The following is a 144,179-nucleotide window of genomic DNA, read 5'->3' as shown; positions in this document are numbered from 1 at the left end:
CCTATAGGAAACACAGTGGAATGCAAGAGTGCCTGTTTCTCAAAAGCAGAGTGTTTTTCTTGTGAGGCCGACTGGTGTTTAATACAACTTCCTAAACGGAGTTGAATCACATCCAGTTTCAAGTTCTAGCATTAAGTGTTAATTCAGGGTAAGAACACCACTATTGTGCTATTCTGGCTATAAACAGTGCAAATAGCACTCGCGTCTGTTCCCAGCAAATACAGTGTATTGGACTGAAGAGAAGCTCCTGTTTTACTTAGTTTCCAATACTGAGTTGAACTAGATATGCCCCGTTTGTGTAGGAAGCACAGTTCTTTTGTTCTGAGCTAGCTCACTGTACTGGACCTATAGGAAACACAGTGGAGTGCAAGAGTGCCTGTTTCTCAAAAGCAGAGTGTTTTGCTTGTAAGGCCGACTGGGGTTTAATACAACTTCCTAAACGGAGTTGAATCACATTCAGTTTCAAGTTCTAGCATTAAGTGTCAATTCAGGGTAAGAACACCACAATTGTGCTATTCTGGCCATAAACAGTGCAAATAGCACTCTCGTCTGTTCCCAGCAAATACAGTGTATTGGACTGAAGAGAAGCTCCTGTTTTACTTAGTTTCCAATACTGAGTTGAACTAGATATGCCCCGTTTGTGTAGGAAGCACAGTTCTTTTGTTCTGAGCTAGCTCACTGTACTGGCCCTATAGGAAACACAGTGGAGTGCAAGAGTGCCTGTTTCTCAAAAGCAGAGTGTTTTTCTTGTAAGGCCGACTGGGGTTTAATACAACTTCCTAAACGGAGTTGAATCACATCCAGTTTCAAGTTCTAGCATTAAGTGTTAATTCAGGGTAAGAACACCACTATTGTGCTATTCTGGCCATAAACAGTGCAAATAGCACTCGCGTCTGTTCCCAGCAAATACAGTGTATTGGACTGAAGAGAAGCTCCTGTTTTACTTAGTTTCCAATACTGAGTTGAACTAGATATGCCCCGTTTGTGTAGGAAGCACAGTTCTTTTGTTCTGAGCTAGCTCACTGTACTGGCCCTATAGGAAACACAGTGGAGTGCAAGAGTGCCTGTTTCTCAAAAGCAGAGTGTTTTTCTTGTAAGGCCGATTGGGGTTTAATACAACTTCCTAAATGGAGTTGAATCAGATTCAGTTTCAAGTTCTAGCATTAAGTGTTAATTCAGGGTAAGAACACCACTATTGTGCTATTCTGGCCATAAACAGTGCAAATAGCACTCGCGTCTGTTCCCAGCAAATACAGTGTATTGGACTGAAGAGAAGCTCCTGTTTTACTTAGTTTCCAAAACTGAGTTGAACTAGATATGCCCCGTTTGTGTAGGAAGCACAGTTCTTTTGTTCTGAGCTAGCTCACTGTACTGGCCCTATAGGAAACACAGTGGAATGCAAGAGTGCCTGTTTCTCAAAAGCAGAGTGTTTTTCTTGTAAGGCCGACTGGGGTTTAATACAACTTCCTAAACGGAGTTGAATCACATCCAGTTTCAAGTTCTAGCATTAAGTGTTATTTCAGGGTAAGAACACCACTATTGTGCTATTCTGGCTATAAACAGTTCAAATAGCACTCGCGTCTGTTCCCAGCAAATACAGTGTATTGGACTGAAGAGAAGCTCCTGTTTTACTTAGTTTCCAATACTGAGTTGAACTAGATATGCCCCGTTTGTGTAGGAAGCACAGTTCTTTTGTTCTGAGCTAGCTCACTGTACTGGCCCTATAGGAAACACAGTGGAGTGCAAGAGTGCCTGTTTCTCAAAAGCAGAGTGTTTTTCTTGTAAGGCCGACTGGGGTTTAATACAACTTCCTAATCGGAGTTGAATCACATCCAGTTTCAAGTTCTAGCATTAAGTGTTAATTCAGGGTAAGAACACCACTATTGTGCTATTCTGGCCATAAACAGTGCAAATAGCACTCGCGTCTGTTCCCAGAAAATACAGTGTATTGGACTGAAGAGAAGCTCCTGTTTTACTTAGTTTCCAATACTGAGTTGAACTAGATATGCCCCGTTTGTGTAGGAAGCACAGTTCTTTTGTTCTGAGCTAGCTCACTGTACTGGCCCTATAGGAAACACAGTGGAGTGCAAGAGTGCCTGTTTCTCAAAAGCAGGGTGTTTTTCTTGTAAGGCCGACTGGGGTTTAATACAACTTCCTAAACGGAGTTGAATCACATTCAGTTTCAAGTTCTAGCATTAAGTGTTAATTCAGGGTAAGAACACCTCTATTGTGCTATTCTGGCCATAAACAGTGCAAATAGCACTCGCGTCTGTTCCCAGCAAATACAGTGTATTGGACTGAAGAGAAGCTCCTGTTTTACTTAGTTTCCAATACTGAGTTGAACTAGATATGCCCCGTTTGTGTAGGAAGCACAGTTCTTATGTTCTGAGCTAGCTAACTCTACTGGCCCTATAGGAAACACAGTGGAGTGCAAGAGTGCCTGTTTCTCAAAAGCAGAGTGTTTTTCTTGAAGGGACGACTGGGGTTTAATACAACTTCCTAAACGGAGTTGAATCACATTCAGTTTCAAGTTCTAGCATTAAGTGTCAATTCAGGGTAAGAACACCACTATTGTGCTATTCTGGCCATAAACAGTGCAAATAGCACTCGCGTCTGTTCCCAGCAAATACAGTGTATTGGACTGAAGAGAAGCTCCTGTTTTACTTAGTTTCCAATACTGAGTTGAACTAGATATGCCCCGTTTGTGTAGGAAGCACAGTTCTTTTGTTCTGAGCTAGCTCAGTGTACTGGCCCTATAGGAAACACAGTGGAGTGCAAGAGTGCCTGTTTCTCAAAAGCAGAGTGTTTTTCTTGTAAGGCCGACTGGGGTTTAATAAAGCTTCCTAAAAGGAGTTGAATTACATTCAGTTTCAAGTTCTAGCATTAAGTGTTAATTCAGGGTAAGAACACCACTATTGTGCTATTCTGGCCATAAACAGTGCAAATAGCACTCGCGTCTGTTCCCAGCAAATACAGTGTATTGGACTGAAGAGAAGCTCATGTTTTACTTAGTTTCCAATACTGAGTTGAACTAGATATGCCCCGTTTGTGTAAGAAGCACAGTTCTTTTGTTCAGAGCTAGCTCACTCTACTGGCCCTATAGGAAACACAGTGGAGTGCAAGAGTGCCTGTTTCTGAAAAGGAGAGTGTTTTTCTTGTAAGGCCGACTGGGGTTTAATACAACTTCATAAACCGAGTTGAATCACATTCAGTTTCAGGTTCTAGCATTAAGTGTTAATTCAGGGTAAGAACACCACTATTGTGCTATTCTGGCCATAAACAGTGCAAATAGCACTCGCGTCTGTTCCCAGCAAATACAGTGTATTGGACTGAAGAGAAGCTCCTGTTTTACTTAGTTTCCAATACTGAGTTGAACTAGATATGCCCCGTTTGTGTAGGAAGCACAGTTCTTTTGTTCTGAGCTAGCTCACTGTACTGGCCCTATAGGAAACACAGTGGAATGCAAGAGTGCCTGTTTCTCAAAAGCAGAGTGTTTTTCTTGTAAGGCCGTCTGGGGTTTAATACAACTTCCTAAACGGAGTTGAATCACATTCCCTTTCAAGTTCTAGCATTAAGTGTTAATTCAGGGTAAGAACACCACTATTGTGCTATTCTGGCCATAAACAGTGCAAATAGCACTCGCGTCTGTTCCCAGCAAATACAGTGTATTGGACTGAAGAGAAGCTCCTGTTTTACTTAGTTTCCAATACTGAGTTGAACTAGATATGCCCCGTTTGTGTAGGAAGCACAGTTCTTTTGTTCTGAGCTAGCTCACTGTACTGGCCCTATAGGAAACACAGTGGAGTGCAAGAGTGCCTGTTTCTCAAAAGCAGAGTGTTTTTCTTGTAAGGCCGACTGGGGTTTAATACAACTTCCTAAACGGAGTTGAATCACATCCAGTTTCAAGTTCTAGCATTAAGTGTCAATTCAGGGTAAGAACACCACAATTGTGCTATTCTGGCCATAAACAGTGCAAATAGCACTCTCGTCTGTTCCCAGCAAATACAGTGTATTGGACTGAAGAGAAGCTCCTGTTTTACTTAGTTTCCAATACTGAGTTGAACTACATATGCCCCGTTTGTGTTGGAAGCACAGTTAATTTGTTCTAAGCTAGCTCACTGTACTGGCCCTATAGGAAACACAGTAGAGTGCAAGAGTGCCTGTTTCTCAAAAGCAGAGTGTTTGTCTTGTAAGGCCAAATAGGGTTAAATACAACGTCCTAAACTGAGTTGAATCACATTCAGTTTCATGTTCTAGCATTAATTGTTAATTCAGGGTAAGAACACCACTATGTGCTATTCCGTCCATAAACAGTGCAAATAGCACTCGCGTCTGTTCCCAGCAAATACAGTGTATTGGACTGAAGAGAAGCTCCTGTTTTACTTAGTTTCCAATACTGAGTTGAACTAGATATGCCCCGTTTGTGTAGGAAGCACAGTTCTTTTGTTCTGAGCTAGCTAACTCTACTGGCCCTATAGGAAACACAGTGGAGTGCAAGAGTGCCTGTTTCTCAAAAGCAGAGTGTTTTTCTTGTAGGGCCGACTGGGGTTTAATACAACTTCCTAAACGGAGTTGAATCACATCCAGTTTCAAGTTCTAGCATTAAGTGTTACTTCAGGGTAAGAACACCACTATTGTGCTATTCTGGATATAAACAGTGCAAATAGCACTCGCGTCTGTTCCCAGCAAATACAGTGTATTGGACTGAAGAGAAGCTCCTATTTTACTTAGTTTCCAATACTGAGTTGAACTAGATATGCCCCGTTTGTGTAGGAAGCACAGTTCTTTTGTTCTGAGCTAGCTCACTGTACTGGCCCTATAGGAAACACAGTGGAGTGCAAGAGTGCCTGTTTCTCAAAAGCAGAGTGTTTTTCTTGTAAGGCCGACTGGGGTTTAATACAACTTCCTAAACGGAGTTGAATCACATTCAGTTTCAAGTTCTAGCATTAAGTGTTAATTCAGGGTAAGAACACCACTATTGTGCTATTCTGGCCATAAACAGTGCAAATAGCACTCGCGTCTGTTCCCAGCAAATACAGTGTATTGGACTGAAGAGAAGCTCCTGTTTTACTTAGTTTCCAATACTGAGTTGAACTAGATATGCCCTGTTTGTGTAGGAAGCACAGTTCTTTTGTTCTGAGCTAGCTCACTCTACTGGCCCTATAGGAAACACAGTGGAGTGCAAGAGTGCCTGTTTCTCAAAAGCAGAGTGTTTTTCTTGTAAGGCCGACTGGGGTTTAATACAACTTCCTAAACGCAGTTGAATCACATTCAGTTTCAAGTTCTAGCATTAAGTGTTAATTCAGGGTAAGAACACCACTTTTGTGCTATTCTGGCCATAAACAGTGGAAATAGCACTCGCGTCTGTTCCCAGCAAATACAGTGTATTGGACTGAAGAGAAGCTCCTGTTTTACTTAGTTTCCAATACTGAGTTGAACTAGATATGCCCCGTTTGTGTAGGAAGCACAGTTCTTTTGTTCTGAGCTAGCTCACTGTACTGGCCCTATAGGAAACACAGTGGAGTGCAAGAGTGCCTGTTTCTCAAAAGCAGAGTGTTTTTCTTGTAAGGCCGACTGGGGTTTAATACAACTTTCTAAACGGAGTTGAATCACATCCAGTTTCAAGTTCTAGCATTAAGTGTTAATTCAGGGTAAGAACACCACTATTGTGCAATTCTGGCCATAAACAGTGCAAATAGCACTCGCGTCTGTTCCCAGCAAATACAGTGTATTGGACTGAAGAGAAGCTCCTGTTTTACTTAGTTTCCAATACTGAGTTGAACTAGATATGCCCCGTTGTGTAGGAAGCACAGTTCTTTTGTTCTGAGCTAGCTCACTGTACTGGCCCTATAGGAAACACAGTGGAGTGCAAGAGTGCCTGTTTCTCAAAAGCAGAGTGTTTTTCTTGTAAGGCCGACTGGGGTTTAATACAACTTCCTAAACGGAGTTGAATCACATCCAGTTTCAAGTTCTAGCATTAAGTGTTAATTCAGGGTAAGAACACCACTATTGTGCTATTCTGGCCATAAACAGTGCAAATAGCACTCGCGTCTGTTCCCAGCAAATACAGTGTATTGGACTGAAGAGAAGCTCCTGTTTTACTTAGTTTCCAATACTGAGTTGAACTAGATATGCCCCGTTTGTGTAGGAAGCACAGTTCTTTTGTTCTGAGCTAGCTCACTGTACTGGCCCTATAGGAAACACAGTGGAGTGCAAGAGTGCCTGTTTCTCAAAAGCAGAGTGTTTTTCTTGTAAGGCCGACTGGGGTTTAATACAACTTCCTAAACGGAGTTGAATCACATCCAGTTTCAAGTTTTAGCATTAACTGTTACTTCAGGTTCAGAACACCACTATTGTGCTATTCTGGCCATAAACAGTGCAAATAGCACTCGCGTCTGTTCCCAGCAAATACAGTGTATTGGACTGAAGAGAAGCTCATGTTTTACTTAGTTTCCAATACTGAGTTGAACTAGATATGCCCCGTTTGTGTAAGAAGCACAGTTCTTTTGTTCAGAGCTAGCTCACTCTACTGGCCCTATAGGAAACACAGTGGAGTGCAAGATTGCCTGTTTCTGAAAAGGAGAGTGTTTTTCTTGTAAGGCTGACTGGGGTTTAATACAACTTCATAAACCGAGTTGAATCACATTCAGTTTCAGCTTCTAGCATTAAGTGTTAATTCAGGGTAAGAACACCACTATTGTGCTATTCTGGCCATAAACAGTGCAAATAGCACTCGCGTCTGTTCCCAGCAAATACAGTGTATTGGACTGAAGAGAAGCTCCTGTTTTACTTAGTTTCCAATACTGAGTTGAACTAGATATGCCCCGTTTGTGTAGGAAGCACAGTTCTTTTGTTCTGAGCTAGCTCACTGTACTGGCCCTATAGGAAACACAGTGGAATGCAAGAGTGCCTGTTTCTCAAAAGCAGAGTGTTTTTCTTGTAAGGCCGTCTGGGGTTTAATACAACTTCCTAAACGGAGTTGAATCACATTCCCTTTCAAGTTCTAGCATTAAGTGTTAATTCAGGGTAAGAACACCACTATTGTGCTATTCTGGCCATAAACAGTGCAAATAGCACTCGCGTCTGTTCCCAGCAAATACAGTGTATTGGACTGAAGAGAAGCTCCTGTTTTACTTAGTTTCCAATACTGAGTTGAACTAGATATGCCCCGTTTGTGTAGGAAGCACAGTTCTTTTGTTCTGAGCTAGCTCACTGTACTGGCCCTATAGGAAACACAGTGGAGTGCAAGAGTGCCTGTTTCTCAAAAGCAGAGTGTTTTTCTTGTAAGGCCGACTGGGGTTTAATACAACTTCCTAAACGGAGTTGAATCACATCCAGTTTCAAGTTCTAGCATTAAGTGTCAATTCAGGGTAAGAACACCACAATTGTGCTATTCTGGCCATAAACAGTGCAAATAGCACTCTCGTCTGTTCCCAGCAAATACAGTGTATTGGACTGAAGAGAAGCTCCTGTTTTACTTAGTTTCCAATACTGAGTTGAACTACATATGCCCCGTTTGTGTTGGAAGCACAGTTAATTTGTTCTAAGCTAGCTCACTGTACTGGCCCTATAGGAAACACAGTAGAGTGCAAGAGTGCCTGTTTCTCAAAAGCAGAGTGTTTGTCTTGTAAGGCCGACTGGGGTTTAATACAACTTCCTAAACGGAGTTGAATCACATCCAGTTTCAAGTTTTAGCATTAACTGTTACTTCAGGGTCAGAACACCACTATTGTGCTATTCTGGCCATAAACAGTGCAAATAGCACTCGCGTCTGTTCCCAGCAAATACAGTGTATTGGACTGAAGAGAAGCTCCTGTTTTACTTAGTTTCCAATACTGAGTTGAACTAGATATGCCCCGTTTGTGTAGGAAGCACAGTTCTTTTGTTCTGAGCTAGCTCACTGTACTGGCCCTATAGGAAACACAGTGGAGTGCAAGAGTGCCTGTTTCTCAAAAGCAGAGTGTTTTTCTTGTAAGGCCGACTGGGGTTTAATACAACTTCCTAAACGGAGTTGAATCACATTCAGTTTCAAGTTCTAGCATTAAGTGTTAATTCAGGGTAAGAACACCTCTATTGTGCTATTCTGGCCATAAACAGTGCAAATAGCACTCGCGTCTGTTCCCAGCAAATACAGTGTATTGGACTGAAGAGAAGCTCCTGTTTTACTTAGTTTCCAATACTGAGTTGAACTAGATATGCCCCGTTTGTGTAGGAAGCACAGTTCTTTTGTTCTGAGCTAGCTAACTCTACTGGCCCTATAGGAAACCCAGTGGAGTGCAAGAGTGCCTGTTTCTCAAAAGCAGAGTGTTTTTCTTGAAGGGACGACTGGGGTTTAATACAACTTCCTAAACGGAGTTGAATCACATCCAGTTTCAAGTTCTAGCATTAAGTGTTACTTCAGGGTAAGAACACCACTATTGTGCTATTCTGGATATAAACAGTGCAAATAGCACTCGCGTCTGTTCCCAGCAAATACAGTGTATTGGACTGAAGGGAAGCTCCTGTTTTACTTAGTTTCCAATACTGAGTTGAACTAGATATGCCCCGTTTTTGTAGGAAGCACAGTTCTTTTGTTCTGAGCTAGCTCACTGTACTGGCCCTATAGGAAACACAGTGGAGTGCAAGAGTGCCTGTTTCTCAAAAGCAGAGTGTTTTTCTTGTAAGGCCGACTGGGGTTTAATACAACTTCCTAAACGGAGTTGAATCACATTCAGTTTCAAGTTCTAGCATTAAGTGTTAATTCAGGGTAAGAACACCACTTTTGTGCTATTCTGGCCATAAACAGTGCAAATAGCACTCGCGTCTGTTCCCAGCAAATACAGTGTATTGGACTGAAGAGAAGCTCCTGTTTTACTTAGTTTACAATACTGAGTTGAACTAGATATGCCCTGTTTGTGTAGGAAGCACAGTTCTTTTGTTCTGAGCTAGCTCACTCTACTGGCCCTATAGGAAACACAGTGGAGTGCAAGAGTGCCTGTTTCTCAAAAGCAGAGTGTTTTTCTTGTAAGGCCGACTGGGGTTTAATACAACTTCCTAAACGGAGTTGAATCACATCCAGTTTCAAGTTTTAGCATTAACTGTTACTTCAGAGTCAGAACACCACTATTGTGCTATTCTGGCCATAAACAGTGCAAATAGCACTCGCGTCTGTTCCCAGCAAATACAGTGTATTGGACTGAAGAGAAGCTCCTGTTTTACTTAGTTTCCAATACTGAGTTGAACTACATATGCCCCTTTGTGTTGGAAGCACAGTTAATTTGTTCTAAGCTAGCTCACTGTACTGGCCCTATAGGAAACACAGTAGAGTGCAAGAGTGCCTGTTTCTCAAAAGCAGAGTGTTTGTCTTGTAAGGCCAAATAGGGTTAAATACAACGTCCTAAACTGAGTTGAATCACATTCAGTTTCATGTTCTAGCATTAATTGTTAATTCAGGGTAAGAACACCACTATGTGCTATTCCGTCCATAAACAGTGCAAATAGCACTCGCGTCTGTTCCCAGCAAATACAGTGTATTGGACTGAAGAGAAGCTCCTGTTTTACTTAGTTTCCAATACTGAGTTGAACTAGATATGCCCCGTTTGTGTAGGAAGCACAGTTCTTTTGTTCTGAGCTAGCTAACTCTACTGGCCCTATAGGAAACACAGTGGAGTGCAAGAGTGCCTGTTTCTCAAAAGCAGAGTGTTTTTCTTGTAGGGCCGACTGGGGTTTAATACAACTTCCTAAACGGAGTTGAATCACATCCAGTTTCAAGTTCTAGCATTAAGTGTTACTTCAGGGTAAGAACACCACTATTGTGCTATTCTGGATATAAACAGTGCAAATAGCACTCGCGTCTGTTCCCAGCAAATACAGTGTATTGGACTGAAGAGAAGCTCCTATTTTACTTAGTTTCCAATACTGAGTTGAACTAGATATGCCCCGTTTGTGTAGGAAGCACAGTTCTTTTGTTCTGAGCTAGCTCACTGTACTGGCCCTATAGGAAACACAGTGGAGTGCAAGAGTGCCTGTTTCTCAAAAGCAGAGTGTTTTTCTTGTAAGGCCGACTGGGGTTTAATACAACTTCCTAAACGGAGTTGAATCACATTCAGTTTCAAGTTCTAGCATTAAGTGTTAATTCAGGGTAAGAACACCACTATTGTGCTATTCTGGCCATAAACAGTGCAAATAGCACTCGCGTCTGTTCCCAGCAAATACAGTGTATTGGACTGAAGAGAAGCTCCTGTTTTACTTAGTTTCCAATACTGAGTTGAACTAGATATGCCCTGTTTGTGTAGGAAGCACAGTTCTTTTGTTCTGAGCTAGCTCACTCTACTGGCCCTATAGGAAACACAGTGGAGTGCAAGAGTGCCTGTTTCTCAAAAGCAGAGTGTTTTTCTTGTAAGGCCGACTGGGGTTTAATACAACTTCCTAAACGCAGTTGAATCACATTCAGTTTCAAGTTCTAGCATTAAGTGTTAATTCAGGGTAAGAACACAACTTTTGTGCTATTCTGGCCATAAACAGTGCAAATAGCACTCGCGTCTGTTCCCAGCAAATACAGTGTATTGGACTGAAGAGAAGCTCCTGTTTTACTTAGTTTCCAATACTGAGTTGAACTAGATATGCCCCGTTTGTGTAGGAAGCACAGTTCTTTTGTTCTGAGCTAGCTCACTGTACTGGCCCTATAGGAAACACAGTGGAGTGCAAGAGTGCCTGTTTCTCAAAAGCAGAGTGTTTTTCTTGTAAGGCCGACTGGGGTTTAATACAACTTTCTAAACGGAGTTGAATCACATCCAGTTTCAAGTTCTAGCATTAAGTGTTAATTCAGGGTAAGAACACCACTATTGTGCAATTCTGGCCATAAACAGTGCAAATAGCACTCGCGTCTGTTCCCAGCAAATACAGTGTATTGGACTGAAGAGAAGCTCCTGTTTTACTTAGTTTCCAATACTGAGTTGAACTAGATATGCCCCGTTGTGTAGGAAGCACAGTTCTTTTGTTCTGAGCTAGCTCACTGTACTGGCCCTATAGGAAACACAGTGGAGTGCAAGAGTGCCTGTTTCTCAAAAGCAGAGTGTTTTTCTTGTAAGGCCGACTGGGGTTTAATACAATTTCCTAAACGGAGTTGAATCACATCCAGTTTCAAGTTCTAGCATTAAGTGTTAATTCAGGGTAAGAACACCACTATTGTGCTATTCTGGCCATAAACAGTGCAAATAGCACTCGCGTCTGTTCCCAGCAAATACAGTGTATTGGACTGAAGAGAAGCTCCTGTTTTACTTAGTTTCCAATACTGAGTTGAACTAGATATGCCCCGTTTGTGTAGGAAGCACAGTTCTTTTGTTCTGAGCTAGCTCACTGTACTGGCCCTATAGGAAACACAGTGGAGTGCAAGAGTGCCTGTTTCTCAAAAGCAGAGTGTTTTTCTTGTAAGGCCGACTGGGGTTTAATACAACTTCCTAAACGGAGTTGAATCACATCCAGTTTCAAGTTTTAGCATTAACTGTTACTTCAGGGTCAGAACACCACTATTGTGCTATTCTGGCCATAAACAGTGCAAATAGCACTCGCGTCTGTTCCCAGCAAATACAGTGTATTGGACTGAAGAGAAGCTCCTGTTTTACTTAGTTTCCAATTCTGAGTTGAACTAGATATGCCCCGTGTGTGTAGGAAGCACAGTTCTTTTGTTCTGAGCTAGCTCACTGTACTGGCCCTATAGGAAACACAGTGGAGTGCAAGAGTGCCTGTTTCTCAAAAGCAGAGTGTTTTTCTTGTAAGGCCGACTGGGGTTTAATACAACTTCCTAAACGGAGTTGAATTACATTCAGTTTCAAGTTCTAGCATTAAGTGTTAATTCAGGGTAAGAACACCACTATTGTGCTATTCTGGCCATAAACATTGCAAATAGCACTCGCGTCTGTTCCCAGCAAATACAGTGTATTGGACTGAAGAGAAGCTCCTGTTTTACTTAGTTTCCAATACTGAGTTGAACTAGATATGCCCCGTTTGTGTAGGAAGCACAGTTCTTTTGTTCTGAGCTAGCTCACTGTACTGGCCCTATAGGAAACACAGTAGAGTGCAAGAGTGCCTGTTTCTCAAAAGCAGAGTGTTTTTCTTGTAAGGCCGACTGGGGCTTAATACAACTTCCTAAACGGAGTTGAATCACTTCCAGTTTCAAGTTCTAGCATTAAGTGTTAATTCAGGGTAAGAACACCACTATTGTGCTATTCTGGCCATAAACAGTGCAAATAGCACTCGCGTCTGTTCCCAGCAAATACAGTGTATTGGACTGAAGAGAAGCTCCTGTTTTACTTAGTTTCCAATACTGAGTTGAACTAGATATGCCCCGTTTGTGTAGGAAGCACAGTTCTTTTGTTCTGAGCTAGCTCACTCTACTGGCCCTATAGGAAACACAGTGGAGTGCAAGAGTGCCTTTTCTCAAAAGCAGAGTGTTTTTCTTGTAAGGCCGACTGGGGTTTAATACAACTTCCTAAACGGAGTTGAATCACATTCAGTTTCAAGTTCTAGCATTAAGTGTTAATTCAGGGTAAGAACACCACTATTGTGCTATTCTGGCCATAAACAGTGCAAATAGCACTCGCGTCTGTTCCCAGCAAATACAGTGTATTGGACTGAAGAGAAGCTCATGTTTTACTTAGTTTCCAATACTGAGTTGAACTAGATATGCCCCGTTTGTGTAGGAAGCACAGTTCTTTTGTTCTGAGCTAGCTCACTGTACTGGCCGTATAGGAAACACAGTGGAGTGCAAGAGTGCCTGTTTCTCAAAAGCAGAGTGCTTTTCTTGTAAGGCCGACTGGGGTTTAATACAACTTCCTAAACGGAGTAGAATCACATTCAGTTTCAAGTTCTAGCATTAAGTGTTAATTCAGGGTAAGAACACCACTATTGTGCTATTCTGGCCATAAACAGTGCAAATAGCACTCGCGTCTGTTCCCAGCAAATACAGTGTATTGGACTGAAGAGAAGCTCCTGTTTTACTTAGTTTCCAATACTGAGTTGAACTAGATATGCCCCGTTTGTGTAGGAAGCACAGTTCTTTTGTTCTGAGCTAGCTCACTCTACTGGCCCTATAGGAAACACAGTGGAGTGCAAGAGTGCCTTTTCTCAAAAGCAGAGTGTTTTTCTTGTAAGGCCGACTGGGGTTTAATACAACTTCCTAAATGGAGTTGAATCACATTCAGTTTCAAGTTCTAGCATTAAGTGTTAATTCAGGGTAAGAACACCACTATTGTGCTATTCTGGCCATAAACAGTGCAAATAGCACTCGCGTCTGTTCCCAGCAAATACAGTGTATTGGACTGAAGAGAAGCTCCTGTTTTACTTAGTTTCCAATACTGAGTTGAACTAGATATGCCCCGTTTGTGTAGGAAGCACAGTTCTTTTGTTCTGATCTAGCTCACTGTACTGGCCGTATAGGAAACACAGTGGAGTGCAAGAGTGCCTGTTTCTCAAAAGCAGAGTGCTTTTCTTGTAAGGCCGACTGGGGTTTAATACAACTTCCTAAACGGAGTAGAATCACATTCAGTTTCAAGTTCTAGCATTAAGTGTTAATTCAGGGTAAGAACACCACTATTGTGCTATTCTGGCCATAAACAGTGCAAATAGCACTCGCGTCTGTTCCCAGCAAATACAGTGTATTGGACTGAAGAGAAGCTCCTGTTTTACTTAGTTTCCAATACTGAGTTGAACTAGATATGCCCCGTTTGTGTAGGAAGCACAGTTCTTTTGTTCTGAGCTAGCTCACTCTACTGGCCCTATAGGAAACACAGTGGAGTGCAAGAGTGCCTTTTCTCAAAAGCAGAGTGTTTTTCTTGTAAGGCCGACTGGGGTTTAATACAACTTCGTAAACGGAGTTGAATCACATCCAGTTCCAAGTTTTAGCATTAACTGTTACTTCAGGGTCAGAACACCACTATTGTGCTATTCTGGCCATAAGCAGTGCAAATAGCACTCGCGTCTGTTCCCAGCAAATACAGTGTATTGGACTGAAGAGAAGCTCCTGTTTTACTTAGTTTCCAATACTGAGTTGAACTAGATATGCCCCGTTTGTGTAGGAAGCACAGTTCTTTTGTTCTGAGCTAGCTCACTGTACTGGCCCTATAGGAAACACAGTGGAGTGCAAGAGTGCCTGTTTCTCAAAAGCAGAGTGTTTTTCTTGTAAGGCCGACTGGGGCTTAATACAACTTCCTAAACGGAGTTGAATCACATTCAGTTTCAAGTTCTAGCATTAAGTGTTAATTCAGGGTAAGAACACCTCTATTGTGCTATTCTGGCCATAAACAGTGGAAATAGCACTCGCGTCTGTTCCCAGCAAATACAGTGTATTGGACTGAAGAGAAGCTCCTGTTTTACTTAGTTTCCAATACTGAGTTGAACTAGATATGCCCCGTTTGTGTAGGAAGCACAGTTCTTTTGTTCTGAGCTAGCTAACTCTACTGGCCCTATAGGAAACACAGTGGAGTGCAAGAGTGCCTGTTTATCAAAAGCAGAGTGTTTTTCTTGTAGGGCCGACTGGGGTTTAATACAACTTCCTAAACGGAGTTGAATCACATCCAGTTTCAAGTTCTAGCATTAAGTGTTACTTCAGGGTAAGAACACCACTATTGTGCTATTCTGGATATAAACAGTGCAAATAGCACTCGCGTCTGTTCCCAGCAAATACAGTGTATTGGACTGAAGAGAAGCTCCTATTTTACTTAGTTTCCAATACTGAGTTGAACTAGATATGCCCCGTTTTTGTAGGAAGCACAGTTCTTTTGTTCTGAGCTAGCTCACTGTACTGGCCCTATAGGAAACACAGTGGAGTGCAAGAGTGCCTGTTTCTCAAAAGCAGAGTGTTTTTCTTGTAAGGCCGACTGGGGTTTAATACAACTTCCTAAACGGAGTTGAATCACATTCAGTTTCAAGTTCTAGCATTAAGTGTTAATTCAGGGTAAGAACACCACTTTTGTGCTATTCTGGCCATAAACAGTGCAAATAGCACTCGCGTCTGTTCCCAGCAAATACAGTGTATTGGACTGAAGAGAAGCTCCTGTTTTACTTAGTTTCCAATACTGAGTTGAACTAGATATGCCCTGTTTGTGTAGGAAGCACAGTTCTTTTGTTCTGAGCTAGCTCACTCTACTGGCCCTATAGGAAACACAGTGGAGTGCAAGAGTGCCTGTTTCTCAAAAGCAGAGTGTTTTTCTTGTAAGGCCGACTGGGGTTTAATACAACTTCCTAAACGGAGTTGAATCACATCCAGTTTCAAGTTTTAGCATTAACTGTTACTGCAGGGTCAGAACACCATTATTGTGCTATTCTGGCCATAAACAGTGCAAATAGCACTCGCGTCTGTTCCCAGCAAATACAGAGTATTGGACTGAAGAGAAGCTCCTGTTTTACTTAGTTTCCAATACTGAGTTGAACTAGATATGCCCCGTTTGTGTAGGAAGCACAGTTCTTTTGTTCTGAGCTAGCTCACTGTACTGGCCCTATGGGAAACACAGTGGAGTGCAAGAGTACCTGTTTCTCAAGAGCAGAGTGTTTTTCTTGTAAGGTCGACTGGGGTTTAATACAACTTCCTAAACGGAGTTGAATCACATTCAGTTTCAAGTTCTAGCATTAAGTGTTAATTCAGGGTAAGAACACCACTATTGTGCTATTCTGGCCATAAACAGTGCAAATAGCACTCGCATCTGTTCCCAGCAAATACAGTGTATTGGACTGAAGAGAAGCTCCTGTTTTACTTAGTTTCCAATACTGAGTTGAACTAGATATGCCCCGTTTGTCTAGGAAGCACAATTCTTTTGTTCTGAGCAAGCTCACTGTACTGGCCCTATAGGAAACACAGTGGAGTGCAACAGTGCCTGTTTCTCAAAAGCAGAGTGTTTTTCTTGTAAGGCCGACTGGGGTTTAATACAACTTCCTAAACTGAGTTGAATTACATTCAGTTTCAAGTTCTAGCATTAAGTGTTAATTCAGGGTAAGAATACCACTATTGTGCTATTCTGGCCATAAACATTGCAAATAGCACTCGCGTCTGCTCCCAGCAAATACAGTGTATTGGACTGAAGAGAAGCTCCTGTTTTACTTAGTTTCCAATACTGAGTTGAACTAGATATGCCCCGTTTGTGTAGGAAGCACAGTTCTTTTGTTTGAGCTAGCTCACTGTACTGGCCCTATAGGAAACACAGTAGAGTGCAAGAGTGCCTGTTTCTCAAAAGCAGAGTGTTTTTCTTGTAAGGTCGACTGGGGCTTAATACAACTTCCTAAACGGAGTTGAATCACATCCAGTTTCAAGTTCTAGCATTAAGTGTTAATTCAGGGTAAGAACACCACTATTGTGCTATTCTGGCCAAAAACAGTGCAAATAGCACTCGCGTCTGTTCCCAGCAAATACAGTGTATTGGACTGAGAGACGCTCCTGTTTTACTTAGTTTCCAATACTGAGTTGAACTAGATATGCCCCGTTTGTGTAGGAAGCACAGTTCTTTTGTTCTGAGCTAGCTCACTGTACTGGCCCTATAGGAAACACAGTGGAGTGCAAGAGTGCCTGTTTCTCAAAAGCAGAGTGTTTTTCTTGTAAGGCCGACTGGGGTTTAATACAACTTCCTAATCGGAGTTGAATCACATCCAGTTTCAAGTTCTAGCATTAAGTGTTAATTCAGGGTAAGAACACCACTATTGTGCTATTCTGGCCATAAACAGTGCAAATAGCACTCGCGTCTGTTCCCAGAAAATACAGTGTATTGGACTGAAGAGAAGCTCCTGTTTTACTTAGTTTCCAATACTGAGTTGAACTAGATATGCCCCGTTTGTGTAGGAAGCACAGTTCTTTTGTTCTGAGCTAGCTCACTGTACTGGCCCTATAGGAAACACAGTGGAGTGCAAGAGTGCCTGTTTCTCAAAAGCAGAGTGTTTTTCTTGTAAGGCCGATTGGGGTTTAATACAACTTCCTAAACGGAGTTGAATCACATCCAGTTTCAAGTTCTAGCATTAAGTGTTAATTCAGGGTATGAACACCACTATTGTGCTATTCTGGCCATAAACAGTGCAAATAGCACTCGCGTCTGTTCCCAGCAAATACAGTGTATTGGACTGAAGAGAAGCTCCTGTTTTACTTAGTTTCCAATACTGAGTTGAACTAGATATGCCCTGTTTGTGTAGGAAGCACAGTTCTTTTGTTCTGAGCTAGCTCACTGTACTGGCCCTATAGGAAACACAGGGGAGTGCAAGAGTGCCTGTTTCTGAAAAGGAGAGTGTTTTTCTTGTAAGGCCGACTGGGGTTTAATACAACTTCCTAAACGGAGTTGAATCACATTCAGTTTCAAGTTCTAGCATTAAGTGTCAATTCAGGGTAAGAACACCACTATTGTGCTATTCTGGCCATAAACAGTGCAAATAGCACTCGCGTCTGTTCCCAGCAAATACAGTGTATTGGACTGAAGAGAAGCTCCTGTTTTACTTAGTTTCCAATACTGAGTTGAACTAGATATGCCCCGTTTGTGTAGGAAGCACAGTTCTTTTGTTCTGAGCTAGCTAACTCTACTGGCCCTATAGGAAACACAGTGGAGTGCAAGAGTGCCTGTTTCTCAAAAGCAGAGTGTTTTTCTTGTAGGGCCGACTGGGGTTTAATACAACTTCCTAAACGGAGTTGAATCACATCCAGTTTCAAGTTCTAGCATTAAGTGTTACTTCAGGGTAAGAACACCACTATTGTGCTATTCTGGATATAAACAGTGCAAATAGCACTCGCGTCTGTTCCCAGCAAATACAGTGTATTGGACTGAAGAGAAGCTCCTATTTTACTTAGTTTCCAATACTGAGTTGAACTAGATATGCCCCGTTTGTGTAGGAAGCACAGTTCTTTTGTTCTGAGCTAGCTCACTGTACTGGCCCTATAGGAAACACAGTGGAGTGCAAGAGTGCCTGTTTCTCAAAAGCAGAGTGTTTTTCTTGTAAGGCCGACTGGGGTTTAATACAACTTCCTAAACGGAGTTGAATCACATTCAGTTTCAAGTTCTAGCATTAAGTGTTAATTCAGGGTAAGAACACCACTATTGTGCTATTCTGGCCATAAACAGTGCAAATAGCACTCGCGTCTGTTCCCAGCAAATACAGTGTATTGGACTGAAGAGAAGCTCCTGTTTTACTTAGTTTCCAATACTGAGTTGAACTAGATATGCCCTGTTTGTGTAGGAAGCACAGTTCTTTTGTTCTGAGCTAGCTCACTCTACTGGCCCTATAGGAAACACAGTGGAGTGCAAGAGTGCCTGTTTCTCAAAAGCAGAGTGTTTTTCTTGTAAGGCCGACTGGGGTTTAATACAACTTCCTAAACGCAGTTGAATCACATTCAGTTTCAAGTTCTAGCATTAAGTGTTAATTCAGGGTAAGAACACCACTTTTGTGCTATTCTGGCCATAAACAGTGCAAATAGCACTCGCGTCTGTTCCCAGCAAATACAGTGTATTGGACTGAAGAGAAGCTCCTGTTTTACTTAGTTTCCAATACTGAGTTGAACTCGATATGCCCCGTTTGTGTAGGAAGCACAGTTCTTTTGTTCTGAGCTAGCTCACTGTACTGGCCCTATAGGAAACACAGTGGAGTGCAAGCGTGCCTGTTTCTCAAAAGCAGAGTGTTTTTCTTGTAAGGCCGACTGGGGTTTAATACAACTTTCTAAACGGAGTTGAATCACATCCAGTTTCAAGTTCTAGCATTAAGTGTTAATTCAGGGTAAGAACACCACTATTGTGCAATTCTGGCCATAAACAGTGCAAATAGCACTCGCGTCTGTTCCCAGCAAATACAGTGTATTGGACTGAAGAGAAGCTCCTGTTTTACTTAGTTTCCAATACTGAGTTGAACTAGATATGCCCCGTTGTGTAGGAAGCAGAGTTCTTTTGTTCTGAGCTAGCTCACTGTACTGGCCCTATAGGAAACACAGTGGAGTGCAAGAGTGCCTGTTTCTCAAAAGCAGAGTGTTTTTCTTGTAAGGCCGACTGGGGTTTAATACAACTTCCTAAACGGAGTTGAATCACATCCAGTTTCAAGGTCTAGCATTAAGTGTTAATTCAGGGTAAGAACACCACTATTGTGCTATTCTGGCCATAAACAGTGCAAATAGCACTCGCGTCTGTTCCCAGCAAATACAGTGTATTGGACTGAAGAGAAGCTCCTGTTTTACTTAGTTTCCAATACTGAGTTGAACTAGATATGCCCTGTTTGTGTAGGAAGCACAGTTCTTTTGTTCTGAGCTAGCTCACTCTACTGGCCCTATAGGAAACACAGTGGAGTGCAAGAGTGCCTGTTTCTCAAAAGCAGAGTGTTTTTCTTGTAAGGCCGACTGGGGTTTAATAAAACTTCCTAAACGGAGTTGAATCACATCCAGTTTCAAGTTTTAGCATTAACTGTTACTTCAGGGTCAGAACACCACTATTGTGCTATTCTGGCCATAAACAGTGCAAATAGCACTCGCGTCTGTTCCCAGCAAATACAGTGTATTGGACTGAAGAGAAGCTCCTGTTTTACTTAGTTTCCAATTCTGAGTTGAACTAGATATGCCCCGTGTGTGTAGGAAGCACAGTTCTTTTGTTCTGAGCTAGCTCACTGTACTGGCCCTATAGGAAACACAGTGGAGTGCAAGAGTGCCTGTTTCTCAAAAGCAGAGTGTTTTTCTTGTAAGGCCGACTGGGGTTTAATACAACTTCCTAAACGGAGTTGAATCACATTCAGTTTCAAGTTCTAGCATTAAGTGTTAATTCAGGGTAAGAACACCACTATTGTGCTATTCTGGCCATAAACAGTGCAAATAGCACTCGCGTCTGTTCCCAGCAAATACAGTGTATTGGACTGAAGAGAAGCTCCTGTTTTACTTAGTTTCCAATACTGAGTTGAACTAGATATGCCCCGTTTGTGTAGGAAGCACAATTCTTTTGTTCTGAGCTAGCTAACTCTACTGGCCCTATAGGAAACACAGTGGAGTGCAAGAGTGCCTGTTTCTCAAAAGCAGAGTGTTTTTCTTGTAGGGCCGACTGGGGTTTAATACAACTTCCTAAACGGAGTTGAATCACATCCAGTTTCAAGTTCTAGCATTAAGTGTTACTTCAGGGTAAGAACACCACTATTGTGCTATTCTGGATATAAACAGTGCAAATAGCACTCGCGTCTGTTCCCAGCAAATACAGTGTATTGGACTGAAGAGAAGCTCCTATTTTACTTAGTTTCCAATACTGAGTTGAACTAGATATGCCCCGTTTGTGTAGGAAGCACAGTTCTTTTGTTCTGAGCTAGCTCACTGTACTGGCCCTATAGGAAACACAGTGGAGTGCAAGAGTGCCTGTTTCTCAAAAGCAGAGTGTTTTTCTTGTAAGGCCGACTGGGGTTTAATACAACTTCCTAAACGGAGTTGAATCACATTCAGTTTCAAGTTCTAGCATTAAGTGTTAATTCAGGGTAAGAACACCACTATTGTGCTATTCTGGCCATAAACAGTGCAAATAGCACTCGCGTCTGTTCCCAGCAAATACAGTGTATTGGACTGAAGAGAAGCTCCTGTTTTACTTAGTTTCCAATACTGAGTTGAACTAGATATGCCCTGTTTGTGTAGGAAGCACAGTTCTTTTGTTCTGAGCTAGCTCACTCTACTGGCCCTATAGGAAACACAGTGGAGTGCAAGAGTGCCTGTTTCTCAAAAGCAGAGTGTTTTTCTTGTAAGGCCGACTGGGGTTTAATACAACTTCCTAAACGCAGTTGAATCACATTCAGTTTCAAGTTCTAGCATTAAGTGTTAATTCAGGGTAAGAACACCACTTTTGTGCTATTCTGGCCATAAACAGTGCAAATAGCACTCGCGTCTGTTCCCAGCAAATACAGTGTATTGGACTGAAGAGAAGCTCCTGTTTTACTTAGTTTCCAATACTGAGTTGAACTCGATATGCCCCGTTTGTGTAGGAAGCACAGTTCTTTTGTTCTGAGCTAGCTCACTGTACTGGCCCTATAGGAAACACAGTGGAGTGCAAGAGTGCCTGTTTCTCAAAAGCAGAGTGTTTTTCTTGTAAGGCCGACTGGGGTTTAATACAACTTTCTAAACGGAGTTGAATCACATCCAGTTTCAAGTTCTAGCATTAAGTGTTAATTCAGGGTAAGAACACCACTATTGTGCAATTCTGGCCATAAACAGTGCAAATAGCACTCGCGTCTGTTCCCAGCAAATACAGTGTATTGGACTGAAGAGAAGCTCCTGTTTTACTTAGTTTCCAATACTGAGTTGAACTAGATATGCCCCGTTGTGTAGGAAGCACAGTTCTTTTGTTCTGAGCTAGCTCACTGTACTGGCCCTATAGGAAACACAGTGGAGTGCAAGAGTGCCTGTTTCTCAAAAGCAGAGTGTTTTTCTTGTAAGGCCGACTGGGGTTTAATACAACTTCCTAAACGGAGTTGAATCACATCCAGTTTCAAGGTCTAGCATTAAGTGTTAATTCAGGGTAAGAACACCACTATTGTGCTATTCTGGCCATAAACAGTGCAAATAGCACTCGCGTCTGTTCCCAGCAAATACAGTGTATTGGACTGAAGAGAAGCTCCTGTTTTACTTAGTTTCCAATACTGAGTTGAACTAGATATGCCCTGTTTGTGTAGGAAGCACAGTTCTTTTGTTCTGAGCTAGCTCACTCTACTGGCCCTATAGGAAACACAGTGGAGTGCAAGAGTGCCTGTTTCTCAAAAGCAGAGTGTTTTTCTTGTAAGGCCGACTGGGGTTTAATAAAACTTCCTAAACGGAGTTGAATCACATCCAGTTTCAAGTTTTAGCATTAACTGTTACTTCAGGGTCAGAACACCACTATTGTGCTATTCTGGCCATAAACAGTGCAAATAGCACTCGCGTCTGTTCCCAGCAAATACAGTGTATTGGACTGAAGAGAAGCTCCTGTTTTACTTAGTTTCCAATTCTGAGTTGAACTAGATATGCCCCGTGTGTGTAGGAAGCACAGTTCTTTTGTTCTGAGCTAGCTCACTGTACTGGCCCTATAGGAAACACAGTGGAGTGCAAGAGTGCCTGTTTCTCAAAAGCAGAGTGTTTTTCTTGTAAGGCCGACTGGGGTTTAATACAACTTCCTAAACGGAGTTGAATCACATTCAGTTTCAAGTTCTAGCATTAAGTGTTAATTCAGGGTAAGAACACCACTATTGTGCTATTCTGGCCATAAACAGTGCAAATAGCACTCGCGTCTGTTCCCAGCAAATACAGTGTATTGGACTGAAGAGAAGCTCCTGTTTTACTTAGTTTCCAATACTGAGTTGAACTAGATATGCCCCGTTTGTGTAGGAAGCACAATTCTTTTGTTCTGAGCTAGCTAACTCTACTGGCCCTATAGGAAACACAGTGGAGTGCAAGAGTGCCTGTTTCTCAAAAGCAGAGTGTTTTTCTTGTAGGGCCGACTGGGGTTTAATACAACTTCCTAAACGGAGTTGAATCACATCCAGTTTCAAGTTCTAGCATTAAGTGTTACTTCAGGGTAAGAACACCACTATTGTGCTATTCTGGATATAAACAGTGCAAATAGCACTCGCGTCTGTTCCCAGCAAATACAGTGTATTGGACTAAAGAGAAGCTCCTGTTTTACTTAGTTTCCAATACTGAGTTGAACTAGATATGCCCCGTTTGTGTAGGAAGCACAGTTCTTTTGTTCTGAGCTAGCTCACTGTACTGGCCCTATAGGAAACACAGTGGAGTGCAAGAGTGCCTGTTTCTCAAAAGCAGAGTGTTTTTCTTGTAAGGCCGACTGGGGTTTAATACAACTTCCTAAACGGAGTTGAATTACATTCAGTATCAAGTTCTAGCATTAAGTGTTAATTCAGGGTAAGAACACCACTATTGTGCTATTCTGGCCATAAACAGTGCAAATAGCACTCGCGTCTGTTCCCAGCAAATACAGTGTATTGGACTGAAGAGAAGCTCATGTTTTACTTAGTTTCCAATACTGAGTTGAACTAGATATGCCCCGTTTGTGTAAGAAGCACAGTTCTTTTGTTCAGAGCTAGCTCACTCTACTGGCCCTATAGGAAACACAGTGGAGTGCAAGAGTGCCTGTTTCTGAAAAGGAGAGTGTTTTTCTTGTAAGGCCGACTGGGGTTTAATACAACTTCATAAACCGAGTTGAATCACATTCAGTTTCAGGTTCTAGCATTAAGTGTTAATTCAGGGTAAGAACACCACTATTGTGCTATTCTGGCCATAAACAGTGCAAATAGCACTCGCGTCTGTTCCCAGCAAATACAGTGTATTGGACTGAAGAGAAGCTCCTGTTTTACGTAGTTTCCAATACTGAGTTGAACTAGATATGCCCCGTTTGTGTAGGAAGCACAGTTCTTTTGTTCTGAGCTAGCTCACTGTACTGGCCCTATAGGAAACACAGTGGAATGCAAGAGTGCCTGTTTCTCAAAAGCAGAGTGTTTTTCTTGTAAGGCCGTCTGGGGTTTAATACAACTTCCTAAACGGAGTTGAATCACATTCCCTTTCAAGTTCTAGCATTAAGTGTTAATTCAGGGTAAGAACACCACTATTGTGCTATTCTGGCCATAAACAGTGCAAATAGCACTCGCGTCTGTTCCCAGCAAATACAGTGTATTGGACTGAAGAGAAGCTCCTGTTTTACTTAGTTTCCAATACTGAGTTGAACTAGATATGCCCCGTTTGTGTAGGAAGCACAGTTCTTTTGTTCTGAGCTAGCTAACTCTACTGGCCCTATAGGAAACACAGTGGAGTGCAAGAGTGCCTGTTTCTCAAAAGCAGAGTGTTTTTCTTGTAGGGCCGACTGGGGTTTAATACAACTTCCTAAACGGAGTTGAATCACATCCAGTTTCAAGTTCTAGCATTAAGTGTTACTTCAGGGTAAGAACACCACTATTGTGCTATTCTGGATATAAACAGTGCAAATAGCACTCGCGTCTGTTCCCAGCAAATACAGTGTATTGGACTGAAGAGAAGCTCCTATTTTACTTAGTTTCCAATACTGAGTTGAACTAGATATGCCCCGTTTGTGTAGGAAGCACAGTTCTTTTGTTCTGAGCTAGCTCACTGTACTGGCCCTATAGGAAACACAGTGGAGTGCAAGAGTGCCAGTTTCTCAAAAGCAGAGTGTTTTTCTTGTAAGGCCGACTGGGGTTTAATACAACTTCCTAAACGGAGTTGAATCACATTCAGTTTCAAGTTCTAGCATTAAGTGTTAATTCAGGGTAAGAACACCACTATTGTGCTATTCTGGCCATAAACAGTGCAAATAGCACTCGCGTCTGTTCCCAGCAAATACAGTGTATTGGACTGAAGAGAAGCTCCTGTTTTACTTAGTTTCCAATACTGAGTTGAACTAGATATGCCCTGTTTGTGTAGGAAGCACAGTTCTTTTGTTCTGAGCTAGCTCACTCTACTGGCCCTATAGGAAACACAGTGGAGTGCAAGAGTGCCTGTTTCTCAAAAGCAGAGTGTTTTTCTTGTAAGGCCGACTGGGGTTTAATACAACTTCCTAAACGCAGTTGAATCACATTCAGTTTCAAGTTCTAGCATTAAGTGTTAATTCAGGGTAAGAACACCACTTTTGTGCTATTCTGGCCATAAACAGTGCAAATAGCACTCGCGTCTGTTCCCAGCAAATACAGTGTATTGGACTGAAGAGAAGCTCCTGTTTTACTTAGTTTCCAATACTGAGTTGAACTAGATATGCCCCGTTTGTGTAGGAAGCACAGTTCTTTTGTTCTGAGCTAGCTCACTGTACTGGCCCTATAGGAAACACAGTGGAGTGCAAGAGTGCCTGTTTCTCAAAAGCAGAGTGTTTTTCTTGTAAGGCCGACTGGGGTTTAATACAACTTTCTAAACGGAGTTGAATCACATCCAGTTTCAAGTTCTAGCATTAAGTGTTAATTCAGGGTAAGAACACCACTATTGTGCAATTCTGGCCATAAACAGTGCAAATAGCACTCGCGTCTGTTCCCAGCAAATACAGTGTATTGGACTGAAGAGAAGCTCCTGTTTTACTTAGTTTCCAATACTGAGTTGAACTAGATATGCCCCGTTGTGTAGGAAGCACAGTTCTTTTGTTCTGAGCTAGCTCACTGTACTGGCCCTATAGGAAACACAGTGGAGTGCAAGAGTGCCTGTTTCTCAAAAGCAGAGTGTTTTTCTTGTAAGGCCGACTGGGGTTTAATACAACTTCCTAAACGGAGTTGAATCACATCCAGTTTCAAGTTCTAGCATTAAGTGTTAATTCAGGGTAAGAACACCACTATTGTGCTATTCTGGCCATAAACAGTGCAAATAGCACTCGCGTCTGTTCCCAGCAAATACAGTGTATTGGACTGAAGAGAAGCTCCTGTTTTACTTAGTTTCCAATACTGAGTTGAACTAGATATGCCCCGTTTGTGTAGGAAGCACAGTTCTTTTGTTCTGAGCTAGCTCACTGTACTGGCCCTATAGGAAACACAGTGGAGTGCAAGAGTGCCTGTTTCTCAAAAGCAGAGTGTTTTTCTTGTAAGGCCGACTGGGGTTTAATACAACTTCCTAAACGGAGTTGAATCACATCCAGTTTCAAGTTTTAGCATTAACTGTTACTTCAGGGTCAGAACACCACTATTGTGCTATTCTGGCCATAAACAGTGCAAATAGCACTCGCGTCTGTTCCCAGCAAATACAGTGTATTGGACTGAGAGACGCTCCTGTTTTACTTAGTTTCCAATACTGAGTTGAACTAGATATGCCCCGTTTGTGTAGGAAGCACAGTTCTTTTGTTCTGAGCTAGCTCACTGTACTGGCCCTATAGGAAACACAGTGGAGTGCAAGAGTGCCTGTTTCTCAAAAGCAGAGTGTTTTTCTTGTAAGGCCGACTGGGGTTTAATACAACTTCCTAAACGGAGTTGAATCACATTCAGTTTCAAGTTCTAGCATTAAGTGTTAATTCAGGGTAAGAACACCTCTATTGTGCTATTCTGGCCATAAACAGTGCAAATAGCACTCGCGTCTGTTCCCAGCAAATACAGTGTATTGGACTGAAGAGAAGCTCCTGTTTTACTTAGTTTCCAATACTGAGTTGAACTAGATATGCCCCGTTTGTGTAGGAAGCACAGTTCTTTTGTTCTGAGCTAGCTAACTCTACTGGCCCTATAGGAAACACAGTGGAGTGCAAGAGTGCCTGTTTCTCAAAAGCAGAGTGTTTTTCTTGTAGGGCCGACTGGGGTTTAATACAACTTCCTAAACGGAGTTGAATCACATCCAGTTTCAAGTTCTAGCATTAAGTGTTACTTCAGGGTAAGAACAACACTATTGTGCTATTCTGGATATAAACAGTGCAAATAGCACTCGCGTCTGTTCCCAGCAAATACAGTGTATTGGACTGAAGAGAAGCTCCTATTTTACTTAGTTTCCAATACTGAGTTGAACTAGATATGCCCCGTTTGTGTAGGAAGCACAGTTCTTTTGTTCTGAGCTAGCTCACTGTACTGGCCCTATAGGAAACACAGTGGAGTGCAAGAGTGCCTGTTTCTCAAAAGCAGAGTGTTTTTCTTGTAAGGCCGACTGGGGTTTAATACAACTTCCTAAACGGAGTTGAATCACATTCAGTTTCAAGTTCTAGCATTAAGTGTTAATTCAGGGTAAGAACACCACTATTGTGCTTTTCTGGCCATAAACAGTGCAAATAGCACTCGCGTCTGTTCCCAGCAAATACAGTGTATTGGACTGAAGAGAAGCTCCTGTTTTACTTAGTTTCCAATACTGAGTTGAACTAGATATGCCCTGTTTGTGTAGGAAGCACAGTTCTTTTGTTCTGAGCTAGCTCACTCTACTGGCCCTATAGGAAACACAGTGGAGTGCAAGAGTGCCTGTTTCTCAAAAGCAGAGTGTTTTTCTTGTAAGGCCGACTGGGGTTTAATACAACTTCCTAAACGGAGTTGAATCACATCCAGTTTCAAGTTTTAGCATTAACTGTTACTTCAGGGTCAGAACACCACTATTGTGCTATTCTGGCCATAAACAGTGCAAATAGCACTCGCGTCTGTTCCCAGCAAATACAGTGTATTGGACTGAAGAGAAGCTCCTGTTTTACTTAGTTTCCAATTCTGAGTTGAACTAGATATGCCCCGTGTGTGTAGGAAGCACAGTTCTTTTGTTCTGAGCTAGCTCACTGTACTGGCCCTATAGGAAACACAGTGGAGTGCAAGAGTGCCTGTTTCTCAAAAGCAGAGTGTTTTTCTTGTAAGGCCGACTGGGGTTTAATACAACTTCCTAAACGGAGTTGAATTACATTCAGTATCAAGTTCTAGCATTAAGTGTTAATTCAGGGTAAGAACACCACTATTGTGCTATTCTGGCCATAAACAGTGCAAATAGCACTTGCGTCTGTTCCCAGCAAATACAGTGTATTGGACTGAAGAGAAGCTCATGTTTTACTTAGTTTCCAATACTGAGTTGAACTAGATATGCCCCGTTTATGTAAGAAGCACAGTTCTTTTGTTCAGAGCTAGCTCACTCTACTGGCCCTATAGGAAACACAGTGGAGTGCAAGAGTGCCTGTTTCTGAAAAGGAGAGTGTTTTTCTTGTAAGGCCGACTGGGGTTTAATACAACTTCATAAACCGAGTTGAATCACATTCAGTTTCAGGTTATAGCATTAAGTGTTAATTCAGGGTAAGAACACCACTATTGTGCTATTCTGGCCATAAACAGTGCAAATAGCACTCGCGTCTGTTCCCAGCAAATACAGTGTATTGGACTGAAGAGAAGCTCCTGTTTTACGTAGTTTCCAATACTGAGTTGAACTAGATATGCCCCGTTTGTGTAGGAAGCACAGTTCTTTTGTTCTGAGCTAGCTCACTGTACTGGCCCTATAGGAAACACAGTGGAATGCAAGAGTGCCTGTTTCTCAAAAGCAGAGTGTTTTTCTTGTAAGGCCGTCTGGGGTTTAATACAACTTCCTAAACGGAGTTGAATCACATTCCCTTTCAAGTTCTAGCATTAAGTGTTAATTCAGGGTAAGAACACCACTATTGTGCTATTCTGGCCATAAACAGTGCAAATAGCACTCGCGTCTGTTCCCAGCAAATACAGTGTATTGGACTGAAGAGAAGCTCCTGTTTTACTTAGTTTCCAATACTGAGTTGAACTAGATATGCCCCGTTTGTGTAGGAAGCACAGTTCTTTTGTTCTGAGCTAGCTAACTCTACTGGCCCTATAGGAAACACAGTGGAGTGCAAGAGTGCCTGTTTCTCAAAAGCAGAGTGTTTTTCTTGTAGGGCCGACTGGGGTTTAATACAACTTCCTAAACGGAGTTGAATCACATCCAGTTTCAAGTTCTAGCATTAAGTGTTACTTCAGGGTAAGAACACCACTATTGTGCTATTCTGGATATAAACAGTGCAAATAGCACTCGCGTCTGTTCCCAGAAAATACAGTGTATTGGACTGAAGAGAAGCTCCTATTTTACTTAGTTTCCAATACTGAGTTGAACTAGATATGCCCCGTTTGTGTAGGAAGCACAGTTCTTTTGTTCTGAGCTAGCTCACTGTACTGGCCCTATAGGAAACACAGTGGAGTGCAAGAGTGCCAGTTTCTCAAAAGCAGAGTGTTTTTCTTGTAAGGCCGACTGGGGTTTAATACAACTTCCTAAACGGAGTTGAATCACATTCAGTTTCAAGTTCTAGCATTAAGTGTTAATTCAGGGTAAGAACACCACTATTGTGCTATTCTGGCCATAAACAGTGCAAATAGCACTCGCGTCTGTTCCCAGCAAATACAGTGTATTGGACTGAAGAGAAGCTCCTGTTTTACTTAGTTTCCAATACTGAGTTGAACTAGATATGCCCTGTTTGTGTAGGAAGCACAGTTCTTTTGTTCTGAGCTAGCTCACTCTACTGGCCCTATAGGAAACACAGTGGAGTGCAAGAGTGCCTGTTTCTCAAAAGCAGAGTGTTTTTCTTGTAAGGCCGACTGGGGTTTAATACAACTTCCTAAACGCAGTTGAATCACATTCAGTTTCAAGTTCTAGCATTAAGTGTTAATTCAGGGTAAGAACACCACTTTTGTGCTATTCTGGCCATAAACAGTGCAAATAGCACTCGCGTCTGTTCCCAGCAAATACAGTGTATTGGACTGAAGAGAAGCTCCTGTTTTACTTAGTTTCCAATACTGAGTTGAACTAGATATGCCCCGTTTGTGTAGGAAGCACAGTTCTTTTGTTCTGAGCTAGCTCACTGTACTGGCCCTATAGGAAACACAGTGGAGTGCAAGAGTGCCTGTTTCTCAAAAGCAGAGTGTTTTTCTTGTAAGGCCGACTGGGGTTTAATACAACTTTCTAAACGGAGTTGAATCACATCCAGTTTCAAGTTCTAGCATTAAGTGTTAATTCAGGGTAAGAACACCACTATTGTGCAATTCTGGCCATAAACAGTGCAAATAGCACTCGCGTCTGTTCCCAGCAAATACAGTGTATTGGACTGAAGAGAAGCTCCTGTTTTACTTAGTTTCCAATACTGAGTTGAACTAGATATGCCCCGTTGTGTAGGAAGCACAGTTCTTTTGTTCTGAGCTAGCTCACTGTACTGGCCCTATAGGAAACACAGTGGAGTGCAAGAGTGCCTGTTTCTCAAAAGCAGAGTGTTTTTCTTGTAAGGCCGACTGGGGTTTAATACAACTTCCTAAACGGAGTTGAATCACATCCAGTTTCAAGTTCTAGCATTAAGTGTTAATTCAGGGTAAGAACACCACTATTGTGCTATTCTGGCCATAAACAGTGCAAATAGCACTCGCGTCTGTTCCCAGCAAATACAGTGTATTGGACTGAAGAGAAGCTCCTGTTTTACTTAGTTTCCAATACTGAGTTGAACTAGATATGCCCCGTTTGTGTAGGAAGCACAGTTCTTTTGTTCTGAGCTAGCTCACTGTACTGGCCCTATAGGAAACACAGTGGAGTGCAAGAGTGCCTGTTTCTCAAAAGCAGAGTGTTTTTCTTGTAAGGCCGACTGGGGTTTAATACAACTTCCTAAACGGAGTTGAATCACATCCAGTTTCAAGTTTTAGCATTAACTGTTACTTCAGGGTCAGAACACCACTATTGTGCTATTCTGGCCATAAACAGTGCAAATAGCACTCGCGTCTGTTCCCAGCAAATACAGTGTATTGGACTGAAGAGAAGCTCCTGTTTTACTTAGTTTCCAATACTGAGTTGAACTAGATATGCCCCGTTTGTGTAGGAAGCACAGTTCTTTTGTTCTGAGCTAGCTCACTGTACTGGCCCTATAGGAAACACAGTGGAGTGCAAGAGTGCCTGTTTCTCAAAAGCAGAGTGTTTTTCTTGTAAGGCCGACTGGGGTTTAATACAACTTCCTAAACGGAGTTGAATCACATTCAGTTTCAAGTTCTAGCATTAAGTGTTAATTCAGGGTAAGAACACCTCTATTGTGCTATTCTGGCCATAAACAGTGCAAATAGCACTCGCGTCTGTTCCCAGCAAATACAGTGTATTGGACTGAAGAGAAGCTCCTGTTTTACTTAGTTTCCAATACTGAGTTGAACTAGATATGCCCCGTTTGTGTAGGAAGCACAGTTCTTTTGTTCTGAGCTAGCTAACTCTACTGGCCCTATAGGAAACACAGTGGAGTGCAAGAGTGCCTGTTTCTCAAAAGCAGAGTGTTTTTCTTGTAGGGCCGACTGGGGTTTAATACAACTTCCTAAACGGAGTTGAATCACATCCAGTTTCAAGTTCTAGCATTAAGTGTTACTTCAGGGTAAGAACAACACTATTGTGCTATTCTGGATATAAACAGTGCAAATAGCACTCGCGTCTGTTCCCAGCAAATACAGTGTATTGGACTGAAGAGAAGCTCCTATTTTACTTAGTTTCCAATACTGAGTTGAACTAGATATGCCCCGTTTGTGTAGGAAGCACAGTTCTTTTGTTCTGAGCTAGCTCACTGTACTGGCCCTATAGGAAACACAGTGGAGTGCAAGAGTGCCTGTTTCTCAAAAGCAGAGTGTTTTTCTTGTAAGGCCGACTGGGGTTTAATACAACTTCCTAAACGGAGTTGAATCACATTCAGTTTCAAGTTCTAGCATTAAGTGTTAATTCAGGGTAAGAACACCACTATTGTGCTTTTCTGGCCATAAACAGTGCAAATAGCACTCGCGTCTGTTCCCAGCAAATACAGTGTATTGGACTGAAGAGAAGCTCCTGTTTTACTTAGTTTCCAATACTGAGTTGAACTAGATATGCCCTGTTTGTGTAGGAAGCACAGTTCTTTTGTTCTGAGCTAGCTCACTCTACTGGCCGTATAGGAAACACAGTGGAGTGCAAGAGTGCCTGTTTCTCAAAAGCAGAGTGTTTTTCTTGTAAGGCCGACTGGGGTTTAATACAACTTCCTAAACGGAGTTGAATCACATCCAGTTTCAAGTTTTAGCATTAACTGTTACTTCAGGGTCAGAACACCACTATTGTGCTATTCTGGCCATAAACAGTGCAAATAGCACTCGCGTCTGTTCCCAGCAAATACAGTGTATTGGACTGAAGAGAAGCTCCTGTTTTACTTAGTTTCCAATTCTGAGTTGAACTAGATATGCCCCGTGTGTGTAGGAAGCACAGTTCTTTTGTTCTGAGCTAGCTCACTGTACTGGCCCTATAGGAAACACAGTGGAGTGCAAGAGTGCCTGTTTCTCAAAAGCAGAGTGTTTTTCTTGTAAGGCCGACTGGGGTTTAATACAACTTCCTAAACGGAGTTGAATCACATTCAGTTTCAAGTTCTAGCATTAAGTGTTAATTCAGGGTAAGAACACCACTATTGTGCTATTCTGGCCATAAACAGTGCAAATAGCACTCGCGTCTGTTCCCAGCAAATACAGTGTATTGGACTGAAGAGAAGCTCCTGTTTTACTTAGTTTCCAATACTGAGTTGAACTAGATATGCCCCGTTTGTGTAGGAAGCACAATTCTTTTGTTCTGAGCTAGCTAACTCTACTGGCCCTATAGGAAACACAGTGGAGTGCAAGAGTGCCTGTTTCTCAAAAGCAGAGTGTTTTTCTTGTAGGGCCGACTGGGGTTTAATACAACTTCCTAAACGGAGTTGAATCACATCCAGTTTCAAGTTCTAGCATTAAGTGTTACTTCAGGGTAAGAACACCACTATTGTGCTATTCTGGCCATAAACAGTGCAAATAGCACTCGCGTCTCTTCCCAGCAAATACAGTGTATTGGACTGAAGAGAAGCTCCTGTTTTACTTAGTTTCCAATACTGAGTTGAACTAGATATGCCCTGTTTGTGTAGGAAGCACAGTTCTTTTGTTCTGAGCTAGCTCACTCTACTGGCCCTATAGGAAACACAGTGGAGTGCAAGAGTGCCTGTTTCTCAAAAGCAGAGTGTTTTTCTTGTGAGGCCGACTGGGGTTTAATACAACTTCCTAAACGCAGTTGAATCACATTCAGTTTCAAGTTCTAGCATTAAGTGTTAATTCAGGGTAAGAACACCACTTTTGTGCTATTCTGGCCATAAACAGTGCAAATAGCACTCGCGTCTGTTCCCAGCAAATACAGTGTATTGGACTGAAGAGAAGCTCCTGTTTTACTTAGTTTCCAATACTGAGTTGAACTAGATATGCCCCGTTTGTGTAGGAAGCACAGTTCTTTTGTTCTGAGCTAGCTCACTGTACTGGCCCTATAGGAAACACAGTGGAGTGCAAGAGTGCCTGTTTCTCAAAAGCAGAGTGTTTTTCTTGTAGGGCCGACTGGGGTTTAATACAACTTCCTAAACGGAGTTGAATCACATCCAGTTTCAAGTTCTAGCATTAAGTGTTACTTCAGGGTAAGAACACCACTATTGTGCTATTCTGGATATAAACAGTGCAAATAGCACTCGCGTCTGTTCCCAGGAAATACAGTGTATTGGACTAAAGAGAAGCTCCTATTTTACTTAGTTTCCAATACTGAGTTGAACTAGATATGCCCCGTTTGTGTAGGAAGCACAGTTCTTTTGTTCTGAGCTAGCTCACTGTACTGGCCCTATAGGAAACACAGTGGAGTGCAAGAGTGCCTGTTTCTCAAAAGCAGAGTGTTTTTCTTGTAAGGCCGACTGGGGTTTAATACAACTTCCTAAACGGAGTTGAATTACATTCAGTATCAAGTTCTAGCATTAAGTGTTAATTCAGGGTAAGAACACCACTATTGTGCTATTCTGGCCATAAACAGTGCAAATAGCACTCGCGTCTCTTCCCAGCAAATACAGTGTATTGGACTGAAGAGAAGCTCCTGTTTTACTTAGTTTCCAATACTGAGTTGAACTAGATATGCCCTGTTTGTGTAGGAAGCACAGTTCTTTTGTTCTGAGCTAGCTCACTCTACTGGCCCTATAGGAAACACAGTGGAGTGCAAGAGTGCCTGTTTCTCAAAAGCAGAGTGTTTCTCTTGTGAGGCCGACTGGGGTTTAATACAACTTCCTAAACGCAGTTGAATCACATTCAGTTTCAAGTTCTAGCATTAAGTGTTAATTCAGGGTAAGAACACCACTTTTGTGCTATTCTGGCCATAAACAGTGCAAATAGCACTCGCGTCTGTTCCCAGCAAATACAGTGTATTGGACTGAAGAGAAGCTCCTGTTTTACTTAGTTTCCAATACTGAGTTGAACTAGATATGCCCCGTTTGTGTAGGAAGCACAATTCTTTTGTTCTGAGCTAGCTCACTGTACTGGCCCTATAGGAAACACAATGGAGTGCAAGAGTGCCTGTTTCTCAAAAGCAGAGTGTTTTTCTTGTAAGGACGACTGGGGTTTAATACAACTTCCTAAACGGAGTTGAAACACATTCAGGTTCAAGTTCTAGCATTAAGTGTTAATTCAGGGTAAGAACACCACTATTTTGCTATTCTGGCCATAAACAGTGCAAATAGCACTCCCGTCTGTTCCCAGCAAATACAGTGTATTGGACTGAAGAGAAGCTCCTGTTTTACTTAGTTTCCAATACTGAGTTGAACTAGATATGCCCCGTTTGTGTAGGAGCACAGTTCTTTTGTTCTGAGCTAGCTCACTGTACTGGCCCTATAGGAAACACAGTGGAATGCAAGAGTGCCTGTTTCTCAAAAGCAGAGTGTTTTTCTTGTAAGGCCGACTGGGGTTTAATACAACTTCCTAAACGGAGTTGAATCACATCCAGTTTCAAGTTCTAGCATTAAGTGTTAATTCAGGGTAAGAACACCACTATTGTGCTATTCTATCTATAAACAGTGCAAATAGCACTCCCGTCTGTTCCCAGGAAATACAGTGTATTGGACTGAAGAGAAGCTCCTGTTTTACTTAGTTTCCAATACTGAGTTGAACTAGATATGCCCCGTTTGTGTAGGAAGCAAGTTCTTTTGTTCTGAGCTAGCTCACTGTACTGGCCCTATAGGAAACACAGTGGAGTGCAAGAGTGCCTGTTTCTCAAAAGCAGAGTGTTTTGCTTGTAAGGCCGACTGGGGTTTAATACAACTTCCTAAACGGAGTTGAATCACATTCAGTTTCAAGTTCTAGCATTAAGTGTCAATTCAGGGTAAGAACACCACAATTGTGCTATTCTGGCCATAAACAGTGCAAATAGCACTCTCGTCTGTTCCCAGCAAATACAGTGTATTGGACTGAAGAGAAGCTCCTGTTTTACTTAGTTTCCAATACTGAGTTGAACTAGATATGCCCCGTTTGTGTTGGAAGCACAGTTAATTTGTTCTAAGCTAGCTCACTGTACTGGCCCTATAGGAAACACAGTAGAGTGCAAGAGTGCCTGTTTCTCAAAAGCAGAGTGTTTGTCTTGTAAGGCCAAATGGGGTTAAATACAACGTCCTAAACGGAGTTGAATCACATTCAGTTTCATGTTGTAGCATTAATTGTTAATTCAGGGTAAGAACACCACTATGTGCTATTCCGTCCATAAACAGTGCAAATAGCACTCGCGTCTGTTCCCAGCAAATACAGTGTATTGGACTGAAGAGAAGCTCCTGTTTTACTTAGTTTCCAATACTGAGTTGAACTAGATATGCCCCGTTTGTGTAGGAAGCACAGTTCTTTTGTTCTGAGCTAGCTAACTCTACTGGCCCTATAGGAAACACAGTGGAGTGCAAGAGTGCCTGTTTCTCAAAAGCAGAGTGTTTTTCTTATAGGGCCGACTGGGGTTTAATACAACTTCCTAAACGGAGTTGAATCACATCCAGTTTCAAGTTCTAGCATTAAGTGTTACTTCAGGGTAAGAACACCACTATTGTGCTATTCTGGATATAAACAGTGCAAATAGCACTCGCGTCTGTTCCCAGCAAATACAGTGTATTGGACTGAAGAGAAGCTCCTATTTTACTTAGTTTCCAATACTGAGTTGAACTAGATATGCCCCGTTTGTGTAGGAAGCACAGTTCTTTTGTTCTGAGCTAGCTCACTCTACTGGCCCTATAGGAAACACAGTGGAGTGCAAGAGTGCCTGTTTCTCAAAAGCAGAGTGTTTTTCTTGTAAGGCCGACTGGGGTTTAATACAACTTCCTAAACGCAGTTGAATCACATTCAGTTTCAAGTTCTAGCATTAAGTGTTAATTCAGGGTAAGAACACCACTTTTGTGCTATTCTGGCCATAAACAGTGCAAATAGCACTCGCGTCTGTTCCCAGCAAATACAGTGTATTGGACTGAAGAGAAGCTCCTGTTTTACTTAGTTTCCAATACTGAGTTGAACTAGATATGCCCCGTTTGTGTAGGAAGCACATTTCTTTTGTTCTGAGCTAGCTCACTGTACTGGCCCTATAGGAAACACAGTGGAGTGCAAGAGTGCCTGTTTCTCAAAAGCAGAGTGTTTTTCTTGTAAGGCCGACTGGGGTTTAATACAACTTTCTAAATGGAGTTGAATCACATCCAGTTTCAAGTTCTAGCATTAAGTGTTAATTCAGGGTAAGAACACAACTATTGTGCAATTCTGGCCATAAACAGTGCAAATAGCACTCGCGTCTGTTCCCAGCAAATACAGTGTATTGGACTGAAGAGAAGCTCCTGTTTTACTTAGTTTCCAATACTGAGTTGAACTCGATATGCCCCGTTTGTTTAGGAAGCACAGTTCTTTTGTTCTGAGCTAGCTCACTGTACTGGCCCTATAGGAAACACAGTGGAGTGCAAGAGTGCCTGTTTCTCAAAAGCAGAGTGTTTTTCTTGTAAGGCCGATTGGGGTTTAATACAACTTCCTAAATGGAGTTGAATCAGATTCAGTTTCAAGTTCTAGCATTAAGTGTTAATTCAGGGTAAGAACACCACTATTGTGCTATTCTGGCCATAAACAGTGCAAATAGCACTCGCGTCTGTTCCCAGCAAATACAGTGTATTGGACTGAAGAGAAGCTCCTGTTTTACTTAGTTTCCAAAACTGAGTTGAACTAGATATGCCCCGTTTGTTTAGGAAGCACAGTTCTTTTGTTCTGAGCTAGCTCACTGTACTGGCCCTATAGGAAACACAGTGGAATGCAAGAGTGCCTGTTTCTCAAAAGCAGAGTGTTTTTCTTGTAAGGCCGACTGGGGTTTAATACAACTTCCTAAACGGAGTTGAATCACATCCAGTTTCAAGTTCTAGCATTAAGTGTTAATTCAGGGTAAGAACACCACTATTGTGCTATTCTGGCTATAAACAGTTCAAATAGCACTCGCGTCTGTTCCCAGCAAATACAGTGTATTGGACTGAAGAGAAGCTCCTGTTTTACTTAGTTTCCAATACTGAGTTGAACTAGATATGCCCCGTTTGTGTAGGAAGCACAGTTCTTTTGTTCTGAGCTAGCTCAGTGTACTGGCCCTATAGGAAACACAGTGGAGTGCAAGAGTGCTGTTTCTCAAAAGCAGAGTTTTTTTCTTGTAAGGCCGACTGGGGTTTAATAAAGCTTCCTAAAAGGAGTTGAATTACATTCAGTTTCAAGTTCTAGCATTAAGTGTTAATTCAGGGTAAGAACACCACTATTGTGCTATTCTGGCCATAAACAGTGCAAATAGCACTCGCGTCTGTTCCCAGCAAATACAGTGTATTGGACTGAAGAGAAGCTCATGTTTTACTTAGTTTCCAATACTGAGTTGAACTAGATATGCCCCGTTTGTGTAAGAAGCACAGTTCTTTTGTTCAGAGCTAGCTCACTCTACTGGCCCTATAGGAAACACAGTGGAGTGCAAGAGTGCCTGTTTCTCAAAAGGAGAGTGTTTTTCTTGTAAGGCCGACTGGGGTTTAATACAACTTCATAAACCGAGTTGAATCACATTCAGTTTCAGGTTCTAGCATTAAGTGTTAATTCAGGGTCAGAACACCACTATTGTGCTATTCTGGCCATAAACAGTGCAAATAGCACTCGCGTCTGTTCCCAGCAAATACAGTGTATTGGACTGAAGAGAAGCTCCTGTTTTACTTAGTTTCCAATACTGAGTTGAACTAGATATGCCCCGTTTGTGTAGGAAGCACAGTTCTTTTGTTCTGAGCTAGCTCACTGTACTGGCCCTATAGGAAACACTGTGGAATGCAAGAGTGCCTGTTTCTCAAAAGCAGAGTGTTTTTCTTGTAAGGCCGTCTGGGGTTTAATACAACTTCCTAAACGGAGTTGAATCACATTCCCTTTCAAGTTCTAGCATTAAGTGTTAATTCAGGGTAAGAACACCACTATTGTGCTATTCTGGCCATAAACAGTGCAAATAGCACTCGCGTCTGTTCCTAGCAAATACAGTGTATTGGACTGAAGAGAAGCTCCTGTTTTACTTAGTTTCCAATACTGAGTTGAACTAGATATGCCCCGTTTGTGTAGGAAGCACAGTTCTTTTGTTCTGAGCTAGCTCACTGTACTGGCCCTATAGGAAACACAGTGGAGTGCAAGAGTGCCTGTTTCTCAAAAGCAGAGTGTTTTTCTTGTAAGGCCGACTGGGGTTTAATACAACTTCCTAAACGGAGTTGAATCACATCCAGTTTCAAGTTCTAGCATTAAGTGTCAATTCAGGGTAAGAACACCACAATTGTGCTATTCTGGCCATAAACAGTGCAAATAGCACTCTCGTCTGTTCCCAGCAAATACAGTGTATTGGACTGAAGAGAAGCTCCTGTTTTACTTAGTTTCCAATACTGAGTTGAACTACATATGCCCTGTTTGTGTTGGAAGCACAGTTAATTTGTTCTAAGCTAGCTCACTGTACTGGCCCTATAGGAAACACAGTAGAGTGCAAGAGTGCCTGTTTCTCAAAAGCAGAGTGTTTGTCTTGTAAGGCCAAATAGGGTTAAATACAACGTCCTAAACTGAGTTGAATCACATTCAGTTTCATGTTCTAGCATTAATTGTTAATTCAGGGTAAGAACACCACTATGTGCTATTCCGTCCATAAACAGTGCAAATAGCACTCGCGTCTGTTCCCAGCAAATACAGTGTATTGGACTGAAGAGAAGCTCCTGTTTTACTTAGTTTCCAATACTGAGTTGAACTAGATATGCCCCGTTTGTGTAGGAAGCACAGTTCTTTTGTTCTGAGCTAGCTAACTCTACTGGCCCTATAGGAAACACAGTGGAGTGCAAGAGTGCCTGTTTCTCAAAAGCAGAGTGTTTTTCTTTTAGGGCCGACTGGGGTTTAATACAACTTCCTAAACGGAGTTGAATCACATCCAGTTTCAAGTTCTAGCATTAAGTGTTACTTCAGGGTAAGAACACCACTATTGTGCTATTCTGGATATAAACAGTGCAAATAGCACTCGCGTCTGTTCCCAGCAAATACAGTGTATTGGACTGAAGAGAAGCTCCTATTTTACTTAGTTTCCAATACTGAGTTGAACTAGATATGCCCCGTTTGTGTAGGAAGCACAGTTCTTTTGTTCTGAGCTAGCTCACTGTACTGGCCCTATAGGAAACACAGTGGAGTGCAAGAGTGCCTGTTTCTCAAAAGCAGAGTGTTTTTCTTGTAAGGCCGACTGGGGTTTAATACAACTTCCTAAACGGAGTTGAATCACATTCAGTTTCAAGTTCTAGCATTAAGTGTTAATTCAGGGTAAGAACACCACTATTGTGCTATTCTGGCCATAAACAGTGCAAATAGCACTCGCGTCTGTTCCCAGCAAATACAGTGTATTGGACTGAAGAGAAGCTCCTGTTTTACTTAGTTTCCAATACTGAGTTGAACTAGATATGCCCTGTTTGTGTAGGAAGCACAGTTCTTTTGTTCTGAGCTAGCTCACTCTACTGGCCCTATAGGAAACACAGTGGAGTGCAAGAGTGCCTGTTTCTCAAAAGCAGAGTGTTTTTCTTGTAAGGCCGACTGGGGTTTAATACAACTTCCTAAACGCAGTTGAATCACATTCAGTTTCAAGTTCTAGCATTAAGTGTTAATTCAGGGTAAGAACACCACTTTTGTGCTATTCTGGCCATAAACAGTGCAAATAGCACTCGCGTCTGTTCCCAGCAAATACAGTGTATTGGACTGAAGAGAAGCTCCTGTTTTACTTAGTTTCCAATACTGAGTTGAACTAGATATGCCCCGTTTGTGTAGGAAGCACAGTTCTTTTGTTCTGAGCTAGCTCACTGTACTGGCCCTATAGGAAACACAGTGGAGTGCAAGAGTGCCTGTTTCTCAAAAGCAGAGTGTTTTTCTTGTAAGGCCGACTGGGATTTAATACAACTTTCTAAACGGAGTTGAATCACATCCAGTTTCAAGTTCTAGCATTAAGTGTTAATTCAGGGTAAGAACACCACTATTATGCAATTCTGGCCATAAACAGTGCAAATAGCACTCGCGTCTGTTCCCAGCAAATACAGTGTATTGGACTGAAGAGAAGCTCCTGTTTTACTTAGTTTCCAATACTGAGTTGAACTAGATATGCCCCGTTTGTGTAGGAAGCACAGTTCTTTTGTTCTGAGCTAGCTCACTGTACTGGCCCTATAGGAAACACAGTGGAGTGCAAGAGTGCCTGTTTCTCAAAAGCAGAGTGTTTTTCTTGTAAGGCCGACTGGGGTTTAATACAACTTCCTAAACGGAGTTGAATCACATCCAGTTTCAAGTTTTAGCATTAACTGTTACTTCAGGGTCAGAACACCACTATTGTGCTATTCTGGCCATAAACAGTGCAAATAGCAATCGCGTCTGTTCCCAGCAAATACAGTGTATTGGACTGAAGAGAAGCTCCTGTTTTACTTAGTTTCCAATACTGAGTTGAACTAGATATGCCCCGTTTGTGTAGGAAGCACAGTTCTTTTGTTCTGAGCTAGCTCACTGTACTGGCCCTATAGGAAACACAGTGGAGTGCAAGAGTGCCTGTTTCTCAAAAGCAGAGTGTTTTTCTTGTAAGGCCGACTGGGGTTTAATACAACTTCCTAAACGGAGTTGAATCACATTCAGTTTCAAGTTCTAGCATTAAGTGTTAATTCAGGGTAAAAACACCTCTATTGTGCTATTCTGGCCATAAACAGTGCAAATAGCACTCGCGTCTGTTCCCAGCAAATACAGTGTATTGGACTGAAGAGAAGCTCCTGTTTTACTTAGTTTCCAATACTGAGTTGAACTAGATATGCCCCGTTTGTGTAGGAAGCACAGTTCTTTTGTTCTGAGCTAGCTAACTCTACTGGCCCTATAGGAAACACAGTGGAGTGCAAGAGTGCCTGTTTCTCAAAAGCAGAGTGTTTTTCTTGTAGGGCCGACTGGGGTTTAATACAACTTCCTAAACGGAGTTGAATCACATCCAGTTTCAAGTTCTAGCATTAAGTGTTACTTCAGGGTAAGAACACCACTATTGTGCTATTCTGGATATAAACAGTGCAAATAGCACTCGCGTCTGTTCCCAGCAAATACAGTGTATTGGACTGAAGAGAAGCTCCTATTTTACTTAGTTTCCAATACTGAGTTGAACTAGATATGCCCCGTTTGTGTAGGAAGCACAGTTCTTTTGTTCTGAGCTAGCTCACTGTACTGGCCCTATAGGAAACACAGTGGAGTGCAAGAGTGCCTGTTTCTCAAAAGCAGAGTGTTTTTCTTGTAAGGCCGACTGGGGTTTAATACAACTTCCTAAACGGAGTTGAATCACATTCAGTTTCAAGTTCTAGCATTAAGTGTTAATTCAGGGTAAGAACACCACTATTGTGCTATTCTGGCCATAAACAGTGCAAATAGCACTCGCGTCTGTTCCCAGCAAATACAGTGTATTGGACTGAAGAGAAGCTCCTGTTTTACTTAGTTTCCAATACTGAGTTGAACTAGATATGCCCTGTTTGTGTAGGAAGCACAGTTCTTTTGTTCTGAGTTAGCTCACTCTACTGGCCCTATAGGAAACACAGTGGAGTGCAAGAGTGCCTGTTTCTCAAAAGCAGAGTGTTTTTCTTGTAAGGCCGACTGGGGTTTAATACAACTTCCTAAACGGAGTTGAATCACATCCAGTTTCAAGTTTTAGCATTAACTGTTACTTCAGGGTCAGAACACCACTATTGTGCTATTCTGGCCATAAACAGTGCAAATAGCACTCGCGTCTGTTCCCAGCAAATACAGTGTATTGGACTGAAGAGAAGCTCCTGTTTTACTTAGTTTCCAATACTGAGTTGAACTAGATATGCCCCGTTTGTGTAGGAAGCACAGTTCTTTTGTTCTGAGCTAGCTCACTGTACTGGCCCTATAGGAAACACAGTGGAGTGCAAGAGTGCCTGTTTCTCAAAAGCAGAGTGTTTTTCTTGTAAGGCCGACTGGGGTTTAATACAACTTCCTAAACGGAGTTGAATCACATTCAGTTTCAAGTTCTAGCATTAAGTGTTAATTCAGGGTAAGAACACCACTATTGTGCTATTCTGGCCATAAACAGTGCAAATAGCACTCGCGTCTGTTCCCAGCAAATACAGTGTATTGGACTGAAGAGAAGCTCCTGTTTTACTTAGTTTCCAATACTGAGTTGAACTAGATATGCCCTGTTTGTGTAGGAAGCACAGTTCTTTTGTTCTGAGTTAGCTCACTCTACTGGCCCTATAGGAAACACAGTGGAGTGCAAGAGTGCCTGTTTCTCAAAAGCAGAGTGTTTTTCTTGTAAGGCCGACTGGGGTTTAATACAACTTCCTAAACGGAGTTGAATCACATCCAGTTTCAAGTTTTAGCATTAACTGTTACTTCAGGGTCAGAACACCACTATTGTGCTATTCTGGCCATAAACAGTGCAAATAGCACTCGCGTCTGTTCCCAGCAAATACAGTGTATTGGACTGAAGAGAAGCTCCTGTTTTACTTAGTTTCCAATTCTGAGTTGAACTAGATATGCCCCGTGTGTGTAGGAAGCACAGTTCTTTTGTTCTGAGCTAGCTCACTGTACTGGCCCTATAGGAAACACAGTGGAGTGCAAGAGTGCCTGTTTCTCAAAAGCAGAGTGTTTTTCTTGTAAGGCCGACTGGGGTTTAATACAACTTCCTAAACGGAGTTGAATCACATTCAGTTTCAAGTTTTAGCATTAAGTGTTAATTCAGGGTAAGAACACCACTTTTGTGCTATTCTGGCCATAAACAGTGCAAATAGCACTCGCGTCTGTTCCCAGCAAATACAGTGTATTGGACTGAAGAGAAGCTCCTGTTTTACTTAGTTTCCAATACTGAGTTGAACTAGATATGCCCCGTTTGTGTAGGAAGCACAATTCTTTTGTTCTGAGCTAGCTAACTCTACTGGCCCTATAGGAAACACAGTGGAGTGCAAGAGTGCCTGTTTCTCAAAAGCAGAGTGTTTTTCTTGTAGGGCCGACTGGGGTTTAATACAACTTCCTAAACGGAGTTGAATCACATCCAGTTTCAAGTTCTCTCATTAAGTGTTACTTCAGGGTAAGAACACCACTATTGTGCTATTCTGGATATAAACAGTGCAAATAGCACTCGCGTCTGTTCCCAGCAAATACAGTGTATTGGACTAAAGAGAAGCTCATATTTTACTTAGTTTCCAATACTGAGTTGAACTAGATATGCCCCGTTTGTGTAGGAAGCACAGTTCTTTTGTTCTGAGCTAGCTCACTGTACTGGCCCTATAGGAAACACAGTGGAGTGCAAGAGTGCCTGTTTCTCAAAAGCAGAGTGTTTTTCTTGTAAGGCCGACTGGGGTTTAATACAACTTCCTAAACGGAGTTGAATCACATTCAGTATCAAGTTCTAGCATTAAGTGTTAATTCAGGGTAAGAACACCACTATTGTGCTATTCTGGCCATAAACAGTGCAAATAGCACTCGCGTCTCTTCCCAGCAAATACAGTGTATTGGACTGAAGAGAAGCTCCTGTTTTACTTAGTTTCCAATACTGAGTTGAACTAGATATGCCCTGTTTGTGTAGGAAGCACAGTTCTTTTGTTCTGAGCTAGCTCACTCTACTGGCCCTATAGGAAACACAGTGGAGTGCAAGAGTGCCTGTTTCTCAAAAGCAGAGTGTTTTTCTTGTAAGGCCGACTGGGGTTTAATACAACTTCCTAAACGCAGTTGAATCACATTCAGTTTCAAGTTCTAGCATTAAGTGTTAATTCAGGGTAAGAACACCACTTTTGTGCTATTCTGGCCATAAACAGTGCAAATAGCACTCGCGTCTGTTCCCAGCAAATACAGTGTATTGGACTGAAGAGAAGCTCCTGTTTTACTTAGTTTCCAATACTGAGTTGAACTAGATATGCCCTGTTTGTGTAGGAAGCACAGTTCTTTTGTTCTGAGCTAGCTCACTGTACTGGCCCTATAGGAAACACAGTGGAGTGCAAGAGTGCCTGTTTCTCAAAAGCAGAGTGTTTTTCTTGTAAGGACGACTGGGGTTTAATACAACTTCCTAAACGGAGTTGAAACACATTCAGGTTCAAGTTCTAGCATTAAGTGTTAATTCAGGGTAAGAACACCACTATTTTGCTATTCTGGCCATAAACAGTGCAAATAGCACTCGCGTGTGTTCCCAGCAAATACAGTGTATTGGACTGAAGAGAAGCTCCTGTTTTACTTAGTTTCCCATACTGAGTTGAACTAGATATGCCCCGTTTGTGTAGGAAGCACAGTTCTTTTGTTCTGAGCTAGCTCACTGTACTGGCCCTATAGGAAACACAGTGGAGTGCAAGAGTGCCTGTTTCTCAAAAGCAGAGTGTTTTTCTTGTAAGGCCGACTGGGGTTTAATACAACTTCCTAAACAGAGTTGAATCACATTCAGTTTCAAGTTCTAGCATTAAGTGTTAATTCAGGGTCAGAACACCACTATTGTGCTATTCTGGCCATAAAGAGTGCAAATAGCACTCGCGTCGGTTCCCAGCAAATACAGTGTATTGGACTGAAGAGAAGCTCCTGTTGTACTTAGTTTCCAATACTGAGTTGAACTAGATATGCCCCGTTTGTGTAAGAAGCACAGTTCTTTTTTTCTGAGCTAGCTCACTGTACTGGCCCTATAGGAAACACAGTGGAGTGCAAGAGTGCCTGTTTCTCAAAAGCAGAGTGTTTTTCTTGTAAGGCCGACTGGGGTTTAATACAACTTTCTAAACGGAGTTGAATCACATCCAGTTTCAAGTTCTAGCATTAAGTTTTAATTCAGGGTAAGAACACCACTATTGTGCAATTCTGGCCATAAACAGTGCAAATAGCACTCGCGTCTGTTCCCAGCAAATACAGTGTATTGGACTGAAGAGAAGCTCCTGTTTTACTTAGTTTCCAATACTGAGTTGAACTAGATATGCCCCGTTTGTGTAGGAGCACAGTTCTTTTGTTCTGAGCTAGCTCACTGTACTGGCCCTATAGGAAACACAGTGGAGTGCAAGAGTGCCTGTTTCTCAAAAGCAGAGTGTTTTTCTTGTAAGGCCGACTGGGGTTTAATACAACTTCCTAAACGGAGTTGAATCACATCCAGTTTCAAGTTTTAGCATTAACTGTTACTTCAGGGTCAGAACACCACTATTGTGCTATTCTGGCCATAAACAGTGCAAATAGCACTCGCGTCTGTTCCCAGCAAATACAGTGTATTGGACTGAAGAGAAGCTCCTGTTTTACTTAGTTTCCAATTCTGAGTTGAACTAGATATGCCCCGTGTGTGTAGGAAGCACAGTTCTTTTGTTCTGAGCTAGCTCACTGTACTGGCCCTATAGGAAACACAGTGGAGTGCAAGAGTGCCTGTTTCTCAAAAGCAGAGTGTTTTTCTTGTAAGGCCGACTGGGGTTTAATACAACTTCCTAAACGGAGTTGAATCACATTCAGTTTCAAGTTCTAGCATTAAGTGTTAATTCAGGGTAAGAACACCACTATTGTGCTATTCTGGCCATAAACAGTGCAAATAGCACTCGCGTCTGTTCCCAGCAAATACAGTGTATTGGACTGAAGAGAAGCTCCTGTTTTACTTAGTTTCCAATACTGAGTTGAACTAGATATGCCCCGTTTGTGTAGGAAGCACAATTCTTTTTTTCTGAGCTAGCTAACTCTACTGGCCCTATAGGAAACACAGTGGAGTGCAAGAGTGCCTGTTTCTCAAAAGCAGAGTGTTTTTCTTGTAGGGCCGACTGGGGTTTAATACAACTTCCTAAACGGAGTTGAATCACATCCAGTTTCAAGTTCTCTCATTAAGTGTTACTTCAGGGTAAGAACACCACTATTGTGCTATTCTGGATATAAACAGTGCAAATAGCACTCGCGTCTGTTCCCAGCAAATACAGTGTATTGGACTAAAGAGAAGCTCATATTTTACTTAGTTTCCAATACTGAGTTGAACTAGATATGCCCCGTTTGTGTAGGAAGCACAGTTCTTTTGTTCTGAGCTAGCTCACTGTACTGGCCCTATAGGAAACACAGTGGAGTGCAAGAGTGCCTGTTTCTCAAAAGCAGAGTGTTTTTCTTGTAAGGCCGACTGGGGTTTAATACAACTTCCTAAACGGAGTTGAATCACATTCAGTATCAAGTTCTAGCATTAAGTGTTAATTCAGGGTAAGAACACCACTATTGTGCTATTCTGGCCATAAACAGTGCAAATAGCACTCGCGTCTCTTCCCAGCAAATACAGTGTATTGGACTGAAGAGAAGCTCCTGTTTTACTTAGTTTCCAATACTGAGTTGAACTAGATATGCCCTGTTTGTGTAGGAAGCACAGTTCTTTTGTTCTGAGCTAGCTCACTCTACTGGCCCTATAGGAAACACAGTGGAGTGCAAGAGTGCCTGTTTCTCAAAAGCAGAGTGTTTTTCTTGTAAGGCCGACTGGGGTTTAATACAACTTCCTAAACGCAGTTGAATCACATTCAGTTTCAAGTTCTAGCATTAAGTGTTAATTCAGGGTAAGAACACCACTTTTGTGCTATTCTGGCCATAAACAGTGCAAATAGCACTCGCGTCTGTTCCCAGCAAATACAGTGTATTGGACTGAAGAGAAGCTCCTGTTTTACTTAGTTTCCAATACTGAGTTGAACTAGATATGCCCCGTTTGTGTAGGAAGCACAGTTCTTTTGTTCTGAGCTAGCTCACTGTACTGGCCCTATAGGAAACACAGTGGAGTGCAAGAGTGCCTGTTTCTCAAAAGCAGAGTGTTTTTCTTGTAAGGACGACTGGGGTTTAATACAACTTCCTAAACGGAGTTGAAACACATTCAGGTTCAAGTTCTAGCATTAAGTGTTAATTCAGGGTAAGAACACCACTATTTTGCTATTCTGGCCATAAACAGTGCAAATAGCACTCGCGTCTGTTCCCAGCAAATACAGTGTATTGGACTGAAGAGAAGCTCCTGTTTTACTTAGTTTCCCATACTGAGTTGAACTAGATATGCCCCGTTTGTGTAGGAAGCACAGTTCTTTTGTTCTGAGCTAGCTCACTGTACTGGCCCTATAGGAAACACAGTGGAGTGCAAGAGTGCCTGTTTCTCAAAAGCAGAGTGTTTTTCTTGTAAGGCCGACTGGGGTTTAATACAACTTCCTAAACAGAGTTGAATCACATTCAGTTTCAAGTTCTAGCATTAAGTGTTAATTCAGGGTCAGAACACCACTATTGTGCTATTCTGGCCATAAAGAGTGCAAATAGCACTCGCGTCGGTTCCCAGCAAATACAGTGTATTGGACTGAAGAGAAGCTCCTGTTGTACTTAGTTTCCAATACTGAGTTGAACTAGATATGCCCCGTTTGTGTAAGAAGCACAGTTCTTTTTTTCTGAGCTAGCTCACTGTACTGGCCCTATAGGAAACACAGTGGAGTGCAAGAGTGCCTGTTTCTCAAAAGCAGAGTGTTTTTCTTGTAAGGCCGACTGGGGTTTAATACAACTTTCTAAACGGAGTTGAATCACATCCAGTTTCAAGTTCTAGCATTAAGTGTTAATTCAGGGTAAGAACACCACTATTGTGCAATTCTGGCCATAAACAGTGCAAATAGCACTCGCGTCTGTTCCCAGCAAATACAGTGTATTGGACTGAAGAGAAGCTCCTGTTTTACTTAGTTTCCAATACTGAGTTGAACTAGATATGCCCCGTTTGTGTAGGAGCACAGTTCTTTTGTTCTGAGCTAGCTCACTGTACTGGCCCTATAGGAAACACAGTGGAATGCAAGAGTGCCTGTTTCTCAAAAGCAGAGTGTTTTTCTTGTAAGGCCGACTGGGGTTTAATACAACTTCCTAAACGGAGTTGAATCACATCCAGTTTCAAGTTCTAGCATTAAGTGTTAATTCAGGGTAAGAACACCACTATTGTGCTATTCTGGCTATAAACAGTGCAAATAGCACTCCCGTCTGTTCCCAGCAAATACAGTGTATTGGACTGAAGAGAAGCTCCTGTTTTACTTAGTTTCCAATACTGAGTTGAGCTAGATATGCCCCGTTTGTGTAGGAAGCAAGTTCTTTTGTTCTGAGCTAGCTCACTGTACTGGCCCTATAGGAAACACAGTGGAGTGCAAGAGTGCCTGTTTCTCAAAAGCAGAGTGTTTTGCTTGTAAGGCCGACTGGGGTTTAATACAACTTCCTAAACGGAGTTGAATCACATTCAGTTTCAAGTTCTAGCATTAAGTGTCAATTCAGGGTAAGAACACCACAATTGTGCTATTCTGGCCATAAACAGTGCAAATAGCACTCTCGTCTGTTCCCAGCAAATACAGTGTATTGGACTGAAGAGAAGCTCCTGTTTTACTTAGTTTCCAATACTGAGTTGAACTAGATATGCCCCGTTTGTGTTGGAAGCACAGTTAATTTGTTCTAAGCTAGCTCACTGTACTGGCCCTATAGGAAACACAGTAGAGTGCAAGAGTGCCTGTTTCTCAAAAGCAGAGTGTTTGTCTTGTAAGGCCAAATGGGGTTAAATACAACGTCCTAAACGGAGTTGAATCACATTCAGTTTCATGTTGTAGCATTAATTGTTAATTCAGGGTAAGAACACCACTATGTGCTATTCCGTCCATAAACAGTGCAAATAGCACTCGCGTCTGTTCCCAGCAAATACAGTGTATTGGACTGAAGAGAAGCTCCTGTTTTACTTAGTTTCCAATACTGAGTTGAACTAGATATGCCCCGTTTGTGTAGGAAGCACAGTTCTTTTGTTCTGAGCTAGCTAACTCTACTGGCCCTATAGGAAACACAGTGGAGTGCAAGAGTGCCTGTTTCTCAAAAGCAGAGTGTTTTTCTTGTAGGGCCGACTGGGGTTTAATACAACTTCCTAAACGGAGTTGAATCACATCCAGTTTCAAGTTCTAGCATTAAGTGTTACTTCAGGGTAAGAACACCACTATTGTGCTATTCTGGATATAAACAGTGCAAATAGCACTCGCGTCTGTTCCCAGCAAATACAGTGTATTGGACTGAAGAGAAGCTCCTATTTTACTTAGTTTCCAATACTGAGTTGAACTAGATATGCCCCGTTTGTGTAGGAAGCACAGTTCTTTTGTTCTGAGCTAGCTCACTATACTGGCCCTATAGGAAACACAGTGGAGTGCAAGAGTGCCTGTTTCTCAAAAGCAGAGTGTTTTTCTTGTAAGGCCGACTGGGGTTTAATACAACTTCCTAAACGGAGTTGAATCACATTCAGTTTCAAGTTCTAGCATTAAGTGTTAATTCAGGGTAAGAACACCACTATTGTGCTATTCTGGCCATAAACAGTGCAAATAGCACTCGCGTCTCTTCCCAGCAAATACAGTGTATTGGACTGAAGAGAAGCTCCTGTTTTACTTAGTTTCCAATACTGAGTTGAACTAGATATGCCCTGTTTGTGTAGGAAGCACAGTTCTTTTGTTCTGAGCTAGCTCACTCTACTGGCCCTATAGGAAACACAGTGGAGTGCAAGAGTGCCTGTTTCTCAAAAGCAGAGTGTTTTTCTTGTAAGGCCGACTGGGGTTTAATACAACTTTCTAAATGGAGTTGAATCACATCCAGTTTCAAGTTCTAGCATTAAGTGTTAATTCAGGGTAAGAACACAACTATTGTGCAATTCTGGCCATAAACAGTGCAAATAGCACTCGCGTCTGTTCCCAGCAAATACAGTGTATTGGACTGAAGAGAAGCTCCTGTTTTACTTAGTTTCCAATACTGAGTTGAACTCGATATGCCCCGTTTGTTTAGGAAGCACAGTTCTTTTGTTCTGAGCTAGCTCACTGTACTGGCCCTATAGGAAACACAGTGGAGTGCAAGAGTGCCTGTTTCTCAAAAGCAGAGTGTTTTTCTTGTAAGGCCGATTGGGGTTTAATACAACTTCCTAAATGGAGTTGAATCAGATTCAGTTTCAAGTTCTAGCATTAAGTGTTAATTCAGGGTAAGAACACCACTATTGTGCTATTCTGGCCATAAACAGTGCAAATAGCACTCGCGTCTGTTCCCAGCAAATACAGTGTATTGGACTGAAGAGAAGCTCCTGTTTTACTTAGTTTCCAAAACTGAGTTGAACTAGATATGCCCCGTTTGTTTAGGAAGCACAGTTCTTTTGTTCTGAGCTAGCTCACTGTACTGGCCCTATAGGAAACACAGTGGAATGCAAGAGTGCCTGTTTCTCAAAAGCAGAGTGTTTTTCTTGTAAGGCCGACTGGGGTTTAATACAACTTCCTAAACGGAGTTGAATCACATCCAGTTTCAAGTTCTAGCATTAAGTGTTAATTCAGGGTAAGAACACCACTATTGTGCTATTCTGGCTATAAACAGTTCAAATAGCACTCGCGTCTGTTCCCAGCAAATACAGTGTATTGGACTGAAGAGAAGCTCCTGTTTTACTTAGTTTCCAATACTGAGTTGAACTAGATATGCCCCGTTTGTGTAGGAAGCACAGTTCTTTTGTTCTGAGCTAGCTCACTGTACTGGCCCTATAGGAAACACAGTGGAGTGCAAGAGTGCCTGTTTCTCAAAAGCAGAGTGTTTTTCTTGTAAGGCCGACTGGGGTTTAATACAACTTCCTAAACGGAGTTGAATCACATCCAGTTTCAAGTTCTAGCATTAAGTGTTAATTCAGGGTAAGAACACCACTATTGTGCTATTCTGGCCATAAACAGTGCAAATAGCACTCGCGTCTGTTCCCAGCAAATACAGTGTATTGGACTGAAGAGAAGCTCCTGTTTTACTTAGTTTCCAATACTGAGTTGAACTAGATATGCCCCGTTGTGTAGGAAGCACAGTTCTTTTGTTCTGAGCTAGCTCACTGTACTGGCCCTATAGGAAACACAGTGGAGTGCAAGAGTGCCTGTTTCTCAAAAGCAGAGTGTTTTTCTTGTAAGGCCGACTGGGGTTTAATACAACTTCCTAAACGGAGTTGAATCACATCCAGTTTCAAGTTCTAGCATTAAGTGTTAATTCAGGGTCAGAACACCACTATTGTGCTATTCTGGCCATAAACATTGCAAATAGCACTCGCGTCTGTTCCCAGCAAATACAGTGTATTGGACTGAAGAGAAGCTCCTGTTTTACTTAGTTTCCAATACTGAGTTGAACTAGATATGCCCCGTTTGTGTAGGAAGCACAGTTCTTTTGTTCTGAGCTAGCTCACTGTACTGGCCCTATAGGAAACACAGTGGAGTGCAAGAGTGCCTTTTTCTCAAAAGCAGAGTGTTTTTCTTGTAAGGCCGACTGGGGTTTAATACAACTTCCTAAACGGAGTTGAATCACATTCAGTTTCAAGTTCTAGCATTAAGTGTTAATTCAGGGTAAGAACACCACTATTGTGCTATTCTGGCCATAAACAGTGCAAATAGCACTCGCGTCTGTTCCCAGCAAATACAGTGTATTGGACTGAAGAGAAGCTCCTGTTTTACTAAGTTTCCAATACTGAGCTGAACTAGATATGCCCCGTTTGTGTAGGAAGCACAGTTCTTTTGTTCTGAGCTAGCTAACTCTACTGGCCCTATAGGACACAGTGGAGTGCAAGAGTACCTGTTTCTCAAAAGCAGAGTGTTTTTCTTGTAGGGCCGACTGGGGTTTAATACAACTTCCTAAACGGAGTTGAATCACATCCAGTTTCAAGTTCTAGCATTAAGTGTTACTTCAGGGTAAGAACACCACTATTGTGCTATTCTGGATATAAACAGTGCAAATAGCACTCGCGTCTGTTCCCAGCAAATACAGTGTATTGGACTGAAGAGAAGCTCCTATTTTACTTAGTTTCCAATACTGAGTTGAACTAGATATGCCCCGTTTGTGTAGGAAGCACAGTTCTTTTGTTCTGAGCTAGCTCACTGTACTGGCCCTATAGGAAACACAATGGAGTGCAAGAGTGCCTGTTTCTCAAAAGCAGAGTGTTTTTCTTGTAAGGGCGACTGGGGTTTAATACAACTTCCTAAACGGAGTTGAATCACATTCAGTTTCAAGTTCTAGCATTAAGTGTTAATTCAGGGTAAGAACACCACTTTTGTGCTATTCTGGCCATAAACAGTGCAAATAGCACTCGCGTCTGTTCCCAGCAAATACAGTGTATTGGACTGAAGAGAAGCTCCTGTTTTACTTAGTTTCCAATACTGAGTTGAACTAGATATGCCCCGTTTGTGTAGGAAGCACAGTTCTTTTGTTCTGAGCTAGCTCACTGTACTGGCCCTATAGGAAACACAGTGGAGTGCAAGAGTGCCTGTTTCTCAAAAGCAGAGTGTTTTTCTTGTAAGGCCGACTGGGGTTTAATACAACTTCCTAAACGGAGTTGAATCACATCCAGTTTCAAGTTCTAGCATTAAGTGTTAATTCAGGGTAAGAACACCACTATTGTGCTATTCTGGCCATAAACAGTGCAAATAGCACTCGCGTCTGTTCCCAGCAAATACAGTGTATTGGACTGAAGAGAAGCTCCTGTTTTACTTAGTTTCCAATACTGAGTTGAACTAGATATGCCCCGTTTGTGTAGGAAGCACAGTTCTTTTGTTCTGAGCTAGCTCACTGTACTGGCCCTATAGGAAACACAGTGGAGTGCAAGAGTGCCTGTTTCTCAAAAGCAGAGTGTTTTTCTTGAAAGGCCGACTGGGGTTTAATACAACTTCCTAAACGGAGTTGAATCACATTCAGTTTCAAGTTTTAGCATTAACTGTTACTTCAGGGACAGAACACCACTATTGTGCTATTCTGGCCATAAACAGTGCAAATAGCACTCGCGTCTGTTCCCAGCAAATACAGTGTATTGGACTGAAGAGAAGCTCCTGTTTTACTTAGTTTCCAATACTGAGTAGAACTACATATGCCCCGTTTGTGTAGGAAGCACAGTTCTTTTGTTCTGAGCTAGCTCACTCTACTGGCCCTATAGGAAACACAGTGGAGTGCAAGAGTGCCTGTTTCTCAAAAGCAGAGTGTTTTTCTTGTAAGGCCGACTGGGGTTTAATACAACTTCCTAAACGGAGTTGAATCACATTCAGTTTCAAGTTCTAGCATTAAGTGTTAATTCAGGGTAAGAACACCACTATTGTGCTATTCTGGTCATAAACAGTGCAAATAGCACTCGCGTCTGTTCCCAGCAAATACAGTGTATTGGACTGAAGAGAAGCTCCTGTTTTACTTAGTTTCCAATACTGAGTTGAACTAGATATGCCCCGTTTGTGTAGGAAGCACAGTTCTTTTGTTCTGAGCTAGCTAACTCTACTGGCCCTATAGGAAACACAGTGGAGTGCAAGAGTGCCTGTTTCTCAAAAGCAGAGTGTTTTTCTTGTAGGGCCGACTGGGGTTTAATACAACTTCCTAAACGGAGTTGAATCACATCCAGTTTCAAGTTCTAGCATTAAGTGTTACTTCAGGGTAAGAACACCACTATTGTGCTATTCTGGATATAAACAGTGCAAATAGCACTCGCGTCTGTTCCCAGCAAATACAGTGTATTGGACTGAAGAGAAGCTCCTATTTTACTTAGTTTCCAATACTGAGTTGAACTAGATATGCCCCGTTTGTGTAGGAAGCACAGTTCTTTTGTTCTGAGCTAGCTCACTGTACTGGCCCTATAGGAAACACAGTGGAGTGCAAGAGTGCCTGTTTCTCAAAAGCAGAGTGTTTTTCTTGTAAGGCCGACTGGGGTTTAATACAACTTCCTAAACGGAGTTGAATCACATTCAGTTTCAAGTTCTAGCATTAAGTGTTAATTCAGGGTAAGAACACCACTATTGTGCTATTCTGGCCATAAACAGTGCAAATAGCACTCGCGTCTGTTCCCAGCAAATACAGTGTATTGGACTGAAGAGAAGCTCCTGTTTTACTTAGTTTCCAATACTGAGTTGAACTAGATATGCCCTGTTTGTGTAGGAAGCACAGTTCTTTTGTTCTGAGCTAGCTCACTCTACTGGCCCTATAGGAAACACAGTGGAGTGCAAGAGTGCCTGTTTCTGAAAAGCAGAGTGTTTTTCTTGTAAGGCCGACTGGGGTTTAATACAACTTCCTCAACGCAGTTGAATCACATTCAGTTTCAAGTTCTAGCATTAAGTGTTAATTCAGGGTAAGAACACCACTTTTGTGCTATTCTGGCCATAAACAGTGCAAATAGCACTCGCGTCTGTTCCCAGCAAATACAGTGTATTGGACTGAAGAGAAGCTCCTGTTTTACTTAGTTTCCAATACTGAGTTGAACTAGATATGCCCCGTTTGTGTAGGAAGCACAGTTCTTTTGTTCTGAGCTAGCTCACTGTACTGGCCCTATAGGAAACACAGTGGAGTGCAAGAGTGCCTGTTTCTCAAAAGCAGAGTGTTTTTCTTGTAAGGGCGATTGGGGTTTAATACAACTTCCTAAATGGAGTTGAATCAGATTCAGTTTCAAGTTCTAGCATTAAGTGTTAATTCAGGGTAAGAACACCACTATTGTGCTATTCTGGCCATAAACAGTGCAAATAGCACTCGCGTCTGTTCCCAGCAAATACAGTGTATTGGACTGAAGAGAAGCTCCTGTTTCACTTAGTTTCCAAAACTGAGTTGAACTAGATATGCCCCGTTTGTGTAGGAAGCACAGTTCTTTTGTTCTGAGCTAGCTCACTGTACTGGCCCTATAGGAAACACAGTGGAATGCAAGAGTGCCTGTTTCTCAAAAGCAGAGTGTTTTTCTTGTAAAGCCGAATGGGGTTTAATACAACTTCCTAAACGGAGTTGAATCACATCCAGTTTCAAGTTCTAGCATTAAGTGTTAATTCAGGGTAAGAACACCACTATTGTGCTATTCTGGCTATAAACAGTTCAAATAGCACTCGCGTCTGTTCCCAGCAAATACAGTGTATTGGACTGAAGAGAAGCTCCTGTTTTACTTAGTTTCCAATACTGAGTTGAACTAGATATGCCCCGTTTGTGTAGGAAGCACAGTTCTTTTGTTCTGAGCTAGCTCACTGTACTGGCCCTATAGGAAACACAGTGGAGTGCAAGAGTGCCCTTTTCTCAAAAGCAGAGTGTTTTGCTTGTAAGGCCGACTGGGGTTTAATACAACTTCCTAAACGGAGTTGAATCACATCCAGTTTCAAGTTCTAGCATTAAGTGTTAATTCAGGGTAAGAACACCACTATTGTGCTATTCTGGCCATAAACAGTGCAAATAGCACTCGCGTCTGTTCCCAGCAAATACAGTGTATTGGACTGAAGAGAAGCTCCTGTTTTACTTAGTTTCCAATACTGAGTTGAACTAGATATGCCCCGTTTGTGTAGGAAGCACAGTTCTTTTGTTCTGAGCTAGCTCACTGTACTGGCCCTATAGGAAACACAGTGGAGTGCAAGAGTGCCTGTTTCTCAAAAGCAGAGTGTTTTTCTTGTAAGGCCGACTGGCGTTTAATACAACTTCCTAAACGGAGTTGAATCACATTCAGTTTCAAGTTCTAGCATTAAGTGTTAATTCAGGTTAAGAACACCACTATTGTGCTATTCTGGCCATAAACAGTGCAAATAGCACTCGCGTCTGTTCCCAGCAAATACAGTGTATTGGACTGAAGAGAAGCTCCTGTTTTACTTAGTTTCCAAAACTGAGTTGAACTAGATATGCCCCGTTTGTGTAGGAAGCACAGTTCTTTTGTTCTGAGCTAGCTCACTGTACTGACCCTATAGGAAACACAGTGGAGTGCAAGAGTGCCTGTTTCTCAAAAGCAGAGTGTTTTTCTTGTAAGGCCGACTGGGGTTTAATACAACTTCCTAAACGGAGTTGAATCACATTCAGTTTCAAGTTCTAGCATTAAGTGTCAATTCAGGGTAAGAACACCACAATTGTGCTATTCTGGCCATAAACATTGCAAATAGCACTCTCGTCTGTTCCCAGCAAATACAGTGTATTGGACTGAAGAGAAGCTCCTGTTTTACTTAGTTTCCAATACTGAGTTGAACTAGATATGCCCCGTTTGTGTAGGAAGCACAGTTCTTTTGTTCTGAGCTAACTCACTGTACTGGCCCTATAGGAAACACAGTGGAGTGCAGGAGTGCCTGTTTCTCAAAAGCAGAGTGTTTTTCTTGTAAGGCCGACTGGGGTTTAATACAACTTCCTAAACGGAGTTGAATCACATCCAGTTTCAAGTTCTAGCATTAAGTGTTAATTCAGGGTAAGAACACCACTATTGTGCTATTCTGGCCATAAACAGTGCAAATACCACTCGCGTCTGTTCCCAGCAAATACAGTGTATTGGACTGAAGAGAAGCTCCTGTTTTACTTAGTTTCCAATACTGAGTTGAACTAGATATGCCCCGTTTGTGTAGGAAGCACAGTTCTTTTGTTCTGAGCTAGCTCACTGTACTGGCCCTATAGGAAACACAGTGGAGTGCAAGAGTGCCTGTTTCTCAAAAGCAGAGTGTTTTTCTTGTAAGGCCGACTGGCGTTTAATACAACTTCCTAAACGGAGTTGAATCACATTCAGTTTAAAGTTCTAGCATTAAGTGTTAATTCAGGTTAAGAACACCACTATTGTGCTATTCTGGCCATAAACAGTGCAAATAGCACTCGCGTCTGTTCCCAGCAAATACAGTGTATTGGACTGAAGAGAAGCTCCTGTTTTACTTAGTTTCCAAAACTGAGTTGAACTAGATATGCCCCGTTTGTGTAGGAAGCACAGTTCTTTTGTTCTGAGCTAGCTCACTGTACTGACCCTATAGGAAACACAGTGGAGTGCAAGAGTGCCTGTTTCTCAAAAGCAGAGTGTTTTTCTTGTAAGGCCGACTGGGGTTTAATACGACTTCCTAAACGGAGTTGAATCACATCCAGTTTCAAGTTCTAGCATTAAGTGTTACTTCAGGGTAAGAACACCACTATTGTGCTATTCTGGATATAAACAGTGCAAATAGCACTCGCGTCTGTTCCCAGCAAATACAGTGTATTGGACTGAAGAGAAGCTCCTGTTTTACTTAGTTTCCAATACTGAGTTGAACTAGATATGCCCCGTTTGTGTAGGAAGCACAGTTCTTTTGTTCTGAGCTAGCTCACTGTACTGGCCCTATAGGAAACACAGTGGAGTGCAAGAGTGCCTGTTTCTCAAAAGCAGAGTGTTTTTCTTGTAAGGCCGACTGGGGTTTAATACAACTTCCTAAATGGAGTTGAATCAGATTCAGTTTCAAGTTCTAGAATTAAGTGTTAATTCAGGGTAATAACACCACTATTGTGCTATTCTGGCCATAATCAGTGCAAATAGCACTCGCGTCTGTTCCCAGCAAATACAGTGTATTGGACTGAAGAGAAGCTCCTGTATTACTTAGTTTCCAAAACTGAGTTGAACTAGATATGCCCCGTTTGTGTAGGAAGCACAGTTCTTTTGTTCTGAGCTAGCTCACTGTACTGGCCCTATAGGAAACACAGTGGAGTGCAAGAGTGCCTGTTTCTCAAAAGCAGAGTGTTTTTCTTGTAAGGCCGACTGGGGTTTAATACAACTTCCTAAACGGAGTTGAATCACATCCAGTTTCAAGTTCTAGCATTAAGTGTTACTTCAGGGTAAGAACACCACTATTGTGCTATTCTGGCTATAAACAGTGCAAATAGCACTCGTGTCTGTTCCCAGCAAATACAGTGTATTGGACTGAAGAGAAGCTCCTGTTTTACTTAGTTTCCAATACTGAGTTGAACTAGATATGCCCGGTTTGTGTAGGAAGCACAGTTCTTTTGTTCTGAGCTAGCTCACTGTACTGGCCCTATAGGAAACACAGTGGAGTGCAAGAGTGCCTGTTTGTCAAAAGCAGAGTGTTTTTCTTGTAAGGCCGACTGGGGTTTAATACAACTTCCTAAACGGAGTTGAATCACATTCAGTTTCAAGTTCTAGCATTAAGTGTCAATTCAGGGTAAGAACACAACTATTGTGCTATTCTGGCCATAAACAGTGCAAATAGCACTCTCGTCTGTTCCCAGCAAATACAGTGTATTGGACTGAAGAGAAGCTCCTGTTTTACTTAGTTTCCAATACTGAGTAGAACTAGATATGCCCCGTTTGTGTAGGAAGCACAGTTCTTTTGTTCTGAGCTAGCTCACTCTACTGGCCCTATAGGAAACACAGTGGAGTGCAAGAGTGCCTGTTTCTCAAAAGCAGAGTGTTTTTCTTGTAAGGCCGACTGGGGTTTAATACAACTTCCTAAACGGAGTTGAATCACATCCAGTTTCAAGTTCTAGCATTAAGTGTTAATTCAGGGTAAGAACACCACTATTGTGCTATTCTGGCCATAAACAGTGCAAATAGCACTCGCGTCTGTTCCCAGCAAATACAGTATATTGGACTGAAGAGAAGCTCCTGTTTTACTTAGTTTCCAATACTGAGTTGAACTAGATATGCCCCGTTTGTGTAGGAAGCACAGTTCTTTTGTTCTGAGCTAGCTCACTGTACTGGCCCTATAGGAAACACAGTGGAGTGCAAGAGTGCCTGTTTCTCAAAAGCAGAGTGTTTTTCTTGTAAGGCCGACTGGGGTTTAATACAACTTCCTAAACGGAGTTGAATCACATTCAGTTTCAAGTTCTAGCATTAAGTGTCAATTCAGGGGAAGAACACCACTATTGTGCTATTCTGGCCATAAACAGTGCAAATAGCACTCGCGTCTGTTCCCAGCAAATACAGTGTATTGGACTGAAGAGAAGCTCCTGTTTTACTTAGTTTCCAATACTGAGTTGAACTAGATATGCCCCGTTTGTGTAGGAAGCACAGTTCTTTTGTTCTGAGCTAGCTCACTGTACTGGCCCTATAGGAAACACAGTGGAGTGCAAGAGTGCCTGTTTCTCAAAAGCAGAGTGTTTTTCTTGTAAGGCCGACTGGGGTTTAATACAACTTCCTAAACGGAGTTGAATCACATTCAGTTTCAAGTTCTAGCATTAAGTGTTAATTCAGGGTAAGAACACCACTATGTGCTATTCAGGCCATAAACAGTGCAAATAGCACTCGCGTCTCTTCCCAGCAAATACAGTGTATTGGACTGAAGAGAAGCTCCTGTTTTACTTAGTTTCCATACTGAGTTGAACTAGATATGCCCCGTTTGTGTAGGAAGCACAGTTCTTTTGTTCTGAGCTAGCTCACTGTACTGGCCCTATAGGAAACACAGTGGAGTGCAAGAGTGCCTGTTTCTCAAAAGCAGAGTGTTTTGCTTGTAAGGCCGACTGGGGTTTAATACAACTTCCTAAACGAAGTTGAATCACATTCAGTTTCAAGTTCTAGCATTAAGTGTTAATTCAGGGTAAGAACACGAATATTGTGTTATTCTGGCCATAAAGAGTGCAAATAAAACTAGCGTCTGTTCCAAGCAAATACAGTGTATTGAACTGAAGAGAAGCTCCTGTTTTACTTAGTTTCCAATACTGAGTTGAACTAGATATGACCCGTTTGTGTAGGAAGCACAGTTCTTTTGTTCTGAGCTAGCTCACTGTACTGGCCCTATAGGAAACACAGTGGAGTGCAAGAGTGCCTGTTTCTCAAAAGCAGAGTGTTTTTCTTGTAAAGCCCTCTAGGGTTCAATACAACTTCCTAAACGGAGTTGAATCACATTCAGTTTCAAGTTCTAGCATTAAGTGTTAATTCAAGTTAAGAACACGACTATTGTGTTATTCTGGCCATAAAGAGTGCAAATAAAACTAGCGTCTGTTCCAAGCAAATACAGTGTATTGGACTGAAGAGAAGCTCCTGTTTTGCTTAGTTTCCAATACTGAGTTGAACTAGATATGACCCTTTTGTGTAGGAAGCACAGTTCTTTGTTCTGAGCTAGCTCATTGTACTGGCCCTATAGGAAACACAGTAGAATGCAGGAGTGCCTGTTTTTCAAAAGCAGACATTTTTCTTCTAAGGCCAACTAGTGTTCAGTACAACTTCCTAAACGGAGTTGAATCACATTCAGTTTCAAGTTCTAGCATTAAGTGTCAATTCAGGGTAAGAACACCACTATTGTGCTATTCTGGCCATAATCAGTGCAAATAGCACTCGCGTCTGTTCCCAGCAAATACAGTGTATTGGACTGAAGAGAAGCTCCTGTTTTACTTAGTTTCCAATACTGAGTTGAACTAGATATGCCCCGTTTGTGTAGGAAGCACAGTTCTTTTGTTCTGAGCTAGCTCACTGTACTGGCCCTATAGGAAACACAGTGGAGTGCAAGAGTGCCTGTTTCTCAAAAGCAGAGTGTTTTTCTTGTAAGGCCGACTGGGGTTTAATACAACTTCCTAAACGGAGTTGAATCACATCCAGTTTCAAGTTCTAGCATTAAGTGTTAATTCAGGGTAAGAACACCACTATTGTGCTATTCGGCTATAAACAGTGCAAATAGCACTCGCGTCTGTTCCCAGCAAATACAGTGTATTGGACTGAAGAGAAGCTCCTGTTTCACTTAGTTTCCAAAACTGAGTTGAACTAGATATGCCCCGTTTGTGTAGGAAGCACAGTTCTTTTGTTCTGAGCTAGCTCACTGTACTGGCCCTATAGGAAACACAGTGGAATGCAAGAGTGCCTGTTTCTCAAAAGCAGAGTGTTTTTCTTGTAAAGCCGAATGGGGTTTAATACAACTTCCTAAACGGAGTTGAATCACATCCAGTTTCAAGTTCTAGCATTAAGTGTTAATTCAGGGTAAGAACACCACTATTGTGCTATTCTGGCTATAAACAGTTCAAATAGCACTCGCGTCTGTTCCCAGCAAATACAGTGTATTGGACTGAAGAGAAGCTCCTGTTTTACTTAGTTTCCAATACTGAGTTGAACTAGATATGCCCCGTTTGTGTAGGAAGCACAGTTCTTTTGTTCTGAGCTAGCTCACTGTACTGGCCCTATAGGAAACACAGTGGAGTGCAAGAGTGCCCTTTTCTCAAAAGCAGAGTGTTTTGCTTGTAAGGCCGACTGGGGTTTAATACAACTTCCTAAACGGAGTTGAATCACATCCAGTTTCAAGTTCTAGCATTAAGTGTTAATTCAGGGTAAGAACACCACTATTGTGCTATTCTGGCCATAAACAGTGCAAATAGCACTCGCGTCTGTTCCCAGCAAATACAGTGTATTGGACTGAAGAGAAGCTCCTGTTTTACTTAGTTTCCAATACTGAGTTGAACTAGATATGCCCCGTTTGTGTAGGAAGCACAGTTCTTTTGTTCTGAGCTAGCTCACTGTACTGGCCCTATAGGAAACACAGTGGAGTGCAAGAGTGCCTGTTTCTCAAAAGCAGAGTGTTTTTCTTGTAAGGCCGACTGGCGTTTAATACAACTTCCTAAACGGAGTTGAATCACATTCAGTTTCAAGTTCTAGCATTAAGTGTTAATTCAGGTTAAGAACACCACTATTGTGCTATTCTGGCCATAAACAGTGCAAATAGCACTCGCGTCTGTTCCCAGCAAATACAGTGTATTGGACTGAAGAGAAGCTCCTGTTTTACTTAGTTTCCAAAACTGAGTTGAACTAGATATGCCCCGTTTGTGTAGGAAGCACAGTTCTTTTGTTCTGAGCTAGCTCACTGTACTGACCCTATAGGAAACACAGTGGAGTGCAAGAGTGCCTGTTTCTCAAAAGCAGAGTGTTTTTCTTGTAAGGCCGACTGGGGTTTAATACAACTTCCTAAACGGAGTTGAATCACATTCAGTTTCAAGTTCTAGCATTAAGTGTCAATTCAGGGTAAGAACACCACAATTGTGCTATTCTGGCCATAAACATTGCAAATAGCACTCTCGTCTGTTCCCAGCAAATACAGTGTATTGGACTGAAGAGAAGCTCCTGTTTTACTTAGTTTCCAATACTGAGTTGAACTAGATATGCCCCGTTTGTGTAGGAAGCACAGTTCTTTTGTTCTGAGCTAACTCACTGTACTGGCCCTATAGGAAACACAGTGGAGTGCAGGAGTGCCTGTTTCTCAAAAGCAGAGTGTTTTTCTTGTAAGGCCGACTGGGGTTTAATACAACTTCCTAAACGGAGTTGAATCACATCCAGTTTCAAGTTCTAGCATTAAGTGTTAATTCAGGGTAAGAACACCACTATTGTGCTATTCTGGCCATAAACAGTGCAAATACCACTCGCGTCTGTTCCCAGCAAATACAGTGTATTGGACTGAAGAGAAGCTCCTGTTTTACTTAGTTTCCAATACTGAGTTGAACTAGATATGCCCCGTTTGTGTAGGAAGCACAGTTCTTTTGTTCTGAGCTAGCTCACTGTACTGGCCCTATAGGAAACACAGTGGAGTGCAAGAGTGCCTGTTTCTCAAAAGCAGAGTGTTTTTCTTGTAAGGCCGACTGGCGTTTAATACAACTTCCTAAACGGAGTTGAATCACATTCAGTTTCAAGTTCTAGCATTAAGTGTTAATTCAGGTTAAGAACACCACTATTGTGCTATTCTGGCCATAAACAGTGCAAATAGCACTCGCGTCTGTTCCCAGCAAATACAGTGTATTGGACTGAAGAGAAGCTCCTGTTTTACTTAGTTTCCAAAACTGAGTTGAACTAGATATGCCCCGTTTGTGTAGGAAGCACAGTTCTTTTGTTCTGAGCTAGCTCACTGTACTGACCCTATAGGAAACACAGTGGAGTGCAAGAGTGCCTGTTTCTCAAAAGCAGAGTGTTTTTCTTGTAAGGCCGACTGGGGTTTAATACGACTTCCTAAACGGAGTTGAATCACATCCAGTTTCAAGTTCTAGCATTAAGTGTTACTTCAGGGTAAGAACACCACTATTGTGCTATTCTGGATATAAACAGTGCAAATAGCACTCGCGTCTGTTCCCAGCAAATACAGTGTATTGGACTGAAGAGAAGCTCCTGTTTTACTTAGTTTCCAATACTGAGTTGAACTAGATATGCCCCGTTTGTGTAGGAAGCACAGTTCTTTTGTTCTGAGCTAGCTCACTGTACTGGCCCTATAGGAAACACAGTGGAGTGCAAGAGTGCCTGTTTCTCAAAAGCAGAGTGTTTTTCTTGTAAGGCCGACTGGGGTTTAATACAACTTCCTAAATGGAGTTGAATCAGATTCAGTTTCAAGTTCTAGAATTAAGTGTTAATTCAGGGTAATAACACCACTATTGTGCTATTCTGGCCATAATCAGTGCAAATAGCACTCGCGTCTGTTCCCAGCAAATACAGTGTATTGGACTGAAGAGAAGCTCCTGTATTACTTAGTTTCCAAAACTGAGTTGAACTAGATATGCCCCGTTTGTGTAGGAAGCACAGTTCTTTTGTTCTGAGCTAGCTCACTGTACTGGCCCTATAGGAAACACAGTGGAGTGCAAGAGTGCCTGTTTCTCAAAAGCAGAGTGTTTTTCTTGTAAGGCCGACTGGGGTTTAATACAACTTCCTAAACGGAGTTGAATCACATCCAGTTTCAAGTTCTAGCATTAAGTGTTACTTCAGGGTAAGAACACCACTATTGTGCTATTCTGGCTATAAACAGTGCAAATAGCACTCGTGTCTGTTCCCAGCAAATACAGTGTATTGGACTGAAGAGAAGCTCCTGTTTTACTTAGTTTCCAATACTGAGTTGAACTAGATATGCCCGGTTTGTGTAGGAAGCACAGTTCTTTTGTTCTGAGCTAGCTCACTGTACTGGCCCTATAGGAAACACAGTGGAGTGCAAGAGTGCCTGTTTGTCAAAAGCAGAGTGTTTTTCTTGTAAGGCCGACTGGGGTTTAATACAACTTCCTAAACGGAGTTGAATCACATTCAGTTTCAAGTTCTAGCATTAAGTGTCAATTCAGGGTAAGAACACAACTATTGTGCTATTCTGGCCATAAACAGTGCAAATAGCACTCTCGTCTGTTCCCAGCAAATACAGTGTATTGGACTGAAGAGAAGCTCCTGTTTTACTTAGTTTCCAATACTGAGTAGAACTAGATATGCCCCGTTTGTGTAGGAAGCACAGTTCTTTTGTTCTGAGCTAGCTCACTCTACTGGCCCTATAGGAAACACAGTGGAGTGCAAGAGTGCCTGTTTCTCAAAAGCAGAGTGTTTTTCTTGTAAGGCCGACTGGGGTTTAATACAACTTCCTAAACGGAGTTGAATCACATCCAGTTTCAAGTTCTAGCATTAAGTGTTAATTCAGGGTAAGAACACCACTATTGTGCTATTCTGGCCATAAACAGTGCAAATAGCACTCGCGTCTGTTCCCAGCAAATACAGTATATTGGACTGAAGAGAAGCTCCTGTTTTACTTAGTTTCCAATACTGAGTTGAACTAGATATGCCCCGTTTGTGTAGGAAGCACAGTTCTTTTGTTCTGAGCTAGCTCACTGTACTGGCCCTATAGGAAACACAGTGGAGTGCAAGAGTGCCTGTTTCTCAAAAGCAGAGTGTTTTTCTTGTAAGGCCGACTGGGGTTTAATACAACTTCCTAAACGGAGTTGAATCACATTCAGTTTCAAGTTCTAGCATTAAGTGTCAATTCAGGGGAAGAACACCACTATTGTGCTATTCTGGCCATAAACAGTGCAAATAGCACTCGCGTCTGTTCCCAGCAAATACAGTGTATTGGACTGAAGAGAAGCTCCTGTTTTACTTAGTTTCCAATACTGAGTTGAACTAGATATGCCCCGTTTGTGTAGGAAGCACAGTTCTTTTGTTCTGAGCTAGCTCACTGTACTGGCCCTATAGGAAACACAGTGGAGTGCAAGAGTGCCTGTTTCTCAAAAGCAGAGTGTTTTTCTTGTAAGGCCGACTGGGGTTTAATACAACTTCCTAAACGGAGTTGAATCACATTCAGTTTCAAGTTCTAGCATTAAGTGTTAATTCAGGGTAAGAACACCACTATGTGCTATTCAGGCCATAAACAGTGCAAATAGCACTCGCGTCTCTTCCCAGCAAATACAGTGTATTGGACTGAAGAGAAGCTCCTGTTTTACTTAGTTTCCATACTGAGTTGAACTAGATATGCCCCGTTTGTGTAGGAAGCACAGTTCTTTTGTTCTGAGCTAGCTCACTGTACTGGCCCTATAGGAAACACAGTGGAGTGCAAGAGTGCCTGTTTCTCAAAAGCAGAGTGTTTTGCTTGTAAGGCCGACTGGGGTTTAATACAACTTCCTAAACGAAGTTGAATCACATTCAGTTTCAAGTTCTAGCATTAAGTGTTAATTCAGGGTAAGAACACGAATATTGTGTTATTCTGGCCATAAAGAGTGCAAATAAAACTAGCGTCTGTTCCAAGCAAATACAGTGTATTGAACTGAAGAGAAGCTCCTGTTTTACTTAGTTTCCAATACTGAGTTGAACTAGATATGACCCGTTTGTGTAGGAAGCACAGTTCTTTTGTTCTGAGCTAGCTCACTGTACTGGCCCTATAGGAAACACAGTGGAGTGCAAGAGTGCCTGTTTCTCAAAAGCAGAGTGTTTTTCTTGTAAAGCCCTCTAGGGTTCAATACAACTTCCTAAACGGAGTTGAATCACATTCAGTTTCAAGTTCTAGCATTAAGTGTTAATTCAAGTTAAGAACACGACTATTGTGTTATTCTGGCCATAAAGAGTGCAAATAAAACTAGCGTCTGTTCCAAGCAAATACAGTGTATTGGACTGAAGAGAAGCTCCTGTTTTACTTAGTTTCCAATACTGAGTTGAACTAGATATGACCCTTTTGTGTAGGAAGCACAGTTCTTTGTTCTGAGCTAGCTCATTGTACTGGCCCTATAGGAAACACAGTAGAATGCAGGAGTGCCTGTTTTTCAAAAGCAGACATTTTTCTTCTAAGGCCAACTAGTGTTCAGTACAACTTCCTAAACGGAGTTGAATCACATTCAGTTTCAAGTTCTAGCATTAAGTGTCAATTCAGGGTAAGAACACCACTATTGTGCTATTCTGGCCATAATCAGTGCAAATAGCACTCGCGTCTGTTCCCAGCAAATACAGTGTATTGGACTGAAGAGAAGCTCCTGTTTTACTTAGTTTCCAATACTGAGTTGAACTAGATATGCCCCGTTTGTGTAGGAAGCACAGTTCTTTTGTTCTGAGCTAGCTCACTGTACTGGCCCTATAGGAAACACAGTGGAGTGCAAGAGTGCCTGTTTCTCAAAAGCAGAGTGTTTTTCTTGTAAGGCCGACTGGGGTTTAATACAACTTCCTAAACGGAGTTGAATCACATCCAGTTTCAAGTTCTAGCATTAAGTGTTAATTCAGGGTAAGAACACCACTATTGTGCTATTCGGCTATAAACAGTGCAAATAGCACTCGCGTCTGTTCCCAGCAAATACAGTGTATTGGACTGAAGAGAAGCTCCTGTTTTACTTAGTTTCCAATACTGAGTTGAACTAGATATGCCCCGTTTGTGTAGGAAGCACAGTTCTTTTGTTCTGAGCTAGCTCACTGTACTGGCCCTATAGGAAACACAGTGGAGTGCAAGAGTGCCTGTTTCTCAAAAGCAGAGTGTTTTTCTTGTAAGGCCGACTGGGGTTTAATACAACTTCCTAAACGGAGTTGAATCACATTCAGTTTCAAGTTCTAGCATTAAGTGTCAATTCAGGGTAAGAACACAACTATTGTGCTATTCTGGCCATAAACAGTGCAAATAGCACTCTCGTCTGTTCCCAGCAAATACAGTGTATTGGACTGAAGAGAAGCTCCTGTTTTACTTAGTTTCCAATACTGAGTAGAACTACATATGCCCCGTTTGTGTAGGAAGCACAGTTCTTTTGTTCTGAGCTAGCTCACTCTACTGGCCCTATAGGAAACACAGTGGAGTGCAAGAGTGCCTGTTTCTCAAAAGCAGAGTGTTTTTCTTGTAAGGCCGACTGGGGTTTAATACAACTTCCTAAACGGAGTTGAATCACATCCAGTTTCAAGTTCTAGCATTAAGTGTTAATTCAGGGTAAGAACACCACTATTGTGCTATTCTGGCCATAAACAGTGCAAATAGCACTCGCGTCTGTTCCCAGCAAATACAGTGTATTGGACTGAAGAGAAGCTCCTGTTTTACTTAGTTTCCAATACTGAGTTGAACTAGATATGCCCCGTTTGTGTAGGAAGCACAGTTCTTTTGTTCTGAGCTAGCTCACTGTACTGGCCCTATAGGAAACACAGTGGAGTGCAAGAGTGCCTGTTTCTCAAAAGCAGAGTGTTTTTCTTGTAAGGCCGACTGGGGTTTAATACAACTTCCTAAACGGAGTTGAATCACATTCAGTTTCATGTTCTAGCATTAACTGTCAATTCAGGGGAAGAACACCACTATTGTGCTATTCTGGCCATAAACAGTGCAAATAGCACTCGCGTCTGTTCCCAGCAAATACAGTGTATTGGACTGAAGAGAAGCTCCTGTTTTACTTAGTTTCCAATACTGAGTTGAACTAGATATGCCCCGTTTGTGTAGGAAGCACAGTTCTTTTGTTCTGAGCTAGCTCACTGGACTGGCCCTATAGGAAACACAGTGGAGTGCAAGAGTGCCTGTTTCTCAAAAGCAGAGTGTTTTTCTTGTAAGGCCGACTGGGGTTTAATACAACTTCCTAAACGGAGTTGAATCACATTCTGTTTCAAGTTCTAGCATTAAGTGTTAATTCAGGGTAAGAACACAACTATGTGCTATTCAGGCCATAAACAGTGCAAATAGCACTCGCGTCTCTTTCCAGTAAATACAGTGTATTGAACTGAAGAGAAGCTCCTGTTTTACTTAGTTTCCATACTGAGTTGAACTACATATGCCCCGTTTGTGTAGGAAGCACATTTTTTTTGTTCTGAGCTAGCTCACTGTACTGGCCCTATAGGAAACACAGTGGAGTGCAAGAGTGCCTGTTTCTCAAAAGCAGAGTGTTTTTCTTGTAAGGCCGACTGTGGTTTAATACAACTTCCTAAACGGAGTTGAATCACATTCAGTTTCAAGTTCTAGCATTAAGTGTTAATTCTAGGTAAGAACATGACTATTGTGTTATTCTGGCCATAAAGAGTGCAAATAAAACTAGCGTCTGTTCCAAGCAAATACAGTGTATTGGACTGAAGAGAAGCTCCTGTTTTACTTAGTTTCCAATACTGAGTTGAACTAGATATGCCCCGTTTGTGTAGGAAGCACAGTTCTTTTGTTCTGAGCTAGCTCACTGTACTCCCCTATAGGAAACACTGTAGAGTGCAAGAGTGCCTGTTTCTCAAAAGCAGAGTGTTTTTCTTGTAAGGCCGACTGGGGTTTAATACAACTTCCTAAACGGAGTTGAATCACATTCAGTATCAAGTTCTAGCATTAAGTGTTAATTCAGGGTAAGAACACCACTATTGTGCTATTCTGGCCATAAACAGTGCAAATAGCACTCGCGTCTGTTCCCAGCAAATACAGTGTATTGGACCTAAGAGAAGCTCCTGTTTTACTTAGTTTCCAATACTGAGTTGAACTAGATATGCCCCGTTTGTGTAGGAAGCACAGTTCTTTGTTCTGAGCTAGCTCACTGTACTGGCCCTATAGGAAACACAGTAGAGTGCAAGAGTGCCTGTTTCTCAAAAGCAGAGTGTTTTTCTTGTAAGGCCAACTAGTGTTCAATACAACTTCCTAAACGGAGTTGAATCACATTCTGTTTCATGTTCTAGCATTAAGTGTTAATTCAGGGTAAGAACACCACGATTGTGCTATTCGGGCCATAAACAGTGCAAATAGCACTTGCGTCTGTTCCCAGCAAATACAGTGTTTTGGACCGAAGAATAGCTCCTGTTTACTTAGTTTCCAATACTCAGTTAAACTAGATATGCCCCGTTTGTGTAGGAAGCACAGTTCTTTTGTTCTGAGCTAGCTCACTGTACTGGCCCTATAGGATACACAGTGGAGTGCATGAGTGCCTGTTTCTCAAAAGCAGAGTGTTTTTCTTGTAAGGCCGACTGGGGTTTAGTACAACTTCCTAAACGGAGTTGAATCACATTCAGTTTCAACTTCTATCATTAAGTGTTAATTTCGGGTAAGAACAACACTATTGTGCTATTCTGGCCATAAACAGTGCAAATAGCATTCGCGTCTGTTCCCAGCAAATACAGTGTATTAGACCGAAGAGAAGCTCCTGTTTTACTTAGTTTCCAATACTGAGTTGAACTAGATATGCCCGGTTTGTGTAGGAGGCACAGTTCTTTTGTTCTGAGCTAGCTCACTGTACTGGCCCTATAGGATACACAGTGGAGTGCATGAGTGCCTGTTTCTCAAAAGCAGAGTGTTTTTCTTGTAAGGCCGACTGGGGTTTAGTACAACTTCCTAAACGGAGTTGAATCACATTCAGTTTCAACTTCTATCATTAAGTGTTAATTTCGGGTAAGAACACAACTATTGTGCTATTCTGGCCATAAACAGTGCAAATAGCATTCGCGTCTGTTCCCAGCAAATACAGTGTATTAGACCGAAGAGAAGCTCCTGTTTTACTTAGTTTCCAATACTGAGTTGAACTAGATATGCCCCGTTTGTGTAGGAAGCACAGTTCTTTTGTTCTGAGCTAGCTCACTGTACTGGCCCTATAGGATACACAGTGGAGTGCATGAGTGCCTGTTTCTCAAAAGCAGAGTGTTTTTCTTGTAAGGCCGACTGGGGTTTAGTACAACTTCCTAAACGGAGTTGAATCACATTCAGTTTCAACTTCTATCATTAAGTGTTAATTTCGGGTAAGAACACCACTATTGTGCTATTCTGGCCATAAACAGTGCAAATAGCATTCGCGTCTGTTCCCAGCAAATACAGTGTATTAGACCGAAGAGAAGCTCCTGTTTTACTTAGTTTCCAATACTGAGTTGAACTAGATATGCCCGGTTTGTGTAGGAGGCACAGTTCTTTTGTTCTGAGCTAGCTCACTGTACTGGCTTTATAGGAAACACGGTAGAGTGCAAGAGTGCCTGTTTCTCAAAAGCAGAGTGTTTTTCTTGTAAGGCCAACTACGGTTCAATACAACATCCTAAACGGAGTTGAATAACATTCAGTTTCAAGTTCTAGCATTAAGTGTTAATTCAGGGTAAGAACACAACTATTGTGCTATTCTGGCCATAAACAGTGCAAATAGCACTCGCGTCTGTTCCCAGCAAATACAGTGTATTGGACCGAAAAGAAGCTCCTGTTTACTTAGTTTCCAATACTGAGTTGAACTAGATATGCCCCGTTTGTGTAGGAAGCACAGTTCTTTTGTTCTGAGCTAGCTCACTGTACTGGCCCTATAGGATACACAGTGGAGTGCATGAGTGCCTGTTTCTCAAAAGCAGAGTGTTTTTCTTGTAAGGCCGACTGGGGTTTAATACAACTTCCTAAATGGAGTTGAATCACATTCAGTTTCAAGTTCTAGCATTAAGTGTTAATTCAGGGTAAGAACACCACTATTGTGCTATTCTGGCCATAAACATTGCAAATAGCACTCGCGTCTGTTCCCAGCAAATACAGTGTATTGGACTTAGAGACGCTCCTGTTTTACTTAGTTTCCAATACTGAGTTGAACTAGATATGCCCCGTTTGTGTAGGAAGCACATTTCTTTTGTTCTGAGCTAGCTCACTGTACTGTCCCTATAGGAAACACAGTGGAGTGCAAGAGTGCCTGTTTCTCAAAAGCAGAGTGTTTTTCTTGTAAGGCCGACTGGGGTTTAATACAACTTCCTAAACGGAGTTGAATCACATTCAGTTTCAAGTTCTAGCATTAAGTGTTAATTCAAGGTAAGAACACGACTATTGTGTTATTCTGGCCATAAAGAGTGCAAATAAAACTAGCGTCTGTTCCAAGCAAATACAGTGTATTGGACTGAAGAGAAGCTCCTGTTTTACTTAGTTTCCAATACTGAGTTGAACTAGATATGCCCCGTTTGTGTAGGAAGCACAGTTCTTTTGTTCTGAGCTAGCTCACTGTACTGGCCCTATAGGAAACACAGTGGAGTGCAAGAGTGTCTGTTTCTCAAAAGCAGAGTGTTTTTCTTGTAAGGCCGACTGGGGTTTAATACAACTTCCTAAACGGAGTTGAATCACATTCAGTTTCAAGTTCTAGCATTAAGTGTTAATTCAGGGTAAGATCACCACTATTGTGCTATTCTGGCCACAAACAGTGCAAATAGCACTCACGTCTGTTCCCAGCAAATACAGTGTATTGGACTGAAGAGAAGCTCCTGTTTTACTTAGTTTCCAATACTGAGTTGAACTAGATATGCCCCGTTTGTGTAGGAAGCACAGTTCTTTGTTCTGAGCTAGCTCACTGTACTGGCCCTATAGGAAACACAGTAGAGTGCAAGAGGGCCTGTTTCACAAAAGCAGTGTATTTTTCTTGTAAGGCCAACTAGTGTTCAATACAACTTCCTAAACGGAGTTGAATCACATTCAGTTTCAAGTTCTAGCATTAAGTGTTAATTCAGGGTAAGAACACCACTATTGTGCTATTCTGGCCATAAACAGTGCAAATAGCACTCGCGTCTCTTCCCAGCAAATACAGTGTATTGGACTGAAGAGAAGCTCCTGTTTTACTTAGTTTCCATACTGAGTTGGACTAGATATGCCCCGTTTGTGTAGGAAGCACAGTTCTTTTGTTCTGAGCTAGCTCACTGTACTGGCCCTATAGGAATCACAGTGGAGTGCAAGAGTGCCTGTTTCTCAAAAGCCGAGTGTTTTTCTTGTAAGACCGACTGGGGTTTAATACAACTTCCTAAACGGAGTTGAATCACATTCAGTTTCAAGTTCTAGCATTAAGAGTTAATTCAAGGTAAGAACACGACTATTGGGTTATTCTGGCCATAAAGAGTGCAAATAAAACTAGCGTCTGTTCCAAGCAAATACAGTGTATTGGACTGAAGAGAAGCTCCTGTTTTACTTAGTTTCCAATACTGAGTTGAACTCGATATGCCCCGTTTGTGTAGGAAGCACAGTTCTTTTGTTCTGAGCTAGCTCACTGTACTGGCCCTATAGGAAACACAGTAGAGTGCAAGAGTGCCTGTTTCTCAAAAGCAGAGTGTTTTTCTTGTAAGGCCGACTGCCGTTTAATACAACTTCCTAATCGGAGTTGAATCACATTCATTTTCAACTTCTAGCATTAAGTGTTAATTGAGGGTAAGAACACCACTATTGTGCTATTCTGGCCATAAACAGTGCAAATAGCACTCGCGTCCTTTCCCAGCAAATACAGTGTATTGGACTGAAGAGAAGCTCCTGTTTCACTTAGTTTCCAATACTGAGTTGAAATAGATATTCCCCGTTTGTGTAGGAAGCACAGTTCTTTTGTTCTGAGCTAGCTCACTGTACTGGCCCTATAGGAAACACAGTAGAGTGCAAGAATGCCTGTTTCTGAAAAACAGAGTGTTTTTCTTGTAAGGCCAACTAGGGTTCAATACAACTTCCTAAACGGAGTTGAATCACATTCAGTTTCAAGTTCTAGCATTAAGTGTCAATTCAGGGTAAGAACACCACTATTGTGCTATTCTGGCCATAAACAGTGCAAATAGCACTCGCGTCTGTTCCCAGCAAATAAAGTGTATTGGACTAGAGAAGCTCCTATTTTACTTAGTTTCCATACTGAGTTGAACTAGATATGCCCCGTTTGTGTGGGAAGCACAGTTCTTTTGTTCTGAGGTACCTCACTCTACTGGCCTTATAGGAAACACAGTAGAGTGCAAGAGTGCCTGTTTCTCAAAAGCAGAGTGTTTTTCTTGTAAGGCCAACTAGGGTTCAATACAACATCCTAAACGGAGTTGAATAACATTCAGTTTCAAGTTCTAGCATTAAGTGTTAATTCAGGGTAAGAACACAACTATTGTGCTATTCTGGCCATAAACAGTGCAAATAGCAATCGCGGCTGTTCCCAGCAAATGCAGTGTATTGGACCGAAAAGAAGCTCCTGTTTACTTAGTTTCCAATACTGAGTTGAACTAGATATACCCCGTTTGTGTAGGAAGCACAGTTCTTTTGTTCTGAGCCAGCTCACTGTACTGGCCCTATAGGATACACAGTGGAGTGCATGAGTGCCTGTTTCTCAAAAGCAGAGTGTTTTTCTTGTAAGGGCGACAGGGGTTTAATACAACTTCCTAAACGGAGTTGAATCACATTCAGTTTCAAGTTCTAGCATTAAGTGTTAATTCAGGGTAAGAACACCACTATTGTGCTATTCTGGCCATAAACAGTGCAAATAGCACTCGCGTCTGTTCCCAGCAAATACAGTGTATTGGACTGAAGAGAAGCTCCTGTTTTACTTAGTTTCCAATACTGAGTTGAACTAGATATGCCCCGTTTGTTTAGGAAGCACAGTTCTTTTGTTCTGAGCTAGCTCACTGTACTGGCCCTATAGGAAACACAGTGGAGTGCAAGAGTGCCTGTTTCTCAAAAGCAGAGTGTTTTTCTTGTAAGGCCGACTGGGGTTTAATACAACTTCCTAAACGGAGTTGAATCACATTCAGTTTCAAGTTCTAGCATTAAGTGTTAATTCAGGGTAACCACCACTATTGTGCTATTCTGGCCACAAACAGTGCAAATAGCACTCGCGTCTGTTCCCAGCAAATACAGTGTATTGGACCTAAGAGAAGCTCCTGTTTTACTTAGTTTCCAATACTGAGTTGAACTAGATATGCCCCGTTTGTGTAGGAAGCACAGTTCTTTGTTCTGAGCTAGCTCACTGTACTGGCCCTATAGGAAACACAGTAGAGTGCAAGAGTGCCTGTTTCACAAAAGCAGAGTGTTTTTCTTGTAAGGCCAACTAGTGTTCAATACAACTTCCTAAACGGAGTTGAATCACATTCAGTTTCAAGTTCTAGCATTAAGTGTTAATTCAGGGTAAGAACACCACTATTGTGCTATTCTGGCCATAAACAGTGCAAAAAGCACTCGCGTCTGTTCCCAGCAAAAACAGTGTATTGGACTGAAGAGAAGCTCCTGTTTTACTTAGTTTCCAATACTGAGTTGAACTAGATATGCCCCGTTTGTGTAGGAAGCACAGTACTTTTGTTCTGAGCTAGCTCACTGTACTGGCCCTATAGAAAACATAGTAGAGTGCATGAGTGCCTGTTTCTCAAAAGCAGAGTGTTTTTCTTGTAAGGCCGACTGGGGTTTAATACAACTTCCTAAATGGAGTTGAATCACATTCAGTTTCAAGTTCTAGCATTAAGTGTTAATTCAGGGTAAGAACACCACTATTGTGCTATTCTGGCCATAAACAGTGCAAATAGCACTCGCGTCTGTTCCCAGCAAATACAGTGTATTGGACTGAAGAGAAGCTCCTGTTTTACTTAGTTTCCAATACTGAGTTGAACTAGATATGCCCCGTTTGTGTAGGAAGCACAGTTCTTTTGTTCTGAGCTAGCTCACTGTACTGGACCTATAGGAAACACAGTGGATGGCAAGAGTGCCTGTTTCTCAAAAGCAGAGTGTTTTTCTTGTAAGGCCGACTGGGGTTTAATACAACTTCCTAAACGGAGTTGAATCACATTCAGTTTCAAGTTCTAGCATTAAGTGTTAATTCAGGGTAAGACCACCACTATTGTGCTATTCTGGCCACAAACAGTGCAAATAGCACTCGCGTCTGTTCCCAGCAAATACAGTGTATTGGACCTAAGAGAAGCTCCTGTTTTACTTAGTTTCCAATACTGAGTTGAACTAGATATGCCCCGTTTGTGTAGGAAGCACAGTTCTTTGTTCTGAGCTAGCTCACTGTACTGGCCCTATAGGAAACACAGTAGAGTGCAAGAGTGCCTGTTTCACAAAAGCAGAGTGTTTTTCTTGTAAGGCCAACTAGTGTTCAATACTACTTCCTAAACGGAGTTGAATCACATTCAGTTTCAAGTTCTAGCATTAAGTGTTAATTCAGGGTAAGAACACCACTATTGTGCTATTCTGGCCATAAACAGTGCAAATAGCACTCGCGTCTCTTCCCAGCAAATACAGTGTATTGGACTGAATTGAAGCTCCTGTTTTACTTAGTTTCCATACTGAGTTGACCTAGATATGCCCCGTTTGTGTAGGAAGCACATTTCTTTTGTTCTGAGCTAGCTCACTGTACTGTCCCTATAGGAAACACAGTGGAGTGCAAGAGTGCCTGTTTCTCAAAAGCAGAGTGTTTTTCTTGTAAGGCCGACTGGGGTTTAATACAACTTCCTAAACGGAGTTGAATCACATTCAGTTTCAAGTTCTAGCATTAAGTGTTAATTCAGGGTAAGAACACCACTATTGTGCTATTCTGGCCATAAACAGTGCAAATAGCACTCGCGTCTCTTCCCAGCAAATACAGTGTATTGGACTGAAGAGAAGCTCCTGTTTTACTTAGTTTCCATACTGAGTTGGACTAGATATGCCCCGTTTGTGTAGGAAGCACAGTTCTTTTGTTCTGAGCTAGCTCACTGTAGTGGCCCGATAGGAATCTCAGTGGAGTGCAAGAGTGCCTGTTTCTCAAAAGCCGAGTGTTTTTCTTGTAAGACCGACTGGGGTTTAATACAACTTCCTAAACGGAGTTGAATCACATTCAGTTTCAAGTTCTAGCATTAAGAGTTAATTCAAGGTAAGAACACGACTATTGGGTTATTCTGGCCATAAAGAGTACAAATAAAACTAGCGTCTGTTCCAAGCAAATACAGTGTATTGGACTGAAGAGAAGCTCCTGTTTTACTTAGTTTCCAATACTGAGTTGAACTCGATATGCCCCGTTTGTTTAGGAAGCACAGTTCTTTTGTTCTGAGCTAGCTCACTGTACTGGCCCTATAGGAAACACAGTAGAGTGCAAGAGTGCCTGTTTCTCAAAAGCAGAGTGTTTTTCTTGTAAGGCCGACTGGGGTTTAATACAACTTCCTAAACGGAGTTGAATCACATTCAGTTTCAAGTTCTAGCATTAAGTGTCAATTCAGGGTAAGAACACCACTATTGTGCTATTCTGGCCATAAACAGTGCAAATAGCACTCGCGTCTGTTCCCAGCAAATAAAGTGTATTGGACTAGAGAAGCTCCTATTTTACTTAGTTTCCATACTGAGTTGAACTAGATATGCCCCGTTTGTGTGGGAAGCACAGTTCTTTTGTTCTGAGGTACCTCACTCTACTGGCCTTATAGGAAACACAGTAGAGTGCAAGAGTGCCTGTTTCTCAAAAGCAGAGTGTTTTTCTTGTAAGGCCAACTAGGGTTCAATACAACATCCTAAACGGAGTTGAATAACATTCAGTTTCAAGTTCTAGCATTAAGTGTTAATTCAGGGTAAGAACACAACTATTGTGCTATTCTGGCCATAAACAGTGCAAATAGCACTCGCGTCTGTTCCCAGCAAATACAGTGTATTGGACCGAAAAGAAGCTCCTGTTTACTTAGTTTCCAATACTGAGTTGAACTAGATATACCCCGTTTGTGTAGGAAGCACAGTTCTTTTGTTCTGAGCCAGCTCACTGTACTGGCCCTATAGGATACACAGTGGAGTGCATGAGTGCCTGTTTCTCAAAAGCAGAGTGTTTTTCTTGTAAGGCCGACAGGGGTTTAATACAACTTCCTAAACGGAGTTCAATCACATTCAGTTTCAAGTTCTAGCATTAAGTGTTAATTCAGGGTAAGAACACCACTATTGTGCTATTCTGGCCTTAAACAGTGCAAATAGCACTCGCGTCTGTTCCCAGCAAATACAGTGTATTGGACTGAAGAGAAGCTCCTGTTTTACTTAGTTTCAAATACTGAGTTGAACTAGATATGCCCCGTTTGTTTAGGAAGCACAGTTCTTTTGTTCTGAGCTAGCTCACTGTACTGGCCCTATAGGAAACACAGTGGAGTGCAAGAGTGCCTGTTTCTCAAAAGCAGAGTGTTTTTCTTGTAAGGCCGACTGGGGTTTAATACAACTTCCTAAACGGAGTTGAATCACATTCAGTTTCAAGTTCTAGCATTAAGTGTTAATTCAGGGTAACCACCACTATTGTGCTATTCTGGCCACAAACAGTGCAAATAGCACTCGCGTCTGTTCCCAGCAAATACAGTGTATTGGACCTAAGAGAAGCTCCTGTTTTACTTAGTTTCCAATACTGAGTTGAACTAGATATGCCCCGTTTGTGTAGGAAGCACAGTTCTTTGTTCTGAGCTAGCTCACTGTACTGGCCCTATAGGAAACACAGTAGAGTGCAAGAGTGCCTGTTTCACAAAAGCAGAGTGTTTTTCTTGTAAGGCCAACTAGTGTTCAATACAACTTCCTAAACGGAGTTGAATCACATTCAGTTTCAAGTTCTAGCATTAAGTGTTAATTCAGGGTAAGAACACCACTATTGTGCTATTCTGGCCATAAACAGTGCAAAAAGCACTCGCGTCTGTTCCCAGCAAAAACAGTGTATTGGACTGAAGAGAAGCTCCTGTTTTACTTAGTTTCCAATACTGAGTTGAACTAGATATGCCCCGTTTGTGTAGGAAGCACAGTACTTTTGTTCTGAGCTAGCTCACTGTACTGGCCCTATAGAAAACATAGTAGAGTGCATGAGTGCCTGTTTCTCAAAAGCAGAGTGTTTTTCTTGTAGGGCCGACTGGGGTTTAATACAACTTCCTAAATGGAGTTGAATCACATTCAGTTTCAAGTTCTAGCATTAAGTGTTAATTCAGGGTAAGAACACCACTATTGTGCTATTCTGGCCATAAACAGTGCAAATAGCACTCGCGTCTGTTCCCAGCAAATACAGTGTATTGGACTGAAGAGAAGCTCCTGTTTTACTTAGTTTCCAATACTGAGTTGAACTAGATATGCCCCGTTTGTGTAGGAAGCACAGTTCTTTTGTTCTGAGCTAGCTCACTGTACTGGCCCTATAGGAAACACAGTGGAGTGCAAGAGTGCCTGTTTCTCAAAAGCAGAGTGTTTTTCTTGTAAGGCCGACTGGGGTTTAATACAACTTCCTAAACGGAGTTGAATCACATTCAGTTTCAAGTTCTAGCATTAAGTGTTAATTCAAAGAAGAACACGACTATTGTGTTATTCTGGCCATAAAGAGTGCAAATAAAACTAGCGTCTGTTCCAAGCAAATACAGTGTATTGGATTGAAGAGATGCTCCTGTTTTACTTAGTTTCCAATACTGAGTTGAACTAGATATGTCCCGTTTGTGTAGGAAGCACAGTTCTTTTGTTCTGAGCTAGCTCACTGTACTGGCCCTATAGGAAACACAGTAGAGTGCAAGAGTGCCTGTTTCTCAAAAGCAGAGTGTTTTTCTTGTAAGGGCGACTGGGGTTTAATACAACTTCCTAAACGGAGTTGAATCACATTCAGTTTCAAGTTCTAGCATTAAGTGTTAATTCAGGGTAAGAACACCACTATTGTGTTATTCTGGCCATAAACAGTGCAAATAGCACTCGCGTCTGTTCCCAGCAAATACAGTGTATTGGACTGAAGAGAAGCTCCTGTTTTACTTAGTTTCCAATACTGAGTTGAACTAGATATGCCCCGTTTGTGTAGGAAGCACAGTTCTTTTGTTCTGAGCTAGCTCACTGTACTGGCCCTATAGGAAACACAGTGGAGTGCAAGAGTGCCTGTTTCTCAAAAGCAGAGTGTTTTTCTTGTAAGGCCGACTGGGGTTTAATACAACTTTCTAAACGGAGTTGAATCAATTTCACTTTCAAGTTCTAGCATTACGTGTTAATTCAGGGTAAGAACACCACTATTGTGCTCTTCTGGCCATAAACAGTGCAAATAGCACTCGCGTCTGTTCCCAGCAAATACAGTGTATTGGACTGAAGAGAAGCTCCTGTTTTACTTAGTTTCCAATACTGAGTTGAACTAGATATGCCCCGTTTGTGTAGGAAGCACAGTTCTTTTGTTCTGAGCTAGCTCATTGTACTGGCCCTTTAGGAAACACAGTGGAGTGCAAGAGTACCTGTTTCTCAAAAGCAGGTGTTTTTCTTGTAAGGCCGACTGGGGTATAATACAACTTCCTAAACGGAGTTGAATCACATTCAGTTTCAAGTTCTAGCATTAAGTGTTAATTCAGGGTAAGAACACCACTATTGTGCTATTCTGGCCATAAACAGTGCAAATAGCACTCGCGTCTGTTCCCAGCAAATACAGTGTATTGGACTGAAGAGAAGCTCCTGTTTTACTTAGTTTCCAATACTGAGTTGAACTAGATATGCCCCGTTTGTGTAGGAAGCACAGTTCTTTTGTTCTGAGCTAGCTCACTGTACTGGCCCTATAGGAAACACAGTGGAGTGCAAGAGTGCCTGTTTCGCAAAAGCAGAGTGTTTTTCTTGTAAGGCTGACTGGGGTTTAATACAACTTCATAAACGGAGTTGAATCACATTCAGTTTCAAGTTCTAGCATTAAGTGTTAATTCAGGGTAAGAACAACACTATTGTGCTATTCTGGCCATAAACAGTGCAAATAGCACTCGCGTCTGTTCCCAGCAAATACAGTGTATTGGACTGAAGAGAAGCTCCTGTTTTACTTAGTTTCCAATACTGAGTTGAACTAGATATGCCCCGTTTGTGTAGGAAGCACAGTTCTTTTGTTCTGAGCTAGCTCATTGTACTGGCCCTTTAGGAAACACAGTGGAGTGCAAGAGTGCCTGTTTCTCAAAAGCAGAGTGTTTTTCTTGTAAGGCCGACTGGGGTTTAATACAACTTCCTAAACGGAGTTGAATCACATTCAGTTTCAAGTTCTAGCATTAAGTGTTAATTCAGGGTAAGAACACCACTATTGTGCTATTCTGGCCATAAACAGTGCAAATAGCACTCGCGTCTGTTCCCAGCAAATACAGTGTATTGGACTGAAGAGAAGCTCCTGTTTTACTTAGTTTCCAATACTGAGTTGAACTAGATATGCCCCGTTTGTGTAGGAAGCACAGTTCTTTTGTTCTGAGCTAGCTCACTGTACTGGCCCTATAGGAAACACAGTGGAGTGCAAGAGTGCCTGTTTCTCAAAAGCAGAGTGTTTTTCTTGTATGGCCGACTGGGGTTTAATACAACTTCCTAAACGCAGTTGAATCACATTCAGTTTCAAGTTCTAGCATTAAGTGTTAATTCAGGGTAAGAACACCACTATTGTGCTCTTCTGGCCATAAACAGTGCAAATAGCACTCGCGTCTGTTCCCAGCAAATACAGTGTATTGGACTGAAGAGAAGCTCCTGTTTTACTTAGTTTCCAATACTGAGTTGAACTAGATATGCCCCGTTTGTGTAGGAAGCACAGTTCTTTTGTTCTGAGCTAGCTCACTGTACTGGCCCTATAGGAAACACAGTGGAGTGCAAGAGTGCCTGTTTCTCAAAAGCAGAGTGTTTTTCTTGTAAGGCCGACTGGGGTTTAATACGACTTCCTAAACGGAGTTGAATCACATTCAGTTTCAAGTTCTAGCATTAAGTGTTAATTCAGGGTCAGAACACCACTATTGTGCTATTCTGGCCATAAACAGTGCAAATAGCACTCGCGTCTGTTCTCAGCAAATACAGTGTATTGGACTGAAGAGAAGCTCCTGTTTTACTTAGTTTCCAATACTGAGTTGAACTAGATATGCCCCGTTTGTGTAGGAAGCACAGTTCTTTTGTTCTGAGCTAGCTCACTGTACTGGCCCTATAGGAAACACAGTGGAGTGCAAGAGTGCCTGTTTCTCAAAAGCAGAGTGTTTTTCTTGTAAGGCCGTCTGGGGTTTAATACAACTTCCTAAACGGAGTTGAATCAAAATCAGTTTCAAGTTCTAGCATTAAGTGTTAATTCAGGGTAAGAACACCACTATTGTGCTATTCTGGCCATAAACAGTGCAAATAGCACTCGCGTCTGTTCCCAGCAAATACAGTGTATTGGACTGAAGAGAAGCTCCTGTTTTACTTAGTTTCCAATACTGAGTTGAACTAGATATGCCCCGTTTGTGTAGGAAGCACAGTTCTTTTGTTCTGAGCTAGCTCACTGTACTGGCCCTATTGGAAACACAGTGGAGTGCAAGAGTGCCTGTTTCTCAAAAGCAGAGTGTTTTTCTTGTAAGGCCGACTGTGGTTTAATACAACTTCCTGAACGGAGTTGAATCACATTCAGTTTCAAGTTCTAGCATTAAGTGTTAATTCAAGGTAAGAACACGACTATTGTGTTATTCTGGCCATAAAGAGTGCAAATAAAACTAGCGTCTGTTCCAAGCAAATACAGTGTATTGGACTGAAGAGAAGCTCCTGTTTTACTTAGTTTCCAATACTGAGTTGAACTATATATGCCCCGTTTGTGTAGGAAGCACAGTTCTTTTGTTCTGAGCTAGCTCACTGTACTGGCCCTATAGGAAACACAGTAGAGTGCAAGAGTGCCTGTTTCTCAAAAGCAGAGTGTTTTTCTTGTAAGGCCGACTGGGGATTAATACAACTTACTAAACGGAGTTCAATCACATTCAGTATCAAGTTCTAGCATTAAGTGTTAATTCAGGGTAAGAACACCACTATTGTGCTATTCTGGCCATAAACAGTGCAAATAGCACTCGCGTCTGTTCCCAGCGAATACAGTGTATTGGACTGAAGAGAAGCTCCTGTTTTACTTAGTTTCCAATACTGAGTTGAACTAGATATGCCCTGTTTGTGTACGAAGCACAGTTCTTTTGTTCTGAGCTAGCTCACTGTACTGGCCCTATAGGAAACACAGTGGAGTGCAAGAGTGCCTGTTTCTCAAAAGCAGAGTGTTTTTCTTGTAAGGCCGACTGGGGTTTAATACAACTTCCTAAACGGAGTTGAATCACATTCAGTTTCAAGTTCTAGCATTAAGTGTCAATTCAGTGTAAGAACACCACTATTGTGCTATTCTGGCCATAAACAGTGCAAATAGCACTCGCGTCTGTTCCCAGCAAATAAAGTGTATTGGACTAGAGAAGCTCCTATTTTACTTAGTTTCCATACTGAGTTGAACTAGATATGCCCCGTTTGTGTGGGAAGCACAGTTCTTTTGTTCTGAGCTACCTCACTCTACTGGCCTTATAGGAAACACAGTAGAGTGCAAGAGTGCCTGTTTCTCAAAAGCAGAGTGTTTTTCTTGTAAGGCCAACTAGGGTTCAATACAACATCCTAAACGGAGTTGAATAACATTCAGTTTCAAGTTCTAGCATTAAGTGTTAATTCAGGGTAAGAACACAACTATTGTGCTATTCTGGCCATAAACAGTGCAAATAGCACTCGCGTCTGTTCCCAGCAAATACAGTGTATTGGACCGAAAAGAAGCTCCTGTTTACTTAGTTTCCAATACTGAGTTGAACTAGATATACCCCGTTTGTGTAGGAAGCACAGTTCTTTTGTTCTGAGCCAGCTCACTGTACTGGCCCTATAGGATACACAGTGGAGTGCATGAGTGCCTGTTTCTCAAAAGCAGAGTGTTTTTCTTGTAAGGCTGACAGGGGTTTAATACAACTTACTAAATGGAGTTGAATCATATTCAGTTTCAAGTTCTAGCATTAAGTGTTAATTCAGGGTAAGAACACCACTATTGTGCTATTCTGGCCATAAACAGTGCAAATAGCACTCGCGTCTGTTCCCAGCAAATACAGTGTATTGGACTGAAGAGAAGCTCCTGTTTTACTTAGTTTCCAATACTGAGTTGAACTAGATATGCCCCGTTTGTGTAGGAAGCACAGTTCTTTTGTTCTGAGCTAGCTCACTGTACTGGCCCTATAGGAAACACAGTGGAGTGCAAGAGTGCCTGTTTCTCAAAAGCAGAGTGTTTTTCTTGTAAGGCCGACTGGGGTTTAATACAACTTCCTAAACGGAGTTGAATCACATTCAGTTTCAAGTTCTAGCATTAAGTGTTAATTCAGGGTAACCACCACTATTGTGCTATTCTGGCCACAAACAGTGCAAATAGCACTCGCGTCTGTTCCCAGCAAATACAGTGTATTGGACCTAAGAGAAGCTCCTGTTTTACTTAGTTTCCAATACTGAGTTGAACTAGATATGCCCCGTTTGTGTAGGAAGCACAGTTCTTTGTTCTGAGCTAGCTCACTGTACTGGCCCTATAGGAAACACAGTGGAGTGCAAGAGTGCCTGTTTCTCAAAAGCAGAGTGTTTTTCTTGTAAGGCCGACTGGGGTTTAATACGACTTCATAAACGGAGTTGAATCACATTCAGTTTCAAGTTCTAGCATTAAGTGTTAATTCAGGGTCAGAACACCACTATTGTGCTATTCTGGCCATAAACAGTGCAAATAGCACTCGCGTCTGTTCCCAGCAAATACAGTGTATTGGACTGAAGAGAAGCTCCTGTTTTACTTAGTTTCCAATACTGAGTTGAACTATATATGCCCCGTTTGTGTAGGAAGCACAGTTCTTTTATTCTGAGCTAGCTCACTGTACTGGCCCTATAGGAAACACAGTGGAGTGCAAGAGTGCCTGTTTCTCAAAAGCAGGTGTTTTTCTTGTAAGGCCGACTGGTGTTTAATACAACCTCCTAAACGAAGTTGAATCACATTCAGTTTCAAGTTCTAGCATTAAGTGTTAATTCAGGGTAAGAACACCACTATTGTGCTATTCTGGCCATAAACAGTGCAAAAAGCACTCGCGTCTGTTCCCAGCAAAAACAGTGTATTGGACTGAAGAGAAGCTCCTGTTTTACTTAGTTTCCAATACTGAGTTGAACTAGATATGCCCCGTTTGTGTAGGAAGCACAGTTCTTTTGTTCTGAGCTAGCTCACTGTACTGGCCCTATAGAAAACATAGTAGAGTGCATGAGTGCCTGTTTCTCAAAAGCAGAGTGTTTTTCTTGTAAGGCCGACTGGGGTTTAATACAACTTCCTAAACGGAGTTGAATCACATTCAGTTTCAAGTTCTAGCATTAAGTGTTAATTCAGGGTAAGACCACCACTATTGTGCTATTCTGGCCACAAACAGTGCAAATAGCACTCGCGTCTGTTCCCAGCAAATACAGTGTATTGGACCTAAGAGAAGCTCCTGTTTTACTTAGTTTCCAATACTGAGTTGAACTAGATATGCCCCGTTTGTGTAGGAAGCACAGTTCTTTTATTCTGAGCTAGCTCACTGTACTGGCCCTATCGGAAACACAGTGGAGTGCAAGAGTGCCTGTTTCTCAAAAGCAGAGTGTTTTTCTTGTAACGCCGACTGGGGTTTAATACAACTTCCTAAACGGAGTTGAATCACATTCAGTTTCAAGTTCTAGCATTAAGTGTTAATTCAGGGTAAGAACACCACTATTGTGCTATACTGGCCATAAACAGTGCAAATAGACCTCGCGTGTGTTCCCAGCAAATACAGTGTATTGGATTGAAGAGATGCTCCTGTTTTACTTAGTTTCCAATACTGAGTTGAACTAGATATGCCCCGTTTGTGTAGGAAGCACAGTTCTTTTGTCCTGAGCTAGCTCACTGTACTGGCCCTATAGGAAACACAGTAGAGTGCAAGAGTGCCTGTTTCTCAAAAGCAGAGTGTTTTTCTTGTAAGGCCGACTGGGGTTTAATACAACTTCCTAAACGGAGTTGAATCACATTCAGTTTCAAGTTCTAGCATTAAGTGTTAATTCAGGGTAAGAACACCACTATTGTGTTATTCTGGCCATAAACAGTGCAAATAGCACTCGCGTCTGTTCCCAGCAAATACAGTGTATTGGACTGAAGAGAAGCTCCTGTTTTACTTAGTTTCCAATACTGAGTTGAACTAGATATGCCCCGTTTGTGTAGGAAGCACAGTTCTTTTGTTCTGAGCTAGCTCACTGTACTGGCCCTATAGGAAACACAGTGGAGTGCAAGAGTGCCTGTTTCTCAAAAGCAGAGTGTTTTTCTTGTAAGGCCGACTGGGGTTTAATACAACTTTCTAAACGGAGTTGAATCAATTTCACTTTCAAGTTCTAGCATTACGTGTTAATTCAGGGTAAGAACACCACTATTGTGCTCTTCTGGACATAAACAGTGCAAATAGCACTCGCGTCTGTTCCCAGCAAATACAGTGTATTGGACTGAAGAGAAGCTCCTGTTTTACTTAGTTTCCAATACTGAGTTGAACTAGATATGCCCCGTTTGTGTAGGAAGCACAGTTCTTTTGTTCTGAGCTAGCTCATTGTACTGGCCCTTTAGGAAACACAGTGGAGTGCAAGAGTACCTGTTTCTCAAAAGCAGGTGTTTTTCTTTTAAGGCCGACTGGGGTTTAATACAACCTCCTAAACGGAGTTGAATCACATTCAGTTTCAAGTTCTAGCATTAAGTGTTAATTCAGGGTAAGAACACCACTATTGTGCTATTCTGGCCATAAACAGTGCAAATAGCACTCGCGTCTGTTCCCAGCAAATACAGTGTATTGGACTGAAGAGAAGCTCCTGTTTTACTTAGTTTCCAATACTGAGTTGAACTAGATATGCCCCGTTTGTGTAGGAAGCACAGTTCTTTTGTTCTGAGCTAGATCACTGTACTGGCCCTATAGGAAACACAGTGGAGTGCAAGAGTGCCTGTTTCTCAAAAGCAGAGTGTTTTTCTTGTAAGGCCGACTGGGGTTTAATACAACTTCCTAAACGGAGTTGAATCACATTCAGTTTCAAGTTCTAGCATTAAGTGTTAATTCAGGGTAAGAACACCACTATTGTGCTATTCTGGCCATAAACAGTGCAAATAGCACTCGCGTCTGTTCCCAGCAAATACAGTGTATTGGACTGAAGAGAAGCTCCTGTTTTACTTAGTTTCCAATACTGAGTTGAACTAGATATGCCCCGTTTGTGTAGGAAGCACAGTTCTTTTGTTCTGAGCTAGCTCACTGTACTGGCCCTATAGGAAACACAGTGGAGTGCAAGAGTGCCTGTTTCTCAAAAGCAGAGTGTTTTTCTTGTAAGGCCGACTGGGGTTTAATACAACTTCCTAAACGGAGTTGAATCACATTCAGTTTCAAGTTCTAGCATTAAGTGTTAATTCAGGGTAAGAACACCACTATTGTGCTATTCTGGCCATAAACAGTGCAAATAGCACTCGCGTCTGTTCCCAGCAAATACAGTGTATTGGACTGAAGAGAAGCTCCTGTTTTACTTAGTTTCCAATACTGAGTTGAACTAGATATGCCCCGTTTGTGTAGGAAGCACAGTTCTTTTGTTCTGAGCTAGCTCACTGTACTGGCCCTATAGGAAACACAGTGGAGTGCAAGAGTGCCTGTTTCTCAAAAGCAGAGTGTTTTTCTTGTAAGGCCGACTGGGGTTTAATACGACTTCCTAAACGGAGTTGAATCACATTCAGTTTCAAGTTCTAGCATTAAGTGTTAATTCAGGGTCAGAACACCACTATTGTGCTATTCTGGCCATAAACAGTGCAAATAGCACTCGCGTCTGTTCCCAGCAAATACAGTGTATTAGACTGAAGAGAAGCTCCTGTTTTACTTAGTTTCCAATACTGAGTTGAACTAGATATGCCCCGTTTGTGTAGGAAGCACAGTTCTTTTATTCTGAGCTAGCTCACTGTACTGGCCCTATAGGAAACACAGTGGAGTGCAAGAGTGCCTGTTTCTCAAAAGCAGGTGTTTTTCTTGTAAGGCCGACTGGTGTTTAATACAACCTCCTAAACGGAGTTGAATCACATTCAGTTTCAAGTTCTAGCATTAAGTGTTAATTCAGGGTAAGAACACCACTATTGTGCTATTCTGGCCATAAACAGTGCAAATAGCACTCGCGTCTGTTCCCAGCAAATACAGTGTATTGGACTGAAGAGAAGCTCCTGTTTTACTTAGTTTCCAATACTGAGTTGAACTAGATATGCCCCGTTTGTGTAGGAAGCACAGTTCTTTTGTTCTGAGCTAGCTCACTGTACTGGCCCTATAGGAAACACAGTGGAGTGCAAGAGTGCCTGTTTCTCAAAAGCAGAGTGTTTTTCTTGTAAGGCTGACTGGGGTTTATTACAAATTCCTAAACGGAGTTGAATCACATTCAGTTTCAAGTTCTAGCATTAAGTGTTAATTCAGGGTAAGAACACCACTATTGTGCTATTCTGGCCATAAACAGTGCAAATAGCACTCGCGTCTGTTCCCAGCAAATACAGTGTATTGGACTGAAGAGAAGCTCCTGTTTTACTTAGTTTCCAATACTGAGTTGAACTAGATATGCCCCGTTTGTGTAGGAAGCACAGTTCTTTTATTCTGAGCTAGCTCACTGTACTGGCCCTATCGGAAACACAGTGGAGTGCAAGAGTGCCTGTTTCTCAAAAGCAGAGTGTTTTTCTTGTAACGCCGACTGGGGTTTAATACAACTTCCTAAACGGAGTTGAATCACATTCAGTTTCAAGTTCTAGCATTAAGTGTTAATTCAGGGTAAGAACACCACTATTGTGCTATACTGGCCATAAACAGTGCAAATAGACCTCGCGTGTGTTCCCAGCAAATACAGTGTATTGGACTGAAGAGAAGCTCCTGTTTTACTTAGTTTCCAATGCTGAGTTGAACTAGATATGCCCCGTTTGTGTAGGAAGCACAGTTCTTTTGTTCTGAGCTAGCTCACTGTACTGGCCCTATAGGAAACACAGTGGAGTGCAAGAGTGCCTGTTTCTCAAAAGCAGAGTGTTTTTCTTGTAAGGCCGAATGGGGTTTAATACAACTTCCTAAACGGAGTTGAATCACATTCAGTTTCAAGTTCTAGCATTAAGTGTTAATTCAGGGTAAGAACACCACTATTGTGCTATTCTGGCCATAAACAGTGCAAATAGCACTCGCGTGTGTTCCCTGCAAATACAGTGTATTGGACTGAAGAGAAGCTCCTGTTTTACTTAGTTTCCAATACTGAGTTGAACTAGATATGCCCCGTTTGTGTAGGAAGCACATTTCTTTTGTTCTGAGCTAGCTCACTGTACTGGCCCTATAGGAAACACAGTGGAGTGCAAGAGTGCCTGTTTCTCAAAAGCAGAGTGTTTTTCTTGTAAGGCCGACTGGGGTTTAATACAACTTCCTAAACGGAGTTGAATCACATTCAGTTTCAAGTTCTAGCATTAAGTGTTAATTCAGGGTCAGAACACCACTATTGTGCTATTCTGGCCATAAACAGTGCAAATAGCACTCGCGTGTGTTCCCAGCAAATACAGTGTATTGGACTGAAGAGAAGCTCCTGTTTTACTTAGTTTCCAATACTGAGTTGAACTAGATATGCCCCATTTGTGTAGGAAGCACAGTTCTTTTGTTCTGAGCTAGCTCACTGTACTGGCCCTATAGGAAACACAGTGGAGTGCAAGAGTGCCTGTTTCTCAAAAGCAGAGTGTTTTTCTTGTAAGGCCGACTGGGGTTTAATACAACTTCCTAAACTGAGTTGAATCACATTCAGTTTCAAGTTCTAGCATTAAGTGTTAATTCAGGGTAAGAACACTACTATTGTGCTATTCTGGCCATAAACAGTGCAAATAGCACTCGCGTCTGTTCCCAGCAAATATAGTGTATTGGACTGAAGAGAAGCTCCTGTTTTACTTAGTTTCCAATACTGAGTTGAACTAGATATGCCCCGTTTGTGTAGGAAGCACAGTTCTTTTGTTCTGAGCTAGCTCACTGTACTGGCCCTATAGGAAACACAGTGGAGTGCAAGAGTGCCTGTTTCTCAAAAGCAGAGTGTTTTTCTTGTAAGGCCGACTGGGGGTTAATACAACTTCCTAAACGGAGTTGAATCACATTCAGTTTCAAGTTCTAGCATTAAGTGTTAATTCAGGGTAAGAACACCACTATTGTGCTATTCTGGCCATAAACAGTGCAAATAGCACTCGCGTCTGTTCCCAGCAAATACAGTGTATTGGCCTGAAGAGAAGCTCCTGTTTTACTTAGTTTCCAATACTGAGTTGAACTAGATATGCCCCGTTTGTGTAGGAAGCACAGTTCTTTTGTTCTGAGCTAGCTCACTGTACTGGCCCTATAGGAAACACAGTGGAGTGCAAGAGTGCCTGTTTCTCAAAAGCAGAGTGTTTTTCTTGTAAGGCCGACTGGGGTTTAATACAACTTCCTAAACGGAGTTGAATCACATTCAGTTTCAAGTTCTAGCATTAAGTGTTAATTCAGGGTAAGAACACCACTATTGTGCTATTCTGGCCATAAACAGTGCAAATAGCACTCGCGTCTGTTCCCAGCAAATACAGTGTATTGGACCGAAAAGAAGCTCCTGTTTACTTAGTTTCCAATACTGAGTTGAACTAGATATACCCCGTTTGTGTAGGAAGCACAGTTCTTTTGTTCTGAGCCAGCTCACTGTACTGGCCCTATAGGATACACAGTGGAGTGCATGAGTGCCTGTTTCTCAAAAGCAGAGTGTTTTTCTTGTAAGGCTGACAGGGGTTTAATACAACTTACTAAATGGAGTTGAATCATATTCAGTTTCAAGTTCTAGCATTAAGTGTTAATTCAGGGTAAGAACACCACTATTGTGCTATTCTGGCCATAAACAGTGCAAATAGCACTCGCGTCTGTTCCCAGGATACAGTGTATTGGACTGAAGAGAAGCTCCTGTTTTACTTAGTTTCCAATACTGAGTTGAACTAGATATGCCCCGTTTGTGTAGGAAGCACAGTTCTTTTGTTCTAAGCTAGCTCACTGTACTGGCCCTATAGGAAACACAGTGGAGTGCAAGAGTGCCTGTTTCTCAAAAGCACAGTGTTTTTCTTGTAAGGCCGACTGGGGTTTAATACAACTTCCTAAACGGAGTTGAATCACATTCAGTTTCAAGTTCTAGCATTAAGTGTTAATTCAGGGTAACCACCACTATTGTGCTATTCTGGCCACAAACAGTGCAAATAGCACTCGCGTCTGTTCCCAGCAAATACAGTGTATTGGACCTAAGAGAAGCTCCTGTTTTACTTAGTTTCCAATACTGAGTTGAACTAGATATGCCCCGTTTGTGTAGGAAGCACAGTTCTTTGTTCTGAGCTAGCTCACTGTACTGGCCCTATAGGAAACACAGTGGAGTGCAAGAGTGCCTGTTTCTCAAAAGCAGAGTGTTTTTCTTGTAAGGCCGACTGGGGTTTAATACGACTTCCTAAACGGAGTTGAATCACATTCAGTTTCAAGTTCTAGCATTAAGTGTTAATTCAGGGTCAGAACACCACTATTGTGCTATTCTGGCCATAAACAGTGCAAATAGCACTCGCGTCTGTTCCCAGCAAATACAGTGTATTGGACTGAAGAGAAGCTCCTGTTTTACTTAGTTTCCAATACTGAGTTGAACTAGATATGCCCCGTTTGTGTAGGAAGCACAGTTCTTTTATTCTGAGCTAGCTCACTGTACTGGCCCTATAGGAAACACAGTGGAGTGCAAGAGTGCCTGTTTCTCAAAAGCAGGTGTTTTTCTTGTAAGGCCGACTGGTGTTTAATACAACCTCCTAAACGGAGTTGAATCACATTCAGTTTCAAGTTCTAGCATTAAGTGTTAATTCAGGGTAAGAACACCACTATTGTGCTATTCTGGCCATAAACAGTGCAAAAAGCACTCGCGTCTGTTCCCAGCAAAAACAGTGTATTGGACTGAAGAGAAGCTCCTGTTTTACTTAGTTTCCAATACTGAGTTGAACTAGATATGCCCCGTTTGTGTAGGAAGCACAGTTCTTTTGTTCTGAGCTAGCTCACTGTACTGGCCCTATAGAAAACATAGTAGAGTGCATGAGTGCCTGTTTCTCAAAAGCAGAGTGTTTTTCTTGTAAGGCCGACTGGGGTTTAATACAACTTCCTAAATGGAGTTGAATCACATTCAGTTTCAAGTTCTAGCATTAAGTGTTAATTCAGGGTAAGAACACCACTATTGTGCTATTCTGGCCATAAACAGTGCAAATAGCACTCGCGTCTGTTCCCAGCAAATACAGTGTATTGGACTGAAGAGAAGCTCCTGTTTTACTTAGTTTCCAATACTGAGTTGAACTAGATATGCCCCGTTTGTGTAGGAAGCACAGTTCTTTTGTTCTGAGCTAGCTCACTGTACTGGCCCTATAGGAAACACAGTGGAGTGCAAGAGTGCCTGTTTCTCAAAAGCAGAGTGTTTTTCTTGTAAGGCCGACTGGGTTTTAATACAACTTCCTAAACGGAGTTGAATCACATTCAGTTTCAAGTTCTAGCATTAAGTGTTAATTCAAAGAAGAACACGACTATTGTGTTATTCTGGCCATAAAGAGTGCAAATAAAACTAGCGTCTGTTCCAAGCAAATACAGTGTATTGGATTGAAGAGATGCTCCTGTTTTACTTAGTTTCCAATACTGAGTTGAACTAGATATGCCCCGTTTGTGTAGGAAGCACAGTTCTTTTGTCCTGAGCTAGCTCACTGTACTGGCCCTATAGGAAACACAGTAGAGTGCAAGAGTGCCTGTTTCTCAAAAGCAGAGTGTTTTTCTTGTAAGGCCGACAGGGGTTTAATACAACTTCCTAAACGGAGTTGAATCACATTCAGTTTCAAGTTCTAGCATTAAGTGTTAATTCAGGGTAAGAACACCACTATTGTGTTATTCTGGCCATAAACAGTGCAAATAGCACTCGCGTCTGTTCCCAGCAAATACAGTGTATTGGACTGAAGAGAAGCTCCTGTTTTACTTAGTTTCCAATACTGAGTTGAACTAGATATGCCCCGTTTGTGTAGGAAGCACAGTTCTTTTGTTCTGAGCTAGCTCACTGTACTGGCCCTATAGGAAACACAGTGGAGTGCAAGAGTGCCTGTTTCTCAAAAGCAGAGTGTTTTTCTTGTAAGGCCGACTGGGGTTTAATACAACTTTCTAAACGGAGTTGAATCAATTTCACTTTCAAGTTCTAGCATTACGTGTTAATTCAGGGTAAGAACACCACTATTGTGCTCTTCTGGCCATAAACAGTGCAAATAGCACTCGCGTCTGTTCCCAGCAAATACAGTGTATTGGACTGAAGAGAAGCTCCTGTTTTACTTAGTTTCCAATACTGAGTTGAACTAGATATGCCCCGTTTGTGTAGGAAGCACAGTTCTTTTGTTCTGAGCTAGCTCATTGTACTGGCCCTTTAGGAAACACAGTGGAGTGCAAGAGTACCTGTTTCTCAAAAGCAGGTGTTTTTCTTTTAAGGCCGACTGGGGTTTAATACAACCTCCTAAACGGAGTTGAATCACATTCAGTTTCAAGTTCTAGCATTAAGTGTTAATTCAGGGTAAGAACACCACTATTGTGCTCTTCTGGCCATAAACAGTGCAAATAGCACTCGCGTCTGTTCCCAGCAAATACAGTGTATTGGACTGAAGAGAAGCTCCTGTTTTACTTAGGTTCCAATACTGAGTTGAACTAGATATGCCCCGTTTGTGTAGGAAGCACAGTTCTTTTGTTCTGAGCTAGCTCACTGTACTGGCCCTATAGGAAACACAGTGGAGTGCAAGAGTGCCTGTTTCTCAAAAGCAGAGTGTTTTTCTTGTAAGGCTGACTGGGGTTTAATACAACTTCCTAAACGGAGTTGAATCACATTCAGTTTCAAGTTCTAGCATTAAGTGTTAATTCAGGGTAAGAACACCACTATTGTGCTATTCTGGCCATAAACAGTGCAAATAGCACTCGCATCTGTTCCCAGCAAATACAGTGTATTGGACTGAAGAGAAGCTCCTGTTTTACTTAGTTTCCAATACTGAGTTGAACTAGATATGCCCCGTTTGTGTAGGAAGCACAGTTCTTTTGTTCTGAGCTAGCTCATTGTAGTGGCCCTTTAGGAAACACAGTGGAGTGCAAGAATGCCTGTTTCTCAAAAGCAGAGTGTTTTTCTTGTAAGGCCGACTGGGGTTTAATACAACTTCCTAAACGGAGTTGAATCACATTCAGTTTCAAGTTCTAGCATTAAGTGTTAATTCAGGGTAAGAACACCACTATTGTGCTATTCTGGCCATAAACAGTGCAAATAGCACTCGCGTCTGTTCCCAGCAAATACAGTGTATTGGACTGAAGAGAAGCTCCTGTTTTACTTAGTTTCCAATACTGAGTTGAACTAGATATGCCCCGTTTGTGTAGGAAGCACAGTTCTTTTGTTCTGAGCTAGCTCACTGTACTGGCCCTATAGGAAACACAGTGGAGTGCAAGAGTGCCTGTTTCTCAAGAGCAGAGTGTTTTTCTTGTAAGGCCGACTGGGGTTTAATACAACTTCCTAAACGGAGTTGAATCACATTCAGTTTCAAGTTCTAGCATTAAGTGTTAATTCAGGGTAAGAACACCACTATTGTGCTATTCTGGCCATAAACAGTGCAAATAGCACTCGCGTCTGTTCCCAGCAAATACAGTGTATTGGACTGAAGAGAAGCTCCTGTTTTACTTAGTTTCCAATACTGAGTTGAACTAGATATGCCCCGTTTGTGTAGGAAGCACAGTTCTTTTATTCTGAGCTAGCTCACTGTACTGGCCCTATAGGAAACACAGTGGAGTGCAAGAGTGCCTGTTTCTCAAAAGCAGGTGTTTTTCTTGTAAGGCCGACTGGTGTTTAATACAACCTCCTAAACGGAGTTGAATCACATTCAGTTTCAAGTTCTAGCATTAAGTGTTAATTCAGGGTCAGAACACCACTATTGTGCTATTCTGGCCATAAACAGTGCAAATAGCACTCGCGTCTGTTCCCAGCAAATACAGTGTATTGGACTGAAGAGAAGCTCCTGTTTTACTTAGTTTCCAATACTGAGTTGAACTAGATATGCCCCGTTTGTGCAGGAAGCACAGTTCTTTTGTTCTGAGCTAGCTCACTGTACTGGCCCTATAGGAAACACAGTGGAGTGCAAGAGTGCCTGTTTCTCAAAAGCAGAGTGTTTTTCTTGTAAGGCTGACTGGGGTTTATTACAACTTCCTAAACGGAGTTGAATCACATTCAGTTTCAAGTTCTAGCATTAAGTGTTAATTCAGGGTAAGAACACCACTATTGTGCTAATCTGGCCATAAACAGTGCAAATAGCACTCGCGTCTGTTCCCAGCAAATACAGTGTATTGGACTGAAGAGAAGCTCCTGTTTTACTTAATTTCCAATACTGAGTTGAACTAGATATGCCCCGTTTGTGTAGGAAGCACAGTTCTTTTGTCTAAGCTAGCTCACTGTACTGGCCCTATAGGAAACACAGTGGAGTGCAAGAGTGCCTGTTTCTCAAAAGCAGAGTGTTTTTCTTGTAAGGCCGACTGGGGATTAATACAACTTCCTAAACGGAGTTGAATCACATTCAGTTTCAAGTTCTAGCATTAAGTGTTAATTCAGGGTCAGAACACCACTATTGTGCTATTGTGGCCATAAACAGTGCAAACAGCACTCGCGTCTGTTCCCAGCAAATACAGTGTATTGGACTGAAGAGAAGCTCCTGTTTTACTTAGTTTCCAATACTGAGTTGAACTAGATATGCCCCGTTTGTGTAGGAAGCACAGTTCTTTTGTTCTGAGCTAGCTCACTGTACTGGCCCTATAGGAAACACAGTGGAGTGCAAGAGTGCCTGTTTTTCAAAAGCAGAGTGTTTTTCTTGTAAGGCCGACTGGGGTTTAATACAACTTCCTAAACGGAGTTGAATCACATTCAGTTTCAAGTTCTAGCATTAAGTGTTAATTCAGGGTAAGAACACCACTATTGTGCTATTCTGACCATAAACAGTGCAAATAGCACTCGCGTGTGTTCCCAGCAAATACAGTGTATTGGACTGAAGAGAAGCTCCTGTTTTACTTAGTTTCCAATACTGAGTTGAACTAGATATGCCCCGTTTGTGTAGGAAGCACAGTTCTTTTGTTCTGAGCTAGCTCACTGTACTGGCCCTATAGGAAACACAGTGGAGTGCAAGAGTGCCTGTTTCTCAAAAGCAGAGTGTTTTTCTTGTAAGGCCGACTGGGGTTTAATACAACTTCCTAAACGGAGTTGAATCACATTCAGTTTCAAGTTCTAGCTTTAAGTGTTAATTCAGGGTCAGAACACCACTATTGTGCTATTCTGGCCATAAACAGTGCAAATAGCACTCGCGTCTGTTCCCAGCAAATACAGTGTATTGGACTGAAGATAAGCTCCTGTTTTACTTAGTTTCCAATACTGAGTTGAACTAGATATGCCCCGTTTGTGTAGGAAGCACAGTTCTTTTGTTCTGAGCTAGCTCACTGTACTGGCCCTATAGGAAACACAGTAGAGTGCAAGAGTGCCTGTTTCTCAAAAGCAGAGTGTTTTTCTTGTAAGGCCGACTGGGGTTTAATACGACTTCCTAAACGGAGTTGAATCACATTCAGTTTCAAGTTCTACCATTAAGTGTTAATTCAGGGTCAGAACACCACTATTGTGCTATTCTGGCCATAAACAGTGCAAACAGCACTCGCGTCTGTTCCCAGCAAATACAGTGTATTGGACTGAAGAGAAGCTCCTGTTTTACTTAGTTTCCAATACTGAGTTGAACTATATATGCCCCGTTTGTGTAGGAAGCACAGTTCTTTTATTCTGAGCTAGCTCACTGTACTGGCCCTATAGGAAACACAGTGGAGTGCAAGAGTGCCTGTTTCTCAAAAGCAGGTGTTTTTCTTGTAAGGCCGACTGGGGTTTAATACAACCTCCTAAACGGAGTTGAATCACATTCAGTTTCAAGTTCTAGCATTAAGTGTTAATTCAGGGTAAGAACACCACTATTGTGCTATCTGGCCATAAACAGTGCAAATAGCACTCGCGTCTGTTCCAAGCAAATACAGTGTATTGGACTGAAGAGAAGCTCCTGTTTTACTTAGTTTCCAATACTGAGTTGAACTAGATATGCCCCGTTTGTGTAGGAAGCACAGTTCTTTTGTTCTGAGCTAGCTCACTGTACTGGCCCTATAGGAAACACAGTGGAGTGCAAGAGTGCCTGTTTCTCAAAAGCAGAGTGTTTTTCTTGTAAGGCTGACTGGGGTTTATTACAACTTCCTAAACGGAGTTGAATCACATTCAGTTTCAAGTTCTAGCATTAAGTGTTAATTCAGGGTAAGAACACCACTATTGTGCTATTCTGGCCATAAACAGTGCAAATAGCACTCGCGTCTGTTCCCAGCAAATACAGTGTATTGGACTGAAGAGAAGCTCCTGTTTTACTTAGTTTCCAATACTGAGTTGAACTAGATATGCCCCGTTTGTGTAGGAAGCACAGTTCTTTTATTCTGAGCTAGCTCACTGTACTGGCCCTATCGGAAACACAGTGGAGTGCAAGAGTGCCTGTTTCTCAAAAGCAGAGTGTTTTTCTTGTAACGCCGACTGGGGTTTAATACAACTTCCTAAACTGAGTTGAATCCCATTCAGTTTCAAGTTCTAGCATTAAGTGTTAATTCAGGGTAAGAACACCACTATTGTGCTATACTGGCCATAAACAGTGCAAATAGACCTCGCGTGTGTTCCCAGCAAATACAGTGTATTGGACTGAAGAGAAGCTCCTGTTTTACTTAGTTTCCAATGCTGAGTTGAACTAGATATGCCCCGTTTGTGTAGGAAGCACAGTTCTTTTGTTCTGAGCTAGCTCACTGTACTGGCCCTATAGGAAACACAGTGGAGTGCAAGAGTGCCTGTTTCTCAAAAGCAGAGTGTTTTTCTTGTAAGGCCGAATGGGGTTTAATACAACTTCCTAAACGGAGTTGAATCACATTCAGTTTCAAGTTCTAGCATTAAGTGTTAATTCAGGGTAAGAACACCACTATTGTGCTATTCTGGCCATAAACAGTGCAAATAGCACTCGCGTGTGTTCCCAGCAAATACAGTGTATTGGACTGAAGAGAAGCTCCTGTTTTACTTAGTTTCCAATACTGAGTTGAACTAGATATGCCCCGTTTGTGTAGGAAGCACATTTCTTTTGTTCTGAGCTAGCTCACTGTACTGGCCCTATAGGAAACACAGTGGAGTGCAAGAGTGCCTGTTTCTCAAAAGCAGAGTGTTTTTCTTGTAAGGCCGACTGGGGTTTAATACAACTTCCTAAACGGAGGTGAATCACATTCAGTTTCAAGTTCTAGCATTAAGTGTTAATTCAGGGTAAGAACACCACTATTGTGCTATTCTGGCCATAAACAGTGCAAATAGCACTCGCGTCTGTTCCCAGCAAATACAGTGTATTGGCCTGAAGAGAAGCTCCTGTTTTACTTAGTTTCCAATACTGAGTTGAACTAGATATGCCCCGTTTGTGTAGGAAGCACAGTTCTTTTGTTCTGAGCTAGCTCACTGTACTGGCCCTATAGGAAACACAGTGGAGTGCAAGAGTGCCTGTTTCTCAAAAGCAGAGTGTTTTTCTTGTAAGGCCGACTGGGGTTTAATACAACTTCCTAAACGGAGTTGAATCACATTCAGTTTCAAGTTCTAGCATTAAGTGTTAATTCAGGGTCAGAACACCACTAATGTGCTATTCTGGCCATAAACAGTGCAAATAGCACTCGCGTCTGTTCCCAGCAAATATAGTGTATTGGACTGAAGAGAAGCTCCTGTTTTACTTAGTTTCCAATACTGAGTTGAACTAGATATGCCCCGTTTGTGTAGGAAGCACAGTTCTTTTGTTCTGAGCTAGCTCACTGTACTGGCCCTATAGGAAACACAGTGGAGTGCAAGAGTGCCTGTTTCTCAAAAGCAGAGTGTTTTTCTTGTAAGGCCGACTGGGGTTTAATACAACTTCCTAAACGGAGTTGAATCACATTCAGTTTCAAGTTCTAGCATTAAGTGTTAATTCAGGGTAAGAACACCACTATTGTGCTATTCTGGCCATAAACAGTGCAAATAGCACTCGCGTCTGTTCCCAGCAAATACAGTGTATTGGCCTGAAGAGAAGCTCCTGTTTTACTTAGTTTCCAATACTGAGTTGAACTAGATATGCCCCGTTTGTGTAGGAAGCACAGTTCTTTTGTTCTGAGCTAGCTCACTGTACTGGCCCTATAGGAAACACAGTGGAGTGCAAGAGTGCCTGTTTCTCAAAAGCAGAGTGTTTTTCTTGTAAGGCCGACTGGGGTTTAATACAACTTCCTAAACGGAGTTGAATCACATTCAGTTTCAAGTTCTAGCATTAAGTGTTAATTCAGGGTAAGAACACCACTATTGTGCTATTCTGGCCATAAACAGTGCAAATAGCACTCGCGTCTGTTCACAGCAAATACAGTGTATTGTCCTGAAGAGAAGCTCCTGTTTTACTTAGTTTCCAATACTGAGTTGAACTAGATATGCCCCGTTTGTGTAGGAAGCACAGTTCTTTTGTTCTGAGCTAGCTCACTGTACTGGCCCTATAGGAAACACAGTGGAGTGCAAGAGTGCCTGTTTCTCAAAAGCAGAGTGTTTTTCTTGTAAGGCCGACTGGGGTTTAATACAACTTCCTAAACGGAGTTGAATCACATTCAGTTTCAAGTTCTAGCATTAAGTGTTAATTCAGGGTCAGAACACCACTATTGTGCTATTCTGGCCATAAACAGTGCAAATAGCACTCGCGTGTGTTCCCAGCAAATACAGTGTATTGGACTGAAGAGAAGCTCCTGTTTTACTTAGTTTCCAATACTGAGTTGAACTAGATATGCCCCATTTGTGTAGGAAGCACAGTTCTTTTGTTCTGAGCTAGCTCACTGTACTGGCCCTATAGGACACACAGTGGAGTGCAAGAGTGCCTGTTTCTCAAAAGCAGAGTGTTTTTCTTGTAAGGCCGACTGGGGTTTAATACAACTTCCTAAACTGAGTTGAATCACATTCAGTTTCAAGTTCTAGCATTAAGTGTTAATTCAGGGTAAGAACACCACTATTGTGCTAATCTGGCCATAAACAGTGCAAATAGCACTCGCGTCTGTTCCCAGCAAATACAGTGTATTGGACTGAAGAGAAGCTCCTGTTTTCTTAATTTCCAATACTGAGTTGAACTAGATATGCCCCGTTTGTGTAGGAAGCACAGTTCTTTTGTCTAAGCTAGCTCACTGTACTGGCCCTATAGGAAACAGAGTGGAGTGCAAGAGTGCCTGTTTCTCAAAAGCAGAGTGTTTTTCTTGTAAGGCCGACTGGGGATTAATACAACTTCCTAAACGGAGTTGAATCACATTCAGTTTCAAGTTCTAGCATTAAGTGTTAATTCAGGGTCAGAACACCACTATTGTGCTATTCTGGCCATAAACAGTGCAAATAGCACTCGCGTCTGTTCCCAGCAAATACAGTGTATTGGACTGAAGAGAAGCTCCTGTTTTACTTAATTTCCAATACTGAGTTGAAATAGATATGCCCGTTTGTGTAGGAAGCACAGTTCTTTTGTCTGAGCTAGCTCACTGTACTGGCCCTATAGGAAACAGAGTGGAGTGCAAGAGTGCCTGTTTCTCAAAAGCAGAGTGTTTTTCTTGTAAGGCCGACTGGGGTTTAATACAACTTCCTAAACGGAGTTGAATCACATTCAGTTTCAAGTTCTAGCATTAAGTGTTAATTCAGGGTCAGAACACCACTATTGTGCTATTGTGGCCATAAACAGTGCAAACAGCACTCGCGTCTGTTCCCAGCAAATACAGTGTATTGGACTGAAGAGAAGCTCCTGTTTTACTTAGTTTCCAATACTGAGTTGAACTAGATATGCCCCGTTTGTGTAGGAAGCACAGTTCTTTTGTTCTGAGCTAGCTCACTGTACTGGCCCTATAGGAAACACAGTGGAGTGCAAGAGTGCCTGTTTCTCAAAAGCAGAGTGTTTTTCTTGTAAGGCCGACTGGGGTTTAATACAACTTCCTAAACGGAGTTGAATCACATTCAGTTTCAAGTTCTAGCATTAAGTGTTAATTCAGGGTCAGAACACCACTATTGTGCTATTCTGGCCATAAACAGTGCAAATAGCACTCGCGTCTGTTCCCAGCAAATACAGTGTATTGGACTGAAGATAAGCTCCTGTTTTACTTAGTTTCCAATACTGAGTTGAACTAGATATGCCCCGTTTGTGTAGGAAGCACAGTTCTTTTGTTCTGAGCTAGCTCACTGTACTGGCCCTATAGGAAACACAGTGGAGTGCAAGAGTGCCTGTTTCTCAAAAGCAGAGTGTTTTTCTTGTAAGGCCGACTGGGGTTTAATACAACTTCCTAAACGGAGTTGAATCACATTCAGTTTCAAGTTCTAGCATTAAGTGTTAATTCAGGGTCAGAACACCACTACTGTGCTATTCTGGCCATAAACAGTGCAATTAGCACTCGCGTGTGTTCCCAGCAAATACAGTGTATTGGACTGAAGAGAAGCTCCTGTTTTACTTAGTTTCCAATACTGAGTTGAACTAGATATGCCCCGTTTGTGTAGGAAGCACAGTTCTTTTGTTCTGAGCTAGCTCACTGTACTGGCCCTATAGGAAACACAGTGGAGTGCAAGAGTGCCTGTTTCTCAAAAGCAGAGTGTTTTTCTTGTAAGGCCGACTGGGGTTTAATACAACTTCCTAAACGGAGAAGAATCACATTCAGTTTCAAGTTCTAGCATTAAGTGTTAATTCAGGGTAAGAACACCACTATTGTGCTATTCTGGCCATAAACAGTGCAAATAGCACTCGCGTCTGTTCCCAGCAAATACAGTGTATTGGACTGAAGAGAAGCTCCTGTTTTACTTAGTTTCCAATACTGAGTTGAACTAGATATGCCCCGTTTGTGTAGGAAGCACAGTTCTTTTGTTCTGAGCTAGCTCACTGTACTGGCCCTATCGGAAACACAGTGGAGTGCAAGAGTGCCTGTTTCTCAAAAGAAGAGTGTTTTTCTTGTAAGGCCGACTGGGGTTTAATACAACATCCTAAACGGAGTTGAATCACATTCAGTTTCAAGTTCTAGCATTAAGTGTTAATTCAGGGTAAGAACACCACTATTGTGCTATTCTGGCCATAAACAGTGCAAATAGCACTCGCGTCTGTTCCCAGCAAATACAGTGTATTGGACTGAAGAGAAGCTCCTGTTTTACTTAGTTTCCAATACTGAGTTGAACTAGATATGCCCCGTTTGTGTAGGAAGCACAGTTCTTTTATTCTGAGCTAGCTCACTGTACTGGCCCTATAGGAAACACAGTGGAGTGCAAGAGTGCCTGTTTCTCAAAAGCAGAGTGTTTTTCTTGTAAGGCCGACTGGGGTTTAATACAACTTCCTAAACAGAGTTGAATCACATTCAGTTTCAAGTTCTAGCATTAAGTGTTAATTCAGGGTCAGAACACCACTATTGTGCTATCCTGGCCATAAACAGTGCAAATAGCACTCGCGTGTGTTCCCAGCAAATACAGTGTATTGGACTGAAGAGAAGCTCCTGTTTTACTTAGTTTCCAATACTGAGTTGAACTAGATATGCCCCGTTTGTGTAGGAAGCACAGTTCTTTTGTTCTGAGCTAGCTCACTGTACTGGCCCTATAGGAAACACAGTGGAGTGCAAGAGTGCCTGTTTCTCAAAAGCAGAGTGTTTTTCTTGTAAGGCCGACTGGGGTTTAATACAACTTCCTAAACGGAGTTGAATCACATTCAGTTTCAAGTTCTAGCATTAAGTGTTAATTCAGGGTAAGAACACCACTATTGTGCTATTCTGGCCATAAACAGTGCAAATAGCACTCGCGTCTGTTCCCAGCAAATACAGTGTATTGGACTGAAGAGAAGCTCCTGTTTTACTTAATTTCCAATACTGAGTTGAACTAGATATGCCCCGTTTGTGTAGGAAGCACAGATCTTTTGTCTAAGCTAGCTCACTGTACTGGCCCTATAGGAAACACAGTGGAGTGCAAGAGTGCCTGTTTCTCAAAAGTAGAGTGTTTTTCTTGTAAGGCCGACTGGGGTTTAATACAACTTCCTAAACGGAGTTGAATCACATTCAGTTTCAAGTTCTAGCATTAAGTGTTAATTCAGGGTCAGAACACAACTATTGTGCTATTCTGGCCATAAACAGTGCAAATAGCACTCGCGTCTGTTCCCAGCAAATACAGTGTATTGGACTGAAGAGAAGCTCCTGTTTTACTTAATTTCCAATACTGAGTTGAAATAGATATGCCCCGTTTGTGTAGGAAGCACAGTTCTTTTGTCTGAGCTAGCTCACTGTACTGGCCCTATAGGAAACAGAGTGGAGTGCAAGAGTGCCTGTTTCTCAAAAGCAGAGTGTTTTTCTTGTAAGGCCGACTGGGGTTTAATACAACTTCCTAAACGGAGTTGAATCACATTCAGTTTCAAGTTCTAGCATTAAGTGTTAATTCAGGGTCAGAACACCACTATTGTGCTATTGTGGCCATAAACAGTGCAAACAGCACTCGCGTCTGTTCCCAGCAAATACAGTGTATTGGACTGAAGAGAAGCTCCTGTTTTACTTAGTTTCCAATACTGAGTTGAACTAGATATGCCCCGTTTGTGTAGGAAGCACAGTTCTTTTGTTCTGAGCTAGCTCACTGTACTGGCCCTATAGGAAGCACAGTGGAGTGCAAGAGTGCCTGTTTCTCAAAAGCAGAGTGTTTTTCTTGTAAGGCCGACTGGGGTTTAATACAACTTCCTAAACGGAGTTGAATCACATTCAGTTTCAAGTTCTAGCATTAAGTGTTAATTCAGGGTCAGAACACCACTATTGTGCTATTCTGGCCATAAACAGTGCAAATAGCAATCGCTTCTGTTCCCAGCAAATACAGTGTATTGGACTGAAGAGAAGCTCCTGTTTTACTTAGTTTCCAATACTGAGTTGAACTATATATGCCCCGTTTGTGTAGGAAGCACAGTTCTTTTGTTCTGAGCTAGCTCACTGTTCTGGCCCTATAGGAAACACAGTGGAGTGCAAGAGTGCCTGTTTCTCAAAAGCAGAGTGTTTTTCTTGTAAGGCCGACTGGGGTTTAATACAACTTCCTAAACGGAGTTGAATCACAATCAGTTTCAAGTTCTAGCATTAAGTGTTAATTCAGGGTAAGAACACCACTATAGTGCTATTCTGGCCATAAACAGTGCAAATAGCACTCGCGTCTGTTCCCAGCAAATACAGTGTATTGGACTGAAGATAAGCTCCTGTTTTACTTAGTTTCCAATACTGAGTTGAACTAGATATGCCCCGTTTGTGTAGGAAGCACAGTTCTTTTGTTCTGAGCTAGCTCACTGTACTGGCCCTATCGGAAACACAGTGGAGTGCAAGAGTGCCTGTTTCTCAAAAGCAGAGTGTTTTTCTTGTAAGGCCGACTGGGTTTAATACAACTTCCTAAACGGAGTTGAATTACATTCAGTTTCAAGTTCTAGAATTAAGTGTTAATTCAGGGTAAGAACACCACTATTGTGCTATTCTCGCCATAAACAGTGCAAATAGCACTCGCGTCTGTTCCCAGCAAATACAGTGTATTGGACTGAAGAGAAGCTCCTGTTTTTCTTAGTTTCCAATACTGAGTTGAACTAGATATGCCCCGTTTGTGTAGGAAGCACAGTTCTTTTGTTCTGAGCTAGCTCACTGTACTGGCCCTATAGGAAACAGAGTGGAGTGCAAGAGTGCCTGTTTCTCAAAAGCAGAGTGTTTTTCTTGTAAGGCCGAATGGGGTTTAATACAACTTCCTAAATGGAGTTGAATCACATTCAGTTTCAAGTTCTAGCATTAAGTGTTAATTCAGGTTAAGAACACCACTATTGTGCTATTCTGGCCATAAACAGTGCAAATAGCACTCGCGTCTGTTCCCAGCAAACACAGTGTATTGGACTGAAGAGAAGCTCCTGTTTTACTTAGTTTCAAATACTGAGTTGAACTATATATGCCCCGTTTGTGTAGGAAGCACAGTTCTTTTGTTCTGAGCTAGCTCACTGTACTGGCCCTATAGGAAACACAGTGGAGTGCAAGAGTGCCTGTTTCTCAAAAGCAGAGTGTTTTTCTTGTAATGCCGACTGGGGTTTAATACAACTTTCTAAACGGAGTTGAATCACATTCAGTTTCAAGTTCTAGCATTAATTGTTAATTCAGGGTCAGAACACCACTATTGTGCTATTCTGGCCATAAACAGTGCAAATAGCACTCGCGTCTGTTCCCAGCAAATACAGTGTATTGGACTGAAGAGAAGCTCCTGTTTTACTTAGTTTCCAATACTGAGTTGAACTAGATATGCCCCGTTTGTGTAGGAAGCACAGTTCTTTGTTCTGAGCTAGCTCACTGTACTGGCCCTATAGGAAACACAGTGGAGTGCAAGAGTGCCTGTTTCTCAAAAGCAGAGTGTTTCTCTTGTAAGGCCGACTGGGGTTTAATACAACTTCCTAAACGGAGTTGAATCACATTCAGTTTCAAGTTCTAGCATTAAGTGTTAATTCAGGGTCAGAACACCACTATTGTGCTATTCTGGCCATAAACAGTGCAAATAGCAATCGCTTCTGTTCCCAGCAAATACAGTGTATTGGACTGAAGAGAAGCTCCTGTTTTACTTAGTTTCCAATACTGAGTTGAACTATATATGCCCCGTTTGTGTAGGAAGCACAGTTCTTTTGTTCTGAGCTAGCTCACTGTTCTGGCCCTATAGGAAACACAGTGGAGTGCAAGAGTGCCTGTTTCTCAAAAGCAGAGTGTTTTTCTTGTAAGGCCGACTGGGGTTTAATACAACTTCCTAAACGGAGTTGAATCACAATCAGTTTCAAGTTCTAGCATTAAGTGTTAATTCAGGGTAAGAACACCACTATAGTGCTATTCTGGCCATAAACAGTGCAAATAGCACTCGCGTCTGTTCCCAGCAAATACAGTGTATTGGACTGAAGATAAGCTCCTGTTTTACTTAGTTTCCAATACTGAGTTGAACTAGATATGCCCCGTTTGTGTAGGAAGCACAGTTCTTTTGTTCTGAGCTAGCTCACTGTACTGGCCCTATAGGAAACACAGTGGAGTGCAAGAGTGCCTGTTTCTCAAAAGCAGAGTGTTTTTCTTGTAAGGCCGACTGGGTTTAATACAACTTCCTAAACGGAGTTGAATTACATTCAGTTTCAAGTTCTAGAATTAAGTGTTAATTCAGGGTAAGAACACCACTATTGTGCTATTCTGGCCATAAACAGTGCAAATAGCACTCGCGTCTGTTCCCAGCAAATACAGTGTATTGGACTGAAGAGAAGCTCCTGTTTTACTTAGTTTCAAATACTGAGTTGAACTAGATATGCCCCGTTTGTGTAGGAAGCATATTTCTTTTGTTCTGAGCTAGCTCACTGTACTGGCCCTATAGGAAACACAGAGGAGTGCAAGAGTGCCTGTTTCTCAAAAGCAGAGTGTTTTTCTTGTAAGGCCGACTGGGGTTTAATACAACTTCCTAAACGGAGTTGAATCACATTCAGTTTCAAGTTCTAGCATTAAGTGTTAATTCAGGGTAAGAACACCACTATTGTGCTATTCTGGCCATAAACAGTGCAAATAGCACTCGCGTCTGTTCCCAGCAAATACAGTGTATTGGACTGAAGAGAAGCTCCTGTTTTACTTAGTTTCCAATACTGAGTTGAACTAGATATGCCCCGTTTGTGTAGGAAGCACAGTTCTTTTGTTTTGAGCTAGCTCACTGTACTGGCCCTATAGGAAACACAGTGGAGTGCAAGAGTGCCTGTTTCTCAAAAGCAGAGTGTTTTTCTTGTAAGGCCGACTGGGGTTTAATACAACTTCCTAAACGGAGTTGAATCACATTCAGTTTCAAGTTCTAGCATTAAGTGTTAATTCAGGGTCCGAACACCACTATTGTGCTATTCTGGCCATAAACAGTACAAATAGCACACGCGTCTGTTCCCAGCAAATACAGTGTATTGGACTGAAGAGAAGCTCCTGTTTTACTTAGTTTCCAATACTGAGTTGAACTAGATATGCCCCGTTTGTGTAGGAAGCACAGTTCTTTTGTTCTGATCTAGCTCACTGTACTGGCCCTATAGGAAACACAGTGGAGTGCAAGAGTGCCTGTTTCTCAAAAGCAGAGTGTTTTTCTTGTAAGGCCGACTGGGGTTTAATACAACTTCCTAAATGGAGTTGAATCACATTCAGTTTCAAGTTCTAGCATTAAGTGTTAATTCAGGGTCAGAACACCACTATTGTGCTATTCTGGCCATAAACAGTGCAAATAGCACTCGCGTCTGTTCCCAGCAAATACAGTGTATTGGACTGAAGAGAAGCTCCTGTTTTACTTAGTTTCCAATACTGAGTTGAACTAGATATGCCCCGTTTGTGTAGGAAGCACAGTTCTTTTGTTCTGAGCTAGCTCACTGTACTGGCCCTATAGGAAACACAGTGGAGTGCAAGAGTGCCTGTTTCTCAAAAGCAGAGTGTTTTTCTTGTAAGGCCGACTGGGGTTTAATACAACTTCCTAAACGGAGAAGAATCACATTCAGTTTCAAGTTCTAGCATTAAGTGTTACTTCAGGGTCAGAACACCACTATTTTGCTATTCTGGCCATAAACAGTGCAAATAGCACTCGCGTCTGTTCCCAGCAAATACAGTGTATTGGACTGAAGAGAAGCTCCTGTTTTACTTAGTTTCCAATACTGAGTTGAACTAGATATGCCCCGTTTGTGTAGGAAGCACAGTTCTTTTGTTCTGAGCTAGCTCACTGTACTGGCCCTATAGGAAACACAGTGGAGTGCAAGAGTGCCTGTTTCTCAAAAGCAGAGTGTTTTTCTTGTAAGGACGACTGGGGTTTAATACAAATTCCTAAACGGAGAAGAATCACATTCAGTTTCAAATTCTAGCATTAAGTGTTACTTCAGGGTCAGAACACCACTATTTTGCTATTCTGGCCATAAACAGTGCAAATAGCACTCGCGTCTGTTCCCAGCAAATACAGTGTATTGGACTGAAGAGAAGCTCCTGTTTTACTTAGTTTCCAATACTGAGTTGAACTAGATATGCCCCGTTTGTGTAGGAAGCACAGTTCTTTTGTTCTGAGCTAGCTCACTGTACTGGCCCTATAGGAAACACAGTGGAGTGCAAGAGTGCCTGTTTCTCAAAAGCAGAGTGTTTTTCTTGTAAGGCCGACTGGGGTTTAATACAACTTCCTAAATGGAGTTGAATCACATTCAGTTTCAAGTTCTAGCATTAAGTGTTAATTCAGGGTCAGAACACCACTATTGTGCTATTCTGGCCATAAACAGTGCAAATAGCACTCGCGTCTGTTCCCAGCAAATACAGTGTATTGGACAGAAGAGAAGCTCCTGTTTTACTTAGTTTCCAATACTGAGTTGAACTAGATATGCCCCGTTTGTGTAGGAAGCACAGTTCTTTTGTTCTGAGCTAGCTCACTGTACTGGCCCTATAGGAAACACAGTGGAGTGCAAGAGTGCCTGTTTCTCAAAAGCAGAGTGTTTTTCTTGTAAGGCCGACTGGGGATTAATACAACTTCCTAAACGGAGAAGAATCACATTCAGTTTCAAATTCTAGCATTAAGTGTTACTTCAGGGTCAGAACACCACTATTTTGCTATTCTGGCCATAAACAGTGCAAATAGCACTCGCGTCTGTTCCCAGCAAATACAGTGTATTGGACTGAAGAGAAGCTCCTGTTTTACTTAGTTTCCAATACTGAGTTGAACTAGATATGCCCCGTTTGTGTAGGAAGCACAGTTCTTTTGTTCTGAGCTAGCTCACGGTACTGGCCCTATAGGAAACACAGTGGAGTGCAAGAGTGCCTGTTTCTCAAAAGCAGAGTGTTTTTCTTTTAAGGCCAACTGGGGTTTAATACAACTTCCTAAACGGAGTTGAATCACATTCAGTTTCAAGTTCTAGCATTAAGTGTTAATTCAGGGTCAGAACACCACTATTGTGCTATTCTGGCCATAAACAGTGCAAATAGCACTCGAGTCTGTTCCCAGCAAATACAGTGTATTGGACTGAAGAGAAGCTCCTGTTTTACTTAGTTTCCAATACTGAGTTGAACTAGATATGCCCCGTTTGTGTAGGAAGCACATTTCTTTTGTTCTGAGCTAGCTCACTGTACTGGCCTTATAGGAAAAACAGTAGAGTGCAAGAGTGCCTGTTTCTCAAAAGCAGAGTGTTTTTCTTGTAAGGCCGACTGGGGTTTAATACAACTTCCTAAACGGAGTTGAATAACATTCAGTTTCAAGTTCTAGCATTAAGTGTTAATTCAGGGTAAGAACACCACTATTGTGCTATTCTGGGAATAAAAAGTGCAAATAGCACTCGCGTCTGTTCCCAGCAAATACAGTGTATTGGACTGAAGAGAAGCTCCTGTTTTACTTAGTTTCCAATACTGAGTTGAACTAGATATGCCCCGTTTGTGTAGGAAGCACAGTTCTTTTGTTCTGAGCTAGCTCACTGTACTGGCCCTATAGGAAACACAGTGGAGTGCAAGAGTGCCTGTTTCTCAAAAGCAGAGTGTTTTTCTTGTAAGGCCGACTGGGGTTTAATACAACTTCCTAAACGGAGAAGAATCACATTCAGTTTCAAGTTCTAGCATTAAGTGTTACTTCAGGGTCAGAACACCACTATTGTGCTATTCTGGCCATAAACAGTGCAAATAGCACTCGCGTCTGTTCCCAGCAAATACAGTGTATTGGACTGAAGAGAAGCTCCTGTTTTACTTAGTTTCCAATACTGAGTTGAACTAGATATGCCCCGTTTGTGTAGGAAGCACAGTTCTTTTGTTCTGAGCTAGCTCACTGTACTGGCCCTATAGGAAACACAGTGGAGTGCAAGAGTGCCTGTTTCTCAAAAGCAGAGTGTTTTTCTTGTAAGGACGACTGGGGTTTAATACAAATTCCTAAACGGAGAAGAATCACATTCAGTTTCAAATTCTAGCATTAAGTGTTACTTCAGGGTCAGAACACCACTATTGTGCTATTCTGGCCATAAACAGTGCAAATAGCACTCGCGTCTGTTCCCAGCAAATACAGTGTATTGGACTGAAGAGAAGCTCCTGTTTTACTTAGTTTCCAATACTGAGTTGAACTAGATATGCCCCGTTTGTGTAGGAAGCACAGTTCTTTTGTTCTGAGCTAGCTCACTGTACTGGCCCTATAGGAAACACAGTGGAGTGCAAGAATGCCTGTTTCTCAAAAGCAGAGTGTTTTTCTTGTAAGGCCGACTGGGGTTTAATACAACTTCCTAAACGGAGTTGAATCACATTCAGTTTCAAGTTCTAGCATTAAGTGTTAATTCAGGGTCAGAACACCACTATTGTGCTATTCTGGCCATAAACAGTGCAAATAGCACTCGAGTCTGTTCCCAGCAAATACAGTGTATTGGACTGAAGAGAAGCTCCTGTTTTACTTAGTTTCCAATACTGAGTTGAACTAGATATGCCCCGTTTGTGTAGGAAGCACAGTTCTTTTGTTCTGAGCTAGCTCACTGTACTGGCCCTATAGGAAACACAGTGGAGTGCAAGAGTGCCTGTTTCTCAAAAGCAGAGTGTTTTTCTTGTAAGGCCGACTGGGGTTTAATACAACTTCCTAAACGGAGTTGAATAACATTCAGTTTCAAATTCTAGCATTAAGTGTTAATTCAGGGTAAGAACACCACTATTGTGCTATTCTGGGAATAAAAAGTGCAAATAGCACTCGCGTCTGTTCCCAGCAAATACAGTGTATTGGACTGAAGAGAAGCTCCTGTTTTACTTAGTTTCCAATACTGAGTTGAACTAGATATGCCCTGTTTGTGTAGGAAGCACAGTTCTTTTGTTCTGAGCTAGCTCACTGTACTGGCCCTATAGGAAACACAGTGGAGTGCAAGAGTGCCTGTTTCTCAAAAGCAGAGTGTTTTTCTTGTAAGGCCGACTGGGGTTTAATACAACTTCCTAAACGGAGAAGAATCACATTCAGTTTCAAGTTCTAGCATTAAGTGTTACTTCAGGGTCAGAACACCACTATTGTGCTATTCTGGCCATAAACAGTGCAAATAGCACTCGCGTCTGTTCCCAGCAAATACAGTGTATTGGACTGAAGAGAAGCTCCTGTTTTACTTAGTTTCCAATACTGAGTTGAACTAGATATGCCCCGTTTGTGTAGGAAGCACAGTTCTTTTGTTCTGAGCTAGCTCACTGTACTGGCCCTATAGGAAACACAGTGGAGTGCAAGAGTGCCTGTTTCTCAAAAGCAGAGTGTTTTTCTTGTAAGGCCGACTGGGGTTTAATACAACTTTCTAAACGGAGTTGAATCACATTCAGTTTCAAGTTCTAGCATTAATTGTTAATTCAGGGTCAGAACACCCCTATTGTGCTATTCTGGCCATAAACAGTGCAAATAGCACTCGCGTCTGTTCCCAGCAAATACAGTGTATTGGACTGAAGAGAAGCTCCTGTTTTACTTAGTTTCCAATACTGAGTTGAACTAGACATGCCCCGTTTGTGTAGGAAGCACAGTTCTTTTGTTCTGAGCTAGCTCACTGTACTGGCCCTATAGGAAACACAGTGGAGTGCAAGAGTGCCTGTTTCTCAAAAGCAGAGTGTTTTTCTTGTAAGGCCTACTGGTGATTAATACAACTTCCTAAACGGAGTTGAATCACATTCAGTTTCAAGTTCTAGCATTAAGTGTTAATTCATTCAGGGTAAGAACACCACTATTGTGCTATTCTCGCCATAAACAGTGCAAATAGCACTCGCGTCTGTTCCCAGCAAATACAGTGTATTGGACTGAAGAGAAGCTCCTGTTTTACTTAGTTTCCAATACTGAGTTGAACTAGATATGCCCCGTTTGTGTAGGAAGCACAGTTCTTTTGTTCTGAGCTAGCTCACTGTACTGGCCCTATAGGAAACACAGTGGAGTGCAAGAGTGCCTGTTTCTCAAAAGCAGAGTGTTTTTCTTGTAAGGCCGACTGGGGTTTAATACAACTTCCTAAACGGAGAAGAATCACATTCAGTTTCAAATTCTAGCATTAAGTGTTACTTCAGGGTCAGAACACCACTATTTTGCTATTCTGGCCATAAACAGTGCAAATAGCACTCGCGTCTGTTCCCAGCAAATACATTGTATTGGACTGAAGAGAAGCTCCTGTTTTACTTAGTTTCCAATACTGAGTTGAACTAGATATGCCCCGTTTGTGTAGGAAGCACAGTTCTTTTGTTCTGAGCTAGCTCACTGTACTGGCCCTATAGGAAACACAGTGGAGTGCAAGAGTGCCTGTTTCTCAAAAGCAGAGTGTTTTTCTTGTCAGGCCGACTGGGGTTTAATACTACTTTCTAAACGGAGTTGAATCACATTCAGTTTCAAGTTCTAGCATTAATTGTTAATTCAGGGTCAGAACACCACTATTGTGCTATTCTGGCCATAAACAGTGCAAATAGCACTCGCGTCTGTTCCCAGCAAATACAGTATATTGGACTGAAGAGAAGCTCCTGTTTTACTTAATTTCCAATACTGAGTTGAACTAGATATGCCCCGTTTGTGTAGGAAGCACAGTTCTTTTGTTCTGAGCTAGCTCACGGTACTGGCCCTGAGGAAACACAGTGGAGTGCAAGAGTGCCTGTTTCTCAAAAGCAGAGTGTTTTTCTTGTAAGGCCGACTGGGGTTTAATACAACTTCCTAAACGGAGTTGAATCACATTCAGTTTCAAGTTCTAGCATTAAGTGTTAATTCAGGGTCAGAACACCACTATTGTGCTATTCTGGCCATAAACAGTGCAAATAGCACTCGAGTCTGTTCCCAGCAAATACAGTGTATTGGACTGAAGAGAAGCTCCTGTTTTACTTAGTTTCCAATACTGAGTTGAACTAGATATGCCCCGTTTGTGTAGGAAGCACATTTCTTTTGTTCTGAGCTAGCTCACTGTACTGGCCCTATAGGAAAAACAGTAGAGTGCAAGAGTGCCTGTTTCTCAAAAGCAGAGTGTTTTTCTTGTAAGGCCGACTGGGGTTTAATACAACTTCCTAAACGGAGTTGAATAACATTCAGTTTCAAGTTCTAGCATTAAGTGTTAATTCAGGGTAAGAACACCACTATTGTGCTATTCTGGCCATAAACAGTGCAAATAGCACTCGCGTCTGTTCCCAGCAAATACAGTGTATTGGACTGAAGAGAAGCTCCTGTTTTACTTAGTTTCCAATACTGAGTTGAACTAGATATGCCCCGTTTGTGTAGGAAGCACAGTTCTTTTGTTCTGAGCTAGCTCACTGTACTGGCCCTATAGGAAACACATTGGAGTGCAAGAGTGCCTGTTTCTCAAAAGCAGAGTGTTTTTCTTGTAAGGCCGACTGGGGTTTAATACAACTTCCTAAACGGAGTTGAATCACATTCAGTTTCAAGTTCTAGCATTAAGTGTTAATTCAGGGTCAGAACACCACTATTGTGCTATTCTGGCCATAAACCGTGCAAATAGCACTCGTGTCTGTTCCCAGCAAATACAGTGTATTGGACTGAAGAGAAGCTCCTGTTTTACTTAGTTTCCAATACTGAGTTGAACTAGATATGCCCCGTTTGTGTAGGAAGCACAGTTCTTTTGTTCTGAGCTAGCTCACTGTACTGGCCCTATAGAAACACAGTAGAGTACAAGAGTGCCTGTTTCTCAAAAGCAGAGTGTTTTTCTTGTAAGGCCGACTGGGGTTTAATACAACTTCCTAAATGGAGTTGAATCACATTCAGTTTCAAGTTCTAGCATTAAGTGTTAATTCAGGGTAAGAACACCACTATTGTGCTATTCTGGCCATAAACAGTGCAAATAGCACTCGCGTCTGTTCCCAGCAAATACAGTGTATTGGACTGAAGAGAAGCTCCTGTTTTACTTAGTTTCCAATACTGAGTTGAACTAGATATGCCCCGTTTGTGTAGGAAGCACAGTTCTTTTGTTCTGAGCTAGCTCACTGTACTGGCCCTATAGGAAACACAGTGGAGTGCAAGAGTGCCTGTTTCCCAAAAGCAGAGTGTTTTTCTTGTAAGGCCGACTGGGGTTTAATACAACTTCCTAAACGGAGAAGAATCACATTCAGTTTCAAGTTCTAGCATTAAGTGTTACTTCAGGGTCAGAACACCACTATTTTGCTATTCTGGCCATAAACAGTGCAAATAGCACTCGCGTCTGTTCCCAGCAAATACAGTGTATTGGACTGAAGAGAAGCTCCTGTTTTACTTAGTTTCCAATACTGAGTTGAACTAGATACGCCCCGTTTGTGTAGGAAGCACAGTTCTTTTGTTCTGAGCTAGCTCACTGTACTGGCCCTATAGGAAAAACAGTGGAGTGCAAGAGTGCCTATTTCTCAAAAGCAGAGTGTTTTCCTTGTAAGGCCGACTGGGGTTTAATACAACTTCCTAAACGGAGTTGAATCACATTCAGTTTCAAGTTCTAGCATTAAGTGTTAATTCAGGGTCAGAACACAACTATTGTGCTATTCTGGCCATAAACAGTGCAAATAGCACTCGCGTCTGTTCCCAGCAAATACAGTGTATTGGACTGAAGAGAAGCTCCTGTTTTACTTAGTTTCCAATACTGAGTTGAACTAGATATGCCCCGTTTGTGTAGGAAGCACAGTTCTTTTGTTCTGAGCTAGCTCACTGTACTGGCCCTATAGGAAACACAGTGAAGTGCAAGATTGCCTGTTTCTCAAAAGCAGAGTGTTTTTCTTGTAAGGCCGACTGGGGTTTATTACAACTTCATAAACGGAGTTGAATCACATTCAGTTTCAAGTTCTAGCATTAAGTGTTAATTCAGGGTCAGAACACCACTATTGTGCTATTCTGGCCATAAACAGTGCAAATAGCACTCGCGTCTGTTCCCAGCAAATACAGTGTATTGGACTGAAGAGAAGCTCATGTTTTACTTAGTTTCCAATACTGAGTTGAACTACATACGCCCCGTTTGTGTAGGAAGCACAGTTCTTTTGTTCTGAGCTAGCTCACTGTACTGGCCCTATAGGAAACACAGTGGAGTGCAAGAGTGCCTGTTTCTCAAAAGCAGAGTGTTTTTCTTGTAAGGCCGACTGGGGTTTAATACAAATTCCTAAATGGAGTTGAATCACATTCAGTTTCAAGTTCTAGCATTAAGTGTTAATTCAGGGTCAGAACACCACTATTGTGCTATTCTGGCCATAAACAGTGCAAATAGCACTCGCGTCTGTTCCCAGCAAATACAGTGTATTGGACTGAAGAGAAGCTCCTGTTTTACTTAGTTTCCAATACTGAGTTGAACTAGATATGCCCCGTTTGTGTAGGAAGCACAGTTCTTTTGTACTGAGCTAGCTCACTGTACTGGCCCTATAGGAAACACAGTGGAGTGCAAGAGTGCCTGTTTCTCAAAAGCAGAGTGTTTTTCTTGTAAGGCCGACTGGGGTTTAATACAACTTCCTAAACGGAGTTGAATCACATTCAGTTTCAAGTTCTAGCATTAAGTGTTAATTCAGGGTAAGAACACCTCTATTGTGCTATTCTGGCCATAAACAGTGGAAATAGCACTCGCGTCTGTTCCCAGCAAATACAGTGTATTGGACTGAAGAGAAGCTCATGTTTTACTTAGTTTCCAATACTGAGTTGAACTAGATATGCCCCGTTTGTGTAGGAAGCACAGTTCTTTTGTTCTGAGCTAGCTCACTGTACTGGCCCTATAGGAAACACAGTGGAGTGCAAGAGTGCCTGTTTCTCAAAAGCAGAGTGTTTTTCTTGTAAGGCCGACTGGGGTTTAATACAACTTCCTAAACGGAGTTGAATCACATTCAGTTTCAAGTTCTAGCATTAAGTGTTAATTCAGGGTAAGAACACCACTATTGTGCTATTCTGGCCATAAACAGTGCAAATAGCACTCGCGTCTGTTCCCAGCAAATACAGTGTATTGGACTGAAGAGAAGCTCCTGTTTTACTTAGTTTCCAATACTGAGTTGAACTAGATATGCCCCGTTTGTGTAGGAAGCACAGTTCTTTTGTTCTGAGCTAGCTCACTGTACTGGCCCTATAGGAAACACAGTGGAGTGCAAGAGTGCCTGTTTCTCAAAAGCAGAGTGTTTTTCTTGTAAGGCCGACTGGGGTTTAATACAACTTCCTAAACGGAGAAGAATCACATTCAGTTTCAAGTTCTAGCATTAAGTGTTAATTCAGGGTCAGAACACCACTATTGTGCTATTCTGGCCATAAACAGTGCAAATAGCACTCGCGTCTGTTCCCAGCAAATACAGTGTATTGGACTGAAGAGAAGCTCATGTTTTACTTAGTTTCCAATACTGAGTTGAACTACATACGCCCCGTTTGTGTAGGAAGCACAGTTCTTTTGTTCTGAGCTAGCTCACTGTACTGGCCCTATAGGAAACACAGTGGAGTGCAAGAGTGCCTGTTTCTCAAAAGCAGAGTGTTTTTCTTGTAAGGCCGACTGGGGTTTAATACAAATTCCTAAATGGAGTTGAATCACATTCAGTTTCAAGTTCTAGCATTAAGTGTTAATTCAGGGTCAGAACACCACTATTGTGCTATTCTGGCCATAAACAGTGCAAATAGCACTCGCGTCTGTTCCCAGCAAATACAGTGTATTGGACTGAAGAGAAGCTCCTGTTTTACTTAGTTTCCAATACTGAGTTGAACTAGATATGCCCCGTTTGTGTAGGAAGCACAGTTCTTTTGTACTGAGCTAGCTCACTGTACTGGCCCTATAGGAAACACAGTGGAGTGCAAGAGTGCCTGTTTCTCAAAAGCAGAGTGTTTTTCTTGTAAGGCCGACTGGGGTTTAATACAACTTCCTAAACGGAGTTGAATCACATTCAGTTTCAAGTTCTAGCATTAAGTGTTAATTCAGGGTAAGAACTCCTCTATTGTGCTATTCTGGCCATAAACAGTGGAAATAGCACTCGCGTCTGTTCCCAGCAAATACAGTGTATTGGACTGAAGAGAAGCTCATGTTTTACTTAGTTTCCAATACTGAGTTGAACTAGATATGCCCCGTTTGTGTAGGAAGCACAGTTCTTTTGTTCTGAGCTAGCTCACTGTACTGGCCCTATAGGAAACACAGTGGAGTGCAAGAGTGCCTGTTTCTCAAAAGCAGAGTGTTTTTCTTGTAAGGCCGACTGGGGTTTAATACAACTTCCTAAACGGAGTTGAATCACATTCAGTTTCAAGTTCTAGCATTAAGTGTTAATTCAGGGTCAGAACACCACTATTGTGCTATTCTGGCCATAAACAGTGCAAATAGCACTCGCGTCTGTTCCCAGCAAATACAGTGTATTGGACTGAAGAGAAGCTCCTGTTTTACTTAGTTTCCAATACTGAGTTGAACTAGATATGCCCCGTTTGTGTAGGAAGCACAGTTCTTTTGTTCTGAGCTAGCTCACTGTACTGGCCCTATAGGAAACACAGTGGAGTGCAAGAGTGCCTGTTTCTCAAAAGCAGAGTGTTTTTCTTGTAAGGCCGACTGGGGTTTAATACAACTTCCTAAACGGAGTTGAATCACATTCAGTTTCAAGTTCTAGCATTAAGTGTTAATTCAGGGTCAGAACACCACTATTGTGCTATTCTGGCCATAAACAGTGCAAATAGCACTCGCGTCTGTTCCCAGCAAATACAGTGTATTGGACTGAAGAGAAGCTCCTGTTTTACTTAGTTTCCAATACTGAGTTGAACTAGATATGCCCCGTTTGTGTAGGAAGCACAGTTCTTTTGTTCTGAGCTAGCTCACTGTACTGGCCCTATAGGAAACACATTGGAGTGCAAGAGTGCCTGTTTCTCAAAAGCAGAGTGTTTTTCTTGTAAGGCCGACTGGGGTTTAATACAACTTCCTAAACGGAGTTGAATCACATTCAGTTTCAAGTTCTAGCATTAAGTGTTAATTCAGGGTCAGAACACCACTATTGTGCTATTCTGGCCATAAACAGTGCAAATAGCACTCGTGTCTGTTCCCAGCAAATACAGTGTATTGGACTGAAGAGAAGCTCCTGTTTTACTTAGTTTCCAATACTGAGTTGTACTAGATATGCCCCGTTTGTGTAGGAAGCACAGTTCTTTTGTTCTGAGCTAGCTCACTGTACTGGCCCTATAGAAACACAGTAGAGTACAAGAGTGCCTGTTTCTCAAAAGCAGAGTGTTTTCTTGTAAGGCCGACTGGGGTTTAATACAACTTCCTAAATGGAGTTGAATCACATTCAGTTTCAAGTTCTAGCATTAAGTGTTAATTCAGGGTAAGAACACCACTATTGTGCTATTCTGGCCATAAACAGTGCAAATAGCACTCGCGTCTGTTCCCAGCAAATACAGTGTATTGGACTGAAGAGAAGCTCCTGTTTTACTTAGTTTCCAATACTGAGTTGAACTAGATATGCCCCGTTTGTGTAGGAAGCACAGTTCTTTTGTTCTGAGCTAGCTCACTGTACTGGCCCTATAGGAAACACAGTGGAGTGCAAGAGTGCCTGTTTCTCAAAAGCAGAGTGTTTTTCTTGTAAGGCCGACTGGGGTTTAATACAACTTCCTAAACGGAGAAGAATCACATTCAGTTTCAAGTTCTAGCATTAAGTGTTACTTCAGGGTCAGAACACTACTATTTTGCTATTCTGGCCATAAACAGTGCAAATAGCACTCGCGTCTGTTCCCAGCAAATACAGTGTATTGGACTGAAGAGAAGCTCCTGTTTTACTTAGTTTCCAATACTGAGTTGAACTAGATACGCCCCGTTTGTGTAGGAAGCACAGTTCTTTTGTTCTGAGCTAGCTCACTGTACTGGCCCTATAGGAAACACAGTGGAGTGCAAGAGTGCCTGTTTCTCAAAAGCAGAGTGTTTTTCTTGTAAGGCCGACTGGGGTTTAATACAACTTCCTAAACGGAGTTGAATCACATTCAGTTTCAAGTTCTAGCATTAAGTGTTAATTCAGGGTAAGAACACCACTATTGTGCTATTCTGGCCATAAACAGTGCAAATAGCACTCGCGTCTGTTCCCAGCAAATACAGTGTATTGGACTGAAGAGAAGCTCCTGTTTTACTTAGTTTCCAATACTGAGTTGAACTAGATATGCCCCGTTTGTGTAGGAAGCACAGTTCTTTTGTTCTGAGCTAGCTCACTGTACTGGCCCTATAGGAAACACAGTGGAGTGCAAGAGTGCCTGTTTCTCAAAAGCAGAGTGTTTTTCTTGTAAGGCCAACTGGGGTTTAATACAACTTCCTAAACGGAGTTGAATCACATTCAGATTCAAGTTCTAGCATTAAGTGTTAATTCAGGGTCAGAACACCACAATTGTGCTATTCTGGCCATAAACAGTGCAAATAGCACTCGCGTCTGTTCCCAGCAAATACAGTGTATTGGACTGAAGAGAAGCTCCTGTTTTACTTAGTTTCCAATACTGAGTTGAACTAGATATGCCCCGTTTGTGTAGGAAGCACAGTTCTTTTGTTCTGAGCTAGCTCACTGTACTGGCCCTATAGGAAACACAGTGGAGTTCAAGAGTGCCTGTTTCTCAAAAGCAGAGTGTTTTTCTTGTAAGGCCGACTGGGGTTTAATACAACTTCCTAAACGGAGTTGAATCACATTCAGTTTCAAGTTCTAGTATTAAGTGTTAATTCAGTGTCAGAACACCACTATTGTGCTATTCTGGCCATGAACAGTGCAAATAGCACTCGCGTGTGTTCCCAGCAAATACAGTGTATTGGACTGAAGAGAAGCTCCTGTTTTACTTAGTTTCCAATACTGAGTTGAACTAGATATGCCCCGTTTGTGTAGGAAGCACAGTTCTTTTGTTCTGAGCTAGCTCACTGTACTGGCCCTATAGGAAACACAGTGGAGTGCAAGAGTGCCTGTTTCTCAAAAGCAGAGTGTTTTTCTTGTAAGGCCGACTGGGGTTTAATACAACTTCCTAAACGGAGTTGAATCACATTCAGTTTCAAGTTCTAGCATTAAGTGTTAATTCAGGGTGAGAACACCACTATTGTGCTATTCTGGCCATAAACAGTGCAAATAGCACTCGCGTCTGTTCCCAGCAAATACAGTGTATTGGACTGAAGAGAAGCTCCTGTTTTACTTAGTTTCCAATACTGAGTTGAACTAGATATGCCCCGTTTGTGTAGGAAGCACAGTTCTTTTGTTCTGAGCTAGCTCACTGTACTGGCCCTATAGGAAACACAGTGGAGTGCAAGAGTGCCTGTTTCTCAAAAGCAGAGTGTTTTTCTTGTAAGGCCGACTGGGGTTTAATACAACTTCCTAAACGGAGTTGAATCACATTCAGTTTCAAGTTCTAGCATTAAGTGTTAATTCAGGGTAAGAACACCACTATTGTGCTATTCTGGCCATAAACAGTGCAAATAGCACTCGCGTCTGTTCCCAGCAAATACAGTGTATTGGACTGAAGAGAAGCTCCTGTTTTACTTAGTTTCAATACTTTGTTGAACTAGATATGCCCCGTTTGTGTAGGAAGCACATTTCTTTTGTTCTGAGCTAGCTCACTCTACTGGACCGATAGGAAAAACAGTAGAGTGCAAGAGTGCCTGTTTCTCAAAAGCAGAGTGTTTTTCTTGTAAGGCCGACTGGGGTTTAATACAACTTCCTAAACGGAGTTGAATCACATTCAGTTTCAAGTTCTAGCATTAAGTGTTAATTCAGGGTCAGAACACCACTATTGTGGTATTCTGGCCATAAACAGTGCAAATAGCACTCGTGTCTGTTCCCAGCAAATACAGTGTATTGGACTGAAGAGAAGCTCCTGTTTTACTTAGTTTCCAATACTGAGTTGAACTAGATATGCCCCGTTTTTGTAGGAAGCACAGTTCTTTTGTACTGAGCTAGCTCACTGTACTGGCCCTATAGGAAACACAGTGGAGTGCAAGAGTGCCTGTTTCTCAAAAGCAGAGTGTTTTTCTTGTAAGGCCGACTGGGGTTTAATACAACTTCCTAAACGGAGTTGAATCACATTCAGTTTCAAGTTCTAGCATTAAGTGTTAATTCAGGGTAAGAACACCTCTATTGTGCTATTCTGGCCATAAACAGTGGAAATAGCACTCGCGTCTGTTCCCAGCAAATACAGTGTATTGGACTGAAGAGAAGCTCATGTTTTACTTAGTTTCCAATACTGAGTTGAACTAGATATGCCCCGTTTGTGTAGGAAGCACAGTTCTTTTGTTCTGAGCTAGCTCACTGTACTGGCCCTATAGGAAACACAGTGGAGTGCAAGAGTGCCTGTTTCTCAAAAGCAGAGTGTTTTTCTTGTAAGGCCGACTGGGGTTTAATACAACTTCCTAAACGGAGTTGAATCACATTCAGTTTCAAGTTCTAGCATTAAGTGTTAATTCAGGGTAAGAACACCACTATTGTGCTATTCTGGCCATAAACAGTGCAAATAGCACTCGCGTCTGTTCCCAGCAAATACAGTGTATTGGACTGAAGAGAAGCTCCTGTTTTACTTAGTTTCCAATACTGAGTTGAACTAGATATGCCCCGTTTGTGTAGGAAGCACAGTTCTTTTGTTCTGAGCTAGCTCACTGTACTGGCCCTATAGGAAACACAGTGGAGTGCAAGAGTGCCTGTTTCTCAAAAGCAGAGTGTTTTTCTTGTAAGGCCGACTGGGGTTTAATACAACTTCCTAAACGGAGTTGAATCACATTCAGATTCAAGTTCTAGCATTAAGTGTTAATTCAGGGTCAGAACACCACAATTGTGCTATTCTGGCCATAAACAGTGCAAATAGCACTCGCGTCTGTTCCCAGCAAATACAGTGTATTGGTTTGAAGAGAAGCTCCTGTTTTACTTAGTTTCCAATACTGAGTTGAACTAGATATGCCCCGTTTGTGTAGGAAGCACAGTTCTTTTGTTCTGAGCTAGCTCACTGTACTGGCCCTATAGGAAACACAGTGGAGTTCAAGAGTGCCTGTTTCTCAAAAGCAGAGTGTTTTTCTTGTAAGGCCGACTGGGGTTTAATACAACTTCCTAAACGGAGTTGAATCACATTCAGTTTCAAGTTCTAGTATTAAGTGTTAATTCAGGGTCAGAACACCACTATTGTGGTATTCTGGCCATAAACAGTGCAAATAGCACTCGTGTCTGTTCCCAGCAAATACAGTGTATTGGACTGAAGAGAAGCTCCTGTTTTACTTAGTTTCCAATACTGAGTTGAACTAGATATGCCCCGTTTTTGTAGGAAGCACAGTTCTTTTGTACTGAGCTAGCTCACTGTACTGGCCCTATAGGAAACACAGTGGAGTGCAAGAGTGCCTGTTTCTCAAAAGCAGAGTGTTTTTCTTGTAAGGCCGACTGGGGTTTAATACAACTTCCTAAACGGAGTTGAATCACATTCAGTTTCAAGTTCTAGCATTAAGTGTTAATTCAGGGTAAGAACACCTCTATTGTGCTATTCTGGCCATAAACAGTGGAAATAGCACTCGCGTCTGTTCCCAGCAAATACAGTGTATTGGACTGAAGAGAAGCTCATGTTTTACTTAGTTTCCAATACTGAGTTGAACTAGATATGCCCCGTTTGTGTAGGAAGCACAGTTCTTTTGTTCTGAGCTAGCTCACTGTACTGGCCCTATAGGAAACACAGTGGAGTGCAAGAGTGCCTGTTTCTCAAAAGCAGAGTGTTTTTCTTGTAAGGCCGACTGGGGTTTAATACAACTTCCTAAACGGAGTTGAATCACATTCAGTTTCAAGTTCTAGCATTAAGTGTTAATTCAGGGTAAGAACACCACTATTGTGCTATTCTGGCCATAAACAGTGCAAATAGCACTCGCGTCTGTTCCCAGCAAATACAGTGTATTGGACTGAAGAGAAGCTCCTGTTTTACTTAGTTTCCAATACTGAGTTGAACTAGATATGCCCCGTTTGTGTAGGAAGCACAGTTCTTTTGTTCTGAGCTAGCTCACTGTACTGGCCCTATAGGAAACACAGTGGAGTGCAAGAGTGCCTGTTTCTCAAAAGCAGAGTGTTTTTCTTGTAAGGCCGACTGGGGTTTAATACAACTTCCTAAACGGAGTTGAATCACATTCAGATTCAAGTTCTAGCATTAAGTGTTAATTCAGGGTCAGAACACCACAATTGTGCTATTCTGGCCATAAACAGTGCAAATAGCACTCGCGTCTGTTCCCAGCAAATACAGTGTATTGGTTTGAAGAGAAGCTCCTGTTTTACTTAGTTTCCAATACTGAGTTGAACTAGATATGCCCCGTTTGTGTAGGAAGCACAGTTCTTTTGTTCTGAGCTAGCTCACTGTACTGGCCCTATAGGAAACACAGTGGAGTTCAAGAGTGCCTGTTTCTCAAAAGCAGAGTGTTTTTCTTGTAAGGCCGACTGGGGTTTAATACAACTTCCTAAACGGAGTTGAATCACATTCAGTTTCAAGTTCTAGTATTAAGTGTTAATTCAGGGTCAGAACACCACTATTGTGCTATTCTGGCCATGAACAGTGCAAATAGCACTCGCGTGTGTTCCCAGCAAATACAGTGTATTGGACTGAAGAGAAGCTCCTGTTTTACTTAGTTTCGAATACTGAGTTGAACTAGATATGCCCCGTTTGTGTAGGAAGCACAGTTCTTTTGTTCTGAGCTAGCTCACTGTACTGGCCCTATAGGAAACACAGTGGAGTGCAAGAGTGCCTGTTTCTCAAAAGCAGAGTGTTTTTCTTGTAAGGCCGACTGGGGTTTAATACAACTTCCTAAACGGAGTTGAATCACATTCAGTTTCAAGTTCTAGCATTAAGTGTTAATTCAGGGTCAGAACACCACTATTGTGCTATTCTGGCCATAAACAGTGCAAATAGCACTCGCGTCTGTTCCCAGCAAATACAGTGTATTGGACTGAAGAGAAGCTCCTGTTTTACTTAGTTTCCAATACTGAGTTGAACTAGATATGCCCCGTTTGTGTAGGAAGCACAGTTCTTTTGTTCTGAGCTAGCTCACTGTACTGGCCCTATAGGAAACACAGTGGAGTGCAAGAGTGCCTGTTTCTCAAAAGCAGAGTGTTTTTCTTGTAAGGCCGACTGGGGTTTAATACAACTTCCTAAACGGAGTTGAATCACATTCAGTTTCAAGTTCTAGCATTAAGTGTTAATTCAGGGTAAGAACACCACTATTGTGCTATTCTGGCCATAAACAGTGCAAATAGCACTCGCGTCTGTTCCCAGCAAATACAGTGTATTGGACTGAAGAGAAGCTCCTGTTTTACTTAGTTTCAATACTGAGTTGAACTAGATATGCCCCGTTTGTGTAGGAAGCACATTTCTTTTGTTCTGAGCTAGCTCACTCTACTGGACCGATAGGAAAAACAGTAGAGTGCAAGAGTGCCTGTTTCTCAAAAGCAGAGTGTTTTTCTTGTAAGGCCGACTGGGGTTTAATACAACTTCCTAAACGGAGTTGAATCACATTCAGTTTCAAGTTCTAGCATTAAGTGTTAATTCAGGGTCAGAACACCACTATTGTGGTATTCTGGCCATAAACAGTGCAAATAGCACTCGTGTCTGTTCCCAGCAAATACAGTGTATTGGACTGAAGAGAAGCTCCTTTTTTACTTAGTTTCCAATACTGAGTTGAACTAGATATGCCCCGTTTTTGTAGGAAGCACAGTTCTTTTGTTCTGAGCTAGCTCACTGTACTGGCCTTATAGGAAACACAGTGGAGTGCAAGAGTGCCTGTTTCTCAAAAGCAGAGTGTTTATCTTGTAAGGCCGACTGGGGTTTAATACAACTTCCTAAACGGAGTTGAATCACATTCAGTTTCAGGTTCTAGCATTAAGTGTTAATTCAGGGTCAGAACACCACTATTGTGCTATTCTGGCCATAAACAGTGCAAATAGCACTCGCGACTGTTCCCAGCAAATACAGTGTATTGGACTGAAGAGAAGCTCCTGTTTTACTTAGTTTCCAATACTGAGTTGAACTAGATATGCCCCGTTTGTGTAGGAAGCACAGTTCTTTTGTTCTGAGCTAGCTCACTGTACTGGCCCTATAGGAAACACAGTGGAGTGCAAGAGTGCCTGTTTCTCAAAAGCAGAGTGTTTTTCTTGTAAGGCCGACTGGGGTTTAATACAACTTCCTAAACGGAGTTGAATCACATTCAGTTTCAAGTTCTAGCATTAAGTGTTACTTCAGGGTAAGAACACCACTATTGTGCTATTCTGGCCATAAACAGTGCAAATAGCACTCGTGTCTGTTCCCAGCAAATACAGTGTATTGGACTGAAGAGAAGCTCCTGTTTTACTTAGTTTCCAATACTGAGTTGAACTAGATATGCCCCGTTTGTGTAGGAAGCACAGTTCTTTTGTTCTGAGCTAGCTCACTGTACTGGCCCTATAGGAAACACAGTGGAGTGCAAGAGTGCCTGTTTCTCAAAAGCAGAGTGTTTTTCTTGTAAGGCCGACTGGGGTTTAATACAACTTCCTAAACGGAGTTGAATCACATTCAGTTTCAAGTTCTAGCATGAAGTGTTAATTCAGGGTCAGAACACCACTATTGTGCTATTCTGGCCATAAACAGTGCAAATAGCACTCGCGTGTGTTCCCAGCAAATACAGTGTATTGGACTGAAGAGAAGCTCCTGTTTTACTTAGTTTCCAATACTGAGTTGAACTAGATATGCCCCGTTTGTGTAGGAAGCACAGTTCTTTTGTTCTGAGCTAGCTCACTGTACTGGCCCTATAGGAAACACAGTGGAGTTCAAGAGTGCCTGTTTCTCAAAAGCAGAGTGTTTTTCTTGTAAGGCCGACTGGGGTTTAATACAACTTCCTAAACGGAGTTGAATCACATTCAGTTTCAAGTTCTAGTATTAAGTGTTAATTCAGGGTCAGAACACCACTATTGTGCTATTCTGGCCATGAACAGTGCAAATAGCACTCGCGTGTGTTCCCAGCAAATACAGTGTATTGGACTGAAGAGAAGCTCCTGTTTTACTTAGTTTCCAATATTGAGTTGAACTAGATATGCCCCGTTTGTGTAGGAAGCACAGTTCTTTTGTTCTGAGCTAGCTCACTGTACTGGCCCTATAGGAAACACAGTGGAGTGCAAGAGTGCCTGTTTCTCAAAAGCAGAGTGTTTTTCTTGTAAGGCCGACTGGGGTTTAATACAACTTCCTAAACGGAGTTGAATCACATTCAGTTTCAAGTTCTAGCATTAAGTGTTAATTCAGGGTCAGAACACCACTATTGTGCTATTCTGGCCATAAACAGTGCAAATAGCACTCGCGTCTGTTCCCAGCAAATACAGTGTATTGGACTGAAGAGAAGCTCCTGTTTTACTTAGTTTCCAATACTGAGTTGAACTAGATATGCCCCGTTTGTGTAGGAAGCACAGTTCTTTTGTTCTGAGCTAGCTCACTGTACTGGCCCTATAGGAAACACAGTGGAGTGCAAGAGTGCCTGTTTCTCAAAAGCAGAGTGTTTTTCTTGTAAGGCCGAATGGGGTTTAATACAACTTCCTAAACGGAGTTGAATCACATTCAGTTTCAAGTTCTAGCATTAAGTGTTAATTCAGGGTAAGAACACCACTATTGTGCTATTCTGGCCATAAACAGTGCAAATAGCACTCGCGTCTGTTCCCAGCAAATACAGTGTATTGGACTGAAGAGAAGCTCCTGTTTTACTTAGTTTCAATACTGAGTTGAACTAGATATGCCCCGTTTGTGTAGGAAGCACATTTCTTTTGTTCTGAGCTAGCTCACTCTACTGGACCGATAGGAAAAACAGTAGAGTGCAAGAGTGCCTGTTTCTCAAAAGCAGAGTGTTTTTCTTGTAAGGCCGACTGGGGTTTAATACAACTTCCTAAACGGAGTTGAATCACATTCAGTTTCAAGTTCTAGCATTAAGTGTTAATTCAGGGTCAGAACACCACTATTGTGGTATTCTGGCCATAAACAGTGCAAATAGCACTCGTGTCTGTTCCCAGCAAATACAGTGTATTGGACTGAAGAGAAGCTCCTGTTTTACTTAGTTTCCAATACTGAGTTGAACTAGATATGCCCCGTTTTTGTAGGAAGCACAGTTCTTTTGTTCTGAGCTAGCTCACTGTACTGGCCTTATAGGAAACACAGTGGAGTGCAAGAGTGCCTGTTTCTCAAAAGCAGAGTGTTTTTCTTGTAAGGCCGACTGGGGTTTAATACAACTTCCTAAACGGAGTTGAATCACATTCAGTTTCAAGTTCTAGCATTAAGTGTTAATTCAGGGTCAGAACACCACTATTGTGGTATTCTGGCCATAAACAGTGCAAATAGCACTCGTGTCTGTTCCCAGCAAATACAGTGTATTGGACTGAAGAGAAGCTCCTGTTTTACTTAGTTTCCAATACTGAGTTGAACTAGATATGCCCCGTTTTTGTAGGAAGCACAGTTCTTTTGTTCTGAGCTAGCTCACTGTACTGGCCTTATAGGAAACACAGTGGAGTGCAAGAGTGCCTGTTTCTCAAAAGCAGAGTGTTTATCTTGTAAGGCCGACTGGGGTTTAATACAACTTCCTAAACGGAGTTGAATCACATTCAGTTTCAGGTTCTAGCATTAAGTGTTAATTCAGGGTCAGAACACCACTATTGTGCTATTCTGGCCATAAACAGTGCAAATAGCACTCGCGACTGTTCCCAGCAAATACAGTGTATTGGACTGAAGAGAAGCTCCTGTTTTACTTAGTTTCCAATACTGAGTTGAACTAGATATGCCCCGTTTGTGTAGGACGCACAGTTCTTTTGTTCTGAGCTAGCTCACTGTACTGGCCCTATAGGAAACACAGTGGAGTGCAAGAGTGCCTGTTTCTCAAAAGCAGAGTGTTTTTCTTTTAAGGCCGACTGGGGTTTAATACAACTTCCTAAACGGAGTTGAATCACATTCAGTTTCAAGTTCTAGCATTAAGTGTTAATTCAGGGTAAGAACACCACTATTGTGCTATTCTGGCCATAAACAGTGCAAATAGCACTCGCGTCTGTTCCCAGCAAATACAGTGTATTGGACTGAAGAGAAGCTCCTGTTTTACTTAGTTTCCAATACTGAGTTGAACTAGATATGCCCCGTTTGTGTAGGAAGCACAGTTCTTTTGTTCTGAGCTAGCTCACTGTACTGGCCCTATAGGAAACACAGTGGAGTGCAAGAGTGCCTGTTTCTCAAAAGCAGAGTGTTTTTCTTGTAAGGCCGACTGGGGTTTAATACAACTTCCTAAACGGAGTTGAATCACATTCAGTTTCAAGTTCTAGCATTAAGTGTTTATTCAGGGTAAGAACACCACTATTGTGCTATTCTGGCCATAAACAGTGCAAATAGCACTCGTGTCTGTTCCCAGCAAATACAGTGTATTGGACTGAAGAGAAGCTCCTGTTTTACTTAGTTTCCAATACTGAGTTGAACTAGATATGCCCCGTTTGTGTAGGAAGCACAGTTCTTTTGTTCTGAGCTAGCTCACTGTACTGGCCCTATAGGAAACACAGTGGAGTGCAAGAGTGCCTGTTTCTCAAAAGCAGAGTGTTTTTCTTGTAAGGCCGACTGGGGTTTAATACAACTTCCTAAACGGAGTTGAATCACATTCAGTTTCAAGTTCTAGCATTAAGTGTTAATTCAGGGTCAGAACACCACTATTGTGCTATTCTGGCCATAAACAGTGCAAATAGCACTCGCGTCTGTTCCCAGCAAATACAGTGTATTGGACTGAAGAGAAGCTCCTGTTTTACTTAGTTTCCAATACTGAGTTGAACTAGATATGCCCCGTTTGTGTAGGAAGCACAGTTCTTTTGTTCTGAGCTAGCTCACTGTACTGGCCCTATAGGAAACACAGTGGAGTGCAAGAGTGCCTGTTTCTCAAAAGCAGAGTGTTTTTCTTGTAAGGCCGACTGGGGTTTAATACAACTTCCTAAACGGAGTTGAATCACATTCAGTTTCAAGTTCTAGCATTAAGTGTTAATTCAGGGTAAGAACACCACTATTGTGCTATTCTGGCCATAAACAGTGCAAATAGCACTCGCGTCTGTTCCCAGCAAATACAGTGTATTGGACTGAAGAGAAGCTCCTGTTTTACTTAGTTTCAATACTGAGTTGAACTAGATATGCCCCGTTTGTGTAGGAAGCACATTTCTTTTGTTCTGAGCTAGCTCACTCTACTGGACCGATAGGAAAAACAGTAGAGTGCAAGAGTGCCTGTTTCTCAAAAGCAGAGTGTTTTTCTTGTAAGGCCGACTGGGGTTTAATACAACTTCCTAAACGGAGTTGAATCACATTCAGTTTCAAGTTCTAGCATTAAGTGTTAATTCAGGGTCAGAACACCACTATTGTGGTATTCTGGCCATAAACAGTGCAAATAGCACTCGTGTCTGTTCCCAGCAAATACAGTGTATTGGACTGAAGAGAAGCTCCTTTTTTACTTAGTTTCCAATACTGAGTTGAACTAGATATGCCCCGTTTTTGTAGGAAGCACAGTTCTTTTGTTCTGAGCTAGCTCACTGTACTGGCCTTATAGGAAACACAGTGGAGTGCAAGAGTGCCTGTTTCTCAAAAGCAGAGTGTTTATCTTGTAAGGCCGACTGGGGTTTAATACAACTTCCTAAACGGAGTTGAATCACATTCAGTTTCAGGTTCTAGCATTAAGTGTTAATTCAGGGTCAGAACACCACTATTGTGCTATTCTGGCCATAAACAGTGCAAATAGCACTCGCGACTGTTCCCAGCAAATACAGTGTATTGGACTGAAGAGAAGCTCCTGTTTTACTTAGTTTCCAATACTGAGTTGAACTAGATATGCCCCGTTTGTGTAGGAAGCACAGTTCTTTTGTTCTGAGCTAGCTCACTGTACTGGCCCTATAGGAAACACAGTGGAGTGCAAGAGTGCCTGTTTCTCAAAAGCAGAGTGTTTTTCTTTTAAGGCCGACTGGGGTTTAATACAACTTCCTAAACGGAGTTGAATCACATTCAGTTTCAAGTTCTAGCATTAAGTGTTAATTCAGGGTAAGAACACCACTATTGTGCTATTCTGGCCATAAACAGTGCAAATAGCACTCGCGTCTGTTCCCAGCAAATACAGTGTATTGGACTGAAGAGAAGCTCCTGTTTTACTTAGTTTCCAATACTGAGTTGAACTAGATATGCCCCGTTTGTGTAGGAAGCACAGTTCTTTTGTTCTGAGCTAGCTCACTGTACTGTCCCTATAGGAAACACAGTGGAGTGCAAGAGTGCCTGTTTCTCAAAAGCAGAGTGTTTTTCTTGTAAGGCCGACTGGGGTTTAATACAACTTCCTAAACGGAGTTGAATCACATTCAGTTTCAAGTTCTAGCATTAAGTGTTACTTCAGGGTAAGAACACCACTATTGTGCTATTCTGGCCATAAACAGTGCAAATAGCACTCGTGTCTGTTCCCAGCAAATACAGTGTATTGGACTGAAGAGAAGCTCCTGTTTTACTTAGTTTCCAATACTGAGTTGAACTAGATATGCCCCGTTTGTGTAGGAAGCACAGTTCTTTTGTTCTGAGCTAGCTCACTGTACTGGCCCTATAGGAAACACAGTGGAGTGCAAGAGTGCCTGTTTCTCAAAAGCAGAGTGTTTTTCTTGTAAGGCCGACTGGGGTTTAATACAACTTCCTAAACGGAGTTGAATCACATTCAGTTTCAAGTTCTAGCATGAAGTGTTAATTCAGGGTCAGAACACCACTATTGTGCTATTCTGGCCATAAACAGTGCAAATAGCACTCGCGTGTGTTCCCAGCAAATACAGTGTATTGGACTGAAGAGAAGCTCCTGTTTTACTTAGTTTCCAATACTGAGTTGAACTAGATATGCCCCGTTTGTGTAGGAAGCACAGTTCTTTTGTTCTGAGCTAGCTCACTGTACTGGCCCTATAGGAAACACAGTGGAGTTCAAGAGTGCCTGTTTCTCAAAAGCAGAGTGTTTTTCTTGTAAGGCCGACTGGGGTTTAATACAACTTCCTAAACGGAGTTGAATCACATTCAGTTTCAAGTTCTAGTATTAAGTGTTAATTCAGGGTCAGAACACCACTATTGTGCTATTCTGGCCATGAACAGTGCAAATAGCACTCGCGTGTGTTCCCAGCAAATACAGTGTATTGGACTGAAGAGAAGCTCCTGTTTTACTTAGTTTCCAATATTGAGTTGAACTAGATATGCCCCGTTTGTGTAGGAAGCACAGTTCTTTTGTTCTGAGCTAGCTCACTGTACTGGCCCTATAGGAAACACAGTGGAGTGCAAGAGTGCCTGTTTCTCAAAAGCAGAGTGTTTTTCTTGTAAGGCCGACTGGGGTTTAATACAACTTCCTAAACGGAGTTGAATCACATTCAGTTTCAAGTTCTAGCATTAAGTGTTAATTCAGGGTCAGAACACCACTATTGTGCTATTCTGGCCATAAACAGTGCAAATAGCACTCGCGTCTGTTCCCAGCAAATACAGTGTATTGGACTGAAGAGAAGCTCCTGTTTTACTTAGTTTCCAATACTGAGTTGAACTAGATATGCCCCGTTTGTGTAGGAAGCACAGTTCTTTTGTTCTGAGCTAGCTCACTGTACTGGCCCTATAGGAAACACAGTGGAGTGCAAGAGTGCCTGTTTCTCAAAAGCAGAGTGTTTTTCTTGTAAGGCCGAATGGGGTTTAATACAACTTCCTAAACGGAGTTGAATCACATTCAGTTTCAAGTTCTAGCATTAAGTGTTAATTCAGGGTAAGAACACCACTATTGTGCTATTCTGGCCATAAACAGTGCAAATAGCACTCGCGTCTGTTCCCAGCAAATACAGTGTATTGGACTGAAGAGAAGCTCCTGTTTTACTTAGTTTCAATACTGAGTTGAACTAGATATGCCCCGTTTGTGTAGGAAGCACATTTCTTTTGTTCTGAGCTAGCTCACTCTACTGGACCGATAGGAAAAACAGTAGAGTGCAAGAGTGCCTGTTTCTCAAAAGCAGAGTGTTTTTCTTGTAAGGCCGACTGGGGTTTAATACAACTTCCTAAACGGAGTTGAATCACATTCAGTTTCAAGTTCTAGCATTAAGTGTTAATTCAGGGTCAGAACACCACTATTGTGGTATTCTGGCCATAAACAGTGCAAATAGCACTCGTGTCTGTTCCCAGCAAATACAGTGTATTGGACTGAAGAGAAGCTCCTGTTTTACTTAGTTTCCAATACTGAGTTGAACTAGATATGCCCCGTTTTTGTAGGAAGCACAGTTCTTTTGTTCTGAGCTAGCTCACTGTACTGGCCTTATAGGAAACACAGTGGAGTGCAAGAGTGCCTGTTTCTCAAAAGCAGAGTGTTTTTCTTGTAAGGCCGACTGGGGTTTAATACAACTTCCTAAACGGAGTTGAATCACATTCAGTTTCAAGTTCTAGCATTAAGTGTTAATTCAGGGTCAGAACACCACTATTGTGGTATTCTGGCCATAAACAGTGCAAATAGCACTCGTGTCTGTTCCCAGCAAATACAGTGTATTGGACTGAAGAGAAGCTCCTGTTTTACTTAGTTTCCAATACTGAGTTGAACTAGATATGCCCCGTTTTTGTAGGAAGCACAGTTCTTTTGTTCTGAGCTAGCTCACTGTACTGGCCTTATAGGAAACACAGTGGAGTGCAAGAGTGCCTGTTTCTCAAAAGCAGAGTGTTTATCTTGTAAGGCCGACTGGGGTTTAATACAACTTCCTAAACGGAGTTGAATCACATTCAGTTTCAGGTTCTAGCATTAAGTGTTAATTCAGGGTCAGAACACCACTATTGTGCTATTCTGGCCATAAACAGTGCAAATAGCACTCGCGACTGTTCCCAGCAAATACAGTGTATTGGACTGAAGAGAAGCTCCTGTTTTACTTAGTTTCCAATACTGAGTTGAACTAGATATGCCCCGTTTGTGTAGGACGCACAGTTCTTTTGTTCTGAGCTAGCTCACTGTACTGGCCCTATAGGAAACACAGTGGAGTGCAAGAGTGCCTGTTTCTCAAAAGCAGAGTGTTTTTCTTTTAAGGCCGACTGGGGTTTAATACAACTTCCTAAACGGAGTTGAATCACATTCAGTTTCAAGTTCTAGCATTAAGTGTTAATTCAGGGTAAGAACACCACTATTGTGCTATTCTGGCCATAAACAGTGCAAATAGCACTCGCGTCTGTTCCCAGCAAATACAGTGTATTGGACTGAAGAGAAGCTCCTGTTTTACTTAGTTTCCAATACTGAGTTGAACTAGATATGCCCCGTTTGTGTAGGAAGCACAGTTCTTTTGTTCTGAGCTAGCTCACTGTACTGGCCCTATAGGAAACACAGTGGAGTGCAAGAGTGCCTGTTTCTCAAAAGCAGAGTGTTTTTCTTGTAAGGCCGACTGGGGTTTAATACAACTTCCTAAACGGAGTTGAATCACATTCAGTTTCAAGTTCTAGCATTAAGTGTTTATTCAGGGTAAGAACACCACTATTGTGCTATTCTGGCCATAAACAGTGCAAATAGCACTCGTGTCTGTTCCCAGCAAATACAGTGTATTGGACTGAAGAGAAGCTCCTGTTTTACTTAGTTTCCAATACTGAGTTGAACTAGATATGCCCCGTTTGTGTAGGAAGCACAGTTCTTTTGTTCTGAGCTAGCTCACTGTACTGGCCCTATAGGAAACACAGTGGAGTGCAAGAGTGCCTGTTTCTCAAAAGCAGAGTGTTTTTCTTGTAAGGCCGACTGGGGTTTAATACAACTTCCTAAACGGAGTTGAATCACATTCAGTTTCAAGTTCTAGCATGAAGTGTTAATTCAGGGTCAGAACACCACTATTGTGCTATTCTGGCCATAAACAGTGCAAATAGCACTCGCGTGTGTTCCCAGCAAATACAGTGTATTGGACTGAAGAGAAGCTCCTGTTTTACTTAGTTTCCAATACTGAGTTGAACTAGATATGCCCCGTTTGTGTAGGAAGCACAGTTCTTTTGTTCTGAGCTAGCTCACTGTACTGGCCCTATAGGAAAATCAGTGGAGTGCAAGAGTGCCTGTTTCTCAAAAGCAGAGTGTTTTTCTTGTAAGGCCGACTGGGGTTTAATACAACTTCCTAAACGGAGTTGAATCACATTCAGTTTCAAGTTCTAGCATTAAGTGTTAATTCAGGGTCAGAACACCACTATTGTGCTATTCTGGCCATAAACAGTGCAAATAGCACTCGCGTCTGTTCCCAGCAAATACAGTGTATTGGACTGAATAGAAGCTCCTGTTTTACTTAGTTTCCAATACTGAGTTGAACTAGATATGCCCCGTTTGTGTAGGAAGCACAGTTCTTTTGTTCTGAGCTAGCTCACTGTACTGGCCCTATAGGAAACACAGTGGAGTGCAAGAGTGCCTGTTTCTCAAAAGCAGAGTGTTTTTCTTGTAAGGCCGACTGGGGTTTAATACAACTTCATAAACGGAGTTGAATCACATTCAGTTTCAAGTTCTAGCATTAAGTGTTAATTCAGGGTCAGAACACCACTATTGTTCTATTCTGGCCATAAACAGTGCAAATAGCACTCGCGTCTGTTCCCAGCAAATACAGTGTATTGGACTGAAGAGAAGCTCCTGTTTTACTTAGTTTCCAATACTGAGTTGAACTAGATATGCTCCGTTTGTGTAGGAAGCACAGTTCTTTTGTTCTGAGCTAGCTCACTGTACTGGCCCTATAGGAAACACAGTGGAGTGCAAGAGTGCCTGTTTCTCAAAAGCAGAGTGTTTTTCTTGTAAGGCCGACTGGGGTTTAATACAACTTCCTAAACGGAGTTGAATCACATTCAGTTTCAAGTTCTAGCATTAAGTGTTAATTCAGGGTAAGAACACCACTATTGTGCTATTCTGGCCATAAACAGTGCAAATAGCACTCGCGTCTGTTCCCAGCAAATACAGTGTTGGACTGAAGCGAAGCTCCTGTTTTACTTAGTTTCCAATACTGAGTTGAACTAGATATGCCCCGTTTGTGTAGGAAGCACAGTTCTTTTGTTCTGAGCTAGCTCACTGTACTGGCCCTATAGGAAACACAGTGGAGTGCAAGAGTGCCTGTTTCTCAAAAGCAGAGTGTTTTTCTTGTAAGGCCGACTGGGGATTAATACAACTTCCTAAACGGAGTTGAATCACATTCAGTTTCAAGTTCTAGCATTAAGTGTTATTTCAGGGTAAGAACACCACTATTGTGCTATTCTGGCCATAAACAGTGCAAACAGCACTCTCGTCTGTTCTCAGCAAATACAGTGTATTGGACTGAAGAGAAGCTCCTGTTTTACTTAGTTTCCAATACTGAGTTGAACTAGATGTGCCCCGTTTGTGTAGGAAGCACAGATCTTTTGTTCTGAGCTAGCTCACTGTACTGGCCCTATAGGAAACACAGTGGAGTGCAAGAGTGCCTGTTTCTCAAAAGCAGAGTGTTTTTCTTGTAAGGCCGACTGGGGTTTAATGCAACTTCCTAAACGGAGTTGAATCACATTCAGTTTCAAGTTCTAGCATTAAGTGTTAATTCAGGGTCAGAACACCACTATTGTGCTATTCTGGCCATAAACAGTGCAAATAGCACTCGTGTGTGTTCCCAGCAAATACAGTGTATTGGACTGAAGAGAAGCTCCTGTTTTACTTAGTTTCCAATACTGAGTTGAACTAGATATGCCCCGTTTGTGTAGGAAGCACATTTCTTTTTTTCTGAGCTAGCTCACTGTACTGGCCCTATAGGAAACACAGTGGAGTGCAAGAGTGCCTGTTTCTCAAAAGCAGAGTGTTTTTCTTGTAAGGCCGACTGGGGTTTAATACAACTTCCTAAACGGAGTTGAATCACATTCAGTTTCAAGTTCTAGCATTAAGTGTTACTTCAGGGTCAGAACACCACTATTGTGCTATTCTGGCCATAAACAGTGCAAATAGCACTCGCGTCTGTTCCCAGCAAATACAGTGTATTGGACTGAAGAGAAGCTCCTGTTTTACTTAGTTTCCAATACTGAGTTGAACTAGATATGCCCCGTTTGTGTAGGAAGCACAGTTCTTTTGTTCTGAGCTAGCTCACTGTACTGGCCATATAGGAAACACAGTGGAGTGCAAGAGTGCCTGTTTCTCAAAAGCAGAGTGTTTTTCTTGTAAGGCCGACTGGGGTTTAATACAACTTCCTAAACGTAGTTGAATCACATTCAGTTTCAAGTTCTAGCATTAAGTGTTAATTCAGGGTAAGAACACCACTATTGTGCTATTCTGGCCATAAACAGTGCAAATAGCACTCGCGTCTGTTCCCAGCAAATACAGTGTATTGGACTGAAGAGAAGCTCCTGTTTTACTTAGTTTCGAATACTGAGTTGAACTAGATATGCCCCGTTTGTGTAGGAAGCACAGTTCTTTTGTTCTGAGCTAGCTCACTGTACTGGATCTATAGGAAACACAGTGGAGTGCAAGAGTGCCTGTTTCTCAAAAGCAGAGTGTTTATCTTGTAAGGCCGACTGGGGTTTAATACAACTTCCTAAACGGAGTTGAATCACATTCAGTTTCAAGTTCTAGCATTAAGTGTTAATTCAGGGAAAGAACGCCACTATTGTGCTATTCTGGCCATAAACAGTGCAAATAGCACTCGCGTGTGTTCCCAGCAAATACAGTGTATTGGACTGAAGAGAAGCTCCTGTTTTACTTAGTTTCCAATACTGAGTTGAACTAGATATGCCCCGTTTGTGTAGGAAGCACAGTTCTTTTTTTCTGAGCTAGCTCACTGTACTGGCCCTATAGGAAACACAGTGGAGTGCAAGAGTGCCTGTTTCTCAAAAGCAGAGTGTTTTTCTTGTAAGGCCGACTGGGGTTTAATACAACTTCCTAAACGGAGTTGAATCACATTCAGTTTCAAGTTCTAGCATTAAGTGTTACTTCAGGGTCAGAACACCACTATTGTGCTATTCTGGCCATAAACAGTGCAAATAGCACTCGCGTCTGTTCCCAGCAAATACAGTGTATTGGACTGAAGAGAAGCTCCTGTTTTACTTAGTTTCCAATACTGAGTTGAACTAGATATGCCCCGTTTGTGTAGGAAGCACAGTTCTTTTGTTCTGAGCTAGCTCACTGTACTGGCCATATAGGAAACACAGTGGAGTGCAAGAGTGCCTGTTTCTCAAAAGCAGAGTGTTTTTCTTGTAAGGCCGACTGGGGTTTAATACAACTTCCTAAACGGAGTTGAATCACATTCAGTTTCAAGTTCTAGCATTAAGTGTTAATTCAGGGTAAGAACACCACTATTGTGCTATTCTGGCCATAAACAGTGCAAATAGCACTCGCGTCTGTTCCCAGCAAATACAGTGTATTGGACTGAAGAGAAGCTCCTGTTTTACTTAGTTTCGAATACTGAGTTGAACTAGATATGCCCCGTTTGTGTAGGAAGCACAGTTCTTTTGTTCTGAGCTAGCTCACTGTACTGGATCTATAGGAAACACAGTGGAGTGCAAGAGTGCCTGTTTCTCAAAAGCAGAGTGTTTATCTTGTAAGGCCGACTGGGGTTTAATACAACTTCCTAAACGGAGTTGAATCACATTCAGTTTCAAGTTCTAGCATTAAGTGTTAATTCAGGGAAAGAACGCCACTATTGTGCTATTCTGGCCATAAACAGTGCAAATAGCACTCGCGTCTGTTCCCAGCAAATACAGTGTATTGGACTGAAGAGAAGCTCCTGTTTTACTTAGTTTCCAATACTGAGTAGAACTAGATATGCCCCGTCTGTGTAGGAAGCACAGTTCTTTTGTTCTGAGCTAGCTCACTGTACTGGCCCTATAGGAAACACAGTGGAGTGCAAGAGTGCCTGTTTCTCAAAAGCAGAGTGTTTTTCTTGTAAGGCCGACTGGGGATTAATACAATTTCCTAAACGGAGTTGAATCACATTCAGTTTCAAGTTCTAGCATTAAGTGTTAATTCAGGGTCAGAACACCACTATTGTGCTATTCTGGCCATAAACAGTGCAAATAGCACTCGCGTCTGTTCCCAGCAAATACAGTGTATTGGACTGAAGAGAAGCTCCTGTTTTACTTAGTTTCCAATACTGAGTTGAACTAGATATGCCCCGTTTGTGTAGGAAGCACAGTTCTTTTGTTCTGAGCTAGCTCACTGTACTGGCCCTATAGGAAACACAGTGGAGTGCAAGACTGCCTGTTTCTCAAAAGCAGAGTGTTTTTCTTGTAAGGCCGACTGGGGTTTAATACAACTTCCTTAACGGAGTTGAATCACATTCAGTTTCAAGTTCTAGCATTAAGTGTTAATTCAGGGTAAGAACACCACTATTGTGCTATTCTGGCCATAAACAGTGCAAATAGCACTCGCGTGTGTTCCCAGCAAATACAGTGTATTGGACTGAAGAGAAGCTCCTGTTTTACTTAGTTTCCAATACTGAGTTGAACTAGATATGCCACGTTTGTGTAGGAAGCACAGTTCTTTTGTTCTGAGCTAGCTCACTGTACTGGCCCTATAGGAAACACAGTGGAGTGCAAGAGTGCCTGTTTCTCAAAAGCAGAGTGTTTTTCTTGTAAGGCCGACTGGGGTTTAATACAACTTCCTAAACGGAGTTGAATCACATTCAGTTTCAAGTTCTAGCATTAAGTGTTACTTCAGGGTAAGAACACCACTATTGTGCTATTCTGGCCATAAACAGTGCAAATAGCACTCGCGTCTGTTCCCAGCAAATACAGTGTATTGGACTGAAGAGAAGCTCCTGTTTTACTTAGTTTCCAATACTGAGTTGAACTAGATATGCCCCGTTTGTGTAGGAAGCACAGTTCTTTTGTTCTGAGCTAGCTCACTGTACTGGCCCTATAGGAAACACAGTGGAGTGCAAGAGTGCTGTTTCTCAAAAGCAGAGTGTTTTTCTTGTAAGGCCGACTGGGGTTTAATACGACTTCCTAAACGGAGTTGAATCACATTCAGTTTCAAGTTCTAGCATTAAGTGTTAATTCAGGGTCAGAACGCCACTATTGTGCTATTCTGGCCATAAACAGTGCAAATAGCACTCGTGTCTGTTCCCAGCAAATACAGTGTATTGGACTGAAGAGAAGCTCCTGTTTTACTTAGTTTCCAATACTGAGTTGAACTAGATATGCCCCGTTTGTGTAGGAAGCACAGTTCTTTTGTTCTGTGCTAGCTCACTGTACTGGCCCTATAGGAAACACAGTGGAGTGCAAGAGTGCCTATTTCTAAAAAGCAGAGTGTTTTTCTTGTAAGGCCGACTGGGGATTAATACAACTTCCTAAATGGAGTTGAATCACATTCAGTTTCAAGTTCTAGCATTAAGTGTTAATTCAGGGTAAGAACACCACTATTGTGCTATTCTGGCCATAAACAGTGCAAATAGCACTCGCGTCTGTTCCCAGCAAATACAGTGTATTGGACTGAAGAGAAGCTCCTGTTTTACTTAGTTTCCAATACTGAGTTGAACTAGATATGCCCCGTTTGTGTAGGAAGCACAGTTCTTTTGTTCTGAGCTAGCTCACTGTACTGGCCCTATAGGAAACACAGTGGAGTGCAAGAGTGCCTGTTTCTCAAAAGAAGAGTGTTTTTCTTGTAAGGCCGACTGGGGTTTAATACAACTTCCTAAACGGAGTTGAATCACATTCAGTTTCAAGTTCTAGCATTAAGTGTTAATTCAGGGTAAGAACACCACTATTGTGCTATTCTGGCCATAAACAGTGCAAATAGCACTCGCGTCTGTTCCCAGCAAATACAGTGTATTGGACTGAAGAGAAGCTCCTGTTTTACTTAGTTTCGAATACTGAGTTGAACTAGATATGCCCCGTTTGTGTAGGAAGCACAGTTCTTTTGTTCTGAGCTAGCTCACTGTACTGGCCCTATAGGAAACACAGTGGAGTGCAAGAGTGCCTGTTTCTCAAAAGCAGAGTGTTTTTCTTGTAAGGCCGACTGGGGTTTAATACAACTTCCTAAACGGAGTTGAATCACATTCAGTTTCAAGTTCTAGCATTAAGTGTTAATTCAGGGTAAGAACGCCACTATTGTGTTATTCTGGCCATAAACAGTGCAAATAGCACTCGCGTCTGTTCCCAGCAAATACAGTGTATTGGACTGAAGAGAAGCTCCTGTTTTACTTAGTTTCCAATACTGAGTTGAACTAGATATGCCCCGTTTGTGTAGGAAGCACAGTTCTTTTGTTCTGAGCTAGCTCACTGTACTGGACCTATAGGAAACACAGTGGAGTGCAAGAGTGCCTGTTTCTCAAAAGCAGAGTGTTTTTCTTGTAAGGCCGACTGGGGTTTAATACAACTTCCTAAACGGAGTTGAATCACATTCAGTTTCAAGTTCTAGCATTAAGTGTTAATTCAGGGTCAGAACACCACTATTGTGCTATTCTGACCATAAACAGTGCAAATAGCACTCGCGTCTGTTCCCAGCAAATACAGTGTATTGGACTGAAGAGAAGCTCCTGTTTTACTTAGTTTCCAATACTGAGTTGAACTAGATATGCCCCGTTTGTGTAGGAAGCACAGTTCTTTTGTTCTGAGCTTTGTCACTGTACTGGCCCTATAGGAAACACAGTGGAGTGCAAGAGTGCCTGTTTCTCAAAAGTAGAGTGTTTTTCTTGTAAGGCCGACTGGGGTTTAATACAACTTCCTAAACGGAGTTGAATCACATTCAGTTTCAAGTTCTAGCATTAAGTGTTACTTCAGGGTAAGAACACCACTAATGTGCTATTCTGGCCATAAACAGTGCAAATAGCACTCGCGTCTGTTCCCAGCAAATACAGTGTATTGGACTGAAGAGAAGCTCCTGTTTTACTTAGTTTCCAATACTGAGTTGAACTAGATATGCCCCGTTTTTGTAGGAAGCACAGTTCTTTTGTTCTGAGCTAGCTCACTGTACTGGATCTATAGGAAACACAGTGGAGTGCAAGAGTGCCTGTTTCTCAAAAGCAGAGTGTTTTTCTTGTAAGGCCGACTGGGGTTTAATACAACTTCCTAAACGGAGTTGAATCACATTCAGTTTCAAGTTCTAGCATTAAGTGTTACTTCAGGGTCAGAACACCACTATTGTGCTATTCTGGCCATAAACAGTGCAAATAGCACTCGCGTCTGTTCCCAGCAAATACAGTGTATTGGACTGAAGAGAAGCTCCTGTTTTACTTAGTTTCCAATACTGAGTTGAACTAGATATGCCCCGTTTGTGTAGGAAGCACAGTTCTTTTGTTCTGAGCTTTGTCACTGTACTGGCCCTATAGGAAACACAGTGGAGTGCAAGAGTGCCTGTTTCTCAAAAGTAGAGTGTTTTTCTTGTAAGGCCGACTGGGGTTTAATACAACTTCCTAAACGGAGTTGAATCACATTCAGTTTCAAGTTCTAGCATTAAGTGTTACTTCAGGGTAAGAACACCACTAATGTGCTATTCTGGCCATAAACAGTGCAAATAGCACTCGCGTCTGTTCCCAGCAAATACAGTGTATTGGACTGAAGAGAAGCTCCTGTTTTACTTAGTTTCCAATACTGAGTTGAACTAGATATGCCCCGTTTTTGTAGGAAGCACAGTTCTTTTGTTCTGAGCTAGCTCACTGTACTGGATCTATAGGAAACACAGTGGAGTGCAAGAGTGCCTGTTTCTCAAAAGCAGAGTGTTTTTCTTGTAAGGCCGACTGGGGTTTAATACAACTTCCTAAACGGAGTTGAATCACATTCAGTTTCAAGTTCTAGCATTAAGTGTTACTTCAGGGTCAGAACACCACTATTGTGCTATTCTGGCCATAAACAGTGCAAATAGCACTCGCGTCTGTTCCCAGCAAATACAGTGTATTGGACTGAAGAGAAGCTCCTGTTTTACTTAGTTTCCAATACTGAGTTGAACTAGATATGCCCCGTTTGTGTAGGAAGCACAGTTCTTTTGTTCTGAGCTAGCTCACTGTACTGGCCATATAGGAAACACAGTGGAGTGCAAGAGTGCCTGTTTCTCAAAAGCAGAGTGTTTTTCTTGTAAGGCCGACTGGGGTTTAATACAACTTCCTAAACGTAGTTGAATCACATTCAGTTTCAAGTTCTAGCATTAAGTGTTAATTCAGGGTAAGAACACCACTATTGTGCTATTCTGGCCATAAACAGTGCAAATAGCACTCGCGTCTGTTCCCAGCAAATACAGTGTATTGGACTGAAGAGAAGCTCCTGTTTTACTTAGTTTCCAATACTGAGTTGAACTAGATATGCCCCGTTTGTGTAGGAAGCACAGTTCTTTTGTTCTGAGCTAGCTCACTGTACTGGATCTATAGGAAACACAGTGGAGTGCAAGAGTGCCTGTTTCTCAAAAGCAGAGTGTTTATCTTGTAAGGCGGACTGGGGTTTAATACAACTTCCTAAACGGAGTTGAATCACATTCAGTTTCAAGTTCTAGCATTAAGTGTTAATTCAGGGAAAGAACGCCACTATTGTGCTATTCTGGCCATAAACAGTGCAAATAACACTCGCGTCTGTTCCCAGCAAATACAGTGTATTGGACTGAAGAGAAGCTCCTGTTTTACTTAGTTTCCAATACTGAGTAGAACTAGATATGCCCCGTCTGTGTAGGAAGCACAGTTCTTTTGTTCTGAGCTAGCTCACTGTACTGGCCCTATAGGAAACACAGTGGAGTGCAAGAGTGCCTGTTTCTCAAAAGCAGAGTGTTTTTCTTGTAAGGCCGACTGGGGATTAATACAATTTCCTAAACGGAGTTGAATCACATTCAGTTTCAAGTTCTAGCATTAAGTGTTAATTCAGGGTCAGAACACCACTATTGTGCTATTCTGGCCATAAACAGTGCAAATAGCACTCGCGTCTGTTCCCAGCAAATACAGTGTATTGGACTGAAGAGAAGCTCCTGTTTTACTTAGTTTCCAATACTGAGTTGAACTAGATATGCCTCGTTTGTGTAGGAAGCACAGTTCTTTTGTTCTGAGCTAGCTCACTGTACTGGCCCTATAGGAAACACAGTGGAGTGCAAGAGTGCCTGTTTCTCAAAAGCAGAGTGTTTTTCTTGTAAGGCCGACTGGGGTTTAATACAACTTCCTTAACGGAGTTGAATCACATTCAGTTTCAAGTTCTAGCATTAAGTGTTAATTCAGGGTAAGAACACCACTATTGTGCTATTCTGGCCATAAACAGTGCAAATAGCACTCGCGTGTGTTCCCAGCAAATACAGTGTATTGGACTGAAGAGAAGCTCCTGTTTTACTTAGTTTCCAATACTGAGTTGAACTAGATATGCCCCGTTTGTGTAGGAAGCACAGTTCTTTTGTTCTGAGCTAGCTCACTGTACTGGATCTATAGGAAACACAGTGGAGTGCAAGAGTGCCTGTTTCTCAAAAGCAGAGTGTTTTTCTTGTAAGGCCGACTGGGGTTTAATACAACTTCCTAAACGGAGTTGAATCACATTCAGTTTCAAGTTCTAGCATTAAGTGTTACTTCAGGGTCAGAACACCACTATTGTGCTATTCTGGCCATAAACAGTGCAAATAGCACTCGCGTCTGTTCCCAGCAAATACAGTGTATTGGACTGAAGAGAAGCTCCTGTTTTACTTAGTTTCCAATACTGAGTTGAACTAGATATGCCCCGTTTGTGTAGGAAGCACAGTTCTTTTGTTCTGAGCTAGCTCACTGTACTGGCCATATAGGAAACACAGTGGAGTGCAAGAGTGCCTGTTTCTCAAAAGCAGAGTGTTTTTCTTGTAAGGCCGACTGGGGTTTAATACAACTTCCTAAACGTAGTTGAATCACATTCAGTTTCAAGTTCTAGCATTAAGTGTTAATTCAGGGTAAGAACACCACTATTGTGCTATTCTGGCCATAAACAGTGCAAATAGCACTCGCGTCTGTTCCCAGCAAATACAGTGTATTGGACTGAAGAGAAGCTCCTGTTTTACTTAGTTTCCAATACTGAGTTGAACTAGATATGCCCCGTTTGTGTAGGAAGCACAGTTCTTTTGTTCTGAGCTAGCTCACTGTACTGGATCTATAGGAAACACAGTGGAGTGCAAGAGTGCCTGTTTCTCAAAAGCAGAGTGTTTATCTTGTAAGGCGGACTGGGGTTTAATACAACTTCCTAAACGGAGTTGAATCACATTCAGTTTCAAGTTCTAGCATTAAGTGTTAATTCAGGGAAAGAACGCCACTATTGTGCTATTCTGGCCATAAACAGTGCAAATAACACTCGCGTCTGTTCCCAGCAAATACAGTGTATTGGACTGAAGAGAAGCTCCTGTTTTACTTAGTTTCCAATACTGAGTAGAACTAGATATGCCCCGTCTGTGTAGGAAGCACAGTTCTTTTGTTCTGAGCTAGCTCACTGTACTGGCCCTATAGGAAACACAGTGGAGTGCAAGAGTGCCTGTTTCTCAAAAGCAGAGTGTTTTTCTTGTAAGGCCGACTGGGGATTAATACAATTTCCTAAACGGAGTTGAATCACATTCAGTTTCAAGTTCTAGCATTAAGTGTTAATTCAGGGTCAGAACACCACTATTGTGCTATTCTGGCCATAAACAGTGCAAATAGCACTCGCGTCTGTTCCCAGCAAATACAGTGTATTGGACTGAAGAGAAGCTCCTGTTTTACTTAGTTTCCAATACTGAGTTGAACTAGATATGCCTCGTTTGTGTAGGAAGCACAGTTCTTTTGTTCTGAGCTAGCTCACTGTACTGGCCCTATAGGAAACACAGTGGAGTGCAAGAGTGCCTGTTTCTCAAAAGCAGAGTGTTTTTCTTGTAAGGCCGACTGGGGTTTAATACAACTTCCTTAACGGAGTTGAATCACATTCAGTTTCAAGTTCTAGCATTAAGTGTTAATTCAGGGTAAGAACACCACTATTGTGCTATTCTGGCCATAAACAGTGCAAATAGCACTCGCGTGTGTTCCCAGCAAATACAGTGTATTGGACTGAAGAGAAGCTCCTGTTTTACTTAGTTTCCAATACTGAGTTGAACTAGATATGCCCCGTTTGTGTAGGAAGCACAGTTCTTTTGTTCTGAGCTAGCTCACTGTACTGGCCCTATAGGAAACACAGTGGAGTGCAAGAGTGCCTGTTTCTCAAAAGCAGAGTGTTTTTCTTGTAAGGCCGACTGGGGTTTAATACAACTTCCTAAACGGAGTTGAATCACATTCAGTTTCAAGTTCTAGCATTAAGTGTTACTTCAGGGTAAGAACACCACTATTGTGCTATTCTGGCCATAAACAGTGCAAATAGCACTCGCGTCTGTTCCCAGCAAATACAGTGTATTGGACTGAAGAGAAGCTCCTGTTTTACTTAGTTTCCAATACTGAGTTGAACTAGATATGCCCCGTTTGTGTAGGAAGCACAGTTCTTTTGTTCTGAGCTAGCTCACTGTACTGGCCCTATAGGAAACACAGTGGAGTGCAAGAGTGCTGTTTCTCAAAAGCAGAGTGTTTTTCTTGTAAGGCCGACTGGGGTTTAATACGACTTCCTAAACGGAGTTGAATCACATTCAGTTTCAAGTTCTAGCATTAAGTGTTAATTCAGGGTCAGAACGCCACTATTGTGCTATTCTGGCCATAAACAGTGCAAATAGCACTCGTGTCTGTTCCCAGCAAATACAGTGTATTGGACTGAAGAGAAGCTCCTGTTTTACTTAGTTTCCAATACTGAGTTGAACTAGATATGCCCCGTTTGTGTAGGAAGCACAGTTCTTTTGTTCTGTGCTAGCTCACTGTACTGGCCCTATAGGAAACACAGTGGAGTGCAAGAGTGCCTATTTCTAAAAAGCAGAGTGTTTTTCTTGTAAGGCCGACTGGGGATTAATACAACTTCCTAAATGGAGTTGAATCACATTCAGTTTCAAGTTCTAGCATTAAGTGTTAATTCAGGGTAAGAACACCACTATTGTGCTATTCTGGCCATAAACAGTGCAAATAGCACTCGCGTCTGTTCCCAGCAAATACAGTGTATTGGACTGAAGAGAAGCTCCTGTTTTACTTAGTTTCCAATACTGAGTTGAACTAGATATGCCCCGTTTGTGTAGGAAGCACAGTTCTTTTGTTCTGAGCTAGCTCACTGTACTGGCCCTATAGGAAACACAGTGGAGTGCAAGAGTGCCTGTTTCTCAAAAGTGGAGTGTTTTTCTTGTAAGGCCGACTGGGGTTTAATACAACTTCCTAAACGGAGTTGAATCACATTCAGTTTCAAGTTCTAGCATTAAGTGTTAATTCAGGG

The sequence above is a fragment of the Peromyscus maniculatus genome, chromosome 1, assembly GCF_049852395.1.
Source record: "Peromyscus maniculatus bairdii isolate BWxNUB_F1_BW_parent chromosome 1, HU_Pman_BW_mat_3.1, whole genome shotgun sequence".
Taxonomy (NCBI): Eukaryota; Metazoa; Chordata; class Mammalia; order Rodentia; family Cricetidae; genus Peromyscus; species Peromyscus maniculatus.
This window is presented reverse-complemented; position numbering follows the sequence as displayed.